Here is a 121,896-nt window from a genome sequence, read left to right on the forward strand (position 1 = left end):
AAGTCTGAGCTGAGCCACAAATTCAATTCAATGCAAACTTTACTGTAGCAGGCCTGGTACTGGGTTCTGTGAATATACAGGTGAATGTAGGCAGTATCTAGTTTCTGAGAAGGCAGTGTAACTAAAGGGTACATGAGATAGGAAGTATTTAACTGGGACAGTGTACTGGGTGTTACCCTGGAGAAAAGCAGACAACAAGAGGAAGCTAGGTAAGGAGGATGGGGGCAGTGGATTCTCCGTGGGATGAGAGAATGAGGATCTCAAGAGGCCAAGGAGCAAGCTGGGTAAAGGTACCATTTATTGATCCACTAAGCCACCATGATGTCTTAAAAGAACCCAGGTTCTGGTGAACATGAAAGGCAAAATTGTAAAAAGTTTGACGGTTGTTTGAGAGGTGCTTTAATAAGATCAGAGATACTATGTTCTTCCTTTTTGCCAACTATAACTGCAGGGTTCCAGGTAATCTTTGTTCTCTGAAATTGAATTAGCTAAGGATGTCTGGGTTCCAAGCTAAGAACTTCTAGCTCTTCTTGCATTTCTGTATTAAGTAAGACTTGTTTTTTGGCAAGTAACAGAAACCCAGAAACCTACTCAAGTGACCTTAAAAAAATTATCTCACTTAACTGGAAATCCAAGATGTTTCTAGCTTAAGGCCAATCTAGGGCCTCAAACTAGACACTCATGTACTCACGGTTCTCTTCTTCCCATTAGCAATTTTTTCACAGGCAGGCTCTTCCCAGTTTAGCAGCCACCCCTCCCCACCTAGAGAGTCCCTCTTTGACAGTGGCTCCTGTAAAACTTGCCATTGTATTTTTAACAACTGCAACCAGGAAAATGGAGTGTCTCATTGGTCATGCCTGGCTTTGCAGGGCCTGGAAGCCATTGGGTAAAGTCAGTGATGCACAAACTAAGTGAAAGATGCGGAGCAGTGGTTCTATAAATGGATGATGAGCCTAGTAAAACTTCTCTCTATTACAGCATGCTCCAAAGGAGGAAGGCAGAGAGCAGAAGGTAAGGAGATGGAAGGGGGAAAAAAGTCACATGTATAAAGTCAATCAACTCAACTATGGATCTTTCATTACTCTCATCATAAATTGAATCCTCTTGAATTTTAAAGCCATTTTATTCTCCATTTTCTTTATTTCCAGCCTTTCAATTTATTTGTGCACCTCTTGTCCTTGATTTTTATAGATAGTTTCATAGTCAAGAAAAAATAGATTTGCGAAAATATATTCCACAAACAAGTTTCCACTCTACCTAAAATAGCAGATGCCATGTGTGATTTGAGGCCCTCAATACATCACTTTGGTCCTTAAGGCTGCATCAGTTTGGACCTGCTGAGACATTTCTACTGCAGGGTAATCATGGTGGATTATTGAAAGGTTGAGCACTGGGAACACTGACTTGGAGTTTGATCTCTCTCTCTCGCAATCTCTCCCCTTCTCTACCTCTAATCAAAGATGTGTTTACATATTTACATAAAGGCAAAGAATGTCCCCCAAACCAGATTCAAAGATTCTAGGACACATAGACTTTTAGTCCTTTTGTAAAAGAATATTTGCAAGTGTTTTCAGTTTTTCTCTGTGTGCCCAATATTTTTCTTTTATATTTTGATTCTTCATTCAGCACATCTGTTCAAAAGGATGCTAGATACCATGTATAGCTTTGAAGAGTGGAGCACACCATAACCTTTAATTATCACTTGGCTTTCTATTATAATTGTTATTTAAAAGTGCTTTGGCCCTCAGGCCGGAGCCATTAGGCGTTCTATTCCTGCCTCTGCCCCGCTTGACAGTATTCATTTAACGGTATGAATTTAAGATACCATTAAGTCCCAAAGCTTCATTTTCTGCCCATTCAAGACCCCCTCTATCACTATTCTAAACTTCAAGAATTCAGATTTAACAGTTTACGGGACTAAGCAGCCTTCCCATGTGAATCCGCAAAGGGAAGGACCTACAAACCCAAAGACTCAATGCCGTGGGCTTAGAAGTAAAATCGTCCCTAGTAATCTCGCTTGCATGTATGATGCCCTGTGTAAATTTTGCAACTCCTTTCAGCTTGTAGAGAAGATTTCTAATGTCTATCCTACGGCCACATGAGACCCTGGCACTTACACATGTGAATTCAGTTACCTCTATGAGCACGGTATTGAATAAGCACTCTAGGCATCTTGTTAAAACTGATTTTTCCTGATTGCAACATTATAGTTCTCCACTCAGTGGGTGGTTGCAGAGCAAAGAGAAGCTGAACTGAAGGAAGGAATTTTTTTTTTTTTTTTTTTTTTTTTGAGGCGGAGTTTCACTCTTGTTGCCCAGGCTGGAGTGCAATGGCGCGATCTTGGCTCACCACAACCTCCGCCTGCCGGATTCAAGTGATTCTCCTACTTCAGCCTTCCGAGTAGCTGGGATTACAGGTGTGCCCCACCACACCTGGCTAATTTTGTATTTTTAGTAGAGGTGGGGTTTCTCCATGTTGGTCAGGCTGGTCTCGAACTCCTGACCTCAGGTGATTCACCTGCCTCGGCCTCCCAAAGTGCTGGGATTACAGGCATGAGCCACTGTGCATGGCCAGAAAGGATGAATTCTAGGAGAAACTCCACAATACTGTTTTAATACCTCAGGAGTTGTTCATGGGGTCCATCACGTAGTCAGGCTGCTGGCAAGTTATCTAGACACCTGGCCATCCAGGTTGTCATTTTACCTGATTCATGGTGGATTCTGAAGGGCTTTATTTATAATCCAGAAAAGCACTCTCTCTCACCCTGTCTCGTTCTATCTCTTGCATACACACACACACACCACACGCCCTAGAAAGGAAAGGGAAGCCTTTCGAGGGATTTCTACAAATCATGTTATTCAATGGATGCAGCCCTTCCCACAGTTCTCTAGGCTCTGCCTAAATGGTTTAATGATATCACCTGGTCACCAAATTTTCTGCATAAAGAGAGGGGTGTTCAAACATCTTGTCTGAGAAGATTCTGCAGCTGTGCAAATACAGTCGGCCTGATCATTAATCCATTCGTCAGGTGAGATCTCCCTCTTCAGCTAGCAAAGATCCCAAGTGGTATGAGTTAGTGTCTACACTATAAAATTGTCCTCTGAGAATGTGGATTCTGGGTTTTCACAGGAAACAATGGACAGGCCTCTCTCTGCCACTTGGCCCAAGAGTTTTCATATCATGTTTAATTATGAGTCATTCAGTGAAGGGTCTGTTAATAATTCTGGCCATTGCTCACTTATTCAAAAAATATTAGGTATTTATTGTGTGCCAGCCATGGTGCTGAATGCGAGGGGAACCAAGATGAATAAGAATCAACACCTGCCTTCAGGAAGCTTGCAGTCAAAGTGAAAAGCAGATACTATTTCATCATGCTACAATGGCCCCTTTATCCTACAACTGTGAGAGATATTGCTAATTAGTTTTAGCATCTTTCTCACTAATTCCAGATTCAGACCACAACTCCTTCTTTAATCCTAATACTCAGGCATTCACCACCAAGTCATTGGATTTGGCATTGAGTTGAAACATGTTCTCCATCTCTGGTCTGTTACTGGCAGGATCACATCAATCTATGTGCCATTCTGATCTCTGTCTTCCTAATACACTTGCCCTGTCCTCAGTGGAAGGCAACTCACTTCCAGCACAGCAAGATTCCTCTCCTCTCCTTTTGTTATATCACTGAGTTTTGCTATCTCTGGTTCTTAGCTTTCTCTGGCATGAGAAACCCGAGTCCATTATGTTTCCTAAATCCAGGAGACATGTATCAAGCTTTTCAATGGTTCTCTTAGCGCCACAGCTTGCTTGGCTTAAGGTGACGGGAAAGCACCCACCTGCTCCTGTCATAGGCTGCATTTCCCAGGAAGCGGACTCTGAGTCTATTGTGTAGTATCATTCTTAAGGAGCACCTGTGGGATCAGCACCTGTGGAAGGGGTGCAATGGAAGCAGGTGGGCAATAGGAGACATACAGAAGCCGTGGAACACAGTGACAGCCTCAGCCAAGCCTGCAGGCAGTTCTGAAGCTCTAATACCTCTTAAAGTGGTCCCAAGGTGACTCATTTTTCATACAACCTCATGGATCAGTCACTGAACATGGCCCACCCCGGGAAGGAATGTGACCTTGGATAAGGCTATTCTTTGCAGCTAAGCCAATTCAAAGAAATTTTCTCTCCGTGCTCCAGTCTCTCCAGCTTCAACTGCTTTCAGAGATGGAGGGAGTGATTGGTATTGCAGGTGGATCTGGTTTTAGGACTTCTTAGTCTGTCTCATAGAAGGGCTTTAATTAGACTTTTTGTTAATTTATAGTTGTTGTTTTAAGGTTTTGAGGGCTCAGCTGAAGCTAATACACGGAGTTCCATTGTACTACCCTGCTACATATGGTAAGTTGTTAAACTATCTGTATTGCAGTAGCTGGGTGTAAAAGATCATGACTTGTACTCCTACAACAATCCATAGCACAGCAGTTATAAAATGATCCAAATTTCAAATAATCTTCTTAGCAGTCACATGATACACTTAGTTTTTGGTTTGGAAAATACAATCACTGTACAAAAAGGTGTAGCACAACTCTGGGCACATAAGCACTAGGCCCTCGACCTTTAGTGCTGACTCAGTGTCTATTTACGTTAGAAACTGTTGTTGAGTTTGAATTAGGGCTGTTTTCAGTGCCTGCTGCTTCCTGAATGATTTTGGGAGGAGCTTCATCAAAAGTGGCTTCAGCGCTCTTTCTGTGCTAATTATAATTATCCCAATCTTTAGGGGAGCCTGTTACCCCTTTTCCCTTTTTGCTCTCAGGAAAAATAAATCAAACTGTTTTCTTTAGTTCTTTCTGTTGACTTCCTCAGATAAATTTCCACGGTTTGTATGACTATTACTGGGTTCATAAAAGGCATCTTTCAATATTGGGCTTACTTTTTAATTCGGCTATTACCAAGTCAAAAGGAAAAGAATAAGAAAAGTAGCATAAGTAAAAGAAACTGAACAGGAAATTGGCAATAGTTGATTTTAGGATTTTAGGTCAGGAAGTTATGATTTCAGGTTCAGGCTCTGAGATGATCTTTGACACATTACTTCCTCTCTCTCTGCTTTGGTTTTCTTACCCACAAACATAGAGAGATTGGATAAATTCTTATGTGTCCAAAAGTTCCCGTAATTCTGGGTAGGGAGTGTCATGAGACATGAACACCCCATGTAGGACACAGCCCTGAGGTTGATAGGCAGGTGGAGGAATCACCCGTAGTAACAAACACTAGGAAGAATGACCAGTAAGGCAGGGGAGAAACTAGAAAAGTAGAAGGTCATAGAAAGCAAGAAAAGAGAGAGTCTTCAAAAAGAAAGGTTAATTAACAGTGTCCAATATTCCTTAGAGCTCAAAGACTATAAAGACTGAAAGAGATGATACTCAATTTAGTGGCCAGTAAGTTGGCTGAAGAGTGATTGGAGGTGAGGGTAGAGAAAGGAGTACAAGGGAATATTCCAAAATATTATTACTAGTTTCTTTCAAGGGAGAAGGAAAGAAATGCAAAGGAAGGTAGTAGAAAATATTAACTTTAAAAATTTATTATTTGATCCTGGTTACTTTTATAACTTTAAAGAACTCAGATAAAAGAATGAATGAAAGGTGAAAAGGTGGAGACAGCAATTATATATTTCCAAGAAGGTTGTCTCATAAGAACAAATGTTTTACACAGGTGTTACTGGAAAGAGGGCCTTGAATGTAAGTTGTCCAGGTTCTTGGCATTTTGAACAAACAATTGAACAAAATGCACAAAGTAATAAAGAAACGAAACACAGGAATGAGGAGGTAAAAGCAGGGATTTATTAAAGCGAGAAAGCACTCCACAGAGTGGGAGTGGACGCAAACCAGTGGCTCAAGGGCCCAGTTAACAAAATTTTCTGAATTTTAAGTGCTATTCTTGATGTTTCTATTTGTTATCCCTTATCTGAATGAAGGATTTGGTTCATGGCTAATTAAAGCCTGAGATGAATTGGCGCCCTATGCAGATAAAGAGATGGCCATGCTTGGCCCGCAGCCAATCCAAGGCAGTCTCCCTTTCCATCTGAGACTTGGGGTAGTGGGAGGGTTGTAGGGAGAGTCGCCTTTGATCCCTTGCTATTGGGGTGTGGTGGGGAGATGGGGTTTTTCGTTTTGGTTTAGCTTTAGGAAGTTGGTATTAATTGGCCTTAGGATTTCTGTCCTCAAACCCAAGTGTTTTACTTTCACTCCAGCTTTAGGAGGTCAGCACGAATTGGCCTTAGATTCCCTGCCCCCAGACCTTGGTGTTTTTTCTTTTAGGAAGTCAGCACAAATTGGCCTTAATTTCCACCCCCAAACCTTAGTGGTTTTCCTTGAATCAGCATGAATTGGCCTCAAGTACCCTGCCTCCAGACTCTATTTTCCTGCCTCACAAGATTTTGTAGCCAAACAAAAACAGCCAAAGTAAAAATAAATAAATAAATAAACATCGACACTTAATTCTTCGCATTTGACTCTCATTTTACCATTCCATCACCAAAGCTCTTCTTCAAAAGTCTTTTCACTGACAGGAAAATAGGAAGAGCAGGATGAAAAGAGAGAATAGAACCTGATATATAAAAACTTCTCACACAAATTACAGTAATCGTTCTACAGTTTACATTTTTACTAGTTATATATAGAGTTCTCCTGACCAACTTGTCATTTCAAGGATGGTTTCTGAAACTCTAGGCTGGTTTTGCATTATTGCAATAGCCTTGAAATATAATCTTACTAAGGTACACCCCAAAAGAGCATGCTAGTGAGTTAAGCCAACAGCATCCCCTTAGCCTATCATTGAAACCTCCCTGCTCAACTTCAAGAGTAGCCTAGCTCTGAATGAGATGGGACCTCTCACTCAGGCCTACATATTGGACTTTGTCCATAAACCTAATTGGCGAAAGAAGATGTAAAGATAAGCAGAAAGAAACTACTGTCTTAAGGCATGTTTTAAAAGGGTCTTTTGCATAGTTGAAACAGTTGGCATATTGTCAGTCTCCTAGGACAACTTGAAAAAAATGTTTTGCTGTATGCATGTTTGGGGTAAAAAAAGAAAACAAAAAAACCTTTTGAGATCAGGAATGAAAGACAGCCTTGTAAACTTGGCAACTGCTGGATCTTTTAAAAGATGAGACAAAAAAGTGTGTGTGGGGTGGTGGTCGTGCTTAGTAGTAGAATTTTTTTTCTTTTAGTGAAATGCTTGAAAGTCTTTTCTCTAAAACTTGATTCAGTGCAAAATGAAGGAAAATGTTCTCTCTGGTTATGTCAGTTCCTCCATCTAAGACACATCTTTTCTATAAGAAACATTCCTCTAATTACTAACCAGCCCACATACTTCAGCTGAAATTTCTAATGTTCAGAGTGAGAAAGAAGGAAGTTTTTTTAGACACATGCATTCAAACAATAATCAATACAACAAATGAGTATAATGAGGAATAATAAAGAGTATAGAATAAGTAGTGAGTAGCTACGAATAAGGCCATCCCTTTTAGCTGATTATCCTGTTGCCTATTTCATAGAAAAACTAGAAGTTGTCAAGGATGAACTACCTTAGCCTTCCCAACTCCTGCCTCCCACACCCAGACTCTTCTCCTTCCACTTTGCCCCAGGAGAAGAGCTGTTATCCTTCTACTCCAGGCTAACTCCTCGACCCATTCCATTCAAACTTCTTCAAGGATTTTCCCCCTTCACTGGTTTTTCCATTCCCTTTTATCTCTAGCCTCCTCTTTTTCTTTATTTGATGCCAACATATCCAAGTTTTCTCCAACTCTTTTCTCAGTCGAACTGTCAAGTGGTCCCACCATGCTACACCTCTAGGCTTTCTTCCTAGCCTTCCCCTTTACATTACTATACTCTTTTCGAGTTATCTTCTCACATCTCCAGTTCACTTCCGCTCATTCAGTTACCTCTGATTCCCATCCTTAGTGCTCACTGGAAGCACTCTCTGCTCAAGTCACCAGTGACCTCCTAATTTACAAATATGATGAGCATTATCAGCCCTTATTAATATCTTTATGTCATTAAACTCTAATCGTAATTCTCTCTTGAAAGTCTTCCCTTCTTTGGACTCTGTACCATCAAAACCCTGCTTTGTTTCTTATCCCTCTGATAATTCTTACTTCCTATGCAGACTTCTCTCTTTCTTTCAAGGCCATCCAAGTCCCTTCTCTTCATTCTCTGTGCACTTTCTCTCTGACTGATCTTATTGTCTATTCCAATGACTTCAGACTTAGATTTTCCTACCTTCCAGACATCTCCATCGGAATGTCTCATATAAAATATGTCCAAACTGAACTCCATTATCTTTCTAATCAAGCAGCTTCTCTTCCTGAATTGCTTCCATATCTCATTCAGTGGCACCATTGTTCCACAAGTTGACTTATCCAGAAACCTGGGAGTCATCCTTGACACCTTTCTCAACTCTCTGTCCAAATGCTTCATCCTTAATAGATGTCCATTCAAACCCAGTTTCCTCTAACTGCTAAGTAGTTTTCTAATCCAACTGCTTTCCTCCACTTCCATCATCACCACAACCTTTCTCCTAGACCGCAACAGCAGTTTCCCTCCTTCCAGACTTGCTCCTCGATAATTCATCGTAGTACAACCCATGACACAGCTACAAGCCTTTTAAAATCTGTACCCTGTCCATATATCCACCCAAAACTTATGTCATTCTCCCCCTCTATTCAGTAATTACACTATTTTGATGTTTTCTCTGTCCTGGGATTCCCCAAGCTCCCTCTAGCTTTTCTCTTTTAGCCTCTTATTGTTCCTTAGGGCCCCTTCCTCCAGGATACCTGCACTGGTCCCTGTAGGAAGTCAGATGAGGGTTTATTCCTGAGGGCTATCTCTCTCTACTCACCTCCACGTGTTGCCATTATTCTCACTACATTTATTGTCACATTTAATTTTCTCATCTTTACTGGAATATAAGCTTAGAGAAGGCAATAACAATGTTTAACTTCTTTTCCAAAGTATCCCCTGAGACTAGAACGGTGTCATATTCATTGATGTTGTTCAAATTGTTTAATAATGGATAAATAGATGAATGCACTACAAAATTATTTGCTTGTGGAACAACAGCTTTTGGTCCAAGTCATTCTGCTACAAAATAAAATGATAGAGCTATTTCCTCATTTTTAAGAAAAGCTTTGGTCTAGAATTATCTTTAGCTCAAACAAATATGTCATAAGCCTCTCATATCTGCTACCAATCATGTGTATACCACACTCTACAAGGGCCCATGAGGACTGAAACAAGTTTGAGTGCCAAATGTATACTCATTTTCTCACTCTTCCTCTCTGTCTGGCATATCTTCTTTTCCTGCTGGGACCCATCTCTAATCCTCACACATCATAGCAGGGTGTACTCTGCTCTGTAAAAAGGCTTCTAGCCAGCATGGTCACTGAGGGTAGAAATACAACCCTATGCCTGGCCCTGGTACAAGGCTGCAGAGAATCCAGAGGAAGACGTACCTTTTTGTAGTTTGTGTGCCTAGAGTGTATCTTTTTGTAATTTACACAAAAACTGCCCAAAGTGCTAGCTGATGGCGATATGCCATTCTGCCCCTAATTTCTTGAATTTCTAGCTCACAACTTATCTTGAATCATGGAAATAATAAAAAAACAGTTATCTCCAAACTGGCTTTTCTACCCTAGTTTCTAATGCACACGTTGCAAAAGATTGATCTAGTTGACCACTAAGAAGCCTTGGAGTTTCAACACATTTAAATCAGTCCCAGATACACGTTTTGAATATAGGTTAAAGTGTGACCTCCTCCTCCATGAAAATGTAACACCTCAGCATTTTTTTCCAGTGGCAATTTGAGTAAAGAAACCATTTCTGCTTAGCAAAGCAGACAACAATTGGACCACTGGTTTGTGGGGTCATCTGCAAGTTTTGTGTAATTTCAAGTGTGGGGTGAAGGCAGCAGCAGTGGCCTGAGCCCTAGGAATTTAGCTCAGTGACCCAGCAAGCTGGGTATGTGCCCAGCCTGCATTAAGGAGGCATCCAACCGTGACTCTGTTGTTCGGTTCACTAAGTGCAGGGCAAATCATGTGGTTATTTTGTCTTGATTGTATAGACTTTCGTTTTCAGTCTTTAATTGTTCAAATGCATTTTCTAAATTATGCTCCTTGGGATGCTAATATGTATTGCATGGGTAAAAAGTTGTGCACAGTGGATTTGAGAAATGCTAGATTAATCACAATTTAACAGGTTTCCTTACAGCAAGTTTTATTGAAGGCTTTATTATGCAAAAACAAATTATGAATCTCCAAAGAGAGAAGGCTGTAACATGCCACATTCCCAAACAGATGTGGCCATGAAACCCCCTTCAAAGTACAGTTCTTTGAGGGCTTGTGTTCCGTGGAACCCACTCTAGAAAACATTTTTCAAAGCATTGCCTTTCAGAATTGCTTCTATGTTTCCCCCAAATTCCTGGAGCACTAGCACATTCATTGTAAGATTTTCTTTTCAATCATCATAGTATGGAATCAAACTAACTGACATCTGGAAAGTTTAATTCCATAAGATGGGCAGTGGAATTTAGATTTGGGTACTCAGGCATGATAGAATTTAAAAATCTAGTTGGAGCTAAGAGAAAAGCACCATTTTGGAGTTAAATTCTATACCTGGCTTAGGTAGGTTGGAGGCTTAGGTGGAGTAGGGAGGAAGACTGCAGAGGGTAGTTGGGGAAGGTAGTTGGAGATGGTGGTTTAAAAATTCTGATGCCCAGTCTACATCCCAGATCAATTACATCAAAACCAGGAATGAAGGGATTGGGACTCTAAATTCAGTTTCTACACACTTAGGTCTCTGTGATGGTTCCAATTTTTGTCAACTTGTCTAGGCCATGGTACCCCATTTTTGTTCAAACACCAGTCTAGATGTTGCAGTGAAGGTGTGTGTCTTTTTTAAAAGATGTGGTTAACATTTAAATCAGTAGACTTTGAGTAAAGCAGAGTACCCTCCATAATGTGGATAGGCCACATCCAATCAGTTGAAGGCCTTAAGAGTTGAGGTCCCCAGAGGTAGAAGGAATTCTGCCTTTAGCCTGCCATCAGCCTGGAGTTGCAGCATCTACTCTATCCCAGCTCTTTAGCCTGCTGAGCTGCCCCGCAGATTTCAGGCTTGACAGCCTCTACAATCATGCCAGCCAATTCTTCAAAATAAATCCTTGATAGCTAGATAAGTGGATACATATACACATATATATTATACATGCCTTCTGTTGATTTTGTTGGTCCTACTTATCTAGAGAGCTCTGAGTAATACAGTCTTGCAATTGATCGCCTACCTCTATCAGGTGTGTGGCCTCTCTAACCTTCTGCTGCATTTGTATTTTTCATTATAACTCATGAGTGGAATGACTGTTTTACAAAGTACCATACTAAATTCAAATAATAGCATCCTTTATATCTGGACAAGGAGAATAATACATTTTTACTTGACAAAATAAATTAGTTGATTGGCCTTGCTCTTAGTTAAATGTATCATGTTGATCTTGAACATTTTTAATAAGTAGATTTATATTAGAGACCAAGTGTCAAAATTGTTTAAACTCGAAAAGGCCCAGTTTGCAATGAAATAAAACAGATTCTGGTGGATATTACTGAACTGCCAATAAGGATTAATTGAAACTCAAATGTTCTTTATTGTTTGTTAATTATGTAATTGTTATTCATCCAAGCTTCTTGATTTTTCATGTTAAATAATCATACTTGTATTTCACCCCAGCCTCTCTGTTTAGTTACCCAATTAATTAAGGATGAGGAGATCTGCATTTATTAGCATTTTAATGGCCAGATTGATTCCCCGTGGCCCAAACATCTACATGTGGTTAGTTTTTGAGCTCAGCTTTATTCCATTTTAAGTGATTATCATGTTTAATCACAGATGCAAGAAACTGAAAACCATGCCCTGAAACATCCAGCCCAATCTACCTCATTAAAACTGCCCCTTGACGATGAAGTTCAACTGTTGAACTTTTGATTGGCAAGGCCAATCAAATAATTTATTTCGTCAAGTAAAAATGTGTTATTCTCCTTGGCCAAGTAGTACAAAGGAATCACACATGCGCAAGGCTCGAGTTGGTTAGAAATCACCAGCAGCCAGGGATTCCTGTGCTCTTGGCAGTTCCTATCTTTGAAAAACCAAAGACCAGCAATTTTGTAGAAGTACCCACTGGCCCGAAGGTCATGCAAATCTTTTTTTTTTTTCTTTTCCAAAGCCATCATCAAATTCATTAGGTTGCATCAAATATTAAAAATTAGTGCATCGTCACTGTCAAAAGACAAAATTACAAAAAATTTGGCTTAAAAATCTAATCATCTTTTATTAACAATTCATGAACTGGGGAGCATCTAATCTAAGATTTTTGCTTTGCTGGGCATGACAGAACAGTTGTTTTTTATAAGTTGCAAAGAAGGAAACAGAATTTTTTTTTAAACAGGTTGGTTAACATTAGGTTACTCAGGCTACTTCCCTTGGAAGGGTTAAAGGGGAGGGGACTTTTTTTTTTTTTATCATGCTGAGTCTGGTTGATTGAGTCCTCTCCAAATGGTTGCTGTGAATCTCCTGTTTTCAGAAAAAAAGAAAAAAGAAAAAAACGGTCTTTTGGGAGTTTTGCCTGTTTCCTTAAAATTTCAGTTTGATTTAGTGACACTGTAATTAATCAATGGCTTCTTCTTGCCTGTTGTATCAACAAAACCAGTTCACCAAGACCATGGTACTGCCGTAACAGTGAACACAAGGCTAGTTATGTGGGAGAACTGGAGTTATCATTCAAATTAGTTTCCTGGAAAGCTCGGAGGTTAGGGTTTTTTTCAAGGATAGTTTGGTGGGTAGAGGGTTAGGGAATGGGGAATGCTGACTGGTCGGGGATGAAATCACAGGGGTATGGAAAACAGCTCTTGTGCTCTGAATCAGCCTTTGGGTGGGGGCCACAGTGTTGATTGAGTCACAAATCGCAGATTCAGATGGAGTCAGTCAGTTGCCAGAAATGCAAAAGTCTGAGAAACATTTCAAAAGACCAACCTTAGGTTCTACAATAGTGATGTTATCTTCAGGAGTAATTAGGGAAGTTATAAATTTTGTGACCTCCAGAACAATGACTGGTTATCCTTTCACTATGCCTATATTTTAGCAGAATTCAGTCGCTCTCATAATTCTATCCTTGTGAACTTTCGTTTCAGTTTAGTTTAGTTTTAAGAAGGGCTATTATCCCTCCTTCGAAGTTAAACTATAAACTAAATTCTTCCCATGGTTAGCCTGGCCTATGCTCACAAATGAAGGACAGCCAGCTTGTGAGGCTAGGAGCAAGATGGAGTCAGCCATGCGATATTTCTCTCACTGTCATAATGTTTACAAAGGCAATTTCAACACTCAGCATAGGTAACCTCATTTTGATTGGGTCTGTTGGGGCCCAGTGCAGGAGCTCAGTTTGAAACAATGGCCTCCTATACATTTCATTGTTTTAAAGAACCTCTGAGCATGGACTATAAGATCTTGCATTATATTCAATTAACCACAGAAAGTCAAATACTGGTAAAAGAGAACTCTCTGGTTCCTGACCATCTTAATCCACTGGGTAGGTGGGTAGAAGGATTGCTAATTATTAATTAGAGCCTACCTTTCATTTGGAGAGGGTGGGACTAGCTAAATAATTTGTGGAGGATAGTGCAAAATGAATGGCAGACATGCATACTGCACTCATCTCCTCTGCTCACAAGAACAGTCCGTTGTCTCATCAGTCTTTATTTACAAAACACAAGCTCAATGATTATTAAGAATTTCAAGATAGTAACAGTAGAGCACTAAACCAAGTGTGGATTCTTCTGAGCATGGGGCCCTGTGTGACTGTCCAAGTCACATGCCCATGATGCTGGCCTAAAGAGCAAAACTCTTCACCCCTTTATGGTGGGAGACAGCTCTGATATCAACCTTTTTGTGTGTCTTGTTGAGATTCCTTGGAAGTAATCTTTTTAATTTAAATCCAAAGATGCCAAAAACATCATCTAGATAAGCTGGCTCCACATTTTCTGGTGTTAGTAAGTTAACTCTTATCTCGTATGACTTGGCTTTTTGTAAGGAATAATATCCTATAAAAAGGAAAATGTAAGACTAAGACTGTAGAGGCCATGACCAGAAAGGAAGCAGCAGAATTTGGAGTTAAAAACATAGGCTCTGTAACCAGAGCAAGCTGCATTCAAGCCAAACCTTTTTCTACTTATAGTTGTGTGACCTTTAGCACATTGTTAAATATTTGTTTCCTTTCTGAAAAAGAAAAGAATAATGATAATGTCCCATAGAGTTTTTGAACAGATCAGGCCCAGTTTAGTGTCCACATGTAATCCAGACATTTTGGGGGATGTTACTGAGCTTTTGAAGATCTAGAAAGGTTGACCCTATTCCCATTGTATCATATCCCAGGTCAGTGTCCTACATTCTGCTTCCTTCAATGCTAGAGGTTCAAGTTTTCATGGTCTGCTTTGGCTCCGAGGTCCTACTGTGTTGTTACCTGTTTAGGTATCACCTCATTTCCCCACGGTGCTGTCCCTGGCTGGACAACCCAGACATGAACTAGTCAGACTCTATGTCTGAATTTACATACATATACACATAGTTCATCAAGACCTTTGTGTGTATAGCTGAGACTGCAAAAGGTAGGAAGGCACAGTGCATTTACATTTCAAAATTATAACCAATTGCTCTTAAAATATTCCCCTTCATATTCACCAACTTGGACTCCAATCTGCCTCCATCTGAGGAGAAATACAAAGAAAACTTAAAACATTCTCCTTTGTTTTCTTCCTACTCAGATGAGTCCAGGCTTCCTTTTGTTCTACTCTGTTTCTAAGCCAGATCCAGCCCTTAGCTGGAGCTATGTTACCCTTCATAAGGTGTTTTCCTAAACAAAGGTTCTATTCCCACCAACATGAATATTATAACTATTTTGTTTTATATAATGATTTTATAGATGAGGGGACTGAATTTAAGTATTTTGTCCAAGATTATATAGCTAGAAATTGGTGAGGTTAGGATTCAAACACACATTTTTTTCTGAATGGGGAGCCCAAGTACTTAGTCACTATGTTGTACTTATTTTCAAATTTGAGGTTATTTATTAAATATTCATTATATACCAGTCTCTGTGCTAGGAGCTTCAGATAGTATCTAATCCTCACAACAACCTTGCTAGGTACTGTTATTTGACAATGAGTTATTCAAGGCACAGTAAGATTAAATAACTTGCACAACTAATGATAGTACATTTGGATTTCAAATCTTGGTCTATTGGATGTGGGCTCTTAAAGCTTGCTAAGTTAATGCCATGTCCAGAAGCATTCACTTCTTACTTGGATTGAATGTATGAGTGTGTATTCATTTGCACCCTCATCCATCATAATATCCCCTCTTTTCGATGTCCTTCCTGTCCGTATAATTTTAGGATTCCAGTTATATAATGAGGATACATATCAAAGAGTAGAATAATTAGTAAGGGAAGGAAAGAAAGGAGAGAAATTAAACAAAATTAATACTTAAGAACCTTAGTGTATGTGTTGGGGGGGGGTGGAAATAAATTAAGAATATAGGATTTTAAATGTGTTTGGGAGTATTTTAGTTTGTTTTGGTGAATTCAAAAATCATCTATATATTTATAGAGATTAGTAATAAGGATAAGAAGGGACAGATATAAACCACTGGAGAAAGGAAAATGGTTTGATTTCTATTTTTGGTTTCTGGAAATGTACAATAAGAAGGGAGACCCAAACCCCAAATCCGGCGTCACAAGAGCATTTTCATCTCACACTACGGGTTGCTATATCTCAGGGAAGGTAGAATGCCCAAAAGCCAACACAAACCTCCAGCCTGCCGACTGCCTGCGCGCACACTTGCCACTGCCGCAGAAGACAGGCAGCTTCCCTACTCCTTCACCTTCCGTATCACACACACAGCCCTTCTCTTCGGCAGGCTCCCACTTGGAATCCTGCTTGCTAGGAATTTGGGAGATTTTATTGATTCCTGGGCTTCCTCCTTGCAATCAGAAAGGAAGAGGATGATGCTAATGCTGAGCTCCATAAGGAATTCATACAATGAGCACTCAGTCAATATTTGGGTTCACCTTGGAAAAGTTCCCCCATCGCTGGTACCTCAGTTTCTAATCCTTAAAATGGGGGATAATAACAGTAAATAGTACCCACCTCAAAGTGCTGGTGTGCAGAGTAAGTGAGTACTGCATATAAGATATTTCTAAATGAGCGAAGAACGGGTGTTCTTAGTCTGCATATGTGTGTGCCGTGGATTCCTTTAGTTGTCTGGTGAAGCCTATAGATCCTCTTCCCAGAAAAAAATGTTTGAAATTATAGATAATAAAAATGATTAAAAGGAAATCAATTACATTTAAATATAATTATCAAAATATGTTTAATTGTGATATAGTAATTCATACATACTCATTAAGTAACAAAATCTAGCAGCAAGTCTAACAGCAACCATAATTTGGAAGTAGTATTTGGTATAGTGATATTCCAAGGTATCTACAACATCAGAAATATGGTATGAAAATATCTGAATTCTGTTGGTGACAAAACCATAGGTCCTGCATATACTACTGTGGTTTGCTATCCACATCTATAATTAAACAATGTTAAATTTCAGTAAAGTAAAGGTGAAAAGGTTATAATTTTTTTCCATCTACATTCATAAGCAGATACCGCAGAATTAGAGACAGCAGTGCTCCCAGTAGAAACTGACATTTATGCAGACAACAAATGCATGAAAGAAAAGCTCAATATCACTGATTATCAGAGAAATACAAATCAAAACCACAATGAGATACCATCTCATGCCAGTCAGAATGGCAATTATTAAAAAGTCAGGAAACAATAAATGTTGGCGAGGCTGTGGAGAAATAGGATGGCTTTTACACTGTTGGTGGGAATGTAAATTAGTTCAACCATTGTGGAGGATGGTTGAAGTAGAGCGATTCCTCAAAGATCTAGGACCAGAAACACCATTTGACCCAGCAATCCCATTACTGGGTATATACCCAAAGGAATATAAATCATTCTACTATAAAGACAGATGCACACATGTGTTTATTGCAGCAGTATTTACAATAGCAAAGACATGGAACCAACACGAATGCCCATCATTGTTTAACTGGATAAAGAAAATGTGGTACATATATACCATGGAATACTATGCAGTCATGAAAAGGAATGAGATCATGTCCTTTGCAGGGACATAGATGAAGCTGGAAGCCATTACCCTTAGCAAACTAACACAGGAACAGAAAACCAAACACTGCATGTCCTCACTCATAAGTGGGAGTTGAACAATGAGAACACATGGACACAGAGAGCGGAACAACACACACCAGGGTCTGCTGAGGGGTGGGAGGCGAGGTGAGGGAACATAGAGGACGGGTCAATAGGTGCAGCAAACTACCATGGCACACGTATACCTGTGTAACAAACCTGCAGGTTCTGGGCATATATCCCATTTTTTGTTTTGGTTTGGTTTGGTTTTTAGAAGAAATTAAAAAAAAAAATGGTGGGACTTCTTTAATGAGCTGGACATGTAGTCCCTGCCTGCAGAATGGAGCATAAAACAATACTCCATTGAGCTCACCGTCTCCTCTGGGGCCCCTAAGCCCAGTTGTCCTCCTAAGATCAAGGAGAGGAAATCAGTCACTCCTCTTTTCCCACTTCTACCAACTTTCTTTGCCCTATAGAGCAGTTTCCAAAGGAGGAAGAATCACTTGAAGACTCTAGATGACCCAGCTACCAGCCAGCAAAACCTCCAGAGTTGCAGTAACATGATACCAAAACATTGAGAGACAAAAGAGAACAACATGATACAATAATAAACGGCAAGGCAAAAGACTGAAACAGTCAGAGCAGAAGTGGATCCATGAATTCCCACACATCTTAGGTGTGTATCGACTATGGTGACAGTAGGATCTCATGGTGAAGAACACAGGCTTGAGTGTCGGACGCGTTTAAGTTGCAATTCTGGCTCTATCACTTGCTACCTCTGTGTCGGAACAGATGACTTCATATCTCCAAGCCTCAGGTTCCCCACCTGCAAAACAGAGATAATTATAGTACCGACCACATAGGGTTACTGTGAGGATTAAATAAGGTAAGAATATAAAAGGATTTGGCACAGTGATTGACACCGAGTAAATGTTCAGTTAATGTTGTTAGCTTTTAGAAGTCACACTACTATGTAAATTCTTCTTTTCTGTGTTTTTTGTTGTTGTTTTTCAATTACATGGGTAAAGCATCTGATATAGCGTATCACCTGCACAAACATGCTGCTAAATTACAATCCTGACTATACTGAAGGGAATCAAACAACAGGCTCACGCTATCTCAAATGCTATATATGAAAGGAGAGCCGGCGGGGTGCCTCTTCTATAAAAGCAGTGTCTAACAAAAGTAAAGGCCTCTTGCTATACTTCAGTTGCTGGGCTGAGCTGACTACATTTTTGTTCTGCATTAGACCTGTAAAATCCTGTCATAGCTATCTCCTTTGCAAACAGAGTTCGGTCCATTGCCAAATTCCGAAATAAGATGCTCAGTAACTTTACCCCAGCTGTTCACTTCAGTTAGCGCATGTCAATACAAGTGAGGTCTATTATGGTTCAGTGATTTTCCATCACTTGTCAGTCAGCACACTTTCTTCTGGTTCCCTCTCCCTCGTGGCTCCCAGACTTCTTAAAGAATTTCTTACCGCTTTGCTCCATTTCTGTTTCCCTGGTGCCTTCCTCCTCATTTTTCTGCCAAACGTTCTATGAGAAACTGGCAACAAGTCTGAACACTGGCCAGAAGATGAAAAGCACACAGACTTGGGAACAGAACAATGCACATGGTCCCCCTAAAAAAACAGAGTCTCCAGCCTAAAAGTTTAATCCCTAAAAAGCTATTGTTTACTTTCCCAGCATTAATTAAGCTAATAAATCTACCAGCTTCCCAGATAACAATTTGTAGTCCAAGACATATTCCAAAACAAATTCCTAGATGAGGCAAGATATTTGCAAAGCAAAGCCCGGGATCCGTTGCGTGGGTGGTATCAAGCAGCATCTGAGAGCCTCTGCCTTAGCTGCACATCAAAGCTTAGAGCCCACTTTAAAACGATGTCCGTGACTGCTGAGGGAGGCAAGGGGCCACACGGTGGCACCCAAAAGTTGAGTAAGGCCACGAAAATTCAGGACACATAGGGAGTGAATATGGTATGGAGATTCACAGATTCCCACAAAGTACCATACATTTGTATAGCATAATAATATGGGTTTTGATTAGATTTTTTTTTATTCCTTAATAATCTTAGGTGGATTAAAATTATTTGAGCCACTTTAGAATCAAGAGAACTAAAACTAAAAGAGGTTATGATCTGTCCAAAGTCACATGCTAAAAATGACGCAGCTGTCTTGATTTCTTCAGAAAATCCCATTTGATTTAATTAACCTAGATAGTTGTAACATTCAATTAAACCACTTTTCCAGAGCATCTGTCTACAGCACTTTGCTTTTATGTGACAAAAGGCAGTCACTGCAATTGGAAAGACTTAGAATTCATCATCACACAGCCACTTTCCAAACAGTGCCAGAGCAGACATGCAAATTTGCATTTATTCTCAGAATACCTCTACCTATGTCCCCCAGGCAGCTATCACCTCATGATACCACCTACCTAGATCCTCTAGGCAGCTATCAATTCAAACTGGCCACATGAGATAAACCAATTTGCCATTTCTAACTAGTCCAGTATTTTTTCTACCATAAACTACTGATACATCCAAATGTAAAGGAAAAAGCAGATTTTAAGAAGAAACTATTTGAAGCCCTGCATAAGATTTTTCTATTATTTTAAAAACAATGGTACTTAAGGACACAGATACAGTAACTAACCAAATAATCTGTCTCTCCATCAGCCCTGTATTGGTGGCCATCGTGTTTATATAATCTTTTTTTTTTTTTTTTTTTTTTTTTTTTGAGACAGAGTTTCACTCTTGTTGCCCAGGTTATAGTGCAATGGTGCGATCTCGGTTCACTGCAACATACGCCTCCCGGGTTCAAGCTATTCTCCTGCCTCAGCCTCCCAAGTAGCTGGGATTACAGGCATGCGCCACCACCCCAGCTAATTTTGTATTTTCAGTAGAGACAGGATTTCTCCATGTTGGCCAGGCTGGTCTTGAACTCCCGACCTCAAGTGATCCACCCACCTCAGCCTCCCAAAGTGCTGGGATTATAGGCGTGAGCCACAGCACCTGGCAGAGATCTATATTCTTAAAGAGCTTCTATTCCAGAGGCACAAGACAGACAACAAGGAAATAAAAAATAAATATACAAGATAACTTCAGTTATTGAGATGTGCTGTAGAAGAAATAAAATAGGGTGGATATGATGGAGTGTGCCTTGAAGACCTCTTGGAGGAGATATTTGAACTGAGACCTTAGTTATGAGAAGAAATCATTATTCGAAGTCCTTAGAGCACAGCATTCCAGGCAGAGGGAACAGCATACAAGGGCACTGGCAAGCTTGGCATGCCGGAGGGCAAGAAAGATGGCCACAGTGACTGGAGCAAGTGTGTAAAGAGAGAACAGGGTGAGGTAAGCCAAAGAAGCAATCAGGGCCAGATTTTAGCTCCTTGTGAAGGGCCCTGAGAAGCAGCTCGAATTTATTTTGAATTATCTTGAAGTCATTGTAGAGCTTTCAGTGAAAGGGGAATCCTTAGTGATTTACACGTTTAGAAAGTCAGTAAGAATAAAGCACAGTTGCTGCCCTCAAGGAGCAGATACACTACACCACTAATTATAATAGAAGGCAGTCATTGAAGGATGAGCTTTGCCAGTGCTGAATTCTTCACCAGTCTCAGGAATCCAGCTGGTAGATGGTGCTCCTATCTGCACTATATTTATAATCTAATTCCGGGAGTTGAGTAGTAAAGGACAAAATTAGCAGGTGTCTTTGAACTCAAGGGGAAATATTCATCACTTTTATTTTCTTTTTGAAATGCAATTACTAACATTCAGAGAGTACAATAAAATCTTTTCAGTCCCTCCACAAAGTGCTTCTGTGGGGCAAGTCCTGACATCCAATCTTTCATTTCTTTGATTTGTGGAGACAGAGAAGCATGATCCCCTAAGCATTTTATACTTAAAGCAATCCCTCTTCTTTTGTGTTGGCTGATGGGGCCATTTGAAAACGAATGTTTAAAAAATTTAAGTTTAGTTAATGATAAAGTCATTATTGAGGTAGAGTACTGCATCCAGGAGCTTGTCATCTCCACAAGGAGCAGAATTTCTGGGGTCAGGATCTCTGGGCTCTCAAGTTGCTCTATAACCTTAAGCAAATATTTTTACTTTGAGAGTTGCCCTTGGTTACTCATAGCCAAAATAAGGGAATTGATTTAGACCATCCCTAAGTTCCTCCACACCACTTTTACTTCCAATAATCTGCTAATCCCTCTTGGGTTGCATTGATTTTTGAGGTCCACCATGTTGACAATGACCCCGTGCATTGAGAAACAAAATAGACGACAATTCAATTGAGGAACTTTAGAAACCCTGGGCTGTAAAGAAGGAACTGCATAATATCCTGAGAGGCGACCCTCATAAGGAGGAGCCTAACTGCACCAACTATTTGTGGTCTCCGTGAATGTTGTTATTAACTTCCTTTAAGTGTACCTAAGAGTACTGAAGGGCTTATAAAGGCATTAATAGCTGCTTCAGATAACTCATGGTCTATCTTAGAAAGTAAGACATAAATATATGAGAAGTTAAATAATACAGTATGAGGTGAGTAATGTGATTTGCCACAAGGTGTTACAAGATTAATTATTACATAAGAAAAGTATGGAGCAAAATAACTGTAGGAAAAAAAACATGAGCACATAACCGCTGAGAGATAAATTCATTTATTTATTCAATTTATTCAATCATTTAATAAGTACTTACAGCATGCTCACTTTGCCAAGAGCTCTGCTCAGTGCTGGGGTGGTAAGCCAAGGTGGATATGCTGTTGAATATATCAATCAATCATTGAAGTCTTGGAAAGGGGCTTATCCCTGCTGAAGTGTCAGATTTCTCCTCTCTCACACTTGCCACCACGAAGATGTACTATGTTAGTCCGTTTTCACACTGCTATCAAGAACTGCCTGGGACTGGGTAATCTAGGAAGAAACGAGGTTTAATTGACTCACAGGCCCACAGACTGTACAGGAAACCTGGCTGAGAGGCCTTGGTTAACTTACAATCATGGCAGAAAATGAAGGGGAAGCAAGCATGTCTTACTAAGGTGGAGCAGGAGAGAGAGCTAAGGGGGAAGTGCGACACACTTAACCAGATCCCATGAGCACTCATTATCAGGAGAACGGCAAGGGGGAAATCTGCCCCCATGATCCAGTCACCTCCCATCAGGTCCCTCCCCCAACAATGGGAATTAACAATGTGACATGTGATTTGGGTGAGGACACAGAGCCAAACCATAGCATGTGCATAGATCAAACTGTGAACTTAAGATATCAGAATTTCCTTTGGCTTGTCCCAAGATTTGTAGAATTGGAGATGTATCCAATTATCAGTTATGTATTACCTTTCTTTTCTCCAGTGTTCCCTGAAGAATGCACGTATCTTCAGTTTGAACTCCTCTGAGGACAAAGAGCTCCTTTCAGAGATGTCCATTTCCTCTAATAGAGAACTATGGACATTTTATGTGTCTTCTTCATATTGAGATAGACTCTTCTCTCTGATCCTTTCACACAATCATCTGCCAGTTGATAGAGGAATTTGTGGGCTCCTGCCCCAAAGGGGACCTTGCAAACCTTATTTGCTGAGATCAAATAAATGTTTAATCAGAGCAATTTCAAAGAAATGATAGTATTTTAAACAGATATTTAAAAGATAATAATTAAACTGCTTCATTACCTTTCAACATACCTGATTACACAGCAGGTAAGATAAAGGCAGATTGTTTTAAGCTTCCTTTAGTTCTACTTGTTCCTTCAGCAAAGACTACCACCTCATTCTTCCTGTATCACACAGGGTGCATTTTAATTTAATAAAGAAAATATATACTCATATTTAAGCCAAATGCTCAAGTTGGGTGACACCGAATTTCGAAGCTATTTCCTGGAAGTTTGTCTTAGATCTTGCTTTCATTGGCTCAATTAGGATAACTTTGGCAGGCATTAAAAGTGATTCTTTGCAGAGCGGTTTTCACTGAACCATGTTTCCTGGTTCTTTGTGACCTCTGGGACCCAGAAACATATATATAAACAAAAAAAAATCATTTGCCTATTTCAGGAACTTATTATCTTGCAACACTTATATTTATATCTTATAGTGATTTCCATTTATTAATTCATGTCTGTTATGTGACAGGCACTCTGCTATGCGCCCAGGATCCAGTGGTGAACAATCCCCATTGTTGGAAGGGACACTCACCTAGGTTGATTCTGAGACATCATTGGTTCTTCTCTCAGTTACTGACATGTTATCTCCAGGCTGTAGGCACAGCTGCCTGCTCATCCACAGGTTCACACCATGTCCTCAAGACTTGGTCTCACTCTCTTCTTCTCTCAGTTGCTGTTCCTCTGGACTGGCTCTGTCCCAGGCAAGTGTCCCCACGGAGGCCAGGTGATGATCAGCAGCTCCACGCCTACCTCTTTCTCTCAGCAGTGCCACAACAGTCCATGAATGTCCTGTAACCGAATCCCATTGACCCCAGTTGGGCCACATGCCTATTTCTGGACAGTTCCAGACTTTTCCAGAGGGTAAAATATACTGATTGGCTGGGCCTGGACCACTACCTTGGAGCAGAGGTAGTGGGTTAAGTGGGGTCAGCAACCTGAACCTGGTAACCCCTGGACAGAGAGTGAGAAGGAACATTCTGAAAGATGAAGGAGGGAATGCTTGGCAGGCAAAAACAGCAGATGTTCTCTACAGAAACCTTTTGCTTAAGCATGGTTGCGTAATTTTGAGCTAGAAGATAGGATCTTTCTGGTGGGGAGATAAATGAAGATTGATCATTATATTTAGCTAGTTAGTGGCTGACCCTGGGACAAAACTCAGGTGTTGTGACTTCTTTTCCAATTGACCCTTCATAAATGTTTCCCTTTTTTTTTTTTTTTTGAGACAGAGTCTTGCTCTGTCACCCAGGCAGGAATGTAATGGTGTGATCTCGGCTCACTGCAACCTCTGCCTCTCAGGTTCAAGCGATTCTCCTGCCTCAACCTCCCAAGTAGCTGGGACTACAGGCACCTGACACCATGCCCAGCTGATTTTTGTAATTTTAGTAGAGACAAGGTTTCACCATATTGGTCAGGCTGGTCTCGAACTCCTGACCTCAGGTGATTCACCCGCCTTGGCCTCCCGAAGTGCTGAGATTGCAGGCATAAGCCACCATGCCTGGCCCAAATATTTCCCTTTTTAAAGTCAGTCACATAATTTATGGGCCCCAGTGCAAAATGAAAATGTGGGACCCTTTGTTCAAAAATTATTAGAATTTCAAGATGGCCATGATGAGACATTAAACTACGGGCACAGATCACACATGAAGCCAGCCCTGGTCAGCTAACACCATTTTCCTTGTATGCAGTGCACAGTATTTGTCAGAGTACAGCCATGCAAAGACTTGGAAGACATTACCTTTAGCTCCACCCAGATTTCAACCAAGTATGAAGATAGAAGAATTACACAGACACAGACCAAGGTACAATGGCTTTGGAGACAAGCATACAGCTGAGTTCTCTTTTATGTCAACAGATCTTCTACAAGAGTAAATGTTATATTGGGCAAAATAGATAGGGATATAAATTCCATAAAGAGAGAGGAAATAAGTCTCACTCCACCTAGAGTTCTGCCCCTGGGTCTGCCACTAACTAGTATTACCTTGGTTGTCATTTGTCCACTGGGCCAAGGATGTCCTTTTTTTTTTTTTTCCACTGCTGTTTTTGCATATGAATCTGTTATGGACTGATTTGCATCCCTCTGAATTCGTATGTTAAAGCTCAAACTCCCATGTAACTTTATTTGGAGATAGGGCCTTTAAGGAGGTAAAGTTAAGTTAAATTGAGTCGTAAGGGTGGGGCCCTAATCCAATAGGACTAGTGTCCTTATAAATAGAGAAAGAGACTGGAAATGTGCAGGCACAGAGAAAAGGCCATGTGAGGACACAGGAAGAAGACAGTTATGTGTAAGCCCAGGAGAGAGGCCTCAAGAGGAAGCGATCTTCTGGTGCCTAGATCTTGGACTTTCAGCCTCTAAAACTGTGCAAAAATAAATTTCTGCTGCCTAAACCCCCCATCTGTGGTGTTTTGTTATGGCAGTCCTAGCAGACCAACATAGTACCCAATAAATATCTGTTTAAGGAAAAAGAAGAATCCTTAGTGGAACTAGGTAACCCAGAGAGCAGAAGATTTAGAGTGAGTATTAAAATTATCAGTGGCAGAAGCAGTGTGTTCTGTCTATTCCTAGGGGAAGACCTGAAGCCAATAATTGGAAGTTATAGAAAAGTAGACATTGGATCAACATAAGAAAGACTGTCAACAACGAGACTTTATTATAATTCCTCCAGGGAGAACATTATCGCAGACTTCTAGAGTTCAAGAGCAACTCAGAGGGAATCCACTTGCAGGGAAAATGCTAGCAAGTAGAGACTGACTAGAGGGAAGCTCAAAGTACAAGTCTCTTTGGAAAGAAAAGCAAAGGCAAGATCTGCCTCAGCAGGATGGTTACTCCAATGTGTTTTAGAGCGAGCATCCTTCCTGACATTCAGGGAAGAAAAGTGAACATTATATACATCTTAACAGAATAGTGGGTAGTAAATCAATTTGCAAAGGAAATTATCAGAGCTAAGACTGGACTATGCAAAATCATGGCTTAAAATAATTATAAGGCAAGTTTTAAAAGAGGATGCCTCAAGTACTTGGCAGAATTTACCTTTTTGCTCTGTATCTGGTGTAGCTTTATTAGTAGTTAATGAAGAGAACTCATTATATTGCATTGAAGTTAGTAAATTTCTACCAACACATGCATGCCATTGGGATATTTCTCTGAGGGTACTTAGCTATTAATCCTAAAAACCAAGTCTTAACTGCTGTATTATCAAAAAAGCACTATCAGTTTATCTGGTGAAGGTAAACAGAACAAAGGGTACAATCCAAAGGGGAAATCAGTTCATCTGCTTAGGATTTGTTTCAACCAATGAGATTAAAATATCACACTAACCACTGATGATGAGTAAAGTAAAACAAAATAGCTACAAGAGCATGAGGCATAGCAAATCATTTCAAGTGAAACCGTGTCTTACCATGTCAATTGGATTAATTCCATTGTTGCTTAGTCCAAAAGTACAACTGACCAACCTTTCTGTTTTTTCTAATACTCTGTCAAATCCTCTAGGGCAGTATTGTCTAACAAATATAACGCAAACCACATGTGTAATTTTAATTTTTTAGTAGCCACATTAAAAAGTAAAACAGGTGAAATTACTTTTGATAATTTATTTAGCCAATATACATATTTTTAAATTGTCATTTAAACATGCAATCAGCATTGGAAAAAAAAACTTCTAGTGAGGTAGTTTACATTCTTGTTAACTGAGTCTTGAAAATGTGTATTTTACACTTCTCTCACATCTCATTTTGGGCTAACCTCATTTCAAGTGCTCTACAGCCCTATGGGGCTACTGCACCAGACAGTGCGGAGTAAGAGCAGTGGGTCCCAAACTCATTCTATGACACAACCGTTTTAGGAAAAAAAAGGAATATGTATACCTAACACAATATATGCATATTTCTTTAGAAATTGTACACATGGATTATTTTATGTTTTATATACATTCTAAATCTTTAAAAATACGTATCAAATGAGATACAGATAAAATACATCATTAAAATTTTCACTTATTCAAAAACTTTCTTACTAATAGAACTTTATTAGTAAATACAGTGTGATAAAATAAGCATCATTATATTTGAAAATCTTGATTTAACACCCGTAATATGTATAATTTAGCAATTCAAAGGTCTGTCACTAAGTTCGGCTTATTTTGATCCTTGGTTTTAATGGCTGTCAAAGCTGAAAAAGAAACCTCAAAGATAAATGTACCTAAATTAAAGAGTATATTATTGTCTGCACATGAAATCATAATATTCATTTTTCAACCCCACTCACTAATTGTGTGAAACAGTTTGCCATTGTTCAGCAAGTAAATTTCCACTTCCTTGATGTCGGTGGTTTTTCAGTTTCATTTTAATATTATCAACAAATGTATTCAAAGCCCACTGAGCTCTTTATTATGAAGACTTGCAAAGTGGAAAATTCTGTGTATCACATAGAACATAAAATGTCCCCCTCCAGAAGAGGATACCTTTGCCTGGGTAAAATCCTTTCCCTTGACTGTGGGCATGACTTGTGACTTACTTCCAATCCACGAAATATGGGATGTCACTCTGGTGATTGAGTTTGTTACCTAAGACTCTGTCTTAGTATCCTGGAGTGAGAGACTCTTCTCAAGACCTGGAGGAAGTGAGTGGACCTGCTGAAAAGCCCACATTGCAAGGAACTGTGTGGGCGACCACTAGGAGCTGCGGGCAGCTTCTAGGATCTCCAGCCAACAGCCAGACAAACGTTGGGGCCCTTAGTCATACAGTCACAAGGAAATGAATTCTGCCAACAACCTGAATGAATTAGAGGCATATTCTTTCCCAGTAAAGCCTCCAGATGAAGACAGCCCAGCTGAGACCTTCATTGCAGCTTTATGAGACCCTATGCAGTAGATACTAAACCATGCCCCTGCACCTGACCTAGGGAAACTATGAGATAATAAATTTATGTGCTGTCTTAAGATGTTAAATTTCTGGTAATCTGTTATACAGCAATAGAAAACTAATATATGCTTTCTAATACTTTGAAGTGTAGAAATACGAGTTTTTATACATGGCACATGATCATCCTTAGCTGTAGAATCAACAAATAAGGGAAACATTTTAAAATATCTATTTTCAAAGGCTCTATCCAAAACAAGAATTTGTTTGATGAAACAGTCTCTTCTTCACACGTCATTAAAATATAAATTTTGCGATTAAGGGATAGATTCAATGTGTTTATATGCAAAAATATTTGTCAGGCAAACCTAAACTAATAGGACTTGTCATTAGGGAAAAGATCAGCAAATTTTGTATCTTTATATTTTTGTAAAAGAAAAATGTATATCTTATCTTTAAGTCCAGCTCTTTTAGTCAACCTCTGAGTGGTTGAAAAAATATCTCTTGCCATCTCATTACAAAATGACATACAGATTCTACTATATTTTTTAGTCTTGATTTTTAAATTTTTTTAAATTTGATTTTTAAAATCAGTCACATCAATATAACCATTTGTGCTTTTCTGGTTTTGACATCTCATCTGCATTACCTTACCTGTAAAAAATGCAATGGATGAATTCCAAGTTTGGTGTTATCTGTATAACATTACCCAAGAAACTTAAAAAGAAAAAGTCTTAGAGGGGCCACTCTATCAGCGAACATACTTAAATATTTCCTCATAAGACATTGTTTTAATTGTAGAAGTTATTCACTCTCAGAACTATATCTTCTTTCGCTATCTGTAATTTAGTGACATATCAGAAAAATGTAATTCTTTATGTTTATTCTTTATTATGTTGTTAATACTTATTATTAGCAACATAATAAATCTAGCAATAGCACACGTTAAGACCTTCTAAAAACATCTGTACTTCCATCTGGCTGTAGAACAAAACTCCTATCCTGTATCATCTGCCCTAAAAGTTGTTTCTTCCAATCTTCATCAATATATTTGACATGCATTCATTCCGAAAGTATTTTGGTACAAAGAAATGTTTTCTAGTTTGTCATCATATTGCTTTGATCATATTATTTCAACCACATTTATCGTATCAGGAAAACAAGTTTTGTTCCAATGATACATGGCTTTTTGTCTTTGGCCATTACACCACATAATATTAGAATTGTCAGCATGTAATAGTAAAACTCCAAGTCACAGTGGCTTAAATTCAAGGGAGGTTTATTTCTCTCTTAGGTAAAAGAAGTCTGTAAGTAGACAACCCAGATTGGTAGGTAGCTCATGGTATCCTGTCTTTGTTGCTGTACCATCTATAGCATACTTTCTCAAATTCCAATAGGATTTCTCAAAGTCCTGCTTACACTTCTAAATTCCAGCTAGGATAGGTGGCCTCTGACATGGCAATGATCCCTGCCCCTTGAAATTCACACCCTGGTGCTATTCCATCTCCGTGAATGTGGGCTGGACCTACTGACTTGCTTCTAATGAATATAATACAGCAAAAGTGATGGAATGCCACTTCCATGATTCAGTTACAGAAGCTTATGACTTCTGAGTGCCTTACTGGAATTCCCTCTCATTCTTCTTGCCTGCTGGCTTTCATGAAGCAGGCTGCCATATCAAGAGTTGCCCTGTGGAGAGACTCATGTGGCAAAGAATTGAGGGTGGCCTCTGGATAGCAGCCAGTGAAGGCCAGAATCTCTCAGTCTAATAGCCCACATGGAACTGAATCCTGCCAACAACAATGTGAGTTAATTTGGTAATTGGATCCTTCCCTACTGAGCCTCAAGGTGACTATAGTATAGCCAACACCTTGATTACAGCCTTCTCAGAGACTCTGAGCTGGAGGACTCAGCTAAGCCATGCCCAGATTCCTGACCTACAGAAACTGCAAGATAATAAACGTTGTTTTAAAGTACTAAATGTACAGGATAATTTGTTATGCAATGATAACTAATAGACCATCCAACAGGACGGGAATAAAAGAGGAAGAAAAGTATGTCCTCCCTTCTAGGGGGCTCTATGGAAGTCTATGATTATTTATATGTGTAACTCATTAAGTAGAATTTAGTCTCAAGGACATATATAGCTGCAAGGGAGGCTAGGAAGTACTGGGGTTTTTTTTGTTTTTTGTTTTTTGTTTTTTTATCTTGACAGCAATATTTCCTGCTAAATATTGGAGTTCTATTACTGAAAGAAAGGGAAAATGGATATTGGTATAGACAATCACCAGTCTCTGCCAAAGTGTTAACTAAGAAACCTCAGAAAAGGCTTCTAAACATCATTAAACTTAGGAAGATTTCATCAATTCTTGAACTGAGAATGATATGGCTATAAACATTGCTTTAAAATTATATAGTTTGTCTTCATGTTCTGGATGTATAATTTTAGAGGTCCTGCTTATCATAACCTCACACTATCTCAAGTTAATCTTGTAATGCATAATTCAAATAAGTTCATCAGGGCTAGGATAATAATTAATGATGTTTATAAGTTCATATTTCAAATTATCTTAATTATTTTGAAAGGTGAAGGGACAAATTTATATTAGAACTGACCAGGTAATTGCATTAGTCTTCTCAGGCTACCATAAGGAAATACCATTGGCAGCATAGCTTAAACAACAGAAATTTATTTCTCACAGTGATGGGGGCTGGAAGTCTGAGATCAAGGTGCCAGCATGGTCAGGTTCTGGGGAGGACTGTCTTCCCGGCCTGCAGACAGCTGCCTTCTCCCTGCATCCTCACATGGCAGAAACAGAGGGAGACAGAGACCTCTCATTTCCTCTCTTATAAGGCTACATTCTTATTGGACTATGGACCTACCCTTATGACCTCGTTTAACTATCATTAATTACCTTCTAAAGACCCCGTCTCTTGATGGAGCCACATTGTGGGTTGGGGTTCAACATCTGAATTTGGTGGGGTGGGGGTACAAATTTGGATCACAGCAGTGATCATACTTTCATACTTTTACATTTATAATGTTGATAAAGAGCTTGTACCAGGAGTAAGGGAGGTGACAGGTGGCCATATTCTTGTTTGCTTGTGTTTGCACTGAATATGGTCTCCAATTAATATTTCTTAAAGGAATCTATTAAAGCCATTCATCTTTCCTGAAGATGGAAAATAAATGACCGTGCAGCTGCTAAATCCACACCAGTCCCTGCTTGCCCCATGGTGTGAAGCATCTTCCACTCTTCTTCCATGATACCTTGAGGCCCATGTATGACATGAAGCAATGTTAATCTGTTTAACAAATATTAGCAAAGCTTAATGTATTTTTATTTATAGACACATAGATAAATATTCTAGTATTTTCTTTGTGCACCTCAAAATATTAAGTAGGAGCACTCCACTTTGTAGAACACTATTATGAGTGGGGTTTGGCTTCTACCAGGGAGTCTACAAATTCTCAGGAAGTACACAAGACCCCTGAAATTTTATGCAGAGGTTTTGCATATGTGCCTAAGATAGTAATAATGCCTGCCTCATGGGATTATTTTAAGTTTTAAAGGAGAAAATCTGTTTTAAAATGCTTAGCTGAGCTTCTAACACAAAGTAAGATTTTTTAAAATGCTAGCCTGAAATGAATAAACATATTGTTCAGTATCATTGTCAGCCAATACTAAGCAAGATGGTTTGGCAGCTTGACATTTTACTAAAATGAAAGTTAGGGAACGGTCAGGCCTGTTTCTTCAATGATCATAGTGTCCTAGGTGTGAGAAAATACAGATGTTTCAATTCCTATAAATAACACTATATGGGTTAGGTTCCTGAAAAGCTTCTTCATTCATTTAAAAATATTATTAAGCAGTTATTTTGTTCATGGGCCTCAAGGTATCATGGAAGAAGAGTGGAAGATGCTTCACACCATGGGGCAAGCAGGGGCTGATGTGGATTTAGCAGCTGCACTGTCATTTTGTTCCTATTTTGTTCCTTTGCTAGATGCTGATCATACAATGATGAAGAGAAAATATATGGTCTTTGTTGTCAGGATGTTTTTTTTTTTTTTCATCTTATTCTCATCAGGGTAACAAATATGGGGCTGAACTAAAGAAAGACTAATATATGTTTTAATATGAAATACAATGATGAAGAGAAAATATATGGTCTTTGTTGTCAGGGTGTCTTTTTTTTTTTTTCATCTTATTCTCATCAGGGTAACAAATATGGGGCTGAACTAAAGAAAGACTAATATATGTTTTAGGGAGAGTAGCCATGAAAGGCTTTTTTGAAGAGGCAGCATTTAAACTGAGACCTAAAAGAGGGGACATGATTAAGTGATGCAAAAGTTCAAGGAATAGCATGAACAAAACCGTATGATTAGAAAGAGGTTGGTATGTTTGCAATTCTTATATTAGCATGGCTGTGGCATGGTAGGTGATGATGAGAGTTTGGTAAGATGAGGTTGGAAGAAGAAAGCCAGGAAAAGATTATTTAGGGCCTTCATTGTTTATTTTAGGTATAGTTGGAAGCCACTGATTGGCTTTTTGAAGAAGATCCCTTTTGATGCTAAACATAGAAAATGGCTGAGAGAGGCTAATGAACAGATGAAGTCATCCAAGTGTGAGATAACAGCAGCTTAGGCTAGGGCAGGACCAATTGAGATGGCAATGGTGGACAGATGGGCATTATTCTTAGAGACAACATTGACAAGACTTGCTGATAGAAAAGTTTGATACGGGAAGTGAAGCAAAGCAAGAATCAAAGATGACCATCAGGATTCTTGCTTAAATAACAATGTGGATGGTGGTACAATTTGCTGATATGAGTGAGGGTAGGAATAGATTTGGAATAGAAAACCAAGAGCTTCCTTTTTCTTATATTAAGTTTGAGATGCCTGGAAGACTTACAAGTGGAGAAGAATGGTAAAGTCAAAGTGAATATGAGAGTGAGCTTAAAATAAAACAGATTTGGACTGGAGATATACCTTTGAGGGTCATTAGCATAAAGATGGTATTTAAATCTATGGGAATTGATAAAGCATTCTCCTTCACAGCCGAGAGAGAGAAGGAGATAGAGAAGGAAACAAGGACTGAGACTTGAGAACCACAAGGCTTTATCAAAAATGAAGGAGCCAGCAGGATTCTGAGAAAGAGTAGCTTGCAAAGTAGAAGGCAAACCAGGAAATGATAACATCATGAAAATGAAGAGAGGAGGGTATGTCCAAAAGGAGAAAATTTTAGGATGAATGCTCCTGAGACGTCAACTAAAATGAGGGCATTGCTTTAGCTAAAGGGAAGTCACCAGAGACCTTGACAAGAGCAGTTTCGGAGGAGTAAAAGGGAAGAAGCCACGTTAATAAATGAGTGAAAGGAAGATTCAAAAGGAGTGGCAGCATGTGTAAACAACTCTTTGAGAAGTTTAATATAACAGAGAACAGAGAATTAAAGCCTTATCTAGAATGTGTAGGGTCAAGGGAAGGGTTTTGTTATTTGTTGATTTTATGATGGGAGATATTGGAACGTGTTTGTTTGCTGAGGGAAATAAACCAGGACAAAGGAAAGAGGGAGACTCATGGAAGGGAGAGAGATGGACTCTGGAGCCCAAGGAGAAGGGTTTGCTTTGAGAAGAATACAGCCTCAATCCCCACTGTGATCCGGGAAGTAGGAGAGCCTTCCAGATTGCAAGTGTAGGTCAGTTTGGTCCTTCAGTTATAGAAAGAGGAGGAAGGTTTCCCTCAGTGTAGCGTGAGGGGAGCTCAACAGCACTGGAAGAAAGAATGTATGAGGTGTGAGATGGGAGAAGGCACAAAATAATGTTCTCAGCAAATGGGAAATCAACTCAAGAAACAGTAAGGATTGCTGGAGGGCACCAAGTGCGTAATGAAGGTATAATGTGAATTAAAGGGAAAACAATCTCAGTTTGTGAATTTATCTGGCAACATTCATTTGCTTGGCTCTAAGCCTGGTGAAGGCAGATGATGCTCGCCTGGGCTGATGTTTTTCCAGGAGAGGTTAGAGAAGGTAATGATGGACACTGGAGCTAAAAGAATTTGCAAGAGGGTTATTATGATGATGGATGGTGGAATCAAGACTAAGGATGGTAAATGAAGCCAGGAAAGGCTGTTGGTTGCAGGGGCAGAGTCAGAGGAAAATATGTCCTGTAGTGATTCTGAAATATGAAGAGACTTATCTTAATCAGATGAAAAGCCAAAAGATTAGACAATGAAATGGCAGGTTTGCCTGTTCAGTGCCATACCCCTGGTTTAAAAAATTTTTTTCCCTCTGCTGTGATTGGTTTGAATGTTTGTTTATCATCTCATGTAATTACATTGCGCTTGTTTAATAATTTGGCATTGATTTCCCCAGTTGCTTCAAGGTGAAGCCTTCACTCCTGTTATATGAACAATACCTCTGATTTAAGACTCCTTTCTTTGCTTACAGAGAGCCTGTTAGTCAAGATCATCTCAAAGTCAGTCATTTTCACCTTTTCTACTTAATGTTTATTGTGCAGAACTTACAGGCTAGGTGGAGGAAAGCAGACCAGCCATGTTTCTCTTATTCAGCCTTATCCAGGATAGCTTACCTTGTTAACCTGTTTACAGTCTCTGTCAGTAAATAAATTGCTTGAGGCATTTCAGGGAAAACACACACCTGTGACTGGCATCAAAATTAAACCCTTCAATGCCATATGGCTTGCTCCTTAGCATCGATCATGACTAACCACGCATATGCTTTGAAGGTCAACGAAGTTAGACTCTAGTTGTTCTGCAGGAGGCAGTGGAAAGTAAGAATGATGTGGTAATTATTTCTCAAAACTTCTGTTTTCACAGTCTTCCAGATCTGAACTTGGACCTCATTCAAAAAAATGGGAATCCCAAAATTTCATGAAACATATAGATGTCATTTTGAGTCTGATACTACCCAGTCTCTTTAGGTTGAAGCCCCACTCTTGCACCAGGCTGTCAGTATCACATAAAGGTCATGCTCGGGTATCCACATTGACCATGGTCTTCACCCTGACCTGCCCCAGCTTGTGCTCTGCTCCCTGTATGTCCTCACTTTTCTCTCCTCTGTTTTTTTTTTTTTTTTTGGAGAGGTGAGGGAGTCTCGCTCTGTCACCCAGACTGGAGGGCAGTGACGCAATCACGGCTCACTGCAAGTTCCACCTCCTGGGTTCACGCCATTCTCCTGCCTCAGCCTCCCGAGTAGCTGGGACTACAGGCACCCGCCACCACCCCCGGCTAATTTTTTGTATTTTTAGTAAAGACAGGGTTTCACCGTGTTAGCCAAGGTGGTCTCGATCTCCTAACTTCGTGATCCGCCCGCCTCGGCCTCCGAAAGTGCTGGGATTACAGGCGTGAGCCACTGCGCCCGGCCTTCTCTCCTCTGTTTTGCATGATGTCTGACACTACTTACCGGGCTTCATCTTCTCTGCTTTTTCCTTCGGCCTCAGTCAGACCCTCCCTCTGGCCATATCATGCTTCGGACATCCTGAGTAATAAGCATATCATCTCTGGTTTGGGGTGACCCATGGTACCTTAGATGTTGGCTTAGGGCTTCAGCAATATCACAATCCCTGGGTTTGCCTTGACCATAGATGTACTTTGTCAATACTTTTAGCCAATATCTGAATGACAGGGAGCAAGTCTTGCATGACTTCTGGGAGCTAATCCTCTAGACATGGGCCCATCTGTCCTGAAGATGCTCCTAGAACAATACCTGCCACACGGAAGCCAATCAACCAAGATTTTAGTGCATAATAATAGTTAATAGATAGAGGCAGTTCTCTGTGTGATAGTTATACCTGTGACTAGCACTATTGTGTGATTTATAGAAATTATCCTTCAAAACAGTCCCAAGAGGGAGGTACGATTATGCTTTCAGTTATTATGTTAATAAAGAATAGGGGGAAGTTTTGACTTAACCTTCTCCTGCATCCCACTTCTGATCAGTGAGGAGACTGAATTTCCAGATGACTCTGAGTCTCAGGATCATAATTATAGCATTTACTACAGTGCTTCCATTCCCAGTCCTGAAAAATGGAGCAGGCTGTAGACTCTGAAGTCAGACCAGTATCTGGGAACCTAACATTGATAGCTAATTGCATTGAGCACTTTCTACACACCAAACCCTGTGTAGGCACTTTATATGCACCATCGCATTGACTTCTCACTGCCTTCTCCAGGGATTGTTGTTCCAATTTTTAAATGAGTCAAGTGAGGCTCCAAGAGATAAGTGACATGTCCAAAATTACCCAGCTAGTAAGTGGTGGAGCAGGACTCTCCTGGGTCAGTCTGGTTCAGATGGCTGTTGTTCTTAACCACTGTAGTTTACTGAAGGTATGAAATTTATATTACAAAGTCATGTATCAAGACTACTTTATCCTGAACTTGTGCAAAAGCTCAGTTGCCCAAATGTCTACCTAAGATACTGCTTTATTACATCTTCCAGTTGAGTCAAAGTTCAATAATTGATTTAGAAATCATTTCACCAGTTAACAGCTCTCTTTTGGCTCCCAAATGTCAATTCTGAGAAAAGGGAGGAACGGAGTTTTTCACACACAAGGTAATCCTTCTCTAGAGTGAAAACGGGGCCATTCTTCAGCCCTCCTCATTGATTCGCATGAACTTTCCTTCCCCTCTGAAATTGAATTGTGTTTGGGAACTGAGATGACTGAGCAAACTCTGAGCCTTTGTTAGGTAAAGAAAAGAAAAGCAGTCAATTGAGGTCTTAAGCCTTGGGTATAAAGGCTTCCTCTGGAGTGTGTGGGCTGCCTGACTTCCCATCTCAATAGGTTGGGCTCTGCCTGAACTTCATGGCCACCAGAAACTTCTCTTGCCCAGCTATGCAATTCCAGTCCTCAAATCCCTTGACAGGCCAGCAGATCAGTCCCCACTTCTCTGCCTCCAACCACATTGTTGCTTTTTTATATCTATCCTTCCTGCTTACTGAAATTTGCCTGCTAATTTGTTTTACCTCATCCATGAACCCACCTTCCCTATAAGCCCTTACCACATTTGTGTAATGACTAAAGACACAAGTTTGAGGTTCACAAGATCAGAATTTAGATCTCAGAGACTGTATTTACTTGGGTTGTTGAGTAAATTCTTTAACTTCTCTGAGCATCTGTAACATTGCGAATAATTGGACTACCTAAGAGGTTGTTACAAGACTTAAATGCAATCAGGCATGTAAAGCACTTAGCATAGGGTCTGGTGTGTAGCAAGTGATTATTACATGCTATTTACCTTTTCTACTTTCCACCAAGAGGCTTATAGTCTAAGTTGTCCTCTAAAGGAATATTCATTTGGGTGTTTGCTGGTGAGATGGCAATAGTTTCTGAAGACAGTCAATAGTAGCTTGTCTCCAAGAGAATCATCATCAATTTTCTTTCCCATTTCACTTGCCATTCCACTGTCTAGAGGTGAAGTGCATCCCTTCCCCCTACTTTGAAACTGAGCTGGCCTTGGTGACTTATTTGACCAACAAATTTCAACATAAGTGATATCTTTGCACTGACAAAAAGAGTCCTAGAAAGCCTCACAGCTTCCTCCTGGGCTTCTTGGAACACCTGTTTCTGGAACAATCGCCCTAGGAGGAGTTGGCCACCATGCAGGAAGTCCATCTATCCTAAAACCACTGTGCCACATGGAAATCCCTGGAGGGTAAGGCATCAGTACAGTGAAACATGAAGGGAGGCAGAGATGCCAGTCAAATGAGCAAAGACACCATAGGTGGAAGTGGCTGCTCCAGCCCCAGGTGCCTTGACTGATGCTCTGGGGAACAGAAGCAAGCCACCAGCCAAACTCTTCCCAAATCCCTGACCCACAAAACCATCAGTAAATTAAAATGGTTGCTTTAAGCCACTGTGTTTGTGGATAGCTTATCATATAGCAATGGACAACAGAGCACAGCCTTCGTCCTCTGAGGTCCACATGAGGGAGGACTGACAAGGCAGAGCTGAAATGACATCTTCCTTGATGTGAAATGTGGGCAATAAAACAGGATTAAGTGGCCCCTGAGAATGTCCAAGTCTAGCTTTTCTCCTATTCTTTAAACGTGGCCTTGGAGTTATCTCTCTTTCTGGCATATAAGGAGATTTTAATATACTTAGTGGTAAAATGTAAAATGGAGTTCTAAACTATCGGCTTAAAACTTGCTTTTGCCACTTGTCAGTTAAGGTGACCTTGGAGAAACTACCAACATTTCTGAGTTTCTGTTCCCTCATTTGTAAAATAGGCTAATAATACCCACCTCCTTGGGTTTTGTAAAACGTAAATTAGATAATGAACATAAGGCACTCAATAGAAGGCCTGGAACAGAGAAAACACTCAATAAATAGTAACTATATGACTATTAATATTCTTGCCTTCACCCTGATAATTTACCTAATTGCCATGGCTCCACAACAGACTGCCTTTAACTTAATACCAAATCTTTGGAAAAGCTATCTTAATTTCTGCCAATTAATTTTTAATCAGAGCATCCAGGCAATATTTTCTTACATAGACGATATTTGTTTTTGTAGGCAATAATATTTTCAGAACAAGGGGAGCTGTGTTATTTGGACATAATTCAATTCTTGATGGGTTGAAATTAGGATGTTCACTTTATCTGGAGCCAGGCTGCCATTGTATAGGAAATATTGAAGTAAGAAATGTCTACTTGTTAGTCACACTTCATGCCAAATTTGAACTGCTTGGATTTTCATTCAGATAGTAGATTTTGGTGATTAGTCCATCAAGGTGTTAGCCAGTGATCACAGGAGTACAAGAGGCCCATGATCTACATGAAGGTCTTTGCACATGTATTGGCTTGCTACACCCCAGTGAGCCTGGTCTTCTTGTTCCCTGGCATCATAGGGCAATTACACCTACATGTTGGCTGGTAGGCTCTACAAGATAAGGAAGGAACATAGCTGCTGGGGGTTGAGGATAGTTTCTTAGGATATGGATAACATAGGTCCCAAAGATAGTATCCATTCATTATTCACTCATTCTTCAAATATTTATTGAGGATAGATTCTGTGCCAGGCACCATGCTAGGTTCTGAGGAAACAGTAGTGACAAGCTAGACTTTATACAAATAACCATAAATAGTTTTTAAGTACATAAGACAGATATTTCAAATAATCACTCAAATAATCTTTAAATAAGTACTGTGAAGGGAAAGATACAGGGTACTGATAATTCACCAGGGAACTAAGCCTGAGGGTCAAGGAATGCATTTCCAGGGAAAGGACATGTAAACTATGGCTGAAAGGCTACATCAGAATTAGCTGGCGGAAATTGCTAAGAGGAGTAAAGAGATCAGAAGCAACAGCATGCGCCCCTTCGCTGGGTCTAGGACAAATGAAAATGGCGAGACCAGGTCTAAAGCCATACTACCTCCTTTTTATTTCCTCACTTGCCTCCATCATATACCGTAAGGGGACTTACACTTATCTGTGTTGACACACATGCTAGTACCCAAGCTCTTAACCCATCCCAAAGAAAAACAGCTACCCAGAGGCATACCCCTGGTGACATGGTATATCTTTGAGATGGTAAACCCTGGGAAAAGGCTTATAACAGGCTCTGAAAGTGTGTTCTAGGTCCCCCAAAGAGTGGCCTAGAAATGGGTACATGACGTGTGCTCCAACCAGGCATCTTCTTGCTCTGTAGCCTCTGCCCCATTGAGACCTTAAAACTAGAAAGGGTCAGAGTAGGTCCTTCTAATCAGGGCCCTGATTGCCAGGCCTCAGGACAATACTGGCACCAGCACCAGCCAGGAGCTCTTACCTGCAGACTTTATGACTTAAAAGTCTGGAGATGCAACAGTAAGCCCTCCTGGAACCATATTTAAAATTGCATGTGAGTCTACCTATATGTGCATTTTTCTAGGAGATTGTTCTGTTTCCTTCAGTCTCATAAAGAAATATATAATTCCCTATATTTTAAAAATTGCCAGAGCAATTAGAGGGTTTTACTAGAGGACCCTGAAATCTCCTTGAGCATAGAGCTTCCATGATCCCCAGACACACACCTCCTCATGAAACTGGCTCTCTAATCTGGGCCTGTCATTAAGGAACTCAAGGGAAAGAGATGGATAAGGAAATATTTGAACATTAATTGAACTTCAAATTGCAAGTTCTTCATGCTCACATATGATTTCTAAATATATCAGAAAAGCCATATATCAGCCTAGTGGTGAATCTATCTAGCCTTCTTCCAAAGCATTAACTTTCTTAGCAGCTAAGAAAGGCTGTCACCAATATTTTAATACTTCTTCCAGTCTAGAAAGAAACCATTTTAAGAAACAGAAAGGGTGTATATGTCAGGAGGAAAGAGAGATGGGGACACAGTAAAACATAGTGGTGGGATCTATGATCAAGGCACCTAATTTCACTTAAGAAAAAGAATCATTTGCTTTTCTGACAGAGTAAGTCTTAAAATATCTCTTTGAGTTCCTTTTGCCAATGGAAAACAGTGTTTGACTCCATATCTTCATTCTTTTACTGAGAGCAACTGCTTTGAAGTTGTTCTCAGTTTTGTCTAAAAGTGAAGTTAAGTTATTTCATAAAGTTAAGAGATTATGAATTTGTTCCAAAGAGCTGAAGTGGTTTTGGAGCTTTGGAGTTGGACTATACTACTAGGTGCTAATATATTGCAGTTATGTCTAAGGATAGAGGAGGAGAGGTTCTCTTCTCCTAGATTTATATGTTACAAGAAAGAATGATGTCATTACGACTGACAGTGGCTTTTCTGGAAAGGATACACCCAAAGAATATCATTATTGTAACCACTTTATATCCTGTCCGCCACTGCTATTTATGAAGTAGGCTCTCAGGATAGAGTTAATATTTATTGAGTGTTTATTATGTGCCAACCCTCTCCTAAGCCCTTTACACATGTTAACTCTCCATTTAGCCGATGAGAAAAGCAAAGCTCAAAGAAGTGCTGTAACCTAGATAGCAAGGGGCAGAGTACATATTTAAATCCGGGTCTAATTGACTCCAAAGGCATTGCTCTTAACCTCCATTTGGATACAGGGAAGGAAGAGGCCCTGTTTTTAAAAGGCAGACTCGTGCAAAAAGCCCTGAGCAAACATCAATTCGTACAGTGCTACAGTATACATGAGCACTCAACAGACAGGAAATGGGATGATTAATGCCAGATGGGGCTCATAAGAGTGAGCTTCATGTGCAGCCCTGCAAGGGGCGGCGGAGTCGGCTCCACAGACAGCAGAGTTTCTGCCTGAATGTATGACCTTGCTCCTTACTGCTCTGCCCTGCACCAAGTCTCCTTTGAGAAACATTTGCCCAGAGCAGCTTTCAAGAAGTGTCTTTTTTTCTGTTCAAACATAACCAGGAAGCAATGGCTCCTTGTCTTCTCATGAACAAATTATGACCTCCAGATGGACCTATCTGATAAATGTCTATTCTTAAGAAAGATGAGCTGGAAAATATCAGGTTGTAAGAATCCAATTATGAAAACAGTGAACAACCTTTCACTTCATCAGTCGAAAGGGAAAGGCAGCTTTGGGATAGTAGCTAACGATTACAATAATAATGATGAATGACATTTTTTGAACTCTTACCTTGATACCATACCCCTTTAGACACGTTATGGGCCTTCACTCAGGGAATCTGTGAACAATCCCAGGAGGTGGCTACTGCTATCCCCATTTTACAGGTAAGGAAACTGAAGCTTAAGGAGGTAGGTGGCTGCTGGCCCAAGGTTATATACTCATAAGTAGTAGAGCTGAGATAGGAAGCCAAATCATTTTAATGTTTAGAGGAATAGGCTTGAACCCAAGTTGTATTAGAATGCCTATTTTCTGACTATCATGAAACCAATTAGTTATCTTTCCAGATAACATCACAAAGTAGAGTAGTCACTTTGGAAATGGAGGCAGGTGGCTGCAAGGGAGTTCTTATCACTAAATTCCACCGTTTCTTTTTCGAGTATTGTCCAAATATTCAGAGAAAATCTGTCCATAAAACCTACCTTGTTATTCTTGGAGGATGATACTTAAAGAAATTATTTAATGAGATTGAGAAAATTATAGGTATTAAAGTGGTTCTCTGCTGTTACATGTTTATAATGGTAAGGACTGTTGGAGATGCTAAAGCAACAGTCTTTGACAGCAGCCTCCTATAATCATCCCTTAAAGAAGAAAGAACACTAAAGGTGACGATCTCCCTAATCCCCCTCGCCCCAGAGTCCATTATGTCTTCCCATTGTCAGCCCTCTGGTTTATTTGCAAGAGATATTTATAAAAACATTGTTGCTCAAACTGGGTTAGCCTAATGTCTTGGAATTTTCAAAATATCAACCAGTCACTGAAGGGATATGTCTGTGGGCGAGACACATTGGGAACACATGCACAAAAATCTAATGCTTTACATGCATGCATTTTCCACTTAGAATAATTAAATCCTCATGATAGCCTTTTTTAGGTAGTTATTATGAGTGACCCCTCTTTCACAGGAGGAAACTAAGCCTCTGAGAAGCTAAATCATGAGTTTAGGGTAACAGCCTAGTAAGGGGCAGAGCTGAGAATAGAAACCCAGTCTATGTCTGCAGTGTCTGCACTTCTACCAAATACATTCTGTGCCTTGCTACATGTGCTTCACATAACTGAATGTATTCAGGTACGAAAGTCAATAAGGAAAATGACTCCGAGAGGTCACCTGGTGATTAAGCCCTAACCCTGAATGGGTCTGACTCTAAAGCCTTTCTCATCCTGAATGGTCCCTATCCTGGACATCAGCGAGTATCTTGGAGCTGTGTGCAATGGAAGATTGTGGCCTTTGCTGTACCCAAACAATCCAGGGCCTGATTTTTCCAAAAATGTGGAGGGCACCTCAGCCAAAGAGTGGTTGAACAGGAAGAGTGTTTTCCTTAAGCCTGAAAGTTCAAGTTTTCATTTGACTTCACATCTGAGGATAAATGCATTCATTCATTTCTACTGAATGTCTAGTAAGTACCAATCTGGGTCATAATGGTTTCATCTCAGTTTTCTGCATGGCAAAAATATCAATCATATTCAACATTCCAAATCAACAAACAATCCAAAACAAACATATTTACTTGATTTTTTGCAACACAGAATCAAAAACCATTTGGAAAACTCCAGGGTTGACAGTATACCATCAATCTCAACCTCTCTGAGGCAGAACTCATAACATTTTATTAGATGCTCCCAGACAGGAACCAGGCCTGATTTCCATCATTTGCAGGATCTGACATCGTGTTTACAACCAAGCACTATTTATTATCATCACTCTTTTGTGTTTCTATTGACATCAATGTAATTAGGATCATTCTTAAGGACCAGCCTCCAACATCATCCAGAGCTGACACCGAGGAGGCTTGACAAACTTTGCTATTATAAAGATACTCTTCACTAGAGCTCAGGGAAAACAATTTCTGAGACTTAATGAAAGGACCAACTTTCTTAGTTTTCAGAATAAGAATGTGCTGTAGGAGGCACTGTGAAAGGGTCAGGACAAAGGTTGAACTGAATGCTCTCTAAAATTTATTCTAACTCCTAGAACCTCTGCCTCTTTCCTGTTTCACTTAAAATTTAGCCCATAGGCCGGGCACGGTGGCTCACACCTGTAATCCCAGCACTTTGGGAGGCCGAGGTGGGTGGATCACTGGTTCAGGAGTTTGAGACCAGCCTGGTCAACACAGTGAAACCCTGTCTCTACTAAAAATACAAAAAATTAGCTGGGCATAGTGGTGGGCACCTGTATTCCCAGCTACTCGGGAGGCTGAGGCAGGAGAATTGCTTGAACCTGGGAGACAGAGGTTGCAGTGAGCTGAGATCTTGCCATTGCACTCCAGCCTGGGTGACAGAGAAAGACTCTGTCTCAAAAAAAAAATTATCCCATATTCACTTTTCCCCACCCTCACTATACTTTGTTGAAATGTCCCATGAATTAACCACATTTGAAATATCTACTTTGGAAACTATATTTTAAAATGCCAATTGTTTATAGCAAATACTACACTATTATACAATTGGAATTAATGGGGGATAACAAGTTTGTCTATCATGGTATGAGCCCATCAGTACATTCAGTTCCTAAAAGAATACATTATTCAAAAACTTAATTCCCATGAGTCCAGTAAAAGCTTGTACATTGCCCTAAGTAGATACCAAATATTTTCTCATTAGTATTACCTAACTATCCTCTCTTAAGTGAAATAGTCATCTTTTTTTGTCTAGCTATTGTAAGTTTCCATTTGTAATGTAAGTTGAGTATTGGAGACTAGAGAAAAATATTTAAAAGCAAAGTAAAAGGAAATGCTACCAATTAAGATAATTAGGGCTCATGGATGAAGCATTTGCTTATAAGGCCCAGCTTCACTATGTGTACCTACTCTACCTATTGTACTATTTTGTAATGAGTGCCTAGAGAGCAGGCATTCTATTTCACTGGTCCTAGCCAGGATTTGCTATATTAACAATTCTACATTGCACGTTCATTGGCAATTAACCAGATTCTTACAATCTCCACCTATTCTCTAGAAAGAAAGAAAGCGCCAAGCACAACACTAGGCACAGAGTAAACATTCAAGAAATACTGTCAATTGCTTGCTTAATTGACTTGAAACTGCCTTCTGTCTTTCTGGCAATGAGGGTGTCCGTTAACACAATGGGCCAGAGAATAACTAAACCATGTGAACAGTTGAAATTCCCTTTCTACAGACTTTCATGAGAACTTAGCTATCTGCTACAGATGTGCTTAGGAAAAACACCATCTGGCTTAATCAATTAAATTGTAACTCCACAAGTAATGCTGGGCACACAGTAGGTGTTCCTTTGTGGGCTGCTGAATAATTGAGTGACCATAGAATAATTGAGGAATTTTATTGCAAGATGTAGAGTTTTTTTTTTTTTTTTATTTGGGCCAGGCTTCAAAGCTATCCCATCACAAATTACCACCTGCTTCAGTGGCTGGCATATTGTGCTCAATAAGTAATTGTTGAATGAAATACTTCATGAATGAACCAACCAACCCATCAGCCAGTTTTCTTACTTACCAACCAATCATTGTGTTCTGCACAGTTTCTTATTTACAATGGTGTCTTCATCCCATATGCGGTAGCTCTTCATTGGCTACTACAGAAGTTAACTTATTTTTCAGCATCATGACCATGTCCTGACTAATGTAAATTTCCTGACACCAAAACAGTATTACATGTCAACTCTAACCAATGGCTAGTTGCCCTTACCGTATCTACAAATGAAGGGGGAAAAAAGAGCCATGACCAATGCATTTTGCAAACTAAACATTATCCAGCTGAAAGTATGACAGAGTTGGAGGGAGTTTCAATTTATCATTTCCGGGACAGTACTAGCTAGTATGTGAAGTTGGGCTTTTCTCTGGGGTGATTTGAAGAAGATAAATGTCTGCAAAACTGGTGGAATGACTCTGTAGACTTGTAAATATTAATAGAGTACAGCTGAGATTGCTGTGCTTGTCTGAAAAAAACTTAAAAAAATACCCTCCTATTTCTTCTCAAATTCCGTGAAGTATAAAATTCGTGATAATGGTGAACCCTCCTGGATACGTTGATCCTGGAGCTCATGAGACAGACCTAATGGTTTGATTTGGCTCATGGGAATGATGTAGATCCACCAGCTTGCCATGTTTACTGTGAGGTTACAAGGATCAGAGGCCTATTCCACTGGGAAGATTTTATCACTGTAAACAGAATTAGAGGCGGATATTCAGAAGAAGCAGTTTGTCTTATTAGTTTTCACAGGAAATTGATTTCAAAGACCATGGATGCCCACGTGTAATGAATTGGCTTTGCTGGAAAACTATTTTTATTTTCAACAGCCAACACAGCTTTTTAATTGTTTTGCTGTTAATTAGCTAAGGATGCAGTTTAACTGAGATCAAAGTATTCAAAACGAAGGCAGATTTTAAAGAGGATAATGTCTAATTAGCTTCCTCTAGTACATAACTCCATTTCTTCCTAGCCAATGAGGATAACATAAGGCAGAAATCAGATGTGCTCATTTGTGCTTAATTCAATCAGAAGGAGGGGAATAAAAACACTCTTTGGGTTACTCAATGACAATTACAGAGGCTGGGAATGTAAACATGCAAGCAATGACACAGATATGGGAAAGTTTCTTTGACATAAAATGAGAAAAGATTTTTGAACAATGGAACCTCCTTGAGCTACCTGAAGTGGGACTTGAAAATAATTCTCTCTAAATCGTAAAGATTTCACTGCATACTTTTTTCCTTCTTTTCAGTAAAGAGTTGAGAACAATGATAAAAGTCAGTCATTAATTACATTAAGGAATATGATTGGTAGATGTGTGTATATGTGTGTGTATTAGTTAATCGCTCTGCATTTTATATTGGAGTGGGGGAAAAAACTCAGCAACCACATCCTAGAGTTGGAAGAGCTCTGAAGGCTACCTACACCCATTTCTCCTTGAACCCCCCAACAGGTTTCCAGAATTAGCCTTTCCTCTTTCGTATTCTCGTACACTTGGATGTCCCAAGCAATTATTGAAGCTGAGAAAATTAGCACAGATCTACTTTGTCAGAACTAGACAGGTTTGTTTGTTGGTTTGTTTGTTTCATTTTAAAGGAGAAAGAGAGTTTTGCTTCTACATCAAATACATACCTGTATGGACTAAGGTCTTCACGGTGCATTACATTTGGACACATGGAGTAAATTAGTTACAGTGCTCATTCAAAAGATTTACTCTTGAGGGCAGGATTGTATCTGCCCTATTCTCAGACATGTCTCCAGCTCATAGCAAAATGTGTGGCATGTAATAGTCTATAAATCCTATCAAATGGATTCATATTTTATGAATAAATGAAAGAATGAATGAAGTAATTTGGGGTTTCAAGTAAAAAATGCAAATCTCTTTATTTTGTTAATGATTAAAAATAGTAGTTAAGGCTAACATTTGCTGAACATGCACCATGCTCCAGGCTCTGCAACATGCTAAGAGTTTTATCTATATCATCTCCTGGGTGGGCATGTTAAATGCTTGGCATAATTTGACCTGAAACTCCCTGGCAGCGAGACTGCACATCCCATAGGACAGAAAGAATAGACAATAGGAAAAAAAAGGCACCTAAGCAAGAGACTTTGAGGGTGAGTGAGGAGTTGCAGCTGAAACCAAACAGAACTCCCAGGTGCCAGTCTCTCACCCCTCATAAGTATGCACCCAGCCATCTACATTGCTCTGCACTCCCCAGTGGTTTGACAGAACCAGGGAAGCAGAACTGCTGCTTCAGATATACTTTATTCAGTCAGTCAGTCAGTCAGTCAGTCACTAAGATTTATTTTCTAATTCGTTTAACAACAACAAAAAATTTATTCAGTGTTTACCTTATGCCAGACATGATGCTAGGGATTCGATAGTAAACCAGAAAACTTCTGTCCATCCCTGTGCCTGTCCTCACAGAGCTTTAGTCTGTAGGAGAGATTTACAAATTAAATAAAGTTTGTGTATTGTTTATAAACAGTGATGCTACCATAATAATAAAGATAGTATGGTATTGGTGAATGGGGCGGGCACAGAGATCAATGGAACAGAACAGACAGTACAGAAATAGACCCACATAAATCAACTGATTTTTTAAAATAGTTTTTTTCTTATTTTGCAATGGTTTCAGATTTATAGAAAAGTTGCAAAAATAATACAGTTTCCATATACCCCTCATCCAGTTTCCCCTAATGTTAACATACTACATTGCTACGGTACCTTTGCCAAAACTAAGAAATTAACATTGCTACAATGGTATTAGCTAAATTCTAATCTTCATTTGGATTTTATGGGTTGTTCAATTAATGTCTTTTTTTTTTTCTGTTACAGCATCTAATCCAGAATACCACACTGCAAATGGTCAATTAAATTTTGACAAAGATACAAAGGCAAATAAGTGCAAAAAGAATAGTCTTTTCAACAAATGGTGCTAGAGCAATTAGACATACACTTATAAAAGAATAAACCTTGACTGAAACCTCACAACTTTATGCAGTAACAACTTAATATGGAGCATAGATCTAAATGTAAAGTGTAAAGCTACAAAAGTTTTTGAAAAATATAGGAGAAAATCTTCATGATTTTGGCTAAAAAGATCTTAGAAATAACATCAAAAGCATGATCCATAAAAGAAAGCATTGACAAGCTGGACTTCATCAAAATTAGAAATGAAAAAATAGAAATGTTTATTTGCAAAATGCACTGTTAAGAGACTAAAAAAAAGACACAGACTGGGAGAAAGTATTTGCAAATGAAATAATCAGAAAAGGACTTGCATCTAAAATATGTAAAGATATCTCAAAATTCAAAATAATAAAACCAACCACCCAATTAGAAAGTAGACAAAGCACTTGGTCAGACATATCAGCAAAAAGAATATAGGGATGACAAATAAGCACATGAAAAGATGTTCCACATCATTAGCCATTAGTGAAATGCAAACTCCTGCCACTGCACCTATTAGAATGGCTGCAATTAAAGACACTGACAATACCTAGTGCTGGTGAGAATGTCAACACAAACTCATACACATTGTTGGGTGATAAGACAAAATAGTACGTCCACTCTGAAAAATGTTTTAGCATTTTATTACAAAGCTAAAAATCTACTAGTATAATCCAGCAATCCTGCTCTTAAGTATTTATAACAGCAGGGATTGGTAAACTATGGCCAACAAGCTAAATCCAGCCCACTGCCTGTTTCTGTAAATGAAGTTTACATTTATTGGAACACAGCCATACTTGCCACGCTTATTTCTATACATATTATCTATGGCTGCTTTCGCACCAGTTGCAACAGAAACTGTAAGGCCCAAAAAGCTAAGATATTTGCTCCCTAGCTCTATAGAGAAACAATGGACTGTCCCATGTTTGGGTGGACATATACAAATATATGAAAACAAACGCCTGCACACAAATATTTTAATAGTAGCTTTATTCATAATTGCCCAAAACTTGAAACAACCCAAATGCACTTCAACAGATAAATGGCCAAGCAAATTGTGGTATATCCATACAATGGAAATATTTAAAAGGAATACTATTTTAAAAAAAGCAAACTATTAACACTGGCAAAAACTTGGAGAATCTCAAAAGCATTATGCTGAATGAAAGCTAATTTCAAGAGGTTACATTTCTATGATTCTATTTATATGACATTTTTGAAAAAACAAAATTCTAGTAACAGAAGAACTCAATGGTCAGCGTGGGTTATGGGTGGTGATAGGGTGTGATTACAAAAGAAAAGCATGTGAGGGTTTTATGAGGTGATAGAATTGCTCTGTATCCTAATTGTGGTGGTATCTTCATGAATCTATACATGTGCTAAAATGTATAGAACTGCACACCAAAAAAATCAGTTTCATTGTATGTTAATTTTAGAAATAAAAAATAACTTTAAAGTGAAGCTATCTGTCCAAGGCCAAACAACTAGCCAGGAGTATAAATGAGATTCGAATCCAAGACTGTGTCACTCCACTGCCCTTTAATCTGATTTCCTCATTTTCTCTAAGAGTAAACAAGGCTTGGAAGGCCTAAATCACCTGACTTAGGTCCTGCTCTGAGCAATTCACGGTAGCTGTGTTGACACTTGCATGAAACCTTGTTCCCTTGGGCTTGGGTACCTACTAAGCATTATAACTGAGGCCAAAGACCCTTGTCCGTTCTCCAGTGACATGAGGTGACTGGCTCCTCTAAACCACTCCTTCATGTGGTTTTGGGCAGGAACTTGAGAACCCATGCCTGTGACCCATCAACATTTATTAGTCCCACACTCGTCTCATGCTGTCTTATCTATTGTAGGCCTTTCTAGTTTTCACACAGCTTTCAGTTTAACTTGAACTTCACAACCACTGAGATAGAGAGATCCAGCAGGAATTAGTTATTTGCATTTTATAACCAAGAAAATGGAGGTTTAACCAGATTGAAGAATTTCTCCAAAGTTACAAGGTATTGTAAGACAGAGGGGTGCTTAGAGTCTAAGAAGTCTGACTCCTTGAACACACCTGCTGTTTTCATTTCTTATACAGATCATTCTTACGCAAACCATTTTAGACAGATCATCCTTACCCTTTACGCAAACTTGTTCTGGTTCAAAATTGCTGAGCTGTGGGATGAAGGCATTCACAAAGCTGCTGTGTGGGATGTAGCTTAGAAGGAAACCTCACTGAAAAATGGATGCTTTTCTGAGTATTATCAACCCATCTGCCTGTTCTCTGAAACCTGCTGAGGTTTCACCCATCAACTGAAGTCATTTTAGAGCTTCATCGTCTGAAGCGGAGCCCCACGTTGACTTCTTGGATTCTTTCTGCAACAAACACAGACTACAGCAAATCCAGTTTCTGTGACCCAGCATTCCTGAAGAGGAAAGTCGGGTCATCTGGTTAACTGTCCCTGGCTTGCCTGATGTGTATTTTGATACAAATCCTTCTTTCAAATTCTTCATTAAATTTATTCAGCATGTTAGGTCTCGGGATTACTAATCTTGATTTCATTGCTAGCCCCCGCTCCCTGCTGCAGACTTATCTTTGACACTGGTTTTCCTAGAGCATTCAAATCTTAAACTAGAAAGCATAAATTTCTCACATATTGAGTAGCAGCCATGTAAATGAAAAAAAGGTCAAAGTATTTGAGGACAAAAAAAGTATTTTCCTAATATTTGTTATTTATATGTAATAGTGGTATATGTATATTGAATACATGTGGTATTTTGATACATGCATGTAATGTGGAATAATAAGGGCAACTGGGATATCCATCACATCAAACATGTATCATTTCTTTGTGTTGGGAACATTCCACATCTTTTCTAGCTATTTTTAAATATATAGTAAATTATTGTTAGCTCTAGTCACCCTTGAACACTAATACTTATTCCTTCCATCTAACTGTATTTTTTTTTAACAAAAAGAGTATTTGGCTATCATCTAAGTAAACTAAATGCTTTTTACTCTAAAGAGACAACAAAATCCGGGAGATGAAACCCCAGTGTAATTAATAGAAATAGTAGATGACAAATCTAGTTAAATGTTATTATTCTCCATTCCTTTCCCTCTCAACTCACCTTCTCTTCATTTTCCATATGCTATCAAGAAGGACATTCATAGACATGAGAAAGGCGTTCACTGACATAAGGGAAATGGTACATGGAGAGCAAGTCGTGGTGTGCATTTGAGAAAGCAGGTTTGCTCCAAAGAGAGGCTGGCATACAGTGATGTTTGCTTAGTGAGCCGGACTGTAATTTTATTAGCTCATTCTCATCTTTGAAAGTGCTAAATGTCTGCAGTTTGCCCTGGGCAGGTGATTCAGCACCTTCCGCATCAAGGGCCAGATAGGGTTGCAGTTTCACTCTGTGTGACCAGATTATTGTTGTTGAGTCAAAAGGAATCTGACATTGTGTATATATGTATCAATGTGGTTCTGCGTATTTCGTTACTGGGATGTTTATTTTTTCACATGCACACACTTTCCTACCCAACCCTCTTTCTGGGTTGGCATATGCTGTAGTGTTTCTGCAAGATATTGGTTCATTATTTCTGACTCTTATGACATTCATTCTTATTACTTGCCCTTAAGGACCTGTTTCCAGTCATTGCTGGAGCTGGAACCAGGGAAGAATAACACACACGAAATGATTTCTGGTTTTAATTTTAATGGCAACTGCAGTCTCTTTCCCTATTCAATTATTTTTCTTGGAAACAATTCTGGAGTGCCTAGTTTCAGGGGAAACCTTCATTAAATAAACATAATATCAAGTCTGTATTAATGTGATGGGATGGCATTTAGTACAATCAAATCTTGTTACTATGACTTACAGCAATGGATAAAGAAAGGAATTCAAATTCATGATTATAAGTTACATGGAGGAAGGAATGTGATTTTGTGTAAACATATAAAGCTTTGTCTATCAAAGCCCTATTCACACAGGGCATGCTATAGGGAAAATGAGATCCCTTAAATGTGCTCATTCACTCAGTCAACCAACATAAGGGAATGATCTGATCAAGATGATTCTATGTGGCTGGGTATGGCAGGGGAGCAGCTGCAGATGGGGCCAGGTTATAAAAAGTTAGCCAATGCCACAAGCTATAAAGTACTCCTCTTCCACTCCACTAAGCACTTGTTTGAGTATCTGTTATGTACCAGACACTGAGAAGACTGCAGCAATGGGAAGGCAAAGAGTCTGCCCTCCTGAAAGTTATATTCTAATGGAGAACATGCATTAAGCAAATAAACAAGTTAATGATGGGTAGTGATTACTGTTACAGAGGAAATTCATAGAAACACATAACAAAAACTGCCATATTGGGGAAGGAGAATGTTGGGGGAAGGGGTTCTTTTGGATACAGTGGTTATTGTCGGCCTCTCTAAGAGGAGACATCTATACTGAGATGAAAGAAGAGGAAGAGCCAGCCATGAGAAGTGTGCAGAGAAGACTATTCCATGCAGAGAGAACAGTAAGTGCAAAGGCAAAGACTGGCCATGTTGGAGGGATGGAAGAGGGCTCAGGTTGGCTAGAATATGGAGAGCCAAGGGGGCATGGGTATACAATGAGATTGAATTCACATATGGATGCCTAGGCCAAGGTGAAGTGTTGAGTTTTAAACAGGACTTGTATCAGCCCATCCTGGCTGCTGGGAGGAGAAAGGATTGTGAAGGAGCTGGGAGGAGAAAAGCAGAGAGAGCCCTTAGGAGACAACTGTAGTCATCCAAACAAAGAGATAGGGACTGGAGCCAGTTAGTAGCAGATGAGATGGAGCACAGTGACTAAGACACATGACATGGAACACCAAAGAGCCTGCTTATTTATTGGCTGTAATAGATGAGGAAAAGAGAACACATAAACATGGCTCCTGGGTCTATTATGGCCATTTCAATTACTTTCAGCTGAGGCAAAACAGATGCCCTTCTAGAATAATTTGCATTTCATGGTGAGCCCTGTGACTTTTTCCTTACAGAAAGAAAGTGATCTGCAAATGGTTATAATACACAGCTTAAGAGGCCGAAGTCATCGTTTAACTGTGTGAGCTTAGGCTCAACGCTGCCCTTCTCAGAGCCTCAGAACCACCTTGACTGACCTCCAAAATCCCTTGGAGGTCATGAGTTTTTCATTGGTGCAGAAATAGCCATTCCCTTGTTAGAAGTAGGATCGTACAACTGGGAAACTGAACCAAACACAACAATTGGTGGAGTGCGTTCCTCCCTCATTACCCTGTGATCTCCAAAGAATCTCCTCATAGATGCTCTTCTTATAGTTTATCTTTGCACCTTAATGTCAGCACCGCAGCAAGTCCATGGCAGGGAAGGGGCAGCCCAAAATACATCCACCAGAGGGCAGCATAGAGCTGTGCTTGCCCAGATCAGCCCCTGAGGTCATCAGCCCCTGCTGTGCGAGCCTGCAGATCTACCTGCTTCTGAAGAGCAGAGTTGGGGTCTGGAATCACTGCTGCTGAAGCAAACCTTTTGGCCAGGGTGCTGAGAAGAGCATGAGAATGTCATTGCTACAAACAATGACAAACCCTAAATCCAACTGAAGCTTGCACAGTCCAAAAAATAGATAAAATCGTATTTTTATCTTTAGCTATCTTACATGGAGTGCTATGTACCTGGCACTGACAGATGGGTATATGCATTATCTCACTTATGCTTTACATAAACCCTATGTGCTGCATCCTGTTTTTTATTCCTACTTTACAGATGAGGAGACAAGTTACTGAAGATCAGTGATGGGGCAGTTTTCTCTAACTCTAAAAGTCTGTTTCACTATAAAACCTTCCCCTCCAGGCTGTATACATCTGCTTGTTATTTTTCTAGAGTTCAGCTGACTGCTCTGTGGATAGAAAGGAAGTATTATATAAGGATTATATAGGATTTGGCTCTTGCCCTTGAAGTACATACACTTTCAGAATGGAGAGAACAACTTAAGTATCATACAAACAATTGTATATAATCCGGAGCTTAACGGTTTGGTTAAACTATGTCCTCACTATTCTCCAATCTCAAGTGTTTTCCCACTAGTACTACACAATTGCTATAAACAGAGTCATTTTCATGAGAAGTGGTGTGCTGTAGTCACACATTCAATCATTCATTCATTTGCTCTCCAAATATTTAATGAATATCTCTGACTATGACAGACACTGGATATCACACAGAAACATACTTCATCCCTGCCCTTGAGGGGATTATAATTTAGTTTGGGATGCTGAAAAATAGACAATAGCAAGTAAACCAACAAATACATGTGGGATTATAATTATACATGCCATCAAAAGGGTCCAGTGGTTAGCTATTATCCCTAGTGACGTCAGCTCTTGGACCAACAATTTCCTGCTCTTGATTCCCATGATCTCCTTCTCTATTCCAGCCACCAGGCAACTCTGCCTCGAGCAGGTCTTCTCTTCTGTGATCTGGACCTTTCTGAATTGCCTCTGTGATTGCAATCTCATGGACACATGTCTCTCACACTCCTTTGGATTCCAGCCAGCCTTTCCTCCGCCCTCAGTGTGTAATCCCTCTTTCTGTATTCTCTTGTCCACTCAGAACTCCATGGCAGGTCAATTCAGCCATACCCTTGTTCCTTGTCTAAAATCCCCCGACCTTCCATGATGCTCATCCTGACCAATCCTGAGTCTACCTAGCACTCTGCTCTCTCTTCCCCAGCACCGCCCTGACCTTCTGCCCACTCATCCTCTCTGACCAAACCTCAAAGCTCCTCTGCATGCTTTATTCTCCATGGGCCCCATGTCAGGCCTTTTCTACTCCCCTCAATCCCAAATGTACTAAATGCAGATTGTAGTAAATGTCAGCAAACATGTGTACATCCTCAGCTTCCTTTGTCTTTACCTCAGAATCTGTGCCCATTTGTCTTTTGCTCTCCAAGCAGAATAGGGAGTTTCTGGCTCCTGCAAGCACTTCATGATAAGGCACAATGGTGCTTGAGAAGAATCTTGTAGAGGCACTCCATTCATTCCTTCATGCACGCCTACCTTTCCTACTGCATTCCACAGCTGTGCATTGACCACCTACTATTTTCCAGCATTACAATTAGCACAGGAGATACCCCATAGCAGCCTAGGATCAGGAAGGAGCAGGTCAACTATACTGGAATATTATTGGAGAAATGGGGTGTCCTGGTACAAGGTCAGGTGGGGGTTGGGGGATGTGTGTGGAAGACCTGCTCTGCACAACACCAGAGGCTGTATTAACATTCTGAGCTTATTCTAAAAGAGAAGAAAACAGAAGAGTGACCTGATCTGATTTGCAGTTTCCAAAGGACCACTGTGATTGCAGTGTGGGAACAGATTAGAGAGGGCCTGGGTGGAAATAGAATGGAGGGAATGATGGAAAGCTGGTGCAGTAACCTGGATGAGAAGGATGGCTTCCTGTGCACAAAATCGCCGCTGTTGAACATTCCGGCAGCCCTTGGACTCTGTGCCTCTGTGATTCCTTGCAAGTGCCCCAAGGCTCTGGCCGTGCTCTCCCTCCCCTAATTTATCTCACGCAGAGTCTTGTGCCCCGTCCTGTACGCTACGCTCTAAATGACAAGAACCTCTCTCTGTTCTCTGAACAGTTGGGCACTTTCCCTCCTCCAGGCCTTTGCTCATGCTGTTCTCTCAACCTGAATGGCCCTTGCTTCTCTCAGTCTGCTCCTATGTTCAACCCCTTTACAAATGCTCATTCATTACATGAAGAGAATGAAGCTAGTCCTCCTTGCAAATTTGTTTATAATTTATTATATCACGATTACATTTTGGCTTGCATTTTAGTTAGTTCCTTCCTGCTGTCCCCTAAATTGGGAGTTTTGTGGGAAAGGGAACATATTTTATTAGTATTTTTATTATCTCCTTCAAACCCATACTACCTTGCACAGTGGGATATTTTAGTGGGTGTTAAATGCTCCCTGTATGAAATTGCAAAGAATCCAACCCAATCCAATCCAATCCAGTTCAGTTCAGTTCAGTTCAGTTCAATTCAATTCAATTCAATTCAATTCAATTCAATTCAATTCAATTCAATGCCTTGTGTACTGGTTATTTCCTTTATAGGTAGTAAGCCCTTTAAGGTTAGGCACTTTACTATGTTTCTTTGTGTCCTACCTGGCTCATATGGTAGGCACTTGAAAAATGCTTATTGATTGCTTTACTTAAAGATACTCCTTGGTAGTGGAAGTGTTAAGTTGCCCTTGGACTCTTATTTCTTTTTATTTCATAGATACCAGTAACTACTTTTTATGTCAAATATGGTATGTGTAAGCTTGAAAGTTGTAATTCCATACAATTAAATGGCCAAAAAATGTAATACAAACTCTTAAATAGTTGATAAATGGATTTAGGCAGCTGTATATAAAGACATAAATGTATTATTCTTGGCAGGCTTGGCTTCATGAGGGCAAAAGAAAAAGTTGTGACTGATGGGGACTAGGGCAATGGTCGTATGACTTTAGAGACCACAAATAACCTCCCTTCAATATCTATTTCACCAAACGGAGGCCTCCCATGCTGCTCTCAGCCAAAAGTGCCCTTTGTTTTATCCTAAATGCTGTTTAAGACATCATCTGTAACTCTAGAGGGTCTATTACATCGAATTAATTGGTATTGCATTCAAAGGACTTCCAATCTGCCTAGGACCCTTTACCAAACTAATCTTTAAGCTTCACACTGCTCACTTCTTATGTAATGGAAATGTCCTTGTGAAAGTCACCATTTTTTTTTTATTGTGGTAAACTATGCATAACATAAAATTTCCCATTTTAATTATGTTTAAGAATACAGTTGAGTGGCATTCTTATGCAACCATCACCTTCATCCATCTCCAGAAGTTTTTCATCACTGCAAACTGAAATTCTGTACTCAACCATACCTATTTTTATTTTTTTAATTTAAAATGGTGTCTTCTAATGATAGGAAGTTAAAACAATACCAATGTGTAAGTCCTACTCACCATTCCATACCCACCTTCTGCTGTTAGCAGTTTGTTGTGTATTCATCTGCATCTTCTATTTTTTTGAGATAGAATTTCACTCTGTTGCCCAGGCTGGAGTGCAGTGGCGCGATCTCGGCTCACTGCTACGAACTCCGCCTCCCAGGTTCTGGCCATTCTCCTGCCTCAGTCTCCCAAGTAGCTGGGACTACAGGTGCCCACCACTATGCCCGGCTAATTTTTTGTATTTTCAGTAGAGATGGGGTTTCACCATGTTAGCCAGGATGGTCTCGATCTCCTGACCTCATGATCTGCCCACCTCAGCCTCCCATCTGCATCTTTTATTGTGTGCATAAAACACATATATAAGTCCATAAAAATGTATTGTTTTCTTTTATGAAAATTGAAGCATAAATGAAAAATGCTGTTTTCATTTAATCAGGTAGTATGAACATTTTTCCCATGTTCTAACATACAGGTATACTCTGCTCCTTTTGTTGTCCACAGAGTGTCCCATAGTATGAATGAATGTACTATAATCTATTTAACTATTTCCCTAGTGATAGACACTTAGGTTTGTTTTTAAGGTTGTTGTTGTTTTTCCTTTGAGAAACACTGCTACAATAAAAATCCTGGTACACTCAGGCAAGCATTCCTGTGGGACACATTACTAAAGGTTAAATTTCTAAATATAAATGTTTCTACTTCAAAAAAAAAAATGAATGTATACTATCACATTACTCTCCACAAGTGTTGTAACTGCTTGTTTCCCAGGAGTGTGCCAGGGGAAAGAGCTCTGTGCTTGGTAGCCATTATTAATTCACGTCTTAGTGTAGATTTGCTTGAAGTCACTTCTCGCTTTGATAGGACCCTAGATGCTCTCAAAGGAGGATCTAACAAAAAAGAAAGGAAGCCTCTAAGAAAGAGGTGAATTCATAAATCATGGCGGGTTAATCCTGTTTGGGAAAATGAGAGACACACACACATTCAACAGTTGACTCTTCATTTCACTGCGCAGAGCAGAGGCATATGTTCCACTTGCTTAATTTTACTCTTCTTGATGCTCAGCAATTTGTCCCTGCTCATCCACACCAAAACTCTGGGATTCGAGTCAAACCTCAACAGCAGTGTCAAGGCCCATGAGTCAGGGAAGAGCTGTGCCTCAGATACACATCATCTTCAACTTCAACCAATTCAGACTTCCAAACATGCAGACAGCCTATAGAAAAGAATGGCTGAGCTGAGACTTGAGCTTACAACTTCTCAGCAGTATTTTCTATTTAGGTTAATAAAACTCCAAAGCAGAGTAAAGAGGACTTGTGTTAGTTTTTTTGTTTTGTTTTGTTTTTATTTTTATTTATTTATTTATTTATTTTACAATAATGACCTGGGGCAGCACTTGTAGTAATGCATGGCTTTGGTATTTGCATAGCATAAGCTTACATTCATTAGAAAAGCATGTTATTCATTGAATTTCCCACGAATACCAGTGGTTTTAACTAAGAAGAAAATTAATGAAATGCAATTGGTTTTGCTAATAACGAACCATGCTAATTCCTGCAAAAAATCTAATTTTCTATAATTAGCTCATATGGAATTCATTCATTAGAAAATCATGTATACATGTAGAAAACCAAACTGCTGAGCTGGAGAGTTTCTAATAACTGAACTCTGAGAGTAACTGTTGAATAGCAGAAAAAACATTAAGCCAATATTTCCTGATATAGTATATCTCATGGCAGATTTCCAGAGCAACCATGAAAGGGGCCCCTTATTTTAGAGCCAAGCCTATGTGAAATGAGATTATTCTCTTAAGAACAATTTTTCCATAAGCCCAGGTTGTAAGGGCAAGAATATCTGATGTCAGCCTTGTCATGACTAAGCCAAGAAAGGAGACTAGAGAAAATTTATTCTATTGCCATGACTCTGGGCATTTAAAAAATCAACAGGGAGCTTTGGAACTGGATAAAATCTAAATGTTCAATGTATGCACTAAGACACTGAGACATGGGGTATTGCCCATTATGGCCCCCCACTATTTATTTATTATTTATTTATTTATTTATTTATTTTTTGAGACAGAGTCTCGCTCTGTCGCCCAGGCTGGAGTGCAGTGGTGAGATCTCGGCTCACTGCAACCTCCGCCCCCTGGGTTCAAGTGATTCTCCTGCCTCAGCCTCCCAAGTAGCTGGGACTACAGGCACCCACTACCACACCCGGCTAATTTTTGTATTTTTAGTAGAGACAGGGTTTCATCATCTTGGTGTGGCCCCTTTTTAAACTGCATTAAGCTGAAAGACTTTCACTTATGGATAAGGATTCCTCTTAGATATCTACAAAGAAGTTGCCAGTATATTGTAGTAGACTTTTAGGGTTCTCTGCCCAACTTACAATAACCCCATAACCGCTCTTTTCAGCTTAAGTGTTGACAACTACTGTATATTATGTGACTCCGTGCTCCTCCCTACCACCAAAACCAAATTCTTTTTCCCAGGAATTTGGTATTGGAACTAAAATATTGTGACTGAGTCTTGGCTGGTAAGTGGAAGAAATCTGTCAAGAATTGTGTAATTCCTATCTTCTATTACCACAATCATGGAGAAGCAGAGAAAAGAGATTGAGAGAGATACAGAGAGACAGAGAGGTGGGAGTTGGAGGATGGATGTGGAGAGACAATCAGAGAAAAGAAATAGAAAAGAAAGGTCTTCTGTTTTTATGGTTTCTAGTTCAGGTGACTTTCTAAAGCCTGGCTGAGTTCTTGACTTTGATACCCCTCTATCCTTATAACTGACCTCCCCTCTTTTGCTGATGTTAACCTGAATAGAATTCTGTACTTGCAACAAAATGTCTAACCATTGCACATGTTGGAGTACATATTTAAGAAGAGACCAGCTGGGGTAGAAGCCAGAGAAGAAAAAAGGGAAGAGAAAAAAAAAAGCAAGTACTTGCTATGTGTCAAGCACCTTGCTAAACACTTTAAAAATTATCTCATTACTCAATAAAGTATCCTTTAAAAAGATGTTATTTCTCCCCGTGTTTTCAAGGAAGAGTTCCAGATTTCAGAGATTTAACTATAGGCTGCACAGCTGGCTGGTAGAAGATCTGGAGTTGGTATTCACATTCGGGCTATTGGGCTTGGGCTCTGGTCTGACCGTGATAAATAACAGTCACTATAATACTTGTGTAACCTTGAGCAAAGCACTTCACTCTATTTAGGATTTGGGTAAATATAATACTATTTAAGGTCCCTTCCACCTTAGTAGTATAGTATCACTTTAAAAATTTATTTAGAACAGTGTTTCTTTATCCAGTAGTTTGAGTAGGGGTGGAAGTGTGTGAGTTAGATCTAAGCTCTCTTCTATGTCATTTCAAATTTTACCCATCCTTCATCCCTACCCTACCCTTCCCCTAAAGAATTCCATAAGGTCTGGTGGATGTGTAAAGATCATGGGCAACAGTGCTAGGATTTAAACCCAGGGCTGTCTTACCACTTTGTTATGCTGCTGTTTCCTCTTTTACTATGCCTATTGGAATAATGTAGAAGTTCAATAATTTTTTCAACTGAATTGCATGAATATTTGCCACAAATGACTAATATGTCCTATTTTGAATGCTTCACACATTATAGAATTAACTTGTCAATTTCTAATAAAAATCTGGCTGGTATTTGTATTGGAATTGCTTTGAATCTATTGATCAGTTTGGGGATATTGCTGTCTTCACAATATTGAGCCTTCTAATCCATGAATATAATATAATTTTCCACATTTTCAAAGGTCTTCTTTAATTTCCCTCAGCAGTTTTGTAGTTTTCAGCATAGAATTTTTGCATTGCATTTATTAATTTATTTCTAGGTATTTGATATCTTTGGATGCTACTGCCAATCAATATTGTGAAAATGACCCTACTGCCAAAAGAAATCTACAAATTCACACAATCCCCATCAAAATACAACCATCATTCTTCACACAATTAGGAAAAAAAACAATTCTAAAATTCACAAGGAACCAAAAAATAGCCCACATAGCCAAAGCAAGATAAGCAAAAAGAACAAATTTGGAGCTATCACATTACCTGATTTCAAACTATACTATAAGACATAGTCACCAAAACAGCATGGTACTGGTATAAAAATAGGTACATAGACTAATGGAACAGAATAGAGAACCAGAAATAAACCCAAATACTTACAGCCAACTGATATTTGACAGAACAAACAAAAACATGAAGTGGGGAAAGGACACCCTCGTCAACAAGTGGTGCTGGGATAATTGGCAAGCCACAGGTAGGAGAATGAAACTGGATCCTCATCTCTCACGGTATACAAAAATCAACTCAAGATGGATTAAGAACTCAAATCTAAGACCTGAAACTGTAAAAATTCTAGAAGATAACATTGGAAAACCCCTTCTAGACATTGGCTTAGGCAAGGATTTCATGCCCAAGAACCCAAAAGCAAATGCAGTAAAAACAAAGATAAATAGGTGGGACTTAATTAAACTCAAGAGTTTTTGCACAGCAAAAGAAAGAGCAAAGTAAACAGATGACTGAGTGGGAAAAAATCTTCACAATCTATACATGTGACAAAGGACTAAGGACTAATATCCAGAATCTACAACAAACTCAAACAAATCAGTAAGAAAAAAAATATCCCATCAAAAAGTGGGCTAAGGACATGAATAGACAATTCTCAGAAGAAGATGTACAAACGGCCAAAGAATATATGAAAAAACACTGAGCATCACTAATGATCAAGGAAATGCAAATCAAAACCACAGTGCAATACCACCTTACTCTGCAAGAATAGCTATAATCAAAAAATCACAGAACAGTAGACGCTGGCATGGATGCAATGAACAGGGAACATTTTTACACTGTTGGTGGGAATATAAACTAGTACAACAACTATGGAAAACAGTGTGGAGATTATTTAAAGAACTAAAAGTAGAGCTACCATTTGATCCAGCAATCCCACTACTGGGTATCAACCCAGAGGAAAAGAAGTCATTATACGAAAAAGATAATTGCACACACATGTTTATAGCAGCATAATTCGCAACTGCAAAATCATGGAACCAACCCAAATACCCATTAATCAATGAGTGAATAAAGAAACTGTGGTATATCTATACAATGGAATACTACTCAGCCATAAAAAGGAATTAATTAATGGCATCCATAGTGACCTGAATGAGAATGGAGAGTATTATTCTAAGTGAAGTAACTCAGGAATGGAAAACCAAATATCATGTGTTCTTATAAATGAGAGCTAAGCTATGAGGACACAAAGGCATAAGAATGACATGGACTTTGGGGACTCAATGGGAAAGGGTGGGAAGGGGGTGAGGGATGAAAGACTACAAATAGGATGCAATGTATACAGCTCATGTGATGTGTGCACCAAAATCTCAGAAATCACCACTAAAGAACTTACTCATGTAACCAAACACCACCTGCTCCCCAATAACCTATGGAAATAAAAATATTTTAAAAATATATTCTTGGTAGCAGAATAATATTCTCCCCCAAGATGCTCATGTCCTAATCCTCAGAACCATGGCAAAGGATAATTAAGTTTGCAGATGGAATTTAGATTGCTAATTAGGTGACCTTAAAATAGGGAGATTGTTTTGGGTTATCTGAGAAAGCTTAGTGTAATAAAAGGGGCCTTAAAAGTGGAAAAGAGGGCCAGGCACAGTGGCTCATGCCTGTAATTCCAGCACTTTGGGGGGCTGAGGTGGGTGGATCACCTGAGATCAGGAGTTCAAGACCAGCCTGGTCAACATGGCGAAACCCTGTCTCTACTAAAAATACAAAAATTAGCCAGGCATGGTGGCACTCACCTGTAATCCCAGCTACTCAGGAGGCTGAAGCAGGAGAATCACTTGAACCCGAGAAGTGGAGTTTGCAGCGAGCTGAGATCGCGCCACTGCACTCCAGCCTGGGCGACAGAGCGAGACTCCATCTCGAAAACAAACAAATAAAAAAACAAACAAACAACAACAAAAAAAAAAGGAAAAAAGAAAAATGTAGAAGAGGTAGAAGAGGGAAGCAAAACAGGAAAGTTAAAGGGATACATTTCTTGGAAAAAAGGTTAGAGAGCTGCAACATTGTCAGCTTTAAAGATGGAAGATGGGACCACGAGCAATGGAATGCAGGTAGATCTCTAAGTTGGAAAAGGAAAGGAAAAGGATTCTCCCTGAGAGCCTTCAGGTAAAACCACAGCCCCGCTGACACCTTGACTATATAGCTGAATAAGGCCCCAGTTGGATTTCTGTCCTCTTAACTGTAAGATAATGAATTGTGCAGATTTAAACTACTAAGTTTCTGGTAATTCAGTATAGCAACAATAGGAAATTAATATGGAGTTAGGGAAAAGTTCAGTAACTCAGGACTCTGAACTTTGTTAGAAAGGTCAGTTCTCTCTTCACCCCTAATCCCTTCATTCGTGGAGCTTACCCCATGGTGACATCCTGCAATTTGCCAGCTTTGGGAACAGTATCAGGCAGAGCAACATTTGCTTTTTTGCACCATCCATGCCGCAAAGCTGAGCAACAGAAAGGTTTGACGGGATAACAAATATCAACATATGAGAGCTAGGTCAGGAGGAAAAACCTGGTAGAAGCCACACAGTATTTGTGCAGTAGCCACAGGTATTTGTGGGCACAGGTGAAGCACTACTTTGAAGGATAACTTTTAGGGGACAAATTCCATTTTGAGAAAGTAGGAGGTTGAAAGATAGAATTTTTATAATTATGACTCTATTTGTAGGTGAGGCCACCTTGGATTATGCTAACGATAAGGTATACACTAATACTTGCTAATTTCTGAAGTTTATGACATAATTTTAAATATAATTAGAGAAGATTGAGGATTACCCCTATAATGACAGCATCCTTGCATATTAGTTTTTCAATATCTTGAGTGATAAAAAACGAGGAGGATGTGAGATGTTGTGCTGGGAAGTGCACATTGGCCTCAGACTCTCCTCTCTCTGCCAGCTAAGTCCTGAGTGAGCTCCTACTATGAACTGAAATGCAAAAAATGGAAAGGGCATTTGTTGGGGCCAGTGTAAGCCAACTGTTTCCATCCTTATTCCTTAACTCAGAAATGCAAATGAAGAATGACATTGTTAATTTCATGAGCAGTCCATATTTTTTTCTTTTGACAAGAGAGAAAGTAAATAGCATATGGATCTCCTCTGGCAGAATTACAAATAAAAGTATTTTATAAGGATATGAGTTATAAAATTAACTTTTTGTTATCTCTAAAGTGTTACTTTGCAAGGAAAAAATATAAGTAACAAATATCAGTATTCCTTTTTTTTGGAACCATATTTAGCTGGATGCAGCCCGGACAGGTGTCATGGTTATAGAATATTGTCATGTGTCTGAGTTGTGATTTCAGTATGCTTATTGCTAGTTCTTTTTTAATTTTGCTATGTTTTTAATAAAGGAAAAGACAAGGATAGATGAGGAAAATATAGAGTATTTTTTATCTTCAGTACATGTCAGTAAGAATGATGCTATGAAATTTCAGTTAATAATGAAATTGGAGCTACAAAGACCAAATCATAAATAAAATGGATTTGCAATAGTGTTACTCATAGTAGCACACAAATAAATGAAAATATCATGTGCCATATGATATTTGCCTCTGCACTGAGTTAGATCTGTGCTTATGCTTCAATACTGTAATTGGCCATCTCATTTCTATTGCCTATGGAGCAAAAGTCTGAAATAAAAAAGAATATTCATATTTATTACTTATATTTCTTCCTTGCAAAATGACAATTTGGAGATTTTAAAAAGTTAATTTTTTAACAGCCTTACAAAAGAATTTTATTTGTTATTCTTCCAAAGGAAATCCACATGCCATTTACTTTATCTCTCACCAGTAGAAAAAAATATGGACTCCTCATGAGATTGACAATGTCTTTCTTCATTTGAGTTTCTTTTTTTTTTTTGAGACGGAGTCTCGCTCTGTCACCCAGGCTGGAGTGCAGTGGCCGGATCTCAGCTCACTGCAAGCTCCGCCTCCAGGGTTTACGCCATTCTCCTGCCTCAGCCTCCTGAGTAGCTGGGACTACAGGCGCCGGCCACCTCGCCCGGCTAGTTTTTTTTTTTTGTATTTTTTTAGTAGAGACAGGGTTTCACCGTATTAGCCAGGATAGTCTCGATCTCCTGACCTCGTGATCCGCCCGTCTCGACCTCCCAAAGTGCTGGGATTACAGGCTTGAGCCACCGCGCCCGGCCTCTTCATTTGAGTTTCTGAGTTAAAGAAACAAGGATGGAAACAGTTGACTTACACTGGCCCCAATAAATGCCCTTTCCATTTTTTACTTTTCAGTTCAGCTAACATTTATTGACAGCTTTTACTGTGCCAAGCACTGTGCTAGATGCCAAGGATACAGAAATGATTAAAACACAGTCCCTTTCCTCAAGAAGCCCATGCTCTGATGGTGGAGGCAAACAAGTGCTTTAGGCCAAAATTTAAAACTATGAGGGCACCAAAAAGGGAGTGGTTTATTTTGCCTGGAAAGAAATAAAACCTTCATAGAAGAGGTGACATTTGAAAGGGGCCTTGAAGGAAAAAAGAGAAGGTCAGTAGTTGTCCGTAAGAAACAATAAAACAGCGCAAAAATTCTAAAAGAAAGTTCTGTTTGTATTCTGTGGGCTGCCTGTGCAACTGGATCTGAGCATTCCCTGGGGTGGCTGAGGGGGCTGTGTGGACCAGACAGAGCACAGGCTTCCCGGGCTTCATCAGTCCAGGCTGAGTGACCTCCAGCTGCAGGAAGGGGAAAACACCGGATCCCTTCAGTGCATGGCACCAACACCTCCTATAACATCAACCCAGGGCTCCGTGTGTCCTCTTCAAGAGGAGAAAACAAGACAAAACAAAAACACCAAAACGACAGCAGGGCCTTTCTCCATTTCCTGGCTCTGAAATGAGATTAGTGAGTTAATGAATGAAGCTGTCGTGTCTTTATCTGTAAACTGGGGAAAGCTATACCTTCCTCCAGTGCTTCTGTGAGGATGAAAGAGAGAAATGCATGCAAAGCCCCTGGCACATGATCCTGAGAAATGGGAGCATGGCGATGATGGTGATGATGGTGGCGATGCTAAGGATAAAGGACGGGTCTGATCTCTGAGCTGCTGTGGGAAGCCTGAGCATCCCATGCAGTGGGCAAGAACAATGTGATCTTGGCTACCCTGGCTCTGACCCAGAGGGACTTCCTGCCCATCTGCACTTCCCTTGCCGTTGTCCTTGTGGCTCAGGTGGTGCAGGCAGCTGCTCCAACTGCTGCCTCTGGTGCCCTGACAGCTGCAGGGAGCCAGGCAATGGGCTATGAAACCGAACCTCAACTGGAAACTATCTGCCCTAAATAATCCCAGCAACAAGGTCCGCCTCACTCCTCTCCTCTGCCTGCCCCCATCCCTGTTTTCACCTGTTGTGGTTTCTGTCTCATTCCACCTGCATTTTCTTTCATTTTCTTTGCCCCTTCGCTGCCTCTTTTCCTCTCTCTCTGGTCTCCTCCTCCTCGCACCCGCACCTCTCTTTTCTTCTCTGCATTCTGACTGCTCCTCCAGTTCTGGTTTCTCCACTGTGGTGTGGCAGAGGATGTGAGGTCAGAAGGCTCAGGGACTGCCCGGCTTCTGAGATGCGGGGCAAGCCGCCTCAGCCTCCTGGGATGTGGTTTCCTCATCTGCAGAATTGGACCAGAATGACTCCGGAGTGTTCCTTCCGCTCTAAACTCCCTTTCTGTTACATTATGTTGTGTTTGCCTTTGTGCCTGCCTTTCCTGTTTCAGCTGTCTCATCTGTCCACCTGCCTCTCCCATCTGCATGCCACCACTCGGGTCCAAGCCGCCAGCATCCCTTGCAAGGACCCCTAGAGCAGCCTCCTGCTACTGGAGGTCTCCCTGCTCCTATTCTTATCCGCATCCAATGTGTTATCCACACAGAAGCCAAAGTGACCTTATCAAAATAGAGATGAGATTGCTCACTCAGCTTCAATCCTCCAAACTCCTTTACACCCCTTTTCTATCATAGGCCCCTCTTTGTGTTCTTCAGAGTAATTATTATTGCCTGAAATTATCTTTATTTACTCATGAATTTCTTAATGTTGATGTATCATTTGCTGTCTGTCTTCCACACTAGAATGCAGGCTCCAGGAGTGACGGACTTGATTGTCTTGTTTACTCCATATCCTCACTGGAGGGGCCAAGGCCTTTATTCTCTCCATCAACGCTGAATGAGGGAAACTCCCTTTGCCGCAGAAACCATCTGTCCCCTTCTTGAGAGTATTCTCTCCTAACCACACCATTTCTTACTTAGAAATACCTGTGCCTGCCAGAAATCCTGCCCATCCTTCTCTGTCATTTCTGACATAATTCCCCTCATTCACTTTTCTCAGTCAGCCAGGTCTTGTGTTTCCATGGGCTACGGTAGAGAACAATGGCAATGATGAAGCTAGTTCTTCTCTCACTTTAATGTCCATCTGTGCCACTGGATGCCTTAGGATAAAATAACTTAACCACTCAGACTTGAATCTAGATAATGTTTTACAATGCCAAGAAAGAGACTTCTTTAAGAAAATGTATTAAAACTTCCAAAATTCTGTGCTTGGTTCTTGGGGAGATGTTAGGAGTAGCCATTTTCTTTAAAACACCTCTTTAAAGTAGGTAATGTTAATATGTCCATTTTTCAGGCAACAAAACTGGGATTTAGAGAGTGCACACCTGGACGAGGCCATAGAGCCAGAGGTGCACGGAGCCAGGATTTGGATGGAAGAAGTGCAATGCCAGATCCAGGTACCTAGCCACCATATGGGTGACCCTAGTCACCCTCTCACTCCCTAGATTACTCTGCATTATTTTCAGCATCACACTTATAAATAACTGATGCAGTCAGATTTCTGTATAGCTTAGCTTTTGGAGGCCACTTGCTTCCATTATAACATAAACTCCATCCAGGCAGGTACCATATCTGACCCACTCACTGCACTCATTCCAGTGCTTACAGTAATGCCTCAAACATAATGGACGTTCAATAAGTATTTGCTAAATGAATTAGTTATTTGCATATTGAGGATGAGATATAAAAGAAGTCCTGATAATTCTGTATATAAAACTCCGTCTTAGCCAGGAACTGTGGCTCACACCTGTAATTCCCAGCACTTTGGGAGGCCAAGGCAGGAGGATCACTTGAGCCCAGGAGTTTGCAACCAGCCTGGGCAACAGAGACATCATCCCTACCAAAAAAAAAAATTAAAAATTAGCCAGGCACTGTGGTGCATACATGTAGCCTCAGTTACTCCAGAGGCTGAGGCCAGAGGATCACTTGAGCCCAGGAGTTTGAGGCTGCAATAAGCCATGATCACTCCAATTCTCTCCAACCTGGATGACAGAGAAAGACTGGGTCTCTAAAAAGTAAAAACCATTTTCTTTGTCGATGGAATTTTCTCAAAAGTATTTTCAGTGGTGACGTATCTTTTTCCTTTGAGAATGCATTGCATTTTTGCAATTAGCCAAAACGGTTAAAGACTGCTTTTTTGTCAAAAAGAACATATGGTCATAAAGCATCATCACTGCTTTTCTTGCCCTGAAATTAGATCTATTTGTGGAGGTGTCTAACTTTCTGTACTTTGGGAAGCTTATGCACTCTGGTAAGGCCCCTGGACTCTGTCTCAGAATCATTGTTTTTATAAGTATAAAAGAAAATATATAGAATTATAAAGAGCCAATTATATTGAATACAGTTATCAAAATATAAAAAATTGTGACATAGTAACATATTTGCTTCTTTAATAATGTATTAAATAAGAAGATCTAAAAATGTCTAATATCAACCTGGGAAAGATATTTACAGATATCTGTAAAAACTAAAATTTGTGATATGAAAATAACAGAATTAAATTAGACTCAGAATTTTCACTGGTAACAAAAACTTAGGTATTACTGTTGCTCTCATAATTAAAGGAAACTTTAACTTTCATAAAGAGGTTAGTACAAAGAAAGACATAATTTTTCCTGCCCAAATTTACAGGCTCCTGAATCTTATCCACAGACTCCATGGACCCCAAATTCTAGAACCCTATGTTAGAGAAATCCAGAACAGGTTCAGCAATAGCAGCTACATTTAAGTAAGTGTATTACCCCTTAAGGTGACCCTAAAGGGGTTATTCTTTACTTGGTGTATAAGTTCTGACATACCCAGTTATTTTTAATATTCAGCACCACTTTTAAACCTACTCTAAACCTTTTTAAATTTAAAATTATTTAATTTTAAATTAATTTTTTAAATTTAAATTTTTTAATTAAGTTGCTAAAATTCAGTCTCGCTTTATACCTACCAATAGTGGGCATAGTTATTATCATTTTAATCTGTTTGTTTATTCTCTATCTACATATATATGATATAATATTCTGAAAACTTTTAATCCTTGACTATTATAAATTTATGAATTGTATTGGTAGATTTTATTTTATATTTTTAATTTGTTCCTCCTCTTTCATCTTTTTTTTTTTTGACCAACATCTCCCTAACCCCTTTCCCAAATTTATTGATTTTTAAATATTAATTTAAAATAGTGAATGCAGTCACATAATCCAAAAATTCAAAAGGTATAAACATACAGAAAATCTCCTTCTATCTCTGTCCAGAGTCACTTGGGTCTCTTTCTTTAAGGCAACCAATATTAGTTTCTTATATATTCTTTCAGAGATGTTTGAGATATACAAGCTTGTAAATTGTAGCATATTATCCACATGATTTTCGACGCTTTTTTTTTCACTTCTATGTCTAGAAGTTAATTCCATATTGGTGACTTAAAACCTTCTTCATTTATTTTAGTGGCTGCATAGTCTATTGTAAGGATGTATCATAATTATTATTATTTTTTTATTTTTTTTTTTTTTTTGAGATGGAGTCTCGCTCTGTCGCCCACGCTGTAGTGCAGTGGCCAGATCTCAGCTCACTGCAAGCTCCGCCTCCCGGGTTTACGCCATTCTTCTGCCTCAGCCTCCCAAGTAGCTGGGACTACAGGCGCCCGCCACCTCGCCCGGCTAGTTTTTTGTATTTTTTTAGTAGAGTCGGGGTTTCACCATGTTAGCCAGGATGGTCTCGATCTCCTGACCTCGGGATCCGCCCGTCTCGGCCTCCCAAAGTGCTGGGATTACAGGCTTGAGCCACTGCGCCCGGCCTGGATGTATCATAATTATTTAACCAGTCTCTACTGATGGGCATTTAAGTTTTGCTATTTGATTTGCAGTTTACTATCATGAAAATTATTTGCTATTAGAAAAAGGGAGAATAGCAAAAAGTATTGTCTAAGATCAGAATTTTGTCGTGGACACCCACATCTGTGGGTCTTAGAATCATGAACCCTAAATATAAGTAGGTGGCAAGAGATGTATACCACATAGAGGTTAATATAACATATTGAATCACAATATCATGGATAATACCCCAACAGGATAGACAGGAAACACAGAAATGTCATCAACTCTTTCAGCAGTCTAGGCCAGGTTTAGCGTTTTTCAGGACCTAAGAGGGGATAACTGAAGACAGGTAGGATGTCCCCAGTTTGGCAGGGCCCTTTGGAGGAAGCTTGAAAGTTTCAACAGAGTACATTGGTTTTGTTTTGTTTTGTTTACTCTGGCTCTCAGGAACAGAGACTTGAGTTGATAACACTCATTGGTTCATGGCACAATGTCATCAGCGGTCCATGGAGATTCCTCTACTGTGCTTATTTCTTCCTCTTAACCCCCATTTCTGTCTTTCATTGCTCCTGTCCCCCATCATTCTAAGTCAATGTGTTTAATGTGTATATTTTTATGTGCAAAATGGATATGACGTTTTGTGCATGTGTGTGTATTTCAGATTTACAGCAATGACACTGGATTATAACTAATTCTCTTTCTTCTTCCACCTCCACTATGTTGTATGGTCCCTCCATGTTGTTACACAGACATCTAATTCACGGTCTCTAACTGCAGGGTGGTCACATCCATCACTTTGTATCCACCTGCTTTCTCAGCGAGGGACAGCCAGGGTGCCTCCTGCTCCTTGCCACCAGAAATTAAATTGCAGTTCACAACCTTGCACGTGGCCCTCTCTAGATCTGTGTGAGAATTTATCTAGTGTACACACCTGGGATAGAATTGCTGGATTGTACAATTATATATACTTAGTTTGACTAATTACTGCCAGATTACTCCCCCAGATGGCTCCTCAGCAGCAACAGCAGAACACCTGAGAGTTTTCCATCCCCATATGTTTGCCAGCTCTTGAAATGGTCTTGCTTTCTATTTTTTTTTCCAGTCAAGTGATATATCATAATTATTTGCATTTGCGTTTGTCTATTAGCAGATATTTTGAGCATCTCTTCAATGCTTGTGGGTCTTTTCAGTGTACTCCTCTGTAGATTGCCTGTTCCTACCCACTGTCTGTGCTTCTAGGGTTTCTGTCTTTTCCTTGTCAATGGGTAAGAATTTTTGATACAATGTGTTTTCCTCAATAATGTATAAGAGTTTCTTGTCAATTTTAGCTATGATAAATTCTTTTTCAATTTTCTCATCTGCCTGTTATCTTTGCCCTTCATTGAACCAAAAGTCCTACTTTTAAAGTAATAATATTAATCTTCTTAAAAATGTATGGTTGTGCTTTTGATGTTCTGTTTAATAAATCGTTCCCATCCTAGTTAACAAAGATACTCTCCTACATTTTCTCCTATTATATTTCTCAATTTATATTTTACATTTCAACACATCTGACTTCACCTCTATGTAGGTATTAGGAAGGGATTCAGTTTCATTTTTCTCCAAAGATAGTGGGACCTTTGAGCCAGTGTGCTTGAAAGAAGCAGAAGCTGCAGGCTGGAAGAGATGGAAGACAGGAGGAAATAAGATATCTGGGACCCACAGAGAAAGGTCATAGATGCATAATCCAGAGGCTCCATGTGACCTACCCTAGGAGGCACTCCTCCATCTGCGGTCTGTAACAAAATACTGAAAAAGCCAGCATGCAGCATACTTCTCTTACAAATAAAGCCGTTTGGAGGAATTTCCCAGCAGCACTGAAGTTCCGGTACATGGCTTTAAAAATATCCCCTGTACACAACAGAAGGACTTTCCCAAGTGGGAGGGAGAGTTGGGTGAGTAGGAAGAAAGGAAGCACCCGAGGGAGGCAGGCCAGAGCACATACAAGCAGGTAGCTGAGAATCGATTGCACTAAAGATGAGTCGGATGACAGAAAAATCAAAGAATTATTTCTGGTCCTCAAAGTTGAAAATCTACCCTTTTAGGAAAGGTAATTGGTTCCTTCCCAGTGTCTGAATCTTGAACATTCTTCTATTTCTAGTTTATTATCAACTGCCTGTGGTTAGACCCAGGTCTTATCAACCAATTAAAAAGGCCAAAGAAAAGCCCATGGAAAATGACCTAACCAAATTATAGGCAAATGTTTGATATTTCTAGACTTACAATATGCATATATTATAACAAATGCAAAGATGCCAGATTCTTTTAAAATTTTCTTCTTCGTAGATGGACCCAGCAGTCAGCCTTTCATTCTTCTGTGACTTTACCTCTACTAAGGAACCCCATCATAGCTTCAGGGAGGCTGTGAAATTGTCCTAAGACCGTAGCTCAAGGAGGATAAGAAAAAAATCTTGAGGGAAAGAAAAAAAAGCAAAAAATGTTCTCTTTTCAAATTTACAAAAGTGGTTCTTAAGAGCTGGAATTTTTCTTGACTGGCCAAAAGCAATGGCTACCCAGTGGGAGGAAAAAGCAGAAGGGAAATAAAAGGTCACAGGGAGCATTTTGTGTGTATGTGTTTTTTAAAATTTTTTTGTGAGTTTTTTTGTCCTGAATAATTTTTTTAATGCAAGAGGAAATTTAGTTTGATGTCTTCAATCTCTCTGCTAAGTCCTCTCTTTTTTTGTTCAAAAGAAAGAACATTTCTGATTGAAGGCATCTTCCAGCTTATTCACAAACTGAGAGTTATGCAAAGTATCCCAACTTTTAAAAGAAGTCAACAAGGTGTATTAAAGCTTATGACTTGCAAATAGAAGATATATGTCTTGTTAAATAGATTGCTCTTATGACACAATGTGGAATATTGTTAGGACTCTGGAGTTAAATCCTGGGATTCTTCTGCCCCTTACATAATGTGAGGTCTATGGTGATGTACTTACACTCTCTGAGCCTTGGTTTCTTCACTCAAAAAACTGAGATAATAATACTACCTACTTTATAGTGATATTAGAGTATTATATGCCACATACCTATTAAATGACTAAAAATACTACTGACAATACCAACTTCTAATGAAGGTGTGTGGCAGTTGAAACTCTCATATATTGCTGATGGGGATGCAAAATGGTACAGCCATTCTGGAAGAAGTTTTGTAGTTTTTTGTATGTAATCTTACATATGACCTAACAATCCCACTCTTGGATATTTTCCCAAGTGAAATGAATACTTATATTCACACACTATATGTAAATATTTACAGCAGTTTTATTTATGATCACCAAAACTGGAAGCAACCCAAAAGACTGGGAAAATGAATTAATAAGCTATGATACAGCCATACAATGGAAAATTACTCAGCAACAGAAAGGAATGAACTATTGATACACACAGGTTGGATGAATCTCAGAGGCATTAGGCTAGGTGAAAGAAACCAGTCTCAAAGGTTATATATTGTACAATTTCATTTATGTAACATTCTTGAAAAGACACAGGTATATTGACAGAAAAGAGGAGCTTGGTTGCCATGGATCTGCTCAGGGTTAAGGGTGGAGAAAGAGTTGACTGGAAGAGAACAGCAGCGAGTTTCATGAGCTAATGGAATTGTTCTGTGTCCTGATTGTGATAGTACTTTAAGAATCTATGCCTGTGTTAAATGTCGTAGAACTGGACACCAAAAAGGTCAATTTTACTGTATGACTTTAAAAAATAAAACTTTAAACAAGATTACATAAAATAATGCATATTTAATATAGTCCCTAGCAGACAGTAAATTTTATCTGTGAGGTCTTTCCAAGACTGGTATAGAGTATATCTCCATGCATCTAATTTAATAGAGCCAACTGGTAGAGTTCAATACAGTGTGCCCAGGTGAAACATAAGATAAAAGAAAATACTATAAACCATGTAAATAGTGCAGTGATTCTACCTGACCACCTCCTCAATACATATGTGCTTGGAGTGCAGGAGAGATGGGAAAAGTGAATCTGATCTTCCACATTTGGTGCCAGTTCCCACATGCTCCTCTCATGGTATGGACATCTCTCTGTACTGAATGTGCTACTAGTGTTTCAAGATAAGAACATTTCCTAAAATATGGCCTCCAAACGCAAGCCGACTACTTATTCTGGTAGTAATCCAAAGAAACAGGAATATGTCTAGACAGTGGGAAAAAACTGACTGTGTTGGGTTTATTGACATTCAATTTGATGTCTTCCTAAAAGATTATAAATGGTAATTTTGGCTATATGCAACTCTTGCCATACGCACTCATATGATTTAAAATCAGCTCTGTTGCTCAGAGAAGAGAAAACTCATTGATATTTAATGCAGATTGTCATATACACCTGCTTGATTGGCTGTTTGGAATTGCTAATAGTCCTTAAGCAATGCTTCTAGAAAATACACCAGCCATTATGACAGCTCAAGGACGGGCAGACCGCAGAGACACTCAGACCCAATGACAAATGCAGGTTGACTTCCGCACCTCCTATAGTTTCAGTTTAATGAAGGTAAATAGTCTAGTGTGTTATCCTACCCCCAAATGAATGAGTCTTGACCTCAAAGAACTCTTTGGCAGTGGTATTTAAAAGCTGGGACATACTCTTCATGGTTGAGAGTCTGTAGATTATTCACCTTTTAAAGTCAGATTTAATTTCTGGAAAAGTAAATGTAATTTTCAGTTAAATCTTATGTTTGGTAAGATAATTCTGTTAGAGATACCAATTTTGGTAAAAAATATATTGTTATATATGTTTATATATAATAATACATATAATGTATATACATATATATACATACATATATACATATATACACATATATATACATATATATATAGAGAGAGAGAGACATGCCTAGGAAGCAAGGAAGCTGGTTTTAGGGGTCTCCCAAACTGTTTGAGACATGTATAGACTGGAAAACGTTAACAGGCTAGGAAATTGCTTTTTAAATGTCTTCAGCTCAGTGTCAGTCTTTCAAATTGACTTCTTTGAAGGTAGAATATTAACATGAAAGTATGTATTCTAGCATTTATTAGTTGAGTCTCATCTCTCCTGAGCCTTTGTTTTGTTAAGGTGCACAATCTTGATGTAATCTTAATTTTTGTTTGATTGAAAAATCCAAATTGAGCAATGCATAGACTTACAAAAGAACATAATAATTGCTAATATTTTACTGTATAACTACATTGAATTATGTTGAAGGAACTCTCCTAAGCATTTGACAAGTATTATTTTATTTAATCCTCACATCTACTTTCTGTGAAAGCTACTATGCTATACCCATTTTACAGTAGAGGGCTGAGATCCAGAGAGGTTAAGTAACTTGCTAGTGGCCAAACGGGTGGTAGGTAAGTTGTAGAGTCAAGGCTGCTTGATAAGGTCTGCCTGACACCTGAGTGCCTGCTTCCCAGTCTCCTTGCTAAGTTGCCTTCCAGGAAAGGCATGGAAAATGATTAGAATGGTAACAAAGCAATCCAAGACAGGATATGAGAACCAATCGGGATACAGGACACGACTGGGGATTCAAAGTGAGTTAGGGAGAAGAGGTACAAAGAGGCGAACAAACCCTTGTTCTGATTCTCTCCATTTGAAATAATGCCCAGAGTAATCCATCATTTATTATTATTATATTTTTTAAGATGGAGTCTTGCTCTGTCACTCAGGCTGGAGAGCAGTGGCGCAATCTCAGCTCACTGCAAACTCCAAATCCTGGGTTCAAGCAATTTTCCTGTCTCAGCCTCCTGAGTAGCTGGGACTACAGGTGCATACCACCACACCCAACTAATTTTTTTGTATTTTTAGTAGAGCTGGGATTTCGCCATGTTGGCCAGGCTGCTCTTGAACTCCTGACCTCGTGATCCACTCATTCTGTCCTCCCAAAGTGCTGGGATTATAGGCGTTAGCCACTGTGCCCAGCCCATCATTTATTATTTAACCTAAATATTTAATCTATTAATTCACTCAATAAGTATGACTGATCTCCTATTACATGCTGAGTTCTGAATTAGCTAGGCACACAGAGTTGAATCTACCAAGGCTTCTGATTTTTTTTCCATTTTATTTTTAGTTGACATGTAATAATTGTACATATTTATAGGATACAGAGTGATATTTCAGTATGTGTATACAATGTATGCAGATCAAAACAGGATAATTAACATATCAATTACCTCATTTATGATTTCTTTGTGTTGTGAACATTCAAAATCATCTCTTCTAGCTTTTTGAAAATATACAACAAATTATTAAAGAGCTTTTGGTCTATTATATGAGCTATTATTTACTTTAAAACATCTCATCATAGACAATGTATTATAGATACATGTGTGTTTATTTTACACTCTAATCAAAAATACATACTTCAGAGTGATCAACCAGCCCCTAATTATTACAGTCATACCCCAGAAGGGCTGCTACAAGAGTTTCAGCTCTTTATTTCTAATCAACAATGTGTTTTGTTTATTGGCATAATAAATTATTTTCTATCATGCTAGTAAACAAAAGTGTTTCCATTAGTGCAATTAGTGTGTTCAAGAGGTAGATTGGCTAAAAATAGTATGGAAACATACTCCATCCTTGCATGACAGGGTATGAGAATCTTCTGACCTCAGTGGTCTTTATATCTAGTTAAATGCCAGATTTTTGTGTATAAAAACTTATGGAGACTGTAGATGTTATCTTCCACCAGGAGAGGATCACCCCTTTCCTCTGTGGGGCAGATAGACTGAGGCTGGGAGAAGCATCTTCCCCAAGCTTGTGACTGGGCTGCGTGTATCTTGGGTTTGTTCCTGTTCCCAGAATGAGGCCCTTCTTCTAAGTGAGAACATGAAGTATGGACCAGGACCCCAGTGCCTGGGAGATCTTTGACTTCTCAGTGCTCACAGAATACAGAAAACTCCCATTTGCTTTTCAGAATTTTTTTGATTTTTAATCTCCTGTTCCACGCAGCTTCAGAATTCTGAAATTTCTTAAAGGGAAACCAGCTGTGTGTTTGAGGCTCCTCAAGTCTCCAGCGAATTCTAGCCTCACATAAATGCCAAAACTTCTGCTTTCCTATCCCAACAGTGGCCCTCTGTTGGGCCAAGCAAGATGCTTAGCTCTGGCCATACCTGGAACTGGCCAAAGCTGCCAGGGAACAGGCTACTGCAAACAAGTCACCTCACCACTGCCCCCAGGCCCCATGAACCAGAGTTCCTCTCCAGCAGTCAGTGTCTTCGCAGAACCATGAACTGGAGGAAAGTTCTGCTCTGCTTTTCTAAGATTTTTAAACTTAGTTTCTAAGTCTGCCACTGGGCTCAGCTTCAGGATTGAGCAAATGTCTTCCAGAAGAAACTAGCTGTGGGTTAAGGCCATTGAAATCACCAGTTGGGTCACCTCTTTACTGCGTACCTGCCCCAGTCTCTGCTGTTTTCTCCCTCCCTGGCAACAGCAGCCCCTTGCTGGAGCCAAGAAAGGCTTCTCAGCCTCATGGTCACACCTAGAACTAGACAAATGCCCCCTAGGAAAAAGCTGCAAAGATCCCTCCCTCACCCCTCTGGGATTTTCCCATCTGGAATTTTAGCCCATCCAGTCCTCATTGCTTTTGCAGCTCTCTGATGCCTTGAAACAGATGTGTTTTTTGAATTTGATCTAGCTTTTTTTCAGTTGTGTTCCCGTGGGAGTGTTAAGCTGCCATAAACCACTCTATTCTAAGTGGAAAGCCCCATCTGCACTTTTGAAATGGCAGCCAATGCAGGACCCAGGTTGCTGGTGGGAAGGACTCTGCATGATGCCAGCCATAGTGTTGAATCCATCTTGCCCCCAGAATAGTATCCATTTGTGTCCAATGAGACTTTCACACAAAGTATGAAACTAAAAGGATAGAACTGGGATTCAAGAAGATTGCCAAACAGGTTCTAGACTGTTTGGTGTCTGCTTTCTAAAAAAAAAAAAAAAAAAAAAAAAAAAAAAAAAAAAAAAAAAAAAAAAAAAAGTGTGAAAGGTCTGGGTTTGAGAATTTTCTTTTTGTTTTTTTGAGACAGACTTTTGCTCTGTCGCCCAGGCTAGAGGGCAGTGGCACAATCTCAACTCATTACAACCTCTGCCTCCCAGGTTCAAGCAATTCTCCTGTCTCAGCCTCCCAAGTAGCTGGGATTACAGGTGCATGCCGCATGCCTGGCTAATTTTTTTGTATTTTTAGTAGAGCTGGGATTTCACCATGTTGGCCAGGCTAGTCTTGAACTCCTGACTCAGGTGATCCACCCTCCTTCGGCATCTCAAAGTGCTGGGATTACAGACGTCAGTCACCGTGCCCAGCTAAGAGTTACTTTCATTATAACCTGGTAGGAAAGCTGCAGGGGAGGAGATCCTAAACTAAATTACCTCTAAATTTTTGAAGGTTACAAGTTCTTAAAAAAAGAACCTAATAATTGAGAATGACCAAATTGGCTTAGATCCATTCTCAACAGAGTCCAATTTCTTTCTTTCTGACTGACATCACTTCTTTAGTAATAAGTGCTATAAATAAACAAACCTGTGTGTAAAGCATTATTTCCTGTTCCTTCTGCTCTAAAAATTAACTTTCCACTGAACAACTTCGTTTACCTGGTCCATGAGGTCCACAAGTATGTAAATACATTTGTTTTACACCTCTGTATCCCCTCAATTGTTTTAAAAACATCAATTCTATGTCTTCTCAGTCTTTGTATTTTCTCACTTGAGTGCTTATTTTCCCATTTGTATATTTACTAAAATCCCTAATTCTAATTTTAACCGATCTTTCCCAGAGACTTTTCTTCTCCAGCTCTGTATTTATTTATCCAAAGATTTACTAAGTATTGCCTTATTATATCCAGAGTTACGTACTGTACATAGCCACATCTCAATTTTGTAGCTAAGAAAGACAATATTTGATTTCATATATCTGAAGGTAATTGATATTTGATTGGAGAACTACCATTTTAATACAAAACAGAGAATCTAAAGCACTCTATACCTTGTCTGTCAATTTCTCACCAAACCTTAGCATACTGTCTTACACATACTGGGCATTTAGCAGCTATGCTAATGTATTAATCAATGAAAAGTATATTAAATTCATTCAGGGAGTAAGTAAAAGTACACATATGATTTGTAATATCTCCCATGTTCTTCTCTTGAATCTCGTCTAAAATAAAAGCCCATGTTGTAGACTCAGAAACCTATTTGTTGCTTCAGGCCAAAAGAAGAAAGAAAAACTTTGTTTAAAAGAAGCAATCTTTGCTTCTGAAAGAACAATCTGAAAGCAATCTTTGCTTCTGAAAGAGTGAGGATAGAAGACATATCAAAAGAGAGAGCTTCCCAAATCATTCTTGAAAGGGCATAGAAAACAGGCATAGGGGAAGGTTTACATTCAAAGAAAGAATGATAAAGATGTGAAAAGGCAAGAATATAGAGGTGTCGAAAAGTACACTTAGATTAAAGAAGACAGTACACTGTGTTGACTTTCTAGGTAGAAACTACAAGGAAATGTGATAGTGAGGAACCCTGGAGCAAGATAGGAAGAAGGAAGCTTATTTCACTAACTTCTCTTTCAGACCCTAAGGCTTCACCTACACTGAAGTTTGCACATTACCAGGACTCTGAGCACCATGCCGGGAGGGTGAGTTAAGGGAGAAAAAAAGTGTTTGTGCACCTTGATATTTATGAAGATCTGTTGGAGACCATCCATGTGCTGAAGCCACCATTTATTTTGCTTGTGGAGGTTTTCTCTTATTTGGTTCTTTTAAAACAGGAAGAAAAACCAGAAAGAAATGATTTCTAAAAATCCTTTCTCTCAACAAAACACATGTTTCTGACTCCATCTTCACTCACCTTCTCTGGGGAGGACTTCTGCCCAAGTTGATATGATGATAACGCATGTTAGGAATGCGTTTAACATAACAATGCTGTGCACAACACATTTGAGCATTTATCCATGAGGATATGTGATGCTGGCAAATTGAAGGCTGGTTCCAATTTGCTTGTGGATAGACACAGAAGACTAAGTCCAATGCAAAAGTGCAGAGTAAACATTTGATAAATACGGTCAAATGAATCAACCAATGAATGAACACAAAACAAGTTGAACCATACATATGTAAAGAAAACACCATAGAAAGAGTCATCTAAGCTCTCTGCTTGGTCATAGATTTATCACATCATCAACAATTTATTTCATCAACAATTTATTGCGTCAACAAATGAAACAGTAAAATGAATCCAAACTTGCTTTGTACATCTGAAAAAATTGCTGGCAGATAAAGGTATCTCAAAAAAAAAAAAAAAAGGAGACAGAAGTTTTACATCTTATATATGCAGGTCCTGATTAAAAAATAAGAAAACAGACTGAGCACAGTAGCTCATGCCTGTAATCCCAACACTTTGAGAGGCTAAAGTGGGAGCATCACATGAGCCCAGGAGTTTGAGACCAGTCTGGGCAACGTAGTGAACCTCCATTTCTATTAATTAAAAAAATAATAATAAGAAAGCAAAACAAAAACATTGCTTCATCCAATTAGAACATACACTGAAAAACAAAAGGATGTCAGGCCTAAGTTTGGATTCTTGCTTCATCTCTTCTGTTTGCTTCAGGAATGTTACTTAACGCCAGTGAGCCTTTTTCCTCATCTTTGAAATGTGATACCCATACTTATTTGGAAGTGAATTAACCTAGTACATATACTAAGTAAACTCATGAAGGTAAAGGCCTTGTGGGTTCTTTTCACTTGATAAGAATTTTCTATTTAGATTCCTTTTTCTTCTTGGAGTATGTACAGTATGTTCGCTGCTGACTATAAAGTAATGTGCTCATGCCATTTTTGAGGATAAAGGAGAATTTATTAGGTTGATCAGAGGAGCATGCAGTAAGAATATAATAAGTACACTGATGCCAAGAAAAGGTTTCTTCTTATCCGATTACTGCTCTTGTTTTCTTTGGACATTTCATCTCCAAATCCACCTCACGCCTACATTAAACAGTCTTCTGGAACATAGATGCATGAAGGGGCCTAATAAAGGTTTGATCTTTTTTGGTTAGGTCACTTCTTTCCCCTCTAGAAATTTATCTCAGGCTCACTATGTGCAGTCCCTGTACAGAAGCTTTTATTGTTCATTTCCAGAATGCAGACATTGCCATGCTGATAGGTGGGTTCAGACCGCCATGTCTATCAACTCATCATTTTCTTGGAGCAGACAGTCTTGGATGGCTTTAAAATAAGGCTGAGAGATCAATCATAAGACCATGAAGAACAGTCGCGGTTTTCTTTTGGCAAGAGCAGCAATTCCCGAACTTTAGTCATTTTAATGTGATGGCCATGATTTTTGTCACGTCGGCACACCAACTCATCTTTATGTTTTGATCATAGTTGCTTAATGCTTCCTTAATATTGTTTTAAAACACCTCCTCTTTTTACCCAAAATTATTTAAAATGAAAGTTTATATTATTATTTTCATTGTTAAAAAAATCACCATAAAAAGAAAAATTTTTAAAGTATAAATTCTAACTAGAAGTCTAAGATTCTGAGCTTCTGACCTGCTTTTTTTAAAGATGGAGTTTATGAAGTGTAAAAGATATGTGTTAAAGATTTGTAGCTCTGAACTTAGACTTTCTGCTTGATGAAATCAGCACTGAGAAGGAATCCCAGCACTTTGGGAGGCCGAGACAGGTGGATCACGAGGTCAGGAGATCAAGACCATCCTGGCTAACACAGTGAAACCCCGTCTCTACTAAAAAATACAAAAAAAAAACTAGCCGGGCGAGGTGGCGGGCGCCTGTAGTCCCAGCTACTCGGGAGGCTGAGGCAGGAGAATGGCCTGAACCCGGGAGGCGGAGCTTGCAGTGAGCTGAGATCCGGCCACTGCACTCCAGCAAGGGGGACAGAGTGAGACTCCGTCTCAAAAAAAAAAAAAAAAAAAAAAAAAAAGAGAAGGAATTGAAAAGGGAATCACTTCCTCATCCTGTGGGTCAAGAAGATGTAATGCTTTATCTAAGGACTGTCAGTAATGAAGAAGTGCCTGTTATAGGGGGGTGCTAAGGGCAACCCCATTTCTCTGGTTATAGGGATCTGCAACCTCAGTGGGGCCCAAGACGGGTACATTTGGGTCACGGCCAATATGCAGAGAAAGAGAGAACACACACCTTTTTGCTGAGTACCCTGTTATGTAGATATTTCACAAATATTGGTTCCCTGGAAGCCCCTCCCACCTTCCCTCTCATCCTTGTAAGTTCTTCCTCACATCCCACCTTAATATAAACAATAACCAGTTATTACTGTGGGTTCCCTATGTGCCAAGCAGTTTCATGTATCATTTCATTCAATCTTCACTACAGTTTAATCATTTTATGACTGAGGAAACTTAATTTATAACTGAAGCAACTTGCCCCAAATTGCCCAAGGGCAGGGATCTCTTATGATTTGGGGTTCTACCACCAAGATATAATTAGAGATAAGGATGTTATTTAGCTAATTAAGTCAAATAGACAAAACAAACCATTTACCTCAATTATCTGAATTTTGGCTCACCATTCTTAAAGTTTGGCTCAGAAATTATACTCTTCTTTTTTCTAGGAACAGTTTTGTTTTGTTTTTGGCTTGGGTAATCTGGCTTATTGCCTCGGTTCCCTCATCAGTGACTACCACAGTATTGTTCTCAGAACCATTTCATAAATATACATGGAGAGAGGAAGTAAGGGAGAAAGAGAGAAGGGGAGAGAAGGAGGGCAGGAGGGAGGGAGAAGGATGCCTCTTTGTTAGCAAACTCACTGGACGTGTATTCCTGAGAATGGAGGTCTGCACCTAATGATTGCTAATAAGCCTCATCACCTTTGGTCACTTCCCCTACTATAGATGGTTCACTGTGTTTCTGTTACCCTCAGCCCTAAAATGGAGCTCACAGAATTGGCCCTAACCTCCTCACATGGCTGTGACAATCTAATGAGTGTATGTTTGCAGAAGTATTATACCCATAAACACGTTGCTTCAGATGGGATTCTTCCTGGTGATTTAATTGGGTGCTCTGCCCTCCTAGGGAGCTGCAGCTTTGCAGGACTCTCTAGAACTATAGTGACAGCCAGCCATCACTTTAGGGATAATACTAAGTAAGAAACTCTTGATCCTATCTAAATTCTCCATGCCTTGTATGTGCAAATGTGAAAAGCCAGAAACACCATTCCCAGTTCCATGGTCTATTAATAATAATCTTTCAGCTCCAAAACAATTCCATTGTTCTGAATGAATTTAACATATCCTTGCTCCATTATTCAAATTCAAACATCACCTCCATGAACAAAACAAGACAAGACACATTTGCCAAAAACAAAAACATGTTTTGCCTCAAATTTCTCGTTTGACAATTTTGGGGGTAATAATTAGGTGAGTAAATGTTTCAGCTGCCTAATTCATTTTGCTTATATGTGTGAGCATCCATAATATGGTTATATTTATAAACTATAAAGATGTTTCTGCTATATCTGAATTTTTAAAAGTCAGTACCTGCTGAAATTCTGTCCTATTTGCAAACAAGAATGTTTGGCCCCTCACTTTTCCATTTAGCTTAAAAAATCTCATAAGTATCTTAATAAATATAGGGTTGACGCGGTTCTTATACATTTATGGGCATGTTATCACAATAAGACCTTTATTTCCTAGTTATAAAATATTTTTAAATTACCCTTTGAACTGCCACTCAGCTTATGGAGTCTATGACAGTTTTTTGTTTTGTTTTGTCTTCAAACTGAAGCACTGAACCGACAACAGTCACAGGCTTGTTGAGTTTAGATTTGTCTCAACTCCTCTTGTCAATGTCAAGTAACTTCTACAAGTGTGCCAAGATGTTTAGTTCTGTTGCCTGCAGGTTAACTGCATGAGTCCCAAAGTCTTCAAGACTCAGGGAAATCTGTGATTGTGAGAAACAACCACCCACCCCCCAAAAAACTTTCCCACCTGGAAGACTTCTAACTGAAGAGTGAAAAGGATATCTCTTAGGGACTAGGGGAGATGTACCAAAGCAACTAAGAGTGGAGATACATTTTAAGGCTATCTTGTTGTATAAATCAACATGAGGTTTTGCACACGTAACTGGAGTTGAATACATGACTACCCACCTGTACCCCTGAACCCATCTATTTATCCCCCATCTCCAGAGCTACCACCCTTGTTCAAATACTTTCTTGGAGAATAGCAATAATATCTTAGTTGTTCTCCCGACACCAACCCTACCCTCCTATACTCCAGTGTTCACACGGCAGCCAAAGTAATCTTTGAAAACACAGAACTGATCTTGTCACTTCCCTAGCTTAAGAAAGAAAAGACAGTGATTTCTCAAAACTCTTCAAAGTAAGGCCAATGACCTCAGCGTCGTGCCCTCTGACCTGGCTGGTTTCATCATACACTGCTCCCCTCTGGCTTCTGTGCTCCAGCCTCAAACTCCTGTGCACTTGGTAAGGAGTCTTTCTCCCCTCTTCTCCACCTATATGGGAAGCAGTGGAGTGTGGTTAAGAGAATGGGTTCTGGAAAATAATAGGCAGGGCTGTATTGAGTTACTACATGAAAAGTGCTTAGAGTCAACCCTGATACCTAGTCTACACTCAGTGATAGCTGTTTCAGGAGCTTACTCAACTTTCAGCTTTCAGCTGAAATAGCATTTCCCTTGGGAGGCCATTCCAACTCCCGCAGGCCAAGCCTGGACAACCTATTAGGTACACTCACAACTTCTTCCACTTCTTTAAGGTACTTGTCACAATTTGTAGTTATGTGTGACTATTTGATTGATTTCTGTCTCCCCTGCTAGGCTATAAACTCAGCGAGGTCAGGAATCATGACTATTTTGTTCACCATTTATCATACTCTGAGCACTTAACTTGGAGCCTATAGTCTACTGTGTGTGTGTGTATATATATACATATATATATATAGAGAGAGAGAGATTTGGGGTCTCACTGTGTTGCCCAGATTGGTCTCAAACTCCTGGCCTCAAGCAAACTTCCTGCTTTAGCCTCCCAAGTCACTCGGATTACAGGTGTGAGCCACCATGTCTGGTTAGTCAATATATATTCATCAAGGGATGTTGAAGGAATAAAAAGTAGATGGATGGATAGATAAATGGATAGATGGGTGGGTGGGTGGGTGGGTGGGTGGGTGGATGGATGGATAGATAGATGGATGGATGGATGGATGGACAGATGGATGAGTATATCTGGTGAAGTGTTAAACTAGGTAAGATAAAGCCCCAAAAAGAATATTAGAAATCTAAATAAACATGGATCTTGTGGAAATAAAGACAAATGTAGGGTGGTACAGAAGAGAAGAAGGAGAGTTATCTGAAATTTTCACAGATATTTACTTTCGGTGAGAGGGAGTGCTCACGCTGAAGCTTCCTGGTAAGCAAAAGGAGGACGGTCTTTAGCCGAGGCCTCACAGCATAACGCTAAAGAGCACAGACTCTGACACCTATCAGGCCTGATTTGAATTCCAGCTCCACTGCTCCCAAGCTATCCACAGAGAACATGTTATTTCACATCCCTAAGTTCCATTTTTCCTGCTTTAGAATTGGGTAACAGTAATGCCCTCCCATGAAGATATTAGGAGGCTTAATTGAATTTTGGAGGTAAAGTGATGCCCTCAGTGCCTTGAGCATAGTCATAAGAAACTGCCACCCCAAGCTCAATCTTAAAATCCTCAAAGGAGCAACACGGTTCATACTGCTGTGTTGTAAGGGGCAGGAGGAATTGCAAGTGAATCACAATAACCTTGCAGAAAATCTGCTTCTGCTTCTGCAAGATGGGACACACAGCAGCCATATCTTACAGGGACAAGTTGCTCCATGTATCTTGTGCCTAAATTGCTATTCCTCTTCTTCTCACCCCCTATGATGAACCCTGGATCCTTAAGGGTCAGCTGATATTTTCACTGTTGTCAAAACTAACTTCCTAATTACTTGAATTACTATAACTTGAATTTTTTCAAATATGTATAATTTCCCAGAGACCACTAATTTTCTTTTCATAAAATAAAGTCCTAAAATAATCTAGTTGTGTCCTTTCCCCATAGGCCTTACCAAAAAAAAAAAAAGAAAGAAATATGTACTTTTGAAATCACCTCATGTCTCCTGGATTTCCTCATTCAGCAGCAAAAAAAATTTAATAATGGACCCAGCACAATTCACAGGGAGGGGAGGAAAATCTGCCACCCCAGTCCTCAAGGGAAGAGACATGAAGCTGATCGCAGAGTGAAAATTTAATCTCTGCCTGAGGTTCTAAAGAAAAGGGGGTCTGAGCTGATTGTTCAATTACACACTCAGTAAGCACATGGTTGTGTTATCCTTGCTGAAAAAGGGCAGTGAGCCAGGCTTTCATTCTTGTGTTCAACATATGGGATACTGCAAAGACCACACAGATGGCAGACGACACAGAATAACCCACTTCACAAAGGCAAAAAGTGAGTTTCTGTCTGGTGGTAACACAGATTGGGTGATTGTGGCTGGCAGGCCCAATTAGTTGTAGGCTTGATATGGCCGTGGGGAGTGAGGGGCCCAACCATCGATTTCCATAATATAGACAGCTCTTAGATTTTACTAGAAATTATCCCAAATCTTATGGGAATATCTGTACTTGTGAACACACAATTTCCTCCATAAAATTCAGATGATTTCAGATCGTTAGTGATTCTGTACTAAACTAGTTTTCTCTGGCTAAGAACGCTTTTTCATACCCCTTTTACTTTCTCTTCCTTTTCTTCACTGGCACTAACATTGACTTTTTTCAGAAGCAGTTTTCCACAAAGAAATCGAATCATTTTTTATTATTTCTTAAGAGTCGTGGCACATATGGTGAGGAAGGAACAATGAAGCCATGCGGAGATGGGGATATGGAAGGTGGGCAGGAGGCTAGGCTCCTTCACCCACTAGACCAGACATATGAATACACATCAGGGGAAGAAAAGGAAACGAACTTTATTGATATCTACCCTTTCCATGGTATGATGAGAGTTCCTTTCATGTCATGTAGTCTTACTGCAGAGTCTATACTCATAAACACTGTTCTTTATAGGCACTCTGCAAGGTTTGACCTTATTATGCCCATGTAATGACACGAAAACTGAGACCTGAGAAGGTCAAGAAGAAAAATTTCTTAGCCGTGAGTAGGGTCTTTATGGACCTGTTCTATAAACAACAACAAAGCATGGTGACATTTTGCTTCATGGCAACAACAGGTCTCAACCGCAGATATGTATGTATCAGAGTTACTTAGAACTTCTGAAAATGAAGGTGTCCATGCACTGTTCCTGATCTACGGAATTAGAATACATCACCTTAAAGGCTAGTCAGCAATTTCATTCCGTAGATAATCCTGCTAATTATGAAGCATAACTCATTTATCTCATTTAATTTTGCAATGGCCCTTAAGGGAACTACTCTTAGGATTCCTATTTTATTGATGAGGAAAAAGGTAAAGAGAAGTCTAGGAACATGCCCAGTGTCACACAGGAAGTGATGGAGGCAGAATTCAGACCCAGGTTGTTCATGCCTGAATTTTTCCCACTACATATTCATTGTCTTTCCAACATTCAGGATGCTTCAAAAGACCACAGGGCTTTTGGTGCCCAGACATTTCTACTATTTTTCCAAAATCTATTAAAAATGGGGAGGGGGGAGCATCTATGAATATAATTACTACCTAGTATTTCCATAGTAATTTTTAATGTAAAAGGACTATGTATTTATTATGCTATTTAATCCTCACAACAACCTAGAAGGAAAACGTTATTTTTCTTATTTTACAGACAGAAAATTAAGCCTGGGAGGGATTAGATAATCTATCTTGGATCCTACAGCCAGTGAGTGACAGGCCCTGGATTCAAACCCAGATTCTCTGCCTCCACAACCCTCCCCGCCTTGGCCTTACTAATAATTCTTGGACCTCAGAGGCAGCCTCTTTCTTTTCTCTGCCTTTCCTGCCTTGCCACACAGCCTTTGTGCTTCTTTGTGCTTCCTGATGAAGGATACAAGTGTGAGTAGCAAAAGCTTGATGCCATCAGCCTGTGATCTGGACAATCTGATGCAATCATCTTTCTCACAGCATCCTCAAGGAATAAATCATAGGAAAGAGCTGCTGGCCTTTTTGTTTGTTTTAAACAATAAGAGATGTTCAAGTTGTTATCAGTGTTCGAGCTTTCTAATCAGTCTAAACTGTCTCCTCTATAATATATGCTGACCTTCTAGACTGATAAACCTGCATAATTATTGACATCTGCAAAAGTTAGTGTTTGCATATTATGTTAGGGACATAGTTCTGACAACATCGGGAGCAGCAAGTATTAGAAATCATTACAGGCAGGCTGGCTGTGAGAATGGTACTTTCAATTGTACCAGGCAAATGGCAAACAGATGAGTTTATATCAAGGCTAGAAATAAATTTAGGTTTTCTTTATATACCTAGCCTCCAGATCGAGCCAAAACAGCAATTTTTGTTTTCATCAACTAGAGCAGACAGTCTCTTAGGGGTCACAGCTGGTTTATTTGCCATGTCTGTGACAGCAATAGTGCCAACAAAAGCTGATATACGTCATTTAAATGAAAGCATACGATCTTGGTGTTATTTGGTGAGACCTGTCATCAAACTAAAAAGTTAAAAATCAATCAACTGTTTCTTTTTATATGTCATATCAAACCAAATAGCTCCACCACTTTTTTTAATCAGAATTATTTAGCTTATAAATTGACTACAACCAAATGTTATGTCTGATTTTAGTTCACTCATTTAAAACTATTTATTGAGCACCTACTATATGTAAAGTATTGTGCTAGCTCTGAGGTTATAGTTAAGAATAGCATAGGTGATAGCTCCTGCCCTCATGGGGCTTACATTCTAGAGACAGACAGAGAAGTAAATTAGCAAAATAAATCATTTCCTTGAATATTCGGGGAGGGCCTTTCTGAAGAGGCAATAGTTGATCCTGCACTGAAGGTTAAAAAGAAGCTGGTTATGTGATAATCAGGGGAAGAGCATGCCAAAACACAAAAGCTCCAAGGCAAGAGCTACTTAGCCTGTTTGAGGCACAGAAAGGAAGCTAAAAGAGCTGTAAGGTGGTTAGCCAGGATATAAGGATGGTATGGAGTAGGGGTGAGAGAAAATGGAAATGGTGAATTTAGAAAGGTAGACAGCGACCAAATCGTGTCAGGCCTTGCATGAGTTGTCAGTAAAAATGTTGGGTGACAATGATGACATTCATCCTGTGACATCCTTCCACCCTGCTGAGCTCATTCAGTTATCTGTGCCTTTGTCCACTTCCTCTACTTCCCTCTAACACTATGGAGGCACTGTTGTATCCTCCATGACTCCTTGGTTCTCCTTGGAGATGACCAGTGTTTTGTGGGTCAAACACTTCTGGTGTGGAAGGACTTTGGGACACCAGGCAGTGCTGAAGATTGGAAGAAAACCTGACTCTATCATTTTCTCTAATGGGAAAAATGCCTACAGAAATGGTTTTTCCCCTATCAAGTTTGATGGAGATGTGACCCTTCCTTTTGAGTAATATGACTGATAAGCACAGAAATGACACAGCTATAAATACGTATTATTTGGCTAGATGATACAGTGGTGATTGCTCTCCCAAAATGAGATAATTTAAAAATAAATTACATTGGATTTGGCAATATTGGGTTTTATGGAATATCTATAATTGAATAAATTGGTCAAAATCCAAAGAACCCTGGGATAGAGGTAAGTATTTACTCTGATTCCCCCAACTCTTTTCCTGGTCAACTTTTATCATCCTTCAGGTCTCAGCCCAATCAGTAGTCATTTCTTGGAGAAATTCTACCTTACAACCAAGGGCTAGGTTAGTTGCACCGTATTCTCTTTTTTTCTGTTGTTATAGTTTTGCCTTGAAAACACTTATCACCACAGTGACTATAACCATATATGAATACCTTTATTGTTCTCCTGAGACAGAGAAAGCATGGACTATGTCTGTTCTCATTCATGCATGTGTCTGAAAAATATGAATAAAGTGCTCACAGTATGCCAGTCATGAGCTCAGTGATGGGGAACACGTAAGTCACTGTTCTTATGGAGCTCACGTTCCACTTGGGAGGCTCAGTTGCCGCTTGGACTATATTCCTTCCCCATTCTTCTTTTCTTTCTTCCCTGTTCCTTTCTTTCTCCTTTCCTTGCTTCTCTTCTACCATATATTTAAGGAACACCTGCTCTGCCCCAGGCACTTAATTAGCTGCCAGGGATGCACGGATGAGCAAGACAGTTCAGCAGTCTATGGTTTAATTTGTAGTATCTTATTTTTTTGGTGGGGCAGAGAAAAGGAGATAGATATTGTTAGCTTGTGTTATATAATTTACAGTCAAGCCTCACAACTAAACTTAACATGGAAGTATTTAGCATCCTCATAGAGTATAGGTCTTCTAGTCCCACCCCTTGAGGAAAATGAAGAATGTTACTAGTGCCAAGATATCTATAGGAAATACTAGGCAGGCTGGCAATAACTTGAGAGATTTCATTCACCTTTTATAGACAAATAGCCACAGAAGAGACGGATTAGGTGATGTCTTCCGCCTTTCACTTTTTAGCGAGACTACAGAGGAAAAACAAACAAATCTCTTCTTAGTTCAGCATTATACATCTCCCAAGTCCCACACCAACCTCCCCTGCCCTCAACAAAACATATTACCTCCCATGCACTGTGAGAGGTCAATGGAGTAAACATCATATTTTTAGAGACAGGCTATATTAGCTAGCCACTGCAAAATCTCTTCTTTTATCCTAGGAGGCTCCATGAAATCTGAGTATCTTGTAACTCAAGAAATCTTGTGATCCTCAACACCATCCGTAAGGACTAATGGACTTAAGCTTGATAAATTTCAGGGGCAAAGATGCCTTAGCCAAGTCCCGATGAATAGATTATAATACCCAGCATTACCTACACCCTACAAATAAGCTTAAGCATTATTTCCTCAAATTTCCATCATTTGCTTATCACTGCCATATTATTTGTCATAGCTGTTTACCATCTTTACTATTATTTACTAAATATTTTTCTTAAAATGGACTCAACTTTTTAGACTTCAATTGACTTATTTTAAAAAGAAAATGATATTACATATTAAAAATTGAAAATGAGTATCAATCATACATGGAAGGTTAGTAGCATAGGTATTAGAATTAGCAGACAAGAACACTAAATGTTTTGACAACTATATCCCATTTTTAAAGATGTCAGGTAAAGTCAAAAATAAAGGTGTATATACATATGTGTATATATATGTATATATATGTGTGTGTGTGTGTATATATATATAGAGAGAGAGAGCAAGAAAAAGAGAAAGAGAGACAGAGTCTTGTTCTGTTGCCCAGGCTGGAGTTAGGTGGCACAATTTCGGCTCACTGCAACCTTCACCTCCCAGGTTCAAGTGATTCTTCTGCCTCTCCTGCCTCAGCCTCCCAAGTAGCTGGGATTACAGGCGTGCACCACCACACCCAGCTAATTGTTGCATTTTTAGTAGAGACGGGGTTTCACCATGTTGGCCAGGCTGGGATTCACCCTCCTCAGCCTTCCTGAGTGCTGGGATTACAGGCATGAGCCACCAGAGCTGGCCAGATAGTTTTAAAAAGAGCAAATTCAAACTTCTAGAACTGAAAAATACACTATTTAAAGTAAAAAACATGCTAACCAGATTAATAACAAATTAGACATTGCATAAGAAAAGATTCATAGACATTAAGACATAGCAATAGAAATAATACAAAATAAAACAGTACTGATAATTTTTAATTAAAAAAATCTAATAGCTATAGGACAATTTTAAGCAGCATAATAAAATGTGTATTTGGAGGCCATAAAGGAGATAAGATGGAGAGAGGACAGAAAAGAATATTTGAAGAAATAATGGCCTTAAATTTTCCAAATTTAATACAAATCGTAAAATCATAGATCTCACAAGCTCAATGAAACTATGCTAGGGCATACCATAATAAAATTTCTGAAAACCAGTGTTAAAAAGAAAATCTTAAAAGAAGCCAAAGGAAAAAGAAAGACATGATAAGTAGAAAGCAACAAGGATAAGGATGTCAACATATTTCTCATTGCAAGCAATGCAAGAAAGAAGACAGTGGAGCATCCTCTTTAAAGTATTAAAGGGACTACAACCTAGAAACCTGTATCAAGGAAAAATAACCCTCAAAAATGAAGGTGACATAAAGACTTTTTCAGACATACAAAAGCTAAAAGTATTCATCACTTGCCCTAAAAGAAATATTACTGGAAGGTCTTCAGGAAGAAGAAAAACTTCTGGAAATGTAGAAATGTGGCTTTACTGAAAGGAATGAGGAGCATTGGCTTTGGTAAATATCTGAATTTTTTTTTGTTTTTTTACTATTTAACTTTCTTTAAAATATAACTGACTGATTAAACAAAAATAACAATGTGGTATTGGGTTTATAATGTATATCTATGTAAGGCAACAGTAGGGAGGGAAGAAATGGAAGTGTACTATTATTGGTGAATAGTATAATGTTATTTGAAGTTAGAGTGTGATAAAGATGTATATTATAAATCATAAAGTAAACACTAAAATAACAAAGTCAAGAATATGGCTAATAAACCAACAAAGATCAATTAAATTATTTTAAAAATCCAAAAGAAGGAAGAGAAAGAGAAAAATGGAAAGAAAGAACAGATAACACAAATAGAAAATGAACAGCAAGACAACAGATGTAAACTTAACCACATCAATAATTACATTAAATGTAAATGGTCTAAATATATGCTGCCTACAGAAAAGGACTTTAATTATAAAGACACAAATAAGTTAAAAGTAAAAGGTTATTAAAATGTACTATGTTAACCATAGTCAAAAGAAAGCTGGTAGCTATAGTAATATCAAAATAGATTTCAGAATAAACAAAAGTATTGCATATAATTCTATTAATAATTTAAAGAGGTCAATTCATCAAAAGGATGTAACACTTATAAGTGTTTATACATCTAGTAACAAAGTTCAAATGAAGCAAAGAAGAAATACACATATCCACATATGTCTATATTCAGAGGTTTCAAAACCTCTTCCTCATTAATTGATAGAATGAGTAGACAGAAAATCACTAAGGACTCATTTGAACATTATCAACCAACTTTATCTAATTGACAATTATAGAACACTTTATCCAAAATCAGCATAATACAAGTTTTTGTTAAGTGTACATGGTACACTTACCAAAGTAGACCATATTCTAAATATATAAGTATCAACAAATTTGAAAGGATGCAAGTCATACAAAATAACTCTCTGACCACAATGAAATTAAAATACAAATCAGTAACAGAGAAATCTCTGAAAAATCCCCCAAATATTTGGAAACTAAATAACACATTTCTAAATAGCCCATGAGTGCAAAGAAAAATCAAAATGGAAATTAGAAAGTATCTTAAGCTGCATGAAACTGAAAATACAACATATCATGTACACAAATACAAAATATGTGGAATAGCACATAAGCAGTACTTACAGGAAATTTTGAGCACTAAATGTCTATGTTAGGAAAGAAATAAGGTCTAGTATCAATGACATTGATTCCATCTCAAGGTACTAGGGAAAAAAAGAGCAAATAAAACCTAAAATAAGCCGACAAAATAAAGGTTAGAGCAGAAATTACTGAAATAGAAAGCAGAAGAAAAATAGAGAAAAATCTATGAAACTAAAAGATGGTTCTTGGAGAAGATCAATATAGTAATTTTTAGCCCTCTAGCCAAAATGATCAGAAGTAAAAGCAGAAAAGACACAAACTACCAACATCCAGGATGAGAGAGGTGACATCACCACCTATTCTATAGATTTTTTTAAATGAGTGAACATTATAAACTTTATGCCAATATATTTGATAACTTAGATGAAATAGACTAACTCCTTGAAAGATACAAACTATTAAAGTTCACTCAAGAAGAAGTAGATAACCTGCATACTTTAATACCTATTAAAGAAATTGAATTTATGACCATAAATCTTCTCACAAACAAAACCCCAGGATCCAATGGTTTTATTGGTGAATGCTAATAATGTAGGAGTTACTAAGAAATTATTTACATTGATAGTGAGGGTAAGGAAGTCCTTGGTAAGGTTTCCTTTTAAATAAAAAGCACCTCCCAAATAATTTCTTTTCTAACAAAAAGCAGCCTGTAAAATCGAGCTGCAAACATAGATAAGCAAGCTGGAAGTTTGCATGGGTGAATGCCAGCAGCTGTAACAATAGGAAAAGGCTACCTGGGGGTTAGGTGTATCCAACACTGAGGCTCCATCTTCCCTTCTCTTTATCAACCACGTGTACAGTAAGGAGTAGAAAACATGGCCAATGGCCAGGTAAAAAACAATTTCCATAATAAAAGATTAGGGTGGGGTGGCCAGTTTCTTTGCTGTGCAGTGTAAATATCACACCTGGTCCAACCAATCTTTGGGCACTATGTAAATCAGACACCACCTCCTCAAGCCAGTCTATAAGACCCTGGTGCATTTCATCAAAGGATGAGAAGTCTCACTCAGGCGCCCCTCTCTCTTGCAGGAAAGAGAGCTGTTCTCCTTTCTCTTTCTTTAAACCTCCACTCTTAACCTCACTCCATGTGTGTCCATGCCCTTGATTTCCTTTGCATGGGGCAACAAACCTTGGGTATTACCCCAAACGAACAATGCCACTTCACTACCAAATAGTTAGGGAGGAAATAATACCAATTCTGCAAACACTCTTTCAGAAATTGAATAGGAAAGGATACTTAACAACTCATTATCTGAGAGCAACATTACAGTGATACCGAAACCAAACACATTACAAGAAAAGAAAACTATAGACCACGAATCCTCAAGAACATAGAGGCAAAATGTTTAAATAAAATTTTAGCAAATCAAATCCAACAAGATGTAGAAACAATAATACATCGTTACCAAGTGGGATATATCCCAAGATTAAAAATTTTGTTTAACATTTGAAAATCAGTCTAATTCACCATATTAACAAACTAAAAATGAAAAACCATATGAACATCTCATAGATGCAAATAAAGCATTTGCTAAGACCCACATTCCTTCCTAACAAAATAATAATCTCAGCAAACTAAGGATATGAGGGAACTTCCTCAATGTGATTAAAGATGTCTAAACTGTAAAGATAACAGCAAACAATGGTCAAGGCCTAATGCTTTCCACTTAAATCATGTACAAAGTAAAGGATATCTGCTCTTACTACTTCTATTCAACACAGTGCTGGCGGTGATTATCGGGAGAAACCCCACCCCCAGTATTCAATGTGAGTTCTTTTCTATTTTCCTAAGCGTGAACTGGTCTGAGAAATAAAAGGAAAGAGTACAAAAGAGAGAGATTTTAAAGTTGGGTGTCCGGGGGAGACATCACATGTCGGCAAGTTCCATGATGCTCCCAGAGCCATAAAACCAGCAAATTTTTATTAGCGATTTTCAAAAGGGGAGGGAGTGTATGAATAGGGTGTGGGTCACAGAGATCACATGCTTCACAAGGTAATAAAATATCACAAGGCAAATGGAGGCAGGGTGAGATCACAGGACCACAGGGCGGGGTGAGATTAAAATTACAAATGAAGTTTCAGGCACACATTGTCATTGATAACATCTTATCAGGAGACAGGGTTTGAGAGCAGATAACCCGTCTGACCAAAATTTATTAGGTAGGAATGTCCTCGTCCTAATAAGCCTGGGAGCGCTACAGGAGACCAGGGCTTATTTCATCCCTTCGCCTTCGACCATAAAAGACAGTCTCCCCCACAGCGGCCATTTCAGGGGCCTATCCTCAGGGGCCGTTCTCTTTCTCAGGTATGTTCCTTGCTGAGAAAAAGAATTCAGCAATATTGCTACTATCTGCTTTTGAAAGAAGAGAAATATGGCTGTGTTCCACCCAGCTCACCGGCAGTCAGAGTTTAAGGTTACCTTGTTCCCTGAACATTGCTGTTATCCTGTTCTTTTTTCAAGGTGCCCAGATTTCATATTGTTTAAGCACACATACTCTATAAACAATTGGTGCAGTTAACACAATCATCACAGGGTCCTGAGGTGACATACATCCTCCTCAGCTTACAAAGATGATGGGATTAAGAGATTAAAGTAAAGACAGGCATAGGAAATCACAAGGGTATTGATTGGGGAAGTGATAAGTGTCCATGAAATCTTCACAATTTATGTTCAGAGATTACAGTAAAGACAGGCATAAGAAATTATAAAAGTCTTAATTTGGGGAACTAGTAAATGTCCATGAAATCTTCACAATTTATGTTCTTCTGCCATGGCTTCAGCTGGTCCCTCTGTTCGGGGTCCCTGACTTCCCACAACAGGTGATAGCCTGTAAAATAAGTGAGAAAGAAAACAAAAGGCATCCAGGATGAAAAGGAAGAAATAAAGCTGCCTTTATTTGCAGACAACATGATCATCTATGTAAGAAATGTAATAGAATCTACAAAAAACCTTCTAGAACCAATGATTGAGTTTAAAGGGTTACAGGATATAAGATCAACATCTAAAATCATTTGTATTTATAAATATTAGTAACAAATAATCAGAATTGAAATTTAAAAACAAAAGCATTTACAATAGCTTCTAAAATGTTATATACTTAGGAGTAAATATGGCTAAACGTGAAAGGTATTTACAATAAAAACTACAAAACGTTGTTGAGAGGAATTGAAGATGACATAAACAAATTTAGAGAGATAGGGTACTCATGGGTCAGAAGACTAAATATTAAGAAGTCAATTATCCATCAAATGATTTATGAAATCAATGCAATTCAAACAAAATTTTAGCATGTCATTTTATTGAAACTGACAGGCTGATTCTAAAATTTATAGAGAAGTGAAAAGGAACTCTAACATAGCGAAAATAACTTTTAAAAAGAACAAAGTTGGAGAATAATACTGCCTGATGTCAACATTTATTATAATGTTATAGTAACAAAGACAGTGTGATATTGGCATAAAGATAGACACATACATCATTAGAATAGAATAGAGTCCAAAAGTAGACCCACATATATATGGACAATGTGTTTTTGACAAAGGTGTAAAGATGATTCAGTGGAAAAAGTAATCTTTTCAATAAATGTTCTGGGTCAATTTGATGTATGCAAAAAAGAGAGAGAGAGTTAACGTCAATCTGTACACCACACCATAAACAAAATTTAACTGAAAGTAGATCATAGGCCTAAATTTAAAGCCTAACATTATACAACTTCCAGAACAAAAACATAGAGGAAAATCTTTGTGGCCTTGAGTTAGGCAATGATTTCTTAGATAAGACACAAAATCACAATACATAAACACAAACGAAAAATTGTACTTTGTCAACATATTAAAATGTTGCTCTCAAAAAACATTGTTAAGAGCATGAAAAGACAAACCATGGACTTGGACAAAACCTTTGAAAATTGGATATATAATAAAGTACTTACATCAAATATAGGTAAAGAACTCTCAAAACTCAATAAGACAAACCTAATTTTAAAAATTAGCAAAAGATTTTAACAAATACTTCACCAAAGAGAAACAGATGTCAAATTGAGCGTTAAAAGATGCTTAGTAGGCCGGGTGCAGTGGCTCACACCTGTAATCCCAGCACTTTGGGAGGCTGAGGCGGGCGGATCGCAAGGTTGGGAAATGGAGACCATCCTGGCTAACATGGTGAAACCCCGTCTCTACTAAAAATACAAAAAAAAAAAAAAGATGCTTAGTATCGTTAGTCATTGGGAAATGCAATTTAAAACCACAATAAGTGACTATAAACCTAGTAGAATGGCTAAAATTAAGAAGACTGTCTATAGGTGCTGAGGAGGATATGAAAGAACTGGCACCCTCATACTCTTCTGGTATGAATGTAAAATGGTACAACCACTTTGAAAAATGGTTTGGCAATTTCTTTAAAGATAAACATACACTACCATATGATTCAGCCATTCCACTCCTGGATATGGGCCCAAGAACAATGAAAGCATACGTCCTTACAAAAACATGATCATGAGCATTCACAGTAGCTTTATTTGCAATTGGCAAAAGCTGGAAACAACCCAAATGTCCATCAACAGGTGAATGGAAAAGCAAATTGTGATCTATTTATATAATGGAAAACTGCCTGTATATACACACAAATTTGGATGAATCTCAAAATAAATATGTTAGGTGAAAGTAGCCAGACCCTCCCAAAAAAGAGTTCACCATACTATAGTGACAGAAAGAAGGACAGTAGTTGCCTGGGGATGGGATTGAGCAGAAGAGTGGGAAGAAGAGATCACAATGGGTCACAGGAATGCTTTTGGGGTGAGAAAAGTAGTTATTATCTTGATTATGGAAGTGGTTTTATGGGTATCTGCATAGGTCAAACTTTTCAAATTGTATACTTTCAACACATGCAGCTTGGTTTATGTCAATTATACCTCAATGAAGCTGTTAAAAATATTCTGATGATGGCCTGCTCTCCCTATTGTAAAAGGCAGATTGGCTCAGGTTAGAAAGTGTTAATAGCATACCAAAGAATTTAACCTTGATTGCACAAAGAGGGATTGAATGAGAAATCATAGGGGAATAACACTCACCCTCCATAATTCAATGTTATCAAATGCTCTGTCCATGAACCACTTTATATCACATCAAATACCAGCAGGCGGGACATGTATGCATCCCATTCTATGGGAAACACTGAACTAAAGGAAAACTTGTAAGAGTGTAGATTGCATTAACAGGTGACTTTGCTTAATAAACCTTGAGTCTGTAACCTTGATTAATTTTGGAGTAACAATAACTTTACACCAACATTGCTTAAATGAGGAACCCAAGATAGCCTTCCAGATTCCTGCTGAGCCATCCTAACTGGGTGACCATGGCTTCTTACAGTTTCTTTGTACTCTAAAATTCTGCAGATTTTAACAGTCCATTCAATCTTCTGGCCGCTCTCCCCAAACTAGGGCAGATACAATGCCAGTTTCAAGGTAGGATCTATAGTAAACAGTAAAATGTTTAAAAATAAGAGTTTCCAAAAGAAGTGAAGAGTGAGTGAGATTTTGTTGGTCCTCTAACAAAATCATAAAGGTCAAATCGTTCCCAAGTCCACTTCTCCTTTCAAAATATGTAATGTACCCACTGATGCAAAATCAAATCATGACATAGGCTTGGGGGCTTCATTCCAGGTATAGGAAGAATGTCTCCCCAGGCACAGAAAGCAAGCACTTTTCAAAAGCCGACTTGAAAGCCAGAGTCACAATGCATGTGGGCTGACACAGGTCAAGATAAATGAGGAAACTTGATGGGACTAAGAAGATACAAGACAGGACAAGCAGATTTATTTGAGCTATGGATTTCTGAATCGCTTGCCCTCATAAAGACAGAAAATGGCAAAGGTCATTGTATTTATTTTCTATGGCTACTGTAAAAACTGACCACAAATTTCATTGCTTAAAACAAAACAAATTTATTATCTTACAGTTCTGGAGATCAGAAGTCTGGCATGGGTCTCACCGGGCTAAAACCTTGGTGTCAGCAGGGCTGCAATCCTTTCTGGATGCTCTAGGGAAGAATTTGTCTTTTCCAGCATCTGAAACCCTTGCATTCTGGGCCTTGCGGTCCTCTTCCTCCACCTTCAGAGCCAGCACTAGCAAGTTGAGCCCTCCTCAAATTGCATCACCTTCTTTCTCTTCTGTCATCAAATCTCCCTTTGCCTCTCTCTTCTGCCTCTCCAACTCTTAAGTACCTTTGTAGTTACACTGAGCTTACACAAATAATCTAGATGGCATCCTGATCTCAAGATCCTTCACTTAATCTGTTAGGCAAGTCCCTTTTGCCATATAAGGGGACATGTTCACAGGTTCCTGGGATTAGGAAGTGAGCATCTTTGGAGGGTCATTATTCTGTCTGCCACAGTCATTGAATCATTGATGTAAAACCATTGTCTCTGTGGGGAAAAGAACAATCCTGGGATGCTATAAAAGAATTATTGGGGCAGAAAGAAGAGCAGGCCCGTTCATGGTGTCCTATAGAAGGGGCAAAAGTACGTCAGGCATGTGAGAGAGCACCCTTGACAGGAAGGACTCAGATGGTTGTTTCTATACCCTTTAGATGAAGACAGCAAGGTTGAAAGGCTGCCTTACAGCTGATTTAAGGGTGGATTCCAGCCAGCCTTGTTCACAGGTCTGTGTTGAAAATTCACGCTCTCTCCAGTAGCACCACTTCCCCTAACCCATCATCACAGGTACCTTATTTCTTTCTTAACACTTAGTCTTTGGGTCAGTGAAAATGCATGTCCTCCCTCTCTGGATGTGACAGCACTTTGAGCTGTCATCATTGTGGAGAAAAGTAGTCTTTCTCTCTCTTCTAATTGCTTGTTTAATTTTGACCAGCCACAGGGAGAAAGGGTTACAAAGCTCTCATATTCTAGAATACCACTTGATTCGCATTTACTAGCCAGTGGGATCACTGTGATTTCAAACATCACACACCTGATGAACAGTTTTCCTTCTATGCACAATTTGTAAGCTCAGCCAGGCTCCTTTAAAGCTTTATTATCTTGTTTACTCATCTGACTTCCTCAAATGAGCCTAACATATCCTCACATTAAGATTCAATGCCTGGAGCCCAGTATAACCTGATAAGATCAAAAGACCTGGGCCACATGTTCTATCTTGGCTTTACTAGGTAACCATTATCCCACTCATAGTTTCTCACTAGTCACTCATTCTTTTTCACACTTACTCTTCCCTTCCTTGAGAGGCTTCTAGGAAGGCAACTCTGGGGAGACACACACACACACCTTACACACACACACACACACACACACACACACTGCTGAATCTCCTTCCATACTAAGTAGCTGTGAGATATTGAACAAGGGGCAAGTTACTTAACCTCTCTGTGATATTGTTTTCTCACCTCCAACGTTGAGATGCTGTGAGATGTCTCTCCTGGGATTGCCAGGAGGATTAAATGAATTTATATCTGCAAGGCTATTAGAAGAGTTCCTGGCAAATAGTAAAGAATAAATGTTTGTTTTTTTAAAAAAAAAGTGTTAGAAACCCTTCCTTTTAGCTATATTAACTCCTTTCTCTGTCACTCTGCTGACATATTTTGCCATTATTTGCTTAAGTGTCTCTCTCCTCCATGAGGTTGGAGTTTCCTTGAGGGCAGGAACTATGCCATGTTCCTCTTTTCATTCCTACCATTGAGTCAGTGACTGACACCTAGGCATTCAATGAATGTTGAATAAGTAAGTCACTAAATGAGAAATATAAGATATGCTACAACTGGACTCAGGGATGTATCTAGTAATGGTTATAGGAAAAGACTGGCCGGGTATGGTGGCTCACGCCTGTAATCCCAGCACTTTGGGAGGCCAAGGCGGGCGGATCACAAGGTCAGGAGTTCGAGACCAGCTTGGCCAACATAGTGAAACCCTGTCTCTACTAAAAATACAAAAATTAGCCAGACATGGTGGCAGGCGCCTGTAATCCCAGCTACTCGGGAGGCTGAGGCAAGAGAATCACTTGAAACTAGAAGGCAGAGGTTGCAGTGAGCCGAGATCACACCACTGCACTCCAGTCTGGGCAATGAGAGCGAAACTCCAACTAAAACAAGCAAACAAACAAAGAACCCACAGCCTTTTTTGCTGTAGAAAAAAAATAGAGTGAGAGAAAATAAACAAAGAGGGGTGCCTGTCACTGGCAGGTGAGGTGATACTTAACATTTATTTTCTTCTTTCTACTTTTCCGTGTTTCCTATAATGGGGGCTGGATAGAGGAAGTATGGGTACACAGCAGGGCCAACAGTGCATGCAAAGGATTGAGCCCCACTCTAACCAGAGAGATTCAGAAATTATATATAAGTGAAGATGACACTAGCTGCATTAAAAAATGAACTTGGAAATGTCAGTATCATAATGTGATGAAATTTGTTTCTTGCTCATTTGTTTAGAGGCATGTGTGTTTGTTTGTATGTACTCCATGCAGTCATCAGGGACCCAGCCTCATAGAGGCTCTGCCAGCAACACATGTAGACTGAGGGAGAGAGGGCACAGGGAGACTTCTCTGGGAGGCAGCACATGGCGTGCCCCACTTCTGGCCATGTTCCTCTGGTCTGATTTCAGTAACACTGCCACACCCAGCAAGGAAAGCTGGGAAAACATGTTAGCCATGTGTCCTGAAGGAAAGGGAGCCAGGTTGGGTGAGCAGGACATCGGTGAGTTAGCTCATCTCCCTGCATCCCCTCCAACACAACCCCATTGTCTCAACAGTCACTTCCTGACTGGTCTCTCCTTCTCAAGTCTCTCACCACTCAATCCACCTTTCACCTTGCTGCCAAAGTGACTTTTCTAAAACAATTATTTGCCATGTCACTGGCCTTACTTAGCTGCCAATCCCCTGCTGAATATAGTTCAGATCCCTCAAAAATAAAACTCTCAGTCTACAAACTCAAGTGTACAATAATATTTCTGTCTATGACTAAATTTAATTTCAATTTTGATCTAAATTGCCAGGTAGTAGAACCATAACCTTAATTCAGAGGATTCTCCCTCCTTTATCTGAAGTAAGGTCTAAGTTTTGGGGGTATCACACAAGGCCAAAGCCTTGAGTAGGCACAGGGTTCCCAGTAGTCACCATAGAGGGATTTTCTGGAAGAAACCAAGGTAACTCTTGCCCTTATAACATTCCAGGAAATCATATCTTTTTTGTTTTCTAACTTTTATTTGAAGTTCAGGGGTCCATGTGCAGGTTTGTTCCATAGGTAAACTCATGTCATGGGTGTTTGTTGTACAGATTTTTTTGTCATCCACCTATTAACCCTAGTACCCATTAGTTATTTTTCCTGATCGTCTCCCTCCTCCCACCCTCCACCCTCCAATAGGCCCCAGTGTGTGTTGTTCCCCTCTAAGTGTCCATGTGTTCTCATCTTTAGCTCCCACTTACGAGTGAGAACACATGGTATTTGTTTTTCTGTTCCTGCATAAGTTTGCTAAGGATGATGGCATCTAGCTCCACTCATGTTCCTGCAAAGGACATGATATTGTTCCTTTTCATGGCTGTGTAGTATTCCATGGTGTATATGTACCACATGTTCTTTGTCCAGTCTACCATTGATGAGTATTTAGGTTGATTCCATGTCTTTGCTATTGTCAATAGTGCTGCGAGGAACATATGTGTGTATATGTTCTTATGGTAGAATGGTTTATAAGGAAACCGTATCTTGAGAGACTCTCATTCAGTTAGTGAAAGGAGGAAAGCCAAGTCCAGCAGCACTGAAAAAAAATTTTTTTTTTAAAAGCAAGAAAATAAGATGTTGATGTGGGTACAAGGATGGGGGAACCTTTAAAAAGTTCATGGTAGGCTGGGCACAGGGGTGGCTCACGCCTCTATTCCCAGCACTTTGGGAAGCTGGGGCAGGTGGATCATGAGGTTAGGAGTTCGAGACCAGCCTGGCCAACGTGGTGAAATCCTGTTTCTACTAAAAATACAAAAAAAGTAGCCGGGCGTGGTGGCACATGCCTGTAGTCCCAGCTACTTGGGAGGCTGAAGCTGAAGAATTGCTTGAACCTGTGGGGGTGGAGGTTGCAGTGAGCTGAGTTTGCGCCACTGCACTCCAGCCAGGGTGACAGAGTGAGACTCTATCTCAAAGAAAAAAAAAATTAGTTAATCGTAGACACTAAAATCTCTGATACATATCTTCATGAAAAAAATAGAAGAGCAATCTAAGATAGTAGATTATTGTAGTAGCCAGCTAGTTAGTATATAATGCGAAAACAAGTGGCCGCATGTTTTAATTGCAGTATATTTGAAAATTCTAATTTATAGTTAAGCACCATGTTTATATATTTATCAAACAAAATACAACTTGCACTTTAATTTTTACTAGCGTGCAAAATAATTCCAGCAAACAATATGGAGATATTTCTGCTATACTGAATTATATAGTCAAATTTACGAAGGACAGGGATGTGTCCAGATATAGAAATAATAAAATATTACATCTGAAAAGAGATTTCATTTTATGTATGGGGAATCTGGGGTCTGTAGAAGTAATGGTTAACCCAAGATCACACAACTAATAAGCAACAAACTGGGGCCTGGGTCCAGATCTCCACGCCTATCTGAGCTGGAACAATGTGGATGATTTTTTACTCAGAGTTTCAGAAGGTAGCAACCTTGAGAGTTGCCAGGAAAATAGTTGTCAAAGCATAAAGCAACAGTCAGCAGCTGAAGTTTTCCTTGTATTCTGAACCCCATCTGCCCCCTTCTAACCAGAATCAGTACTTACTTCTTGGGCTCTGAATCTCCCTGTGGCTAATGCAGTTTCCTATACATACTTATTGTGATGGTTAACTTTATGGGTCAACTTGCCTTGGCTAAGGACTGCCCAGATAGCTGGTAAAAATAATTTCTGGGTGTGTCTGAGAGGGTGTTTCTGGAAGAGTTTAGCATTTGAATCCATAGATTAGTAAAGAATATTGGCTGCACAGCCAGGTGGCACAGTAGGAGGTGAGCGGTGGGTGAGCCAGTGTTACCGCCTGAGCTCTGCTTCTTCATGTCAGATCAGAGGTGACATTAGATTCTCATAGGAGCGGGAACCCTATTGTGAACTCTGCATGCAAGGGATCCAGGTACTACTTATGAGAGTCTAACAATGCCTAAGGATCTGAGGTAGAACAGTTTTATCCTGAGACCATCACTGTGTCCCCTCATCCCACCATACGTGGAAAAATTGTCTTGCATGAAAACAGGTCCCTGGTGCCAAAAAGGTTGAGAACTGCTGCCTTATAGCACATCTCTTCCTAGATCTAGAATATTCCTAACACACACACACAAAGGAGAGATGTTTTGGATATCCTAATTACCCTGATTTTATCATTACACATTATGTGTCTATATCAAAATATCACATGTACCCCATAAATGTGTACTTTTATTATGTATCAATAAAAAATCCTTTTACATATTTATCTACAACCTGTTGGTTAAGCTTTTCTGGAGAACCCTGACTAATGCACTTATAGACATAGATCTTCCATGCATAGTCCCCTTTTCTGGTAACAGCATCTCAGGTTGTCTTTGGGAATGACTCATCCCCAGGGCATGTAGTCTTCTGGTAGAGTCTTATGTAGCATCTGGTTTTCCCTTGGTTGAGGAAGACAAGTGATCTGCACACTAATCAGAGTCCCTCTCCTGGAGACTGTAGTCTTGATCAGAGTGACGCAAAGATGAAAAAACAGTTGGAACCAATTTATCCAGTGATGACACCCTGAGACTGTCCATTAGTGCCTGCTTCCAGGATAACCAGAATTTCCCTAGTTCCTATCCTTTCAATAAACTCCTTTCTTTGCCAAAGTGCTTTTTTGTTTTGTTTTGTTTTGTTTTGTTTTCGCTCTGTCGCCTGGGCTGGAGTGCAGTGGTGCAATCTTGGCTCACTGCAACCTCCGTCTCCCGGGTTCAAGCGATTCTCCTGCCTCAGCCTCCCGAGTAGCTGGGACTACAGGCGCCCGCCACCACGCCCAGCTAATTTTTGTATTTTTAGTAGAGATGGGGTTTCACTATGTTGGCCAGGCTGGTCTCAAACTCCTGACCTCATGATCCACCCACCTCAGCCTCCCAAAGTGCTGGGATTACAGGCATGAGCCGCTGAGCCTGGCCTTTTGCCTAAGTTTACAGGGTTGGTTTTGTTTACCTGCAATAATATGAACTGATAAAACATTCAGTTAGCAGTCTGATTGATCAGCTTCCACTTAACTGATGTTATTAACCAAGTACTAACTAGTACCTCAGCATGCTGATTCCCAACATCTAGTAAGCTTGACTCCATTACACCTGTGCATTCCATTTGATTCTATACTTACCAACCATTGCAGTATTTGTTTTCAAATCCGCTTATGCCAATTGTATATAGTATAGCAATTATGTAACATAATTAAATGTTAAGTAAACCAATGAAATGTGAAGGCAAAACCAGTGCCTATTCTTGTGAAAACTATGTGGGAGTCTTGATAAAGGTAGGCAAGTAAAAATGCTGTCATAAATTAGGTGTGTGTGTGAGAGAGAGGATTATCAGATAATGGTACAAAATAATAAAACTCTAGTCTTTTCTTGTTTTCATTTTTAAAGACAGAGTCTCACTCTGTCTCTCAAGCTAGAGTGCATTGGTGCAATCATGGCTCACTGCAGCCTCTACCTGCTGGGCTCGAGTGATCCTCCTGCCTCAGCCTCCTGAGTTGCTGGTACCAACAAGCACCACCATGCCAGGTTAGTTTTTATTTTATTTTATTTTTTGTAGACACAGTGTCTCACTATATAACTCAGGTTGGTCTTGAACTCCTGGCCTTAAGCAATCCTTTCACATAGGCCTCCCAAAGTGCTGGGATTACAGGCATGAGCCATCACAGCCAGTCCTCTAGAAGAAATTTTTAAACGAAATCATTTCTCAAGTGTTCTTACTCTCCTTTAAACAAATCAAAATTAGACATGACAGAGCATTCCCAATGGGTGATTCCAATCAGCAGACACAAAAAATCAAGGGCAAGGCTTTGGCCCTATGAAAAATTGGAAGATAAATGAACATTTATTTAATGTTCATTAAATAATGTAAAAATACTTAAGGTATATATCATTTATTATAATTTCTTGGCTTATGTATTTTTTTTCTCAAATTAACTGAGTGATCAAATTGAACAGGAGGTCTTTGTATAAAGAAATCCAGAAGGAAGCTACTATGCTTAGATCTACTCATGTGTTAGTACTCAGTGGCATGGACCCATATTGAATTTAAGGGCACACCCCAATTCTTTCCCTCTCAAAATATAAGAGTTGGAAAGAATCTGAAGGGTCATCTAGGTCATATCTTCTTTTCACAAATTGAAAATTGAGGCCCAGAAAGGCGAAGTGATTATGCTGAGTCATACAGTGGTTCATGACAGAGTTGTGACTTTGACCTGGGTCTCCTTAATGTATGAGCTTGTCCTGCAGCACAGCAATTTGGTTCAAAGGTTTTTATCCATTTATTTATCCCTCTGCAGACATAGGTTTAATAGAACAAACAAATTCTTATAATAAGACAATGTGAAATAAATTCTAAGGCCATTTAAGGAATAGTATCCAGTCAAACAATATGAAGCTTGTTATTCAGAAGTCAAGGAAATGGGAATGAATTAACTGTGGGAACCCAGTATAAATCAGGAATTCATTTGTATGTACTTTATATGAATACTAATGAGGGATCATACTATCCCTGGTTTGCTTTCTCTTGTGTCACACAGATTTTCACATCCCCAACTCACTTTTCCTGATGCAATTTTATAAATGAAGCAAGAAAACTACAACTTACAATCAATCACCAGACCAGCAAGATCTTTTCCTTAATTATTCCAGATATAAAGATGCCTTTTTTGTCAAGGTAGATGTGAACACAAAAGTTAATGGTCATGTAGGTCAAAAAAGCAGAATTGGCTGATCTGCTTCTAACTGATTTTTTCCTTCATAGAATTGGCTACATTTTTAGCAGAATCAACAAGATTGGATGATGGCCTGGTGTTGGGTAGTTAAGGGCAAGGAGGGTGCATTACCCACCCATCCTGGACACCATGTTGGAAGCAAGTAGCAGGCTCAGCTCTCCCCTTCTATCTCCCCTCCTTCTACTCCTCTGAAAAGAGTTGCCATATTTTATTTCACTCCCTTCTCTAAGGAGGGATAGTGTTGTTCCAAACCACAGACTTGACCAGGCCAGACTATCAGAGTTGGGGTGGGAAGGTATCTGCTCCTTTGCTGTGTTTTATTTCCCAGGAGTCTCAAGCAATCTAGATCAGGCAGAGGTTCCAAAGTCAAACATGACAGAGCAAGACAAGTAATATGCATGGGGAGGTGGAAAGAGCTGTGGGGCAGGAGGCTCTGTATAAACTGGGAATCCATGCATCATCCAAAGGGGCAGCCAGGATGTGACTCTGGCCTCCTGGAGGAACATGAGCCCAGCCAGCCAGATCTCTAACTTAAAAAGAGGTGGAAATCCAATTACTTCATGTAAAAGTCTTTTGACTCTAGAATTAGTTAAAATTTTAAACACTGTCCAAGTCAAATAAAATGTGTCTTTGGGCCAGTTACAGCCCATGGACTGCTCATGGCTGGTGCTTTGACTTCTCCAAGCCTCTTTCACTGCCAGGTGAGCTTCAGACTAGCCAGACCCATATGAAAATGTTATAATTTGGGAAGAGACCTTGAGATTTGGAGGAAAAAGCAAAGCTTCAGCTTACTTTCATTCTAGACCACTTGAACTGTCCAGGCCCAGCAAAAAGAGTCTTCCTGTGACTCAGCCTAGCTTGATCAAGTTCAACATTAGAAGTCAGGGCCAAAATCTCAGCATCATGGAATATCTGTTTTCCAGACTAATTTTCTTGTTCTGTATTGATGACTTTCTCCCATGGTCCTTTGGGAAAGTGATATGGCAAGAATCAGAGGTTCAAGATCCCCTGTCCTGTCCTTCTTTCTTTCATTTAATTGTCTGCAGGTAGCCTTGTTACACCCCTAACTCCCACAAAGCTTCCTTTGTCTACCTGTGGATGTGGAGAGTGAGCAGAAGATGAAGAACAACACATCTGATGGTCTATATGCATCTAGTTAACTCTATTGTCCCCTTCATTGACTCTGAAAAAATTTTTGGAAGACCCTACTCTAGTTCACTATTGGAGCTGCAGTGATCTTATTTAATGAAAACATTCTATTTATTCACCACTTCTAATATTTCAGAGACCACAGCTTTCCCATAAGTAATTAGAATTCAATAGGACTAATTGTGCATTATAATTCAATAGGACTAATTGTTCATTATATATCAAAATACTTTACATAGGCTTTGGTTCTAAAGACTTCTTCATGTAATTAGAGAATGCCACGATTTGGCATTTGGTCTTTCCTATTATCTCTGTAAGTTTTTAATTGGAAATCATTTCAGCGAGTGAAATCACAATGTGTTAACTGAACCAGCTGATATGGACGTGCCCAAATCTCATGTCAAATGTTGGAGATGGGGCCTGCTGGGAGGAGATTGGATCATGAGGGCAGTTTCTTACAGTTTAACACCATTCTCCTTGGTGTTGTCATGGCAATAGTGAGTGAGTTATCATGAGATACGATTGTTTTAAAAGTGTGTGGCACCTCCCTGCCTTTCTCTCTTGCTCCTCCTCCAGCCAGCCATACAAGATGTGCCTGCTTCCCTGTTCACCTTCCACCATGATTGTATTAATAAGTTTCCTGAGGCCTCCCCAGAAGCCGGGCAGATGCCAGAATCATGTTTTCTCTACAGCCTGCAGAACCATGAGCCAATTCAACCGTTTTCTTTATAAATGACCCAGTCTCAGGTATTTCTTTATAGCATTGCTAGAATGGACTACTACACCAACCAGATGTCTGATATTCATCACTAATAATGTGAGAAACCATAGGCTCTGTTGTGCAATTTATTGAGCACTTACCACGTACAACTCTATGTAATAATAAGAGTAAAAGACACACTGGTCATTTCTTCTGGAGAGTACTCAACAGCCCCACCATCAGGAAGAATCTTTGAGCAAGATCAGCTACATTTTATAAATGAATGAAGTCACACTTCCTCTGTTTTCTGGACTTGTTCCCTCGCTGTGGAAGGGAAGGGGTAGGCAGAATCTTCTCCAATGGCCTTTTCTAGCCTGACTTTGTGAAGAAGGTTGGACTCTGGACTCCAGTGTTTGAGTTTGAGTCCTTGCTCTGTCACTTGCTCACTGAATGACTTTGGACAAGTCCCTCTTTAAGCAACAATTTTCTCACCTGTTTAATGAGAATAATAGTATTACCAATCTCATTGTGATTGTAAGGATTAAATAGGATAACACATATGCTTGGAACAGTACTTGTTATGTGGTAAGCACATGCCTCTCCACCAAAAATGTTAACTAGTAATATCCCAGCACTGAAGTAAATATAGTTCCTTACAAGGAGGTTTTACCCACTGAGAAAGAGCCCTGGCTGCTGGTCCCAGCTCTGCAGTGAGCTAACTTGGACCCTGAGCAGGTTGGTCTTATAAGGCCCCTGATTTCAAATCTATAAATGAGGAGGTTAGACTGGCATTGTTGATTCTCAAAAACTACTAATTTATAACCTCCCAGCAGTGAGATTTGAGTGCTCCTGGCAATTATGAAATGTATATTTCTATCTAGGTTAACAAACCTCAGCCCAAGGATGTGGGTTAAAATGAACAGATCTATCACGTTGTCTAGGATGGAGTATTTTAAAGTGAATTGCAGACAATGTAACATTTTTGGAATTTCTGTAGAGGGAAACATTACATTAACCAGGAAAAGTGTGGGAGAAACAGAGACCTCTCTCTTCCTGCTCCCTTCCTCCTGCTCCCTTCCTCCTCCTCCCGGAGCAGCTGAGTGAGTTGGGGAGAAGGACTGGGCAGCTCAGCATTCTCTGCAGGATCAGCCTCGCCCCAGAACACCAGCGGAGTAGCCTGCCCTGCAAGAGACCAATGGCTGTCCCCTTCTGCCCTGGCTGAGTAGGCAGGTTTAATTCACAGAGAAAAGTGTTGCTGGTTGCAGATCTAAGCTATGTTCCGGCTCAATTTTCATCATTAAAATTTTGGTCTTTAATCATCTCATTTCCAGTGATAAATTTCTCAGTGAGATCTAAACGCAGAGGGGAAAACAAGCAGTTATTTATGTGGCCCCCGAAGTCTCAAGAAATATCTTAGGGTCGACTTGAATTGCTTAGAAGAAAAATGCTCAAGCCCAGTATGGTTTGTTTACACTGCAACGCAATTCCCTAGCCAGGCCAGACCACAAGGATCCAAAATTTCCAAGGACCTATAAACAGATTTTCCCGGTTGAAAGATGCAAGTCTTTGGACTCCAGCTGCCCTGCTGCTGCTTTCTGAGCCAAACCTTCTTGGTTGAGGACTTTTTCCTCGGAATGTGACTGTCTCCACAGTTCCACCCTGCCTCAGCTAAAAGGTTCTCTGTTCCAGCTCTGAAATCCTGAGGAACTATCCGTCTTGTTCTTATTTAAACATTCTAGCCCAGAAATAACTTGCAGGATGAAAGGGGGTCTTATTTCAGCTCTGCTTGGGCTGTTTCACTCGGGTACAAACATTTTCTATGTACTCCTTTTCAGCACTCCCTACACAGCACTAATCAGAAAAATATTCCCTCCTTCTTGACTTCGCATTAGCTGTTTGAACAACCCAGAGTTTTCCAGCAGCTGAGGTGATTGCACACATCATTGCCAGAGTAGTTATATTTTATGTCCTTCCATTATTTTTGCTGGTCCTTGCAAGTGGGTCAAGATAGAGCTGAAATTTTCTCAAAAGGAACATATTATGCTATGTAAATAATAAAAGTAAAACCAGCATTTGTTTCTCTATAAGACAAATTAACGCCAGGCTTTTCCTTGTATATAATAATCATGTCTAAAACCACGGTGATGCGTTTGACTGCAACAATGCACTGGGCTGTAGAATTTAGGTCCCTTGTTACCGCCCCACTGATGCAGGGAACTGATAGTAATGAAGATGTAGTGTATCTTTGAGCTCCAGTTGTTGGGCTCTGCCACCCACCCACTGATTCCATAAATGGTTTCTTTTCCAGATTGTAAAAGCAACTGATAAGCCATTTCCTCTCATCACCACAGCACTTCAGGCAGAGCTTCTATATTGATCTATCCTCTTTACTCCCAGCCCTCACCAGCTCAAGGCAAGGCAGGATTTCCTTTAGAACACTTCAAAGCCCTCCAAATAATTTTGGTGAGAATTCTTTTTTTTTTTTTTTTTTTTTTTTTTTTTTTTTTTGAGACGGAGTCTCGCTCTGTCGCCCAGGCTGGAGTGCAGTGGCCGGATCTCAGCTCACTGCAAGCTCCGCCTCCCGGGTTTACGCCATTCTCCTGCCTCAGCCTTCCGAGTAGCTGGGACTACAGGCGCCCGCCACCTCGCCCGGCTAGTTTTTTGTATTTTTTAGTAGAGACGGGGTTTCACCGGGTTAGCCAGGATGGTCTCGATCTCCTGACCTCGTAATCCGCCCGTCTCGGCCTCCCAAAGTGCTGGGATTACAGGCTTGAGCCACCACCCGGAGATCTTTAAAATGCAATTCTTCCCCTGGATTTTACTTTTCATAACATCATGAAAGTCAGTCATATGAATTGGGTCATTCTCATCATACCCAACTCAAACAAAGTCAGAAGCCGGGGGAGAAAAGCACTCGGGACACATAATGTTGCTACAAAAATGTTAATTTTCTGCAATCTGGTTGCTGAAACTGCCTGCTGTAACCCGAAGCCAGTTTGATCTAATGGCTTCTGAAATAAACTGCTGCACCTCTAATTTTACCCACTGCCATCACTCACCAATCAGAACTTGCCAGTCCCCCAAAACTGTACTTGTACCAATGAACAAAAAAGAGCAATATGTATGTAACATTTCTCCTTTTTATAAAACCTGCAAATTTCTCTTTGTTCTTCAGACATATTGAAGACCACCAGCTCTGTGTGTATTCCCCAAATTGTGATTGTTATATTCCAGATAAATCCTTGCATTTAGAGATTTGCCTCTACATATTCATTTTACTTTAACAACACTCAGGCTCTAGGGTTAGCTGTTAAAAGGAGGATTATTAGGTAGAGAAAGTCAGAGAAATATATGTGCCTCTCTAACGTTGTGTTGTAAAACAAAAAGACCACAATCTACTTTTTCAAGAATTATTTTCCCCTGAGAATGCCAGCTAAAGTTGGCAATGAAACAAATAGGAATAATGTCTGAGTACAAAAAGGTCTCATTTTTTTGTTTTCTATTTAGATTGTATTCTAACATTTATCCTAAAATATTAAAAAAATTAAAAATCATTGCAGATACATTATTGCAGTTTTAAAATAGATCCTCCCCCAAAATTGGATTGGTATTGCCTTTTAAGAGTATTTCACATATGCTCAGCTGAGCAGCACGCTGCCAGAAAAGCTAGGTCTAGACCAAATCAAGAGCTGGCAAGACAGCTTTCCAGGCACAGAAAAGAAAGAGAAGCCCCTGCTCATCTTTCCAATGCTCTGCCACTCACAAGGCCTCAGAGGGTTTAGTTAAGGGGACCGGTGACCTAAAGGGTAAATGTCTGAGATGTTTTTAATGAAAGAAGAAAACCTAACATTTGCAGAGGAAATACAATAAATACTGATGTACCCACCACTAAAAATGAACAATATTTTACATTATTTACTTCAAAATATCTTTTATTTAAAGAAATAAGCACACACATTTCCAAGAAAACGACATCTCCTCTCTTCCAATGCTCAGACACATTTTTCTCTCTCCAATCCCGGAAGCAACTTACATCACCACACAGTATGTCTAATCTGTACATATGTTTAAAATCATGCTTTTAAACATGTAATGTGAGTAGTTATATAGATATACATATATATCCACAAATGCCATATAACATTATATCACCATTTTGTAAAGAAATTGTATCAAAATGTAACTTGCATTTCTCATTCAACATTGTTTTTAAGCTCTTTCCAAGTTGAGGTATGAAAATATTCCTAACTTATTTTAGCTATTGTACAACATTTCATCTTCATCGATGCATCACAATTCATTAATCTCCACTCTCTTACTGACAAACATTGGAATCAATTCCAAGATTTTGTTATTAAAAACAATGCTGCAAAGAACATTCTTTGGCATATCTCTGTATTGCACATGCACAAAATTTTCACTAGGATAGAAACCCACAAGTGAAATCAAGAGTCACGGGGTATGGGCATTTTCAACTCTGCTTAATATCACCAAATCACTTTCCAAAGTAATACCAGTCGGCACTCCTACCATTAGTGATTATGCATTCTATTTTCTCCACCAACATTTTCTATTAGCAAACTGCTTAAATTCTGCGAATTCTTCTATTGTAAAATGTCATCTAGCTGTTTTAATTTATATTTCCTTGAACACTAGTAAGGTTGAGCATCTCTTTGTGTGCTTATTGCTACTTGAATTTCTTTTGTAAAATTTCTGCTTGTATCTTCTTCCTATTACTCTGTATGATTATCTTTAACTTACTGATTTGTAAGTTCTTTAGATAGGCTGCTAACCAATGTTTTTCTCCTTTTTTTTTTTCCAAAACTATGTTGCATCAAGAAGCTCCACTATGCCTTGGAAATTAGTCAAATGTTGCAGATCCACATACTCAGGCCCTTTTAGAGCATCAAAATTTAATCTTCAGAATGATATTAAGAAATTCCTTGATTTGAGCGTGAGAGTGCTCAGGAGGACCAATAGATTATGGAGAAAAGGCTAGAACCTAGAGATTTCGTGTAAAGCTTTAGGTATATCATTCTGTCATGATCTCAGGAATACATAATTTTGACCTAATTAGAATAGGTTTTCTCAAAAAATGATTAGGATTTTAACTCTGTCACCTTTCCAAGCAGTTCTAAGCCATGCTCTGAGAATCCCTCAAGCTTTGTAACTGGGTGCCAATCATTTATTTTTAATGTTTACATGGGTAGCTTTTCCTTTAAGGGAAGGGAGACAACTCACTGATCAGCAACAATGGCAATGGTAAATGATACTCCACCTGAAATTGTCTGCTGCCGAATGAGAACACTGCATTTCCCTAAGCAATGTCATCCTGGATGTAGTTAAACTGATGATCAGAAGTGTCATTTTGCAAAAGCTGTATTTCTAGAACTTTCTATGGTCTTTTTTTCTTGGGGGGAGGATGTCACTCTAATTTTAAGAGAGGCAATTCAACAACAATTAAATGTAATGTATATGTATTAAGTAAAGAGGCAGAATCCATCCACATCCTCTAAATCAGGGGTGTCCAATCTTTTGGCATCCCTGGGCCACACAGGAAGAAGAAGAATAGTCTTAGGCCACAAATATACTAACACAATAACCAATGAGCAAAAACAAACGAAAAAACAAAAAACTCATGATGTTTTAAGAAAGTTCACAAAATTGTGTTGGGCCTCATGCAAAGCCATCCTGGGCTGCATGCAGCTCACGGGCTATGGATTGGACAAGCTTGCTCTAAATAGAGGAAGAGGGGTTTGGATTCGATTTCTTCTTCCCAACGGTCGGAAAGAGAAGAAATAGAGAATTTGCCGTTAGAAACCACTTTGCCATCATGCATGACAAGCTTTCCAAGCAGCTGTCTTGGGTGAGGAGTTAAAAATAAGTGTGACCCCATTAAGGGAAATACCCAGATTGACTGGCATCACCTTAATGTGGTGAAGTTCTTCCAAGAACATGCGCAGCAGCAGAGAGAGCAGACGCAGACCCATGGAGTACAGAGAGTGAAAGCTAGGCAAAACCTTAATACAGACATGGAAAGGGGCCTCCTGGTCCCACTTCCTCTCCAAAAGCAGGGAAGAAATGACCCAGAGATAAAGTGGTTCTTCTAAACCTGTTGGCAGTCCTAAATCTTTCTCCTTTCACAACTAGCGGAGGGTATCACTGAACTAACCACGGAAACTTCTACCAGCTCAGACTCCAACTTCAACATTTAGAAAATATCTTCATATGGTGTACACATATCAGGAGATCCACGCAGCATCTGCCCAACAGTTTTAGACTCAATGCCAGACCTAAATCATTCTCATGTTCATGTTCAAGGGTGGATAAACAATACAGAATCTATAAAAACAAAATAAAGATATATAACATTGTAAACTAGAAATAAACAGCATCCACCTGAAATGAAAACACTACATTAAAACAGAAATAAAGTTCAGATAGCACCTGTTTTGTGCTCATAATAAAATCCAATAAAACAGGCTCTGAGATAAAGAAGAAAGATTATATGATAGTCTTATACTGAAAAATAAAGGAAACTTGGTAGATAGTGAAAAAAATGAAGAAACTAATATTACTAAAACTAAACTTTAAACTGTATTATAATCAATAAACTGTAGAGTACGGTAAAAACAGAATTAGTTATGTAAATAAAAAGATTGAAACACTCTCCTCGATTTAGAAGACTGGTGAAAATGAGAGAGAAGCACATGAAATCAAAAGAAAAGTTAGACACAAAAGAAAAATATTTTCTGAGATGAAGATCTGAATTTGCAGATCAAATATATTCATCATGTAGCAAGATAATTTGTTAAAATGAGATCAGCACTTAGACATATCCTGTTCAAACAGTGGAATTACAAAAAGTAAAGATGATTTTCCACAAGAGTCAAGCAGAGAGAGTTGGGTTTTACAGGAGGAGGATTGCTTTATAAAGGAAAAAATTTCAGCTTGGCCTTAAAGGTCTTCTATACAACACTAAAAGTCAAATAATAAGACAAAAATGTTCAAAGATAAAATGATAAATTAAAATAATAAAACAAAACCCTCAGGTTTCTGAAGACAAAGGTCTTCAGGACCAAAAAAGATAAATCAAAATGAAAAGCCCAAGAATGAGTAATTTATTTAATAAAAGGTTAATATGGAAGATTAATGTCATTTCAATATAGAATTGCTCATATATTTTTCCATTTTCATTATATAATTATTTTTGAATATTATTACAAAACAGGATGAAAATGTAATAATTCTTGAAAATGAAAATATGTGATACTAAAAAATATTTTACAGTAGTAAATTAGTAAATAATTATTACTAGTTTGTACTCTGTCACAACTCCAAGAATACACAGAGAATAAAAGACGAAGGATATTAGGGGGGTGTAGACAAATGAGTGAATTTCTGCATTTTTATGAGGGAACATAATACATAAAGTTTCATTCATAATGTTAATAACTACACTTTTTAAACTTAAGAATAGCCGGGCGCGGTGGCTCAAGCCTGTAATCCCAGCACTTTGGGAGGCTGAGACGGGCGGATCACAAGGTCAGGAGATCGAGACCATCCTGGCTAACACAGTGAAACCCCGTCTCTACTAAAAAATACAAAAAACTAGCCGGGCGAGGTGGCGGGCGCCTGTGGTCCCAGCTACTCAGGAGGCTGAGGCAGGAGAATGGCGTAAACCCGGGAGGCGGAGCTTGCAGTGAGCTGAGATCCGGCCACTGCACTCCAGCCTGGGCGACAGAGCCAGACTCAGTCTCAAAAAAAATAAATAAATAAATAAAAAATAAACTTAAGAATAACAACTAGGAAAATTTAAATCAATATATATGTCATTCAAGTTACTGGAAGGAAAAATGTCAAGATAAATGATGCTTCCTCTCCACCCTTATCACTGCTTAATCCCAAGCCTCATTACTGAGAGCATTGTCACACTTAATAGTGGTTTAACATCTCCATGAGAAGATATGCAACAAATTAATACAGCCATGCTAGATACAATCCACAGGAAGTACTAACAAGCTATCACTTGCATTAAGAAAAATCTTATGATATTGACAAGTAAACACAATGTAGGTAGCAAAATATCCCTGGTATTCATTTCTGAATTGAGATTTAAGGCATACAAATTTACTTGGCTTGCACTAATAGTTCAATGAATTTATATTCCATCTGCCGTTAACCTATCACACTCTTGATTTTGAATTCTATTTATCCAGAATTTCTTTATTAATAAAACTATCCCATTAGTGTCATGGGCTGAAATTTCATTAAAGCTTTAAGGGTCATATAATTCCAGAGGGGAAAAAAATAAACACTCTAGTTAAATGCTTTAACTAACACACCCTAGCATAATGAAAGATTCAATCTCCACATCCTTGGCTTCATGTCCACAAAACTACATGTATTTTGCTACACAAAAGGGGTCTGGCTGTGCCCTTGTTCTCTTCTTTCATTTTTTTCTGATCAGTGACTGAACTTCAGACTGTCTTCCAACTAAGCAAGGTGAAATAAAAATTGATTATTCAGAATCCAAAATACCTTATGTTTCTAAAATAGATGTATCTTTGGTATAAGGGGAAAGCAATTTTAGAGAGAATATTTTTAAAATCCAAAGGAAAAGACAGATGGAGAGGTAACTTTTGTATCACTACTGAGTTTATAACTTACATTGGCAGTTTGGACACACAGTTAAACTTAAGAAATTTCAAAACCGTATACTCCCTGTACATTTCTTGTATTGAGGGACATGATGATGTTGTGCATTTGCTGTCCAGACCCAAGATGGAGGAACACAATGTTGGGACCAACGATCTACTTTCCATCCCTGTGATATGGTTTGGCTCTCTGTCCCCACCCAGATCTCACCTTTAATTGTAATAATCCCCAGGTGAATTGTAATAATCCCCACGTGAATTGTAGTAATCCCCACGTGTCAAGGGCAGGACTGGGTGGGGATAATTGAATCATGGGAGTGGTGTCCCCCATACCTTTCTTGTGATAGTGAGTGAGTTCTCAGGAGATCTGATGGTTTTATAAGGGGTTTCACCTTTGCTCAGCACTCATTCTTCTTCCTGCCGCCATGTGAAGAATGATGTGTTTGCTTCCCCTTCTGCCATGATTGTAAGTTTCCTGAGATCTCCCCAGTACTGTGGAAACACAAGTCAATTAAAGCTCTTTCCTTTATAAATTACCCAGTCTTGGTTATGTCCTTTTAGCAACGGGAGAATGGACTAATACACCCTGTATGGAGCATAAAATATTTCAGAAAGTTTAAATAAGTGAAGAAAACAAATGTTTTAAATGTATTCTTGGTTAATTTGTTTCAGTCACAAATAACAAAAGAAGGCACACTTGGTAATAGTGTAGCTGAAAATTGTAACAAATTTATTTACAATAACTATACAATGAAGACTGGATTTTAATCATGTTTTTCTGTTTCAACAATGAGCACATCTTTGACCTATGAATTCATGGATTATAATAATTCTCATTGCCTACCTGAATGAACCAGTCATACATAACCATTTTAGCCTTTTCTTCCTTACAGTTTATAATTTTATATAACAACAGCTGTCAGTAAACATGGAGACTTACTAAGCTAATGAATAATCATCCTTCACATTATAATTATAATTCTGCTCATCATTAACATATTTTCTAATTATTATTTTTTTATTACGGACATAAACACAGTTTGTCAGGGATCTGGAATGTCAAGTTAAGGACATTTTTCTTCTGTTGTATACGTGGTGATAAGTATGAAGAGGAAGGAGTAAAGAATTAGCGCCAAGTCACCAAGTCCAGTTCCTGACACATAGAAGATAAGCGCTAGTTGAGTGACTGGGATTAGCATTTATTGAGTGTCTGCTATGTGCCAAGCAGTACTAGGTACTTTACATCATTATTGCTTCTAATCCCCTAGTTCTTGTAGTTGTGGGTATTACTATTCCCATTTCTCCAATAAAGAAGCAAAGACTCAGAGAATTTAACCTACTTGCCTATAACTTGGCTGCATTGCTAAAATTTGAAACCAGATTTGTTCAACTGTAAATCCTAGATCTTTCTTTCATACTCCTGACACCTGAAAATATTGATCACTGAAAATTATTCACAAACTATATGATCAAGGATTGCAACCTCAGTTCAACAGTGAGCAATAATACAGTGATTTACACTTCAGCAGGTTTTATTTTAAAATAAAATACATTTCATTTTAAAGATGAAATCATTTCTAGTGAAATATGATACATTTATATCATATTGGCATTCACATCAATATCATTTTAAGAAAACCTTTAACAGAATCATAGAAGCTGAGGGTCTAAAGAGACTTCAAACTTTGGCTAATCATTGTAGGAAATTTATGTCTGTTGTTCTGATCAGGATGTTGAACCCTTCTAATACATTATGTTAGAAATTTGCTAGACATACTCTTTGCTAAAGAAAGAGAAATCATGGAGAGTAGAGTGGGTTGCCAAGGAATCAATGGCACATAAGGAAGACAAATTGATGGAGAAATTTAGAAGTAAATTCAAGTGCTTCATTTTCCATCTTCAGATCTGAAGACCAACAGATATAAATACTCAACTGGTGCTGGACTGGCTGAAATTTGAGATCTCTTTAGACCATGTAGCTATTTGATGATACCGAAGGCCTTTCTAGAATCGTCATGATGATGATGATGATGATGATGATGATGATGATGATGAAATCCATAAAACCTCTTGAAGCTGCGAGGGTGGAAGAAGGGATATTTAGAAACTTCACATAAGTTGTGTGTGTTCAAGTGGTTATTGGGAATTTGGAAGCACATAGAGTATATTCGGACCCAACTGAATTTTGGCTGAATAGTGGCCTCTCAGATAGGTCCATATCCTAATTGCCAGAATCAGTGAATGTTACCTAATACAGAAAGAGGAACTTAGCATGTGTGATTAAGTGAAGGACCTTGAGATGGGAAGATTATCCTGGATTATCCAAGTGGATGCATGCAAACACAGCAGTTCTTCAAAGAGGGATGCAGGAGGCATCAGTGTCAGAGGAGAAGGCCATGTACTAATGGAAGCAGAGATTGGAACAATGCTCACTGGAGGTAGAGGAAGGGGGGATTACAGACCAAAGAATATAGGTGGCAACTAGAAGGTGAAAAAGGTAAGGAAGATTGTCCCCTCAAAGACTCCTGAAGAAGCCAGCCAGCAGACACCTTGACTTTAGCACAGTGAAACTGATTTTGGACTTCTAACCTCCAGAACTTGGGAAGTTAGAGATAAACTGGTTTCATTTTAAGCCACTAAATTTGTGGTAATTTGTTATAGCAGCAATAAAAATCTAATACAGTGACACTAACCAGAACTGAAATAGCTGCCTGAGCACTTTTTCTACCAAATAATTCTTTAAAGAAAAATGAGTTTTAAAAGGCAAGTCATAGCATTAACAAGATGTGCTTGTAGCTGCAGAACTCATATTACAAGTAAGTAGCAGAAATCCTGACACTGCCCAGTAACATGTTTGGCTCCAGGAGGTTTTGCCTATGTGTTCACTTTTATGGACAGTAGGGCTGGTCTTTAAGTCTGACCTCTCTCATGACCTCCAAACCCACATTTCTTATTGCCACATTTCTAGGCTTCTAACCCTTGGATGTCCTTGGACATCCTACCACAACCCAGGGTTAACAGATGAAATCCAATGTCACGGTTATCTATCTAGGAAAGCATACAGTCAATATCCTGGGATTCTTTCTCATCATACGGGGTCTGCTTGCAAAAGTCATACCACTGTCCCCTGGTCCTCCTTATTTCCTTTTTGATTGCATACCACCACCCAAATCCAAAATGTTATGTCACCTTTGGCAGCTCCTTCTGGGCTCATTCCTTATTTAATTAGCCAACCAAGTATTGTAGGATCTGTTGTCTGCTTTCTACTCCCACTGTTCAAGCTAAGGTCCTGGAGATCTGCTGCAAAGACAGTGGCCTCCTAATGATTTCAGATTTCAGTCTCCAATGCTTGTTTCCACATTCTCAGATAAATATTCCTAAAGGAATGTCCCTTCTAATCATGTCATTTCATTGCTTTCCTTTGTTCACCATGGCAACTAAAAATTATTCACATTCCCCTCGCTTTTCCCATTTTATTTTCCTTCTCTTCCCTATTCGTATACCCTTCCTCTACCTTCTAATCTAGGATCCTTGTTGTTCTCCAACAAATCTTGCTTCCCTACCTCCATGTCCTTAATCTATATTTGTTCTTTAAGTAGAAAATTCTCCTTGTAGGAGCCTCACTCCTGCATGCTGAAATATCACCTATGTAAAATAAAGTAAGAAGGTATGGTGATATTAAAATATGGCCACCCATTATTTAATGTGTTTCTCTTCAAAAGAGGGAGGGGAGTGTAATTCCCTTCCTCTTGAGTGTAGGTTAGACTAAGACTTGATTTGAATAAATAGAATATGGTAGAAGTGACACTGTGTAACTTTAAGGTCATAAAAAGCATTGTGGCTGCCTTCCTGCTTTCCCCAGGAAGCTATCTGCCATGTCATGAGAATATTCTATGAAGAAATTCTATGG

The 121,896-nt window shown here is 39.2% G+C and overlaps 1 protein-coding gene across 1 annotated transcript; it reads right to left on the reverse strand.

The window, feature by feature from the left end:
• Window positions 1–57,871: 57,871 nt before the first annotated feature.
• On the reverse strand, window positions 57,872–115,319 carry HMHB1 (histocompatibility minor HB-1). The gene is made up of 3 exons (XM_050792968.1): window positions 115,238–115,319; window positions 66,295–66,345; window positions 57,872–57,960 (listed from the first exon to the last, which is right to left on the reverse strand). The coding sequence occupies exons 1-3, from the start codon at window positions 115,317–115,319 to the stop codon at window positions 57,872–57,874; spliced, it is 222 nt and encodes a 73-aa protein (XP_050648925.1).
• Between the last annotated feature and the right edge of the window lie 6,577 nt (window positions 115,320–121,896).

The sequence above is a fragment of the Macaca thibetana genome, chromosome 6 (assembly GCF_024542745.1).
Source record: "Macaca thibetana thibetana isolate TM-01 chromosome 6, ASM2454274v1, whole genome shotgun sequence".
In the NCBI taxonomy this organism is placed as follows: Eukaryota; Metazoa; Chordata; class Mammalia; order Primates; family Cercopithecidae; genus Macaca; species Macaca thibetana.

What these genes read in the sequence shown, in the direction of transcription:
- HMHB1 (XM_050792968.1), bottom strand. Translation starts at nt 115,319, where the DNA reads ATGGGTCTGCGTCTGCTCTCTCTGCTGCTGCGCATGTTCTTGGAAGAA. An exon ending in GGTGATGCCAGTCAATCTGG is followed by an intron (nt 66,346 to 115,237) that starts GTATTTCCCTTA and finishes GCCACACCACAG; the next exon opens with TGGAGAAACCAGAACTGGAG. An exon ending in ATGCAGAGAAGAAAAGAGAG is followed by an intron (nt 57,961 to 66,294) that starts GTGCGGGTGCGA and finishes TCTTTTCTATAG; the next exon opens with GCTGTCTGCATGTTTGGAAG.